This window comes from Uloborus diversus, chromosome 6, assembly GCF_026930045.1.
Source record: "Uloborus diversus isolate 005 chromosome 6, Udiv.v.3.1, whole genome shotgun sequence".
NCBI classification, from domain to species: Eukaryota; Metazoa; Arthropoda; class Arachnida; order Araneae; family Uloboridae; genus Uloborus; species Uloborus diversus.
Genome location: NC_072736.1, coordinates 129,176,469 through 129,314,286, shown reverse-complemented (window position 1 = coordinate 129,314,286; position 137,818 = coordinate 129,176,469). Strand labels below are relative to the sequence as shown.

At 33.1% G+C, this 137,818-nt stretch overlaps 2 protein-coding genes across 2 annotated transcripts; one reads left to right on the top strand and one right to left on the bottom strand.

The window, feature by feature from the left end:
* Positions 1-4,088: 4,088 nt before the first annotated feature.
* LOC129224495 (endoplasmic reticulum transmembrane helix translocase-like) lies at positions 4,089-48,877 on the top strand. Its single transcript, XM_054858956.1, has 25 exons — positions 4,089-4,369; positions 6,487-6,576; positions 9,184-9,368; positions 10,464-10,692; positions 11,805-11,874; positions 14,800-14,906; positions 16,031-16,160; positions 16,357-16,539; positions 17,681-17,818; positions 20,337-20,457; positions 21,351-21,505; positions 22,594-22,769; positions 27,027-27,137; positions 27,802-27,927; positions 29,163-29,274; positions 30,179-30,288; positions 30,953-31,045; positions 31,176-31,272; positions 33,706-33,902; positions 34,300-34,417; positions 36,146-36,342; positions 36,428-36,570; positions 36,689-36,800; positions 38,689-38,832; positions 42,801-48,877. Exons 1-25 carry the CDS (start codon positions 4,106-4,108, stop codon positions 42,906-42,908), a joined length of 3,516 nt encoding a protein of 1,171 aa, XP_054714931.1. The 5' UTR covers positions 4,089-4,105; the 3' UTR covers positions 42,909-48,877.
* A 1,592-nt stretch (positions 48,878-50,469) lies between these two features.
* Positions 50,470-115,588, bottom strand: LOC129224494 (uncharacterized). The gene is made up of 9 exons (XM_054858955.1): positions 115,514-115,588; positions 70,343-70,535; positions 62,316-62,425; positions 60,714-60,809; positions 57,772-57,879; positions 57,625-57,687; positions 54,058-54,130; positions 53,888-53,975; positions 50,470-50,821 (listed from the first exon to the last, which is right to left on the bottom strand). The coding sequence occupies exons 1-9, from the start codon at positions 115,586-115,588 to the stop codon at positions 50,470-50,472; spliced, it is 1,158 nt and encodes a 385-aa protein (XP_054714930.1).
* Positions 115,589-137,818: the final 22,230 nt, after the last annotated feature.

The following is a 137,818-nucleotide window of genomic DNA, read 5'->3' as shown; positions in this document are numbered from 1 at the left end:
ATATTATACATGGAAATTTATTATTATTTTTTAAACAACTTCATTAAAATTAGTTTTAATAAAGCTGTCAAGCTAAGAAAACTTCGAAAATGATTTCTGGACATCCTTGTAAACTTAATACTGGAGATCATTCTATTATACAATTTTTTAAGCAAACAGTACAATATTATCATGAGTTTTCTAGAACATCTGCATCAGGGCTACAATTCAATTAGTAGTTGAGCTTTCTTTAAGTTGCAGAATATCTGGAAGAAACTTAAAAAACATTAAGGGCGAATAAATTTAAAAGCTGAAGTAAAACTCTTCAAATGTGCTAAATCATCAATACGGCTGATGTTTTGAATTGGCAGGAATGTTTTTTAAAGTAGTTCATAAAATTATAAATGGAAAATAAATAAACATACTTTAATTGAAATAGAGCTGTATTTCAACTACTTTGCATTAAGTGTGTTGTAAAGTTTAATTTCAAATAACAGGGTGTTCTAAAAACACATGAAAAAGTAAAACACATATTACAGGGAATATTTTAATTCATCAATCTCTTTTGACTAGCATAGATTGTGTTTTTCATTCATTTATGTACATAATATTATGTACATATTTTTTAGTGTGCATCATCTTTGCTCTTAAGAAGAGAAATCATCAGTTTATGATGACTAAAATAAGTAATGATTGTTCGTGATTCCAAATTTTATAGGAACCGTGAGAAAACTTTCTTGTTTTTTCTGCATTTCACTTAGGAATATCCACAGCAAAATTGTAGGGGTAGGTGGGGTATGTTGGACAGTGGGGCACGTTGTTCGAGTCCCAATTATTTTAATAATATTAATATTTTTTATTTTATTTTCTGACCAACAAATAGCTCCTATGGTCCTACAAATCCTATCACGAAATCACATGGCACAGTTATATTGAACAAATTTTTTTCCAGAAAGTGTTATTTCAGCAGTCCTGAGTAATTTTCAGAAAACTATAAATTAATTTCTTTAATGGTTTTGGTCAAGATTGAGGAGAAAAAAAAATAAACTCCTGTCTTAAACTTTTACGTGAATGCCACTACCTCATCAAAGAGCTTACTTGTGCTTGTGATTGAAAAAATGTGAGTGCATACTGTAGTAACTATTTATAAACTGTTCTTGTTTGGCTTTAACATATAAATTTAAGTGAAGTAAAAATATAGAGAATGCAATATAACTGATGCTCAAATTTAGATTCTTTAAAATAAAGACACATTTTTCAGAAAATTCATTTATCTATACCAGATATTTCAGCTGGCCACATGAATCAGTTTTGAAAGCCATATATTGGGCACCATTGTCTTAGAGCATTTGAATTCCCCTTTATTTCAATGTTCTATTTCCTGAAAAAAGTATTGATTTTCTAAAGCCTTTAACAAATTAAGATAATCTCTGATAAATTGAATATTTGTTTATTTATACATTTATTTTTATGAGTGGTTGAAATGAACTCGGATGCAATTGAATTACCTTTTGAGTGGGTGAGGCAAAATCACGAACATGTAATAAATGAATATAAATAATGAAAGAAACATTACTTTTAAAGTGGATGCATTATAATAATAATAATAATATAAGAGAAATAAACAACTCTGATTGAAGAAAGTAGTTACTAAACACTTTATTTTGCATTGATTGAAAACATCGGATAAATATCAAAATATCCAATATATATCAAAATATCGGATATTTTCGAACCCTGATCTTTACGGATAATCTCAAAAACCCATTATGACAGCCTTTATTTTAAAATGCCACACTAGTTAAAATTTAACTCCACATTAATCGAGATAGATTATTTAAAAATCATTTTTCCACCAAATATCGAAATTTTTACGAACTTGATGTGGGGTGAGAGCTTCATGTACTTTATTTTTCTGCTGATCTAGAAGAGTAGACTAAAGTTTGATTCCAAGAAACAGGTTGTGTCATAATGACACACGATAGACGTGAAACATTTTAACTATTCATCAAACACTTTTGAACAGATTGTATTTCTTATTCATATTTTTACAAAAAATTATATACATGTGTCCACTGATAATGATCATCTTCTTCCTTCTTAAGAAGAGAAATGATCTGTTTACGATATTTAAAGTTAGCAATTACAAATGTACATATTGATCTCTGCGCTGCCTGAACGTAGTACATGCAACCATACAAAATGAGAAAGGAAGCGAGAAGAGTGTAATGCCTCACTTTTCTCCAATACCTGAAGGCAAGCAAGCCATTGCTTTCCTTCTATCCGACATTGCTTATCCCCACCACTTTTCGTCACACAAAAAGGTTGGATCATAACTTCAAAGCCCTCGCATAAAAAGTTTCACTTAAAAAATCTTTGATTCAGCATTTTATCATAAAAGTATTGATATTTCAACCCGCAAAATTTTAAATGTACCTAATTTCTGACAAACAAGAGCTGTTGCTGGAAGGATTTTTACAATCTCAAAAACCCTTGATAACGGTCCTGATCTCAAAGGTAATTCAACACTCGTTAAAACTTAATTATGTATCAATCATGGCCATAACTATTTAAAAATCATTTTCTCAATAAAAATAGAAATTTTTACTAACCTGAAGCGGGGTATAAAACCTGATGATAATAACCTGAAGCATGTACTTTATTCTTCAAGTGATAAAGAAAGAGTAGCATGTAAAGGAAATAACTAGGCAACCTAAAAATTAGTAAACCCTAATTAGAGCACAATAAAAAGTACCAACACACTACTTGAAACGAACTTAGAACATCTCAGTTTTCTGTTTATGATGGAACACACAGCGAGTGACATGCTTGTTGAATAAAAAAGAGTAAATTACCAAAATAACCAAAACTGCCAACAATTCATTAAATTTTTAATAAAATAGTACATTTTAAATTGGCTCGCTCAACCTAAAAAATCGATAAAAACTGCCGTGTGTCAAGCAAGTGTTCTACTTCATATCCACTTCAAACGCTTTGGCAATTTTTTACAATTTTTAACTAATAAATATTTGGCAGAAAATCATAACAAATCGTTTTTCCTTAAATCTAAACGTTATTAAAAGATACTGCCAGCAAGCATTGAAAGTTCTATAATTTATAAGCATTTTACTTCCTCTGCATCTCCTTTCAAAAAACAAAAATTTGACATTGTAAATACTTACGTTGCATAAAGAGAAGATTTAACTTGGAGTTTTATAGCTTGAAGAAATATTAAAAACGATACATAAGTCAATTTTTGTCAATGATCAGGAAAAATAAAAACCCTAACATTAAAACATAAGTTAAAATGGGTTTTAATATCAAGTCACATTTATTTTAAAAAAAAATTTCTGCAACATACAGCATTTATAATACAAATCACAAGTTAAGACATCCTCACGTACATCACAAGTGTATGTTTTGTTTACTTCCACTCGTCGCCAAGCACGAAATTGATCGCGCCAAACCGAATACAGAGATCTATCGTTAAAAAAATTTAATTTACACAATTTAAACTTTTGCCTTGTCTTAAAGTGTTGTTTTTCAATAACGTTGTGATTGGATTAAATGATTTAACAGGAAAACTAACAATAAAAGACCCAAATAAAGTGTCAGAAGGGAATTTTAGCACACCGGAACACATGTTCTTGATATAATTACGCGATAGTTAAAGAAATAGGAATGGACTCACTCAAGTAAAGCTACATACGTATAATTTGAACATTGTAGAACAGTAATATGAGCATTAAAATCTTGGACTCACCTTTAATTTATCAGATTCTGGGTTTTTCCACAGCACTGTCATACGCTCCATGTTAATCCTACGGGAGAAGAAGAAACCTTGCCTCAGGCGGTCTTCGACCAATAGGAAAATGATACCGCGTTGTCGCAATTGCTACCAAGTCGACCGCCAGAAAACAACCGCAGTGTTTCCGAACGCGGTTAAGTGACGTCACCGGTTCCACCGCAAGCGTTTCCGAACGCTTGCGGTTGCACCGAGGCGACCGATCCGCGTTTCCGAATGCACCCTGAGAGTCTGACAGTTTCAGCAAAAATATTTTTGAACACATGCTTCTTATAAACTGTAACTTCATGTGGCATGTGTTGATGTGTTTCTGTAAACAAGATGGCTCCTGAGGCATATGGTGTTGATGATCTTGTTCACAGTGTGACCTTATATACATCACGTCGGCTTTTGTTTCATGGATATGTTGGGCCTTTTGTTATCTTATATTTATTATGGTTTTACATTTGGGCATTTCAGTATGGAGTTTCAGAGTATTTTGAAGCCGGTATGATAGCTGTGGCTATTATTGGAATTTTCCAAATTCTGACTTGTTTGTTTTGTCATTGGTCTGTTCATATTCAGTGCTTATTATCATGCAACAAAGTAAGTTCTCAAAATTCTCAAATGAATTTTCATATCTTTCAAATTGATTTCATAGTAAGTAAAACGAAAATTAAGTGAACTAATGCCCAGAGTTCTATGTATTAGAAGCAGGGATTTTTCGATAATGAGATCTTAATACGGTCAACAATTTTTGGACAGTTTAATTGTAGAGGCATATTTCGATAATTGGGAATTTGACGCGGTCGTCTTATTTTTGGCGTAAATTATTTTACCTTGGTAACCCTGCTGATTTATAGTAACCCTGTGTGAATAGATGTTTCGGTTCTCTTTGTTTAGTGTTGCAAGGAAAAATACCTCTCGTGCAGGCATTGCAGCCAAAAATTGACGCCAATGAAGAAAGATCGCCAGGTTCCCAATTATCGAAATCTTCCTAATTTTAGCAATTTTGACTAGGCCATAAAACATTAGTGCCTGGTTTTCAGCTACGGTAGCGCAAAAAATTTCCAAGGGAATCGGGGGTTTTTTTGCATAGCAAAAGAGGTCTCACCGTGAAACGTGTGTCTGGAAATCCTCTGTCATTTGTACAATCTCAACGTTGTAAATATCCATTGAATTTCATTAAACAACGAAATTCCCTTAAACGGAATTTTTCAGTTATTAGAATTTCAAGGGAAAAAATCCCTTCAGAGAAACGGTTGCGATTACAGAAACAAAGCCTTTTCATACAAGAGTGAAAATTCTATCCAATCATTTTTGAAGTTTTCTGCTTTCATTTTCCTTAACTTTTAATATTCCAATAATGCTGTAAAACGTTGCCGTTTTTTTCTGAACGTCCTAAATGTTTACCTGCTGCAAGGGTTGGAGTTGTCCTAAAATTTCGAGTTTTGTCCTAATTTCGTTAAAATTTTCATTATTTTATTCCATACTTGCGCAGAAAAAGAAAGTTCAACCTAAAAAGGAAACTTTTTATGGTGATATACCTACATTTTAGGATAAAATGAACTTGCTAGACTGAAGAAAATGGTAAATTTTCTCAGAAAAAGGAAAAAAAAAACCTATGCTACCGCTGCCTTTTTTATGGAGAATGAGGGGGAAAGGCATTTAACCATAACATTTGCTCAATATAAAGCTGTTTGTTTTATGCTTGAAACTCTTGCAGTTATTCCTCTTCTGCAAAAAAGAAATAATAAAGAAAATAAAAACAGCTGTATAGCAGATATCCTTACAGAAAAAAAAATAGAGGAGTGAAATAGGATCTGATTTTTCGCCCTTGAAAAGAAATGAAAACTGTTCAAACCATGCTAGCTGGGATGTGCTCCCTAATGTGGTCAACATAAGAACTTTATTGTTTGCATAATGCTATACACAAGGGAGCTGAAAAACTTTTGCACCACAAAGATAATTTTGCATATGTTCCTCAATGCCCAACTATTACATCTTAAATTTGCAATATGTGATTAATTAAAATCATTAAAAAATGTTCCAAGTGACATTTCTTGTTAGTAGAGTCTCGAAAATCCAAGTCTCAAAAGTCCGAGGATCCGCTTAATACAAGGTGTTTGTCGATATTTTTAAGGTATACTTGTTACGGACAAAAAATGTTTTAATCTGAAAATCAAAATATCTTGCTTTGTAGAACTTCCCTAACAATACAATAAGGTAATAAAATGTGAGGTGCATACAGTATGCGCATATATAGACAAATGTCATGACAAAACTTATGCGAGGACGATCAAAGAACAGTTTTTGGTTGCCTGCAAGTTTATGCTTGCAGACATCAAGAAAAAAAAAACTAATCAAAACTTGTTTAGGGCTTATTGAAGCATAAATTTATGTTGATATTTTAGTGATAATTTTTTAGAGGAGACAATATTTCCTTTTCATAGCGTATGAAAGTAAACAGCGCATGTCCTTGTGGAGTCCAAAGAATTTTTCAGATATCCAAGTTTTCAGTAATTCGAGGAGGTGCGAGCCCCAATTACCTCAGATTTTCAAGACTCTACTGTACAATGGAACTTTGTTTAAGAAATTTAGCTTTGTCACTTCTCGGAGTGACTAGCTTGTTTACTGACTAGTTTTTGGTAGAACAGCTGGCTGTGCCCATGAGAAGTTTCACTATACTTTCTAAATAATGTGTTTATTTTTTTATAATATAGGTGAAAACCATTATGCAAGCCTGTTATGTGAAAGTTGTTCCTACTCCTAACAATGGTTCACCAGAAATAGTTAGACTGCATCAGTCTAAAGTGAGTAAATTTTATTTCTTCTTGATCACACAAAAATATGAATTAATTTCAGGCACTGCCTTAGCCAGGCCCTCCCTGATAGGAGGTCACTGAGAACTCACAAAAATGTTCCTTAGCCGGCAAATTTTGTCTGAAGATTCGGCAAATTTGGGGACATAATTGCAATTTTTAAGGGCCAGAATGTCCCTTTTCATGGTCGTAATGTGTGTATACCCATATGGCACCATTGATGGAAAAGTGACATAATTCAAATTTTTTCATTTTTGAGTTAGGGTAATGAAAAGACAGGCAGCCCTAAAGCATGTATATTTTTAAAGACTGCATTATAATTGAAAGAATAACAGGGAAAAAAAAGTATTTTATTCATATTCACTGTCTTGATTTATACGCTGTTCCATTACAAAACTTTTAAATTGCTCTTAATGAAAAAATGCAAGTTTTAAATGTGTCACTTTTATATCAACGGAGTGATATTTTATCATTTGGCAAAACTTAAAGTTCCATTTGGCAAATTGATAATTTCTGCCCTGCCAAAAATTTGGGGCCCTCTGGCCGTAGCCCTGGTTTAGTTTTGCTAACTTACTGCTTAATTATCCATTGTTTTTATTAGCTTTTAACCAAATGTCTTAATGTGATTCTTTTATTTCAGTAATTTTCTTTTACCCACTTTTAAAAGAGTGGTTCTTGCTGCTTTTGATTGGAAAAAATGATATGATGATGTATTTTTGTCACACTAAATACTTTCAATGTGTTCTTAAAGATGTTGATATTGCAGGGATGTCCCAGCTGTACCTATCGCTGATCCTGCGCCAAACTGCTCCAAAAGACTGCCAAATGGACTTTTCTGTGCCAAAACTGCAATTTTGCATTTAATGTTGCAGTTCCTTTAGTATATTTGGCAGTTTGGGCAGAATATCATCAAGTTTATGCATTTATTGTTTTTAGGAAACATTCTAATCAACATTCTGTGGTGGGGTATGTTGTACTGTATATTAAATAAATGGGGCACAGGTCCTGTGCCCCATTTATTTAATATACAGTAATTTTCATTTAATGTAAAGGAAGAAAACCATTATCATTGGTAACGTAAATCAAGGAAATTCAGTGAACTTAATCAGGGAAAATTCAGGGAACTTTTTTTCGCAGTTCCCATTGCCACCTGTAGTTGCTCTAAATTGATGCAAAATTTAAATTTTTGCTGCTACAAGCTGCTCCACATTTAAAATTGTACTGCTTCAAACTGTTCCAAATTTGCAATTTTACTGCTCCAGGCTGCTCCAAATTTGCAATTTTACTGCTCCAGACTGCTCCAAATTCACCCTTTTAGACTGCTCCAAACTCACCATTTTCCTGCTCCCAAGATTGCTCCAAAAGTGAGTTTTGGTTGGCACATCCCTGATATTGTCTGTAACTGAATTCTAGTTAAATCCCCTAGTAAATCTTCAAATGTCGGCAAACTAGCTGAATTAGGAATGGGAGAGAGATTGGGTTAGAGATTTTGAAAGGAACACTGGAAGAAAAGAAAGAGTAACAGTAAGGCAACATTGGAGTGATGTTTTAAGTGGGGTTCCTCAGAGATCAGTTTTAGGGCTTTTATCATTTGTAAAACATGATATTTATGAAAATATTTCGGGAAATATGAATTGTTTTGCTGATTACGTCACAGTTAGTGCTGCATTTTAGAATATGAAGAACTAGTAAAACAGCTGCAAAAGAATTAAGTCATATTACTATGTGAGCAGATAAGTGGGGTGTGGTAGTTAATATTGGGAAATGTCAAGTGCTAGATCATGGAAACATAAGTGTACAAGTTGTTATTTATAGGGTTTAATCATTAATCAAACAGAAAATGTTATTCATATGGATATTTTAATAAATCAGGATTTCAAATTTAGTCAACAGTGCGGTATGGAATTTTACAAAGCCATTGGAATGCTCAATAGATCTATTTTAAACAAATCTTAAGTTTTTGTTGCCTTTATATAGAAGTTTTGTAAGACCTCATTTAAAATATGCTGTTCAGTTTTGATCTTAAACAAGATATTCCTTTATTCGAAAGGGTTCAGAGAAGGAATGCTAGGCAAGTAAGGGGACTTTCAGAATTAGATTTTGATACCAGACTTCACAGGCTTAATATATTGAGGCTGGGGCAAAGGAGAGTTAGAATGGATTTGGTTCGTTCCTTTAAATTGAACAAAATGAAAGATGTTAATAGATGAAATTTTTGCAGGAAAAGCAGGATAAGGGGTCATTGTTTTAAGTTATTCGAATATCAGACTAACCTGAAAAGGAGAAAAAATTACTACTTTAGTAGGGTTGTGGACACTTGGAACAGCAAGTATTCATTTGTTGATATTGTGAAAAATATTCAATCCTTTATTTAACCAAAGAACTATCTGTTATTCAGAGTATCTGTTGTTCAGAATGAATAATACGTAACAACCTATATTGAGGAACTGGGATTCAAGAAAAGTCCGCTATTTAGGAGTGTCCATTAAAGGTGGTTTTACTCTATCCTTAAGGTTTTGTGTTCATTTTGTTAGTGCTTGAAACAAATCTACATTGAGATTCCTTTGTTATTTTTATGTGTACTTCCTTATTTTTCAGGATGAAGAAGGTATGAATTACTGGTTCAAGTTTCAGAAAACAAAATATGTATATAATAATGATAAGAAGCGTTTTGAAGGATTGAATTTTCCAGATAATCTTCCTTTTAAATTTTATCAAGAATGGAAAGGATTTGCTGATGAACTAGAGTTAAAGACTGCTGAAAATAAATATGGAAAAAATGAGTATGATCAGTTCTTAAAATTTTTTTTCTCTTTTTCACTAATAGTTATATGTATGGGTCATTCTAATATTAATGCAATATTTGGTGCCTGAAACTTTCAGCTATAATACTAACCCAAATTGTATTCCAAAATTAAATGTAAACATTAAACATGATAGCACTGACATATTTTTCTTTTATACATTCCTAAAATTTTACAAAAAGTGCAATTTTTACTTTTTAAATAGGGTTATTGAATGTGTCTCCTGAAAAAAAAAAGCCATGTCCCAGAACACCTTTTAAATTCTAAACCATATAATTTTTGCATAGGTTAACATCAAAATACAATCAAACAGCAAAATACTGGAGCATGCAGACAGGCCTGTCATTTTAAATTCTTCCGGGAAGGCAAAGGCTACTCAATGCAAATTATGTGAGAAAATATAAAAATTGGGTGGTTGGATCTACATTTTTTTAATTAGGTGGTTGGTTAGTCTCCCGCCTGACTCCCCTAAAATACCCACATGCTAGACCGCCTGTAATGTGAGTGTCCCTTCCCCCAAAAAAAGTTGTGCACTCATAGTTTAATTTAACCATTTGTTAAGTTGTTTTTCATTTTTATGGAACTTTTAGTCTTGATTGCAGCCTTATTTTGTTTAAAGTGCAATAGTCAAAAGTATGTATGATATCTCCAAAAGAGTCCTTTCAACATAACTTATTCCAAACACATGGCAATACATGAAATGAAAAATTACTGCCAAGATTGAAAATGCAGCCAAAATACTTTCAACCAAAAAGTATGCAAAAACTTATGTAGTAATTAAAAATTTGATTTTTTAAGACCTAGAATAAAAATAAAAAAAAAACTTTTTTTGATCGGGTGAAACTGGAGGTAAGAATCAAAATTTGGTTTGTTCTTTGAACCGGTGTCAGGAAACTTTCGAGATTACAAATGGATTTCAGTTAAAACTAATTTCCATTTAAAGAAGACTATATTCTTTCTTGCTCATTCCATGGTTCCTTCAAATGCACCACATTGTAAATATGATTCATTGTCAAAGAAAAATGTAGCTGTATTATTGCAATAACTCAATTGCTAATTATTTGTTTCTTTTAGATTGGAAATGGTTGTTCCAGAATTCATGGAACTATTTAAAGAAAGAGCTACTGCACCATTTTTTGTTTTCCAAGTTTTCTGTGTTGGTTTATGGTGTCTTGATGAGTACTGGTACTATAGTGTATTTACTTTAACAATGCTTATTGCATTTGAATGTACACTTGTGCAGCAACAACTACGTAATCTTTCTGAAATTCGAAAGATGGGAAATAAACCATATGGAATACAGGTATGATTCTGATAATATTGTATCATACACACACACACAGTATTGAATGAAAAAATTGTAAAATATTAATTGCATAGGTTTCAAAAATGTTTGTGTCCCAACTACATAGCTTCCAACTTGTACGATTTAGCTGTACATTGTGCGATTTTCAGACGTTTTGTACGATTGTACGGTCTTATGGCAGATTTGTACGAGAACTGAGCACTTCATTATCGGATAACAGCATGGAGAACATTTTGATCTGTAAGAACTTACAGAAAAACTTATTTTAAAATAGTTTTTGATAGACAATTTTTGAAAGCTGAGAAATCAGCAACTTTTCAAAGTTTCAGTTCAAAGAAATAAAAGTTTATTTATTTACTTATTTTTAAATTTATTTATTTTTTGCTTATAAAAGCACAGATCAAGTCAAGGTAAGGATTTAAAAATATTATAATACTTTAAATTTTAATACTTTGCTTTATAAGGGTCAAAAAAGCGTAGAAATACGGCCACCTCGTACATTGTAAGATTTTTAAAGTTGGCAACTATGCAACTACCAGTTTCCTACTATGTTATTTTATCATACCTCCAGTCTCATTTAATTAGATAATGAACAAGCAAATACCTGGCTCATTAGAATAAAACCTTTCTTGACTGAATATAGTGGAACCCTAATTTTACGTTTTCTGCTGGACCAGTGAAAAAAAATCGTTCCAACTCCAAATACGTAAAATCGGGATCATGTTAAAATCTAAGCATGTTATTTAAAAATTACTCTTATCCAATGAAGTGGTTGGGGAAATGTGAGACTATGAGAATCAAGTGCATAAGTATTTAAAAAGACAATCTGGTCTTTTCCTAAAGAGCGAACATTTCTCTTTGTTGCCATTTTCCTTCAAAAGTGCTTAAGTATGGGACTATTTTGTGTTCAACTGATAGTAGTGCAAGTAGAGAAGATTTTAGGCATTCCTTTGCTAAAGCTAAAATATTTTCTATCTTTCTCAGTTTTATATTACTAGTGCAGGTTTTTTTTTTTTTTTTTGTAAGGTAAGAATAAATTTTAAATAAGGCATTTAAACCAGTGTTTATTTTTATGAAAGACAAAACAACCTACCTGTTTATGTTTCTAGGTATATAGAAATAGAAAATGGAGACCTATTCCTAGTTGTGATTTGATCCCCGGTGATATTGTATCCATAGGTAAATTTTCCTTCTTTTTTAAAAAAATTTGCTTTGCTTCATTTTATAGCTTAAAAATGCAATAAATGAATGCAAACCTTTTAAATGCAAGTGTTTAAACTTAAAATGTTTTATGTAAATTCACTCCAATGATGTTCCTTAGATTAATCTGGAATTCAGGTTTAGAGATTGGTTATTATATGTTTTTGCGTGTTATTCATAATACGTGAAACAGTGAGAAGCAAAGCAGGGATGGCCTGGCCGTCCAATTGTGCCTTTCACCAGAAAAAGGGGGAGGAGTTTTTTCTTTAGGAATTTACAAAAGAAAAAAAAAGCGCGCCTCCCTTGGGGATCCATAAAATCTCTACAGGGGCGAAGGCAAAATTTTGCAGTAATGTCGCAAATAATTGGGTACTTAAATAATGAAACCTTTCAATGTTTCACGGCACCCCGAGATGGCAAAATCTTGCACTAGAGAATCTGCTCTATATCACTGTATTTAAAAGAATGTTCCCTGACAAAACTACTACTGTGAGCTGTTTTGGACGTATTAATGTATTAGAGGTGCATTTTAGTAAGGCTCCAGGTAATGATTCCCAAAACCTTCACCTCCTTGGGGGTGATATTTACTGATTATTGGCTTAGTTAATTACGTCCAACACAACCTATTTTTTTCCCATCCCCACTCCTCCATCCACTATAATATTAAAATCTGTTCGCGTCCGTCTGTCTGTCTATCTGTCTGAAGATCGATCTTCTCGAGAACCACTGCGAATCGGGAGTCAAACGAGATACCGATCAATTCGAAATTTTCCAAAGAAAACAATAGGACCAATCTCATAATTGTACGACTTTAATTAGCGGAGATATTAATTAAAACGTTAATTAACATAACGTTATTCAGGAATTATTTCTTTCCTGTTGCCATTTTGCATATGGGTGAACAAATAAAATTCTAAAAATTGTTTTAAAAAAGATTTTTTTGGCTACTGTCCAAATCTTAAAACAACGTTTCCATCTAGAATTTCATTTTAAATTATTTGTTTAAAATTGGTTGCTCTATTCGGACATTTATCGTCTGTCCTTTCTTATTTTTTCACATTCAACGTTCTTAACTCTTTTCAGCATATGAAAAATGTTTCTTTAGTAATGTTTATTGATCGTAGTGTAAGTTTATCATTCACCGGCCTCATATTTTGGTACATTTAGGATGTGCGACTAATTATGTTTATTTTGTTGGACTTTTTACCGTCACATGGGTGAGTTTTCGAATTGTAATAAATCTCTTTTTCCTTCCTGTTTCGATTTTTGCAATACAGTTTGTATCGTTAAAAGAACACGTTAAATTAAGATTGTTTGGATTTCTTTAAGAGAAACAGAGTTGAACAAAAAAGATTGTCTTAAAGGATTTTAACTAAAGCTTAATTGGAATCTGATGACTTGATATTAAATTAATGCTTATTGGTATGTAATAAGTCTTGGTACTTTAGTTTCACGTAATCAACAAAAAAGTGTGTGTCATTTTATGTAAAAATCTGATTGTGATTGTACATAAATATTTTAGATATATTCTATCAGATTTAATTCAGTTTAAAGTGAGCACATATTATAGTTGAGAATGCATATATTTTCATCATTTGTGCTAATTGAAAATGCTAATAACTTGTATTATTGATAAATATGATTAACGTTAAAGAGGTTTTTGCCAAAAATATGCTCTACTGGTGTTTTGCAAACCTTGCATTACGCGTAATTATTTACTCCTTAGCGCTTTAGAAACTGATGTCAGAATAATAAAAAACATCAATTGAACAGCTCTTTCATTTTTTAAGTAGCCCGTGCAACGCCGGGCACGCAGACTAGTAGTTCAATATTTTTGGTTGGAGATTTTTTTCACCCATTTGGAGCATTTTTCATTGATGGAGCTAGGCGCTTTTTTGACTCTGGCGCCGTCGTGCGTCGTACGACCTCGCACATAGGGACGGTGCAGCCCTGCTTCTCTGCTTTTTTTTTTTTTTCATAAAACATGATTTATAAAAAAAAATCCAATGAAATCCTACCTAGGATATGAACTTCAAACGTGTTTTACTCAAAACTATAAAACATCCACTTACAGCTCTTTGCTTCTCACTGCCTCATGCATAACACACAAAAAACAAACTTTGCTAAAATTTTTGGTATATATTTAAATTTATTTAAATATAATTACTGATATAATGTCACATTTGAAGATTAACGTGAATAATATGTTATTGAAGTATTTGTTACTACACTTAAAAAACACTCATGAAAAAATTTTATTTAAAATATTTATTGCATGTGCTTGTCACTTATTTTACAAATAGGTAATGCATGCTGATTTATTTATGTTCAGAAATAAAATATATATAGCAAATTGAATGCAAAAATTGAAGAGAACAATAGCCTAAAGGTGTGCAATTACAACAAATTATTTAAACCAAATAACAGACTTTGTTTTAATTTAATGAGTGTTTTTTGCTTATATATCTGTACTTGGGAGGTAAATGGCATTGTGTCGCGAAAGCAAAGTTAGTCAGGAGGTGAGTTTGCCTTTCGTGATGACTTGTACTACTGGATTGTCAGTTATAGGAAAATTTGTTTGTCAAAATTTTACTGCTTTGTGCCACTGTTTTAAAAGTTGATAAAAGAGATGGTGCTTTAAATTTCTGTTAAAAAAAAAAGTTCATCGTGCCTTTTACCTTCCGGCAAGGTTCCACTGAAAAATATCCTATATTCATTCTGAAAATATCATGATATTTTTTATATTTATTTTTTGAACTACAATATTTGCAGTATAAAAGGTGTATATATATTAATCGTATTAATATTATTAATTTATTATTAAAAATTATCTAAATGTAATATACTATATGTATATGATATATATCATTAATATAATGCAGTGACATAATATTCCTTTTTTAGGTAGATCTCATAATGATAATTTAGTACCCTGTGATTTGCTTCTTCTCCGTGGACCATGCATAGTAGATGAATCGATGTTGACAGGAGAGTCGGTTCCTCAGATGAAGGTATTGTGGTACTTTATTTGTAATAATATTTCATTACATTTGAAGCAGTATAGATGGCAGGAGTGAATGCTTTTGATCTTTTAACAGATTTCCGTCTTTTTTTTTTAATTTGAAACAGAGTGAGATGGAATGAATAATTAAAAAGTAATAAATTATCTGTAAATGAGTCAAATCTGGAAAATTGAGATAAGTAGTAGTTTTCTTTATTTATTTAATTTGTATTATGTGGTCTTATTTTAAAGAAAACTGCTACTCATTACCTAATGATAAAAAATAAATTATTCTTAAATTACCATAAATACTTGCTCATAAGTCAAGGAATTTAGTAAAAGAAATAAGGTTGAAAGTAGGGGGACTGATGTGACTTATGTACGGGACAGAATTTCTGAAAATTTTCTACAAGCAATTGGGTTTATAGTACTTAACCAAATGCCCTTCATTTCACAAAAGGTTCTTTAAAATGCTTATCTGCCATATGCACTAGAATTAGATTTGTTTATAAATCTGCCGACCAAAATCTATGTAAATCAAGTTTTTAATAGTGCTTGAGTAACAATACTCATGTACTCATGTATTCACTAGTTATGCATACCTGCCAACTTAACTGAATTTTCTGAAAGGCTTCTGGATTTTGAACATTTCTCCAGCCTCCCAATTTTTATTAAAAATGTCCCAGTTTTTATAAATCTCTAAAACAAAAATCTTTTGATTTAGGGAATTTTCTGAAAAAGAAAAAAAAAAGTCTCTGTAAACTGTAGCTAACTAGGTTGTTCCATTATTGGTCTAAATGACCAACATACATTTCCGAAACCGAAAGCTATGCAACCTTGAAATACCGAAAGAAATTATCAGAACTCTGTGATGTTTGGGGAAGCTACATAGATGGGCTTTTTTATCAATGTAATGGGTGGTGGGATGAAGCGAAATATAAGACAGCGAGCGTGGAATAGACCAATACAGAACTACTTAAATGTTAATGACCACAGAAAGATTACAAGGTATTTTTAATAAACTTTCATGATGTTTAAAAACCTTTTTTTTTTTTTTCCAATATTTACTCTGCAGTATTTTACTGATATTAGTCAATTTTACCTATATATTTGTAACAATGTGTTTCTGTTTAGGAGCCAGTTGAAGAATTGAACCCTAGCGATGGTTTAGATTCAGAGCAACATGGCCGTTTACATATTTTATTTGGTGGAACCAAGGTTCTTCAGCATTCTCCTCCTGGAAAAACTAGTCCAGGTTTAAAAGGTAATTTTTTAGGTTATAATAAAAAATAAATAAATAAGCAAACATTCTAAAACCACATTTTTCTTTTAAATGAGTCTGTGGGAAAAAAATTTGGAAGAGTTGTTTGAAACATATCACTTATTTTGAAATATGTGTTCTGAAATTTATTTCATTGTATGATGCTTTGTGTCATGTGTATATATTTTGTGTCTTTTAGCTGCTGACAATGGTTGTGTTGCTTACGTATTGAGAACAAGCTTCAATACATCTCAAGGAAAATTATTGAGAACTATTCTTTTTGGTGTCAAAAGAGTTACAGCAAATAATTTGGAGACATTTTGTTTCATTCTGTTCTTGCTTGTGTTTGCAATTGCTGCCTCTGCATATGTTTGGATTAAAGGTTTGTAAAATTTTATTCATCTTATATAGCAGTTCCCACTTAAAATGGAAAAAAAAAATGTTATCAGCGGATTTACATTTGTATGCTACAGCATTCCCTCTCCCCTTTTTATATAGGAATACAAAGTTTTCAGATCTGTCTCATTTCACCAGAAATCAAAACTAGCTATACCTGTTTATTTAGATGTATGTATATGAGCAACTTGACTTTTTGTGATAAAAATACAAAAGGTTGAAGGGGAAAAGTCCAAAGTGATCTTAAAAAAACATTCTTAAATTCAATATCTGAAATTTTATCGTTGAAGTCCATGTTAGACACCAAAAAATAAATAATTAAAAAGCAACAACAAAAAAACAAAGAAATAATATTTAACGAAAAAGTGTCAGAAATATCACAACTTATATAGGACTTCATTTCCATGAATTACATTTCACCACCCTCGCAAACAGTGCCAGTTCCTGAAGTGAAAGACCAGTGCCATTGCGTGGGTTTGTAGGTTTTAGGCGTACTTAGGCGTTTGTAGGTTTTAGGCGTTTTACTACATTCCCCATAACCAAACAAGACACATACAACCCAATGCCAATTAACTAACTGAAAAAATAAGAAAACAAGTTCTCACTTGTCTTCTGTCATTTAATGCTATAACAATCATTCATTGATAGGCAAAACGATATAAATCAGCATTTTTCCAAGGTTGGCTAATGGTGCACATTTATGAGAGACAATGATTAAGATGATAGACTAAAACCTGTGACCAAAATCCTAGTTGGGCAAAAAATTATTTAAACTCTGGATATTTTTGTAGCCCTAGACTTTTTTTTAAACTTAGTACAGCACTAAAAGCACATGACTCTCCTGGCTAATCCAGCGCATTTGGTAAGCCTAATTATCATACTTTTTTTTCTTTTACACTTAAAGGAGAATCAAGATCCAGAATTTAAGTTTTATACTCCAAATTCAAACCAGAATAAAATTGAATTATAAACAGGTGTTATGTTCAGGTAAACATATTTATGTAACAAGATGAAATCTGGATGAGTTAACAGCATCATCCAGGACTAACCAACATTTTACGGAAATTTGTTGATTGTGTCACAGTGATGAGAAGAAAGTAACTTAAAACTTTGTTGTTTACTTTTAGGAACTGAAGATCCCAATAGGAACAGATACAAATTATTTTTAGAATGTGCTTTGATACTAACTTCTGTTGTGCCTCCTGAACTTCCAATCGAGCTTTCTCTTGCAGTAAATACTTCTTTGCTAGCACTCTCAAAACTTTGTAAGTAACATGTTGAACTTTTGCTTTCTATCAGGGATTTTCAAAATTAAACATGTAAACTTTCATGAAACCAAATTTGCTGATTGTACGGAAAAAAGTGAAACTTAGAGTTATGAACTTAAAAAAAAAAAAAAAAAACAATAACATGAATTATGTGTTAAAAGGGAGATGGCAATAATCATTCATGGAAGATTTTTATACAATTGAATGTTGTCTAGGTCAATGATGGAGATTTTTTTTTTTTTTGGCTCTGCTTGTCAAAATTTTTTAAAACATTAAATAAAATCTGATGCTGTGTCACATGCAAGACATTAATTTTTTTTATATATTTGTACTGACTTAAAAAATAAAAAATAGGAAAAAATATTAACATTTCTGATATGAATCAAGTTTTTTCTGAACAGTTTTGATCCACAGTTTGTCCACAAAGCGACTAATTCAATAAAGCTGGATTTTGTTCTTCTGTTCTTGACGATTTGATTTCATGAAAGCGGTTGATTTAATTAACTGGCGTACCCTGTACTTATTTTATAGATCCTCACGGCAGAGCAACAGTAAGATATCTAATCCCAGAAATAAAACACTAAAATGTCTTATTGTTGCTCTGAGGCGACGAAATATTTAAATGTCATATAACAAACAAAAACAATTACGACAACATTGAACATTTCATAACCATTGTAGTTGTCAAACTCAGGTTACTTCTGTTCATTATCATTAAAAGTTTATCATGATATTTTCAAATACTTAGCTTCCAAGTATGCTAATATATTCTACTAATATAATTTTATAGTCAAATACTGATCACGTATAAATAAGTCAATACTCACAAAAATGAATGATAAAAATTATTGGTTAGATTCTTAGTTCCATAACATTTATTATTGATATTTGTTCAAAAAATGTTTTGAATCTTGAAAATACAATTGTTTTGTCATTCAGTGATATGATTTTAGTAATTTATTAATGCCATACTGTATAGAATATTTTATGAAATGTTCTTTTATATTAATTCAGTTAAATGTTTGAGAAAGTTTACTGATACTTTTACATGTTCGCACTCATGTTTTCCAAATACTGTATTATGATTTCATTATATGCTTATTTCAGGGTGGCGACTGATCAGGGAGATCAGGGAAAAGCCAGGGAACTTTATTAATCAGGGAAATACCAGGGGATTTTGAAAAAATTACAAAAAATCAGGGAAAATTAATTTTATGAAGGGATTTTTTTTTTTTTTTTTGCTTTACAAAATTAAGTACTCTAATTCCCTACGCATTTTCCGCCAATTATCTGTTCAAAAAAAAAAGTAAATTTAATGAGGAGCGATTATACACTGCCGCATATTTGTGCATCTTTTTTCCTCAACGTCAAACTATTGAATCTTACTTAAACTTTCAATTAAAAAAAAACTTTGTTCTTTTCCCTTTATACTATTTGTTGTCACCGCAGATTATAAAGGTCTTCTTTTCTTCAGACTTAAGTGTGATTCTTTAATTTTATAACCGAGTTGTATTCTTCTTTTATATATTTTGAAATTAACTAATTGCTTTTTTTTTCTTTTTTCCCCCTGCATTTCAAAGTTGTTTGTTACAAAAGCAATCTAAGATTTTTTTCCCATTACATCCTGAAATCATTTGAAATAGAGTTAACTTGTGTACTTAAGTAAATATCTTTATTTTTTTATTGTTAAAATGCTGTATTTATTCATTAAAACCTATGTTCTTGATTAGAGAAAAGCTCCCTATGAATGGATGTCAAATAGTTTCATCTGTTTTGCATAAATATGTCAATTAGTTATATAAGAATAACTACATTATTTCTATTCTTTCACTATTACTTGTTATTCTTGCAACAATTATTATACTGTTTGAAAATTTAGTTCAAAATAATTTCAATTACTTTTTAGTTCTATCATAAATACGCATATGTTTTTAAGAGTAATTTTAATAGTTTCTTAAAATTCTTATGCTAAGTGGTTTCTGGAAGTAAAGTTTTTTTTTTTTTTTTTTCATTTTCTCTAATCTTTCCATATAGAAAAACTTAATATACTGTTTTGTAGGGGTTTTTTCCCCCAAAAATTGACTTGATATGTTTTTTTTTAACCATTTTATTTAAAAAGTAGCATCTTTTTAAAATATATCTTTAGTTCAACAACTTTACACAACTTAAAACGTTTAAAATACTGCATTTTATACAAACATATAATGGATTTAAAGTAGAGCAAAGAAAGAAAACCATTATTATTGGTAACGTAAATCAGGGAAATTTGGTGAACTTAATCAGGGAAAAGTCAGGGAACTTTTTTTCACAATTCCTGTCGCCACCCTGTATTTGTTATTCGGTGTTGTTGAGCTGTTCAGATTACTGTTTTGATTTTTAAATCTTAATTTTACATAAATTTTAATTTTCTTGAAATATTTTGTTAATTTATTGTTGGATGTACAGTTAACAATTCTAGGGGGCGTGTTATTTACCGAAACATTAATTTTTTCTTATTTATCTTTCTTTCAATAAGATGTGTATTGTACTGAGCCTTTCCGTATTCCATTTGCTGGGAAAGTGGAAATCTGTTGTTTTGATAAAACTGGTACGCTTACAAGCGACAACTTAGTTGTGGAAGGTGTTGCAGGCTTAACGTAAGTATGAGTTTTGATATATGTTGAAGTATGTTTCGATCATCCATTTATGTCCTACCTCCCACCCCGACCCTATTTTCGCATTTATTGAAATAATACAGTGTGTGATAGATACTGCATGCCTTAGGATGTATGTTTTTTTTTTAGAAAGACTTCATTTGGGATTAAATTTTGAAAATATAACTTTGAAGAATATTTATTTCTTTTTAGTTTCAAATTTGATTTAAATCAATATTAATTTAAAATTATGTTGTGTTTTCACTCTCTCAATGTTGATGTGTATTTGAACTCTGTTATTTGTAATTTAAAACTATGTTTTTATATTGGAGCATAGTTTGTGTGTGTGTATGTGTTTTTTTTTTTTTTTTAATTGCAAGCAGTTCAAATAATCTGCATTGGCAGTTTTCAAAGACACCCATTTTGTAATAAAGCAAGTATTCAGCAACAATGGAAGTGAGTTTTATTAATTGCTATAACTAGACAGCTTCTAAGAAAAATAAAGTCTGTTATCTGATATTCTCCTAAATATCAGGGAAAGCTTCAAATAAAAACAACCATATTTATTCACCAAATGCAACCAAAAAAAAAGGGCTAGTTGCTTTTTCCGACATTACTACCGAATAGAACCAAAGAAGTCAAGATCTGATGGTCGGTTAAAATCGGGTTATGGCAAAAAAAAAAAAAAAAATCTCTTCACCAATCAAATGATAGCTCTGGTTAAATCTTCCTGTAACTCTAAAAATTTAACATAGTTTTTTTTTTTTTTTCAAAAGTAAGAAATATGTGTTAGTTTTTATAATAATTAAACAATAAATAAAGCTTTTCATAAAAGAATATTCTACACGTAAAACTGCTTTTTTCCTACATACTGAGCACTTTTTTTGTCATTTTAGTGATAAAGAAAAGGTTTGTGCTGTAACAGACATACCTTTAGAAAGCCTTCAAGTGCTTGCTACTTGTCATTCACTTGTGCAGTTAGATGATGGCATTGTGGGAGATCCCTTAGAGAAAGCTACTTTGACAGCTGTGGAATGGAACTTGACAAAAGGTACATATTTTTGTTATCTAATGATAATGTCTTTTGTTGACCCGGTGAATGCAATCCAAGCAATAGAAATACTTATTTAATACAAATCTGGGACACTTTATAGATATATTTTTTATTTTTTTATTTTTATTTTAAAGCAATCACGAATTGCTTATTATCCTTGCTTGACCAAAGTTGATGTTGCTCTGATTTTTCAGATTACCATGATGATGGTTGTTTTTATTTACAGATGATTATTTATTTAGAGAGCAAAGTTTTATTGTCATAAGTTAGAAATCGTCTGCAGTTTTTTTTCATAATTTTTCAATGCTTAATTCAAGCAGACATTACATTTAAAAAGGGGGTGGGGGGGAGTAAAATACGTTTCTTCAGAAAAAAAAACTTATATGGATAAACTTAAAAAGTAATGCAAAATTTCCATATTGGTAATTTCTATCATTTAAGATGGATAAGAAATAAAAATACCTAATCTTATAAGCTGAAAATAATTGGGATAATTGTACTGGTGGATATTGGCTATAAAATCTTTATCTTTATTTATCTTAATCACCATTTCTTTTTTTTATGGAAATGCCTTGTATTACCTATCAAATCAACAGTATCTACAAAATCAACAGTAATTTGACAGGTGCAAACTTCTTGGCCATTTCCATTCCATAATATAATAATTATAATATTTCACAACAATTATACTATGTTAAAGGTGAAGAATCTAGTGCACTTGGCAGGACCCACTTTGGGAACCCCTGCTGTAAGGTACTTTTTAAAGTGCAAATCAACTTTTTAGGGGCTGTAAAAATCTTGTTTGACTTCAATAAAGCTAGTAAAATTACCTTTTTAACTCGCAGAAATTTCCTAAATAAACTAAATGAGAAGTTAGCCTTTTTGAGCATGAGTTCCAGTTTAAAAGAAATTCCCTTAATGTTGACCTTTTGTTCTCAGTTGTTTCTAATCATTGACAAAGGGGAAAGCTGGATTTTTAATTTTTAAAATATTAATCATTTCATTACCTCAATATATTAGTACTATGTCAGCATAAGTACGTATTATGTGTGAGTTATACATTGAATTTTTGCATTCATTTTTAGGTGATGCTGTAGTTCCAAGAAAAGGTAAAATGTCTGGGCTCAAAATATTCCATCGCTTTCATTTCTCCAGTGCTCTGAAACGAATGTCTGTGATAGCTGGTTTTAATCCTACTGGCACGTCTGATACTTCGTACATCGTTGCTGTTAAAGGAGCTCCTGAAATTTTAAAAGCAATGGTTTGTGTAACATTTTATATTTGCATTTCATAACTGGATGTATTTTAGGCATGATGAACTGACGTATCAGTCATCAGTAATTAATGTGTGTGTAGAACAATCAACACAGCCAGACTAACGTAAGTGCAAAATTTGTTTTCCGTTTATTAGTGCATCGTATGTGGAATCCTATTCCACATCGAGACATATGAATAGTCGGGGGAAAAAAACCTTTGTAATAAATAACCAGTTTTAAAAGAACGCGAGTCCAATGCTTTGTATGCACCAACCAACTTTTTTTGCTCTCCTGTAAAGTAGCAATTATGTAACTTTTGTCTGGCTCTTAGGCACAAATATATCCATGTGTTGTTCTACTTCAGATAAGCTATTGAACATTTCAAAAGTATTCACTTGAGCTTACCATAAAGCCTTATAATGCTAATTCACATACCTGCATTTTCTTATTTGTTTCTGTTTTGTTTCTTATACCCTATCAATAAAATAATCATTTATTATACTGGACAAGATCCATTTATTTAACTAATTCAAAAAAATGCCAAGTTAATATTTAAATAAATGAGGTATCGATTAGCTTTGAATATTTTTTAAAGGTGCGTAAGCATCCTGGAAAACCTTGAAAGTACTGGAAAATTGATCAATGTGCGAAACCATCTGGAAGTCAGGTGGTCTTATTTGTACTGCCAGGCAGGTAACGTGATTGGTGTAGTAAAATGTGATGTAGAAAGCTCCTCCCACAAAAAGAGGACTGTTTGTTCGGCACTCTTGACTTCCTTAAGAGGTTTTCCACCTCCAGCTCAGTCACTTCCTGTGCCGGACTGATGAGTGCTAATAAGCATGAAACTGCAGTCCTCAGTTTTAACCCGTTCGGGACAGCAGTTCGCAAAAAATAACTCTCCTTCAGGATGGCAGCTGTTACACGCGGACTGTGCGCACAGGCTGGGGCAATTTCTCCTGCTAAGTCTAATACACAATTTCGAAAAGTACGCATACATAATAATGGATAAAATGTATACTTTAAGCAGAAGTGAAACCATTTTTTAATATATGATAAAATGTATCAAAATTTCAATCATGGCAAAAAATTGGATGTAAATAATTGATATTTAACAATAAAAATGCAAAATATATTGTTTTTTACAATAACTAAAAGTACCAAAATTAAAAAATATATTTTCTACAAAAGAGGGAAAATATTTACGCTTAATATTATGAAATGCTTGAAGAATGTTGTAACAATTAATATTTTAAAGCCGCATGAAAATTTCAAATCACAGATAAATGCGCATTGAGCATTTTACACTCATATGTAGTGTTACATCTTTTATTCTGCTTTTAGCAAATTACACATCTCCGTCTAAGTTCTTTGCCTTCTTTTTCAGCGTATCATTTTCGAAAGTAACTACTGTATGAAGAACTCCAACAAAAATAATTTATAGTTGTTTCAATGAGACCCAAAAGATCCACAGATGGATCAGTCATAAATTAAGATATTTCCTCCTCGGAAAGATAACGTGTTCCCTATGGCTACCAAATGAACACAAAAGTAAAACCCCTTGCTAGAATATCTCCCCTCCAATCCCATTATAAATGAAACCGAAACTAGAAAGAGCCACTTCAAAATGAGTGTACGTTTCCCTTCTCACTTGCGAATACATGTTTATATTTTATTTCACGAAATCCAATAAATCACAGACACTTGACAGACCCCATTCTGACGTCAGACAGAGAAATACTAATGCAGGAGAGCAATCATTTGAACGGAGCATGGATAAGTAACGCCATCTAATAGTAAACATTTCGTTCCAAATCGAAAGCGGAAAAAAGCGTCGTTAGGCCAGCTGTGTACTACTTACCCTAACGCACGGATGCGTCTTTTGTCTCTGAAGAACCACCTAGTGCCTAATGGTTGGTTGCAAAGACGCGTCGTTCGTCCCGAGCGGATTAATGACTGAGCTAGCGGCATGTTTCCTGTATTTCTGTCTTAGCCCTGGCTATAGGGCGGTAACTTACTTAAAATATCCTTAATGTTTGCCATGGAGAGTCCTGGAAAGTCTTTCAAAGTGCTTGATTCTTACTCTGTAAAAGAATCTATGCATCCCGAAAGAGTTGCCAAAAGAATTCTTCTTGAATTTTAGAGTTGGTGAAAAGTCTTTTTTTATTCCTTGAATAATCTGGTGGCTATTCAGGGGTGGGGGCAACCGTCCCCCACTGTTATGGTTCTTTTTTTTCCAATCAAGGAACCAAAACTAAAAATTATTTTTAAAAAAAAAAGCAGAAATGACAAAAATTTCAGAACACGATTATTTGTTTTACTTTGTACATCTGTTTATGAAAGATTATTTAGCACAAGCAGTAACTTTTTGTTTACAAACAATTGATATACTAATATCTAAAAAATGAATGCACAAGTGCATTCATTTTTTAGATATTAGTATATCAATTGTTTTACTTACACAAGCCATACTTGTTCAATGAAATTATTACCGAGTGTTTGTGACATCTCAAAATACTTTGGGGTAAATAATGTAAGTTTAATTCATGTCTAAGTGTTTATGCGGGGAAAGTTGTGTACAAAATTAATCAAAATCTTAATGAAAACGTGAGATAAGTTGTTAGATTTACATCAATTAAAATTTATCTGCTTTCAAAACCATCCATAGCAAAATGTTGTGCTTTTTTCCTCTTTTTTCTTGCTGCCGTCAAAAGTCCTATGGCTTTTAGTTGTCTCCCCCCCCCCCCCCTTTTTAGTCCCAATCGCCGCCTTTGTGAGTAACGCATGCTCAAAATTGTTATTTTAAACCATGATATATTTTTTACTAAATTAAACAATGTATCAACTTTCTAGTTATTATAGTTAAATGATGTATGATATGAGGCAGTTAGAAGCAAAGGGATGTAAGTGACAAAATTAAAAAATTGGAAATAACCAGCACAAATGGTAGGTGAACCCCTCCTCTGTTTTGATGCAAGATATAGGATTTTTTTTAAATGCCCATAGACCCAGGGTTATTTGGATTTTTTTTAATACCCCCCCCTCCCCCCTCCCCAAAAAAAACCAACTAAAGCTGGATTTCTTAATAGGAATGTGTTTTTTGTCTTTTTTAGGAAAAATGTGGGGTACTTGTAGCATATTGTAGTATAAATATATGGACAAAGCACAAAAATTGTCTTGGGGTAAAAAAAAGCTGGAAAATTCAGCATTTTCTGAAGAAAAATATACAAGACGACAAAACCAAAGAATGGTGAAGTTTCAGATTTACCATGAATACCAACAGTTTAAGGCAAAGTTACTTCTTGAGTGATAAAATCTATTATTCGTTTGTTCTTTTATAATTACTACATGTTTTTGCATTTTACTTTATTGTATTTCATTTTGTTATGCAAAACTACTGTAGAACCTCAAGTAATTTAAATCCCTTTTTACTGAATTCCAGCTTAATCAAGACATTTCTTTGAATTTTATGTTGCCTGTTTTTCTATTTTTGTGTACAGAGTAAGAAATATTAAACTTTTTCGTAAGATAATGAAAATACTGTACATCCTATTCTATTTTCTGTCCGACCATTTGTAAAACCTGTTAATTTCTAAAAAATATACCTTGTTTATTCGAGATTTGTGAGATGTTGGTTTGCAGAAAACAATTCACATGAAAGCCTTTTAGCTAGAGTAGTTTCCTCTGTACAATCTACAAATATTGAGAAAATCAGATGTAGCAGGACTTTGTCAAGATAATTTGAGTTATTTATTGACCAGTTAAAGAAAAAAGTTAAATATATTTATTTAAAATCTTTGAAGTATTTTTCTTTAATGCCATTAAGAGTTATAAGAAATACTATTAAAGTTCAAAATTCATTTTTTATGTCCATTGTCTGGTGAAGAACAAATAAAAGAGAAGTTTAAATTGTGAAAGTATTTAAATGAGTTAATTTGTTTTAAAACTTATCAGAAAATTTTAAAAACCCCAAAAGTGGGCTAAATAATGGGTTTTCTTAAATGGGTTTTTTCAACAAAGAAAAAAAAAAACCCATTGGGTCCAATCCGACCAACCCTGACTAGTAGCCCTGGTAGCTGCTGCTATACAGCATGATTTAGGGGGAAAAATCAATAAAAGCCTCCTTAGAGCGTTATCTCCATAGTCGTTTTACTCGAAATTTGAAAATGTGCACTTACATCCGTTTGCTTCTCACTGTCTCATATGATAGTAATTTTGTATATTTACTCTGAATGAGCTCTTTCTTACATATGATTTTTCCTCAGTTTGTTTCAGTGCCAGAAAATTATGACAAGACTTATACAGAAATGTCAAGGCGTGGTGCTCGTGTGTTAGCTTTAGGGAGAAGAGAATTAGGAATTCTAACTCATCAAGCGGTAAGGCAATTTTCCCCCTCATTGTTTACTATTTAATTCGAAGAAATGTTGTAAAAACTTGTGCATTCACAGAAATTCTCCTTTTTAAAATGTTAATTTATTTCGGCTTTTTGTATTTTTTTTTCCTTGTAAGTACTTTTAGCATATAATGTTTGTTTTTTATAATCTTCAATTGCAAATAAAAATCTTTTTTAAAACAGCCCTAAGGAGATTATATATGCATGTAAAGCTAAAATTACGTTTGAAAATGTACCATGATATTTGGAAAATTTCAAGTACTGATGATTTTTTTCACCTGTGAATAAAATATGCTCTTTAAAGTTGAGATTTTTACCATCAAAGAAAAGATTCATACCAATTGAAAGCTCAGAATTTATAGATATGATGTTTCAGTATGCTGCTAATGAGAACCTAGAACGAAACATTATAACCAACTCGGCTTATTGCAATCCCCCTACAACCATATCATGCTGCAAAACATCTCTACATTTATAGCATACTAATTTATTTTAATAAAGTATCCAGTTACATTGTATTTTTCAACAGATAGTTTCAGTAAAAGGTTCATTTAATTTTAAAATCCTAATCATTTTTCATATGTTTATTCAGTTTTAATTTGCTTTTTGCATTATTTCGAGAATAAATTTGACTGTTTGCATTTCAGGTGAGAACTTTAACTCGAGAAGATATAGAAAAGGAATTAACATTTGTTGGATTTGTGATAATTTCTTGCCCTTTGAAATCTGATTCAAAAGCTGTTATTAGGGAAATTCAAGCAGCTAGTCATCATGTAAGTGGTTTGGATAGTATTTATGGTTATGAAAATTTCTTTGTTAAAAATGTAATGTTTTATTTAATGTTTTTGATAAGTTAATTCTATATGTATAATTGGATAAGTTGTTTGTGTGTATGTGTGTGATGCGCTTCCTGGGAAATAGCTAAAGCAGTTGCCTGACATTGAATTTGATACACAGATTTGGTTTTTGCCAATGAGCATACATGGTAACTAGACTTTTGATAAAGTAAATTTAAAAAAAAAAAGCTATTTATTGTTTATCTGATTTTTAGCACTTTTTTCAGTTGAACAAGAGTTAATTGTTGTGTTAATGTTTTGTTGCAAATTATGAACCTTAATTTAACTGCCTTCTACATTGTTAAGATTTAAACCTTCTAAAGAAATTTTGCTGAAGGACCAGTTCAAGTTAGAAATAAAAATATTGTTGTGAGTTGTGCAACGTACTGTCTGACCATCATGAGAAAAGCCACCGCCAAAATGTCTGCGCCTGTCTACTGCTATAGCAATGAGGCACGTCTCATTTTTCCAACGGAAGCTTAATGTTGGAAAAACCTGTACGACTGCACAAAGGCGAGCAGATGAGTCGTGAAATGGTGCCAAAAAGCCTTCCTGCTTACTCTTGCAGAAAATAAATAAAGTCCGTTTCTATGGCAGTAGACGGGGTCAGACTTGACGGCGGGAGCTTTTCTCGTGAAAGACAGACAGTATCTCACAATGCAACAATGTTGAAACTGGCTTAAGATTTTCATTTTTTTTTTTTTTTTTGAAATTCATAGATGTATATATACATTCATCGATAGATATATAATATGTTTTCTTGATAGAATCTTAACAGTAGATGCAGGTTGATAAATGTAGAAATAAATAGAGATAAGTACATATTAAGATAAATTTATGTACTGATATATGGATTTTGATTGAAGTTGTTTTTATAACGGCCCCAAGTTTAGTCAAGTAGCCCCTCCAAGATGAAGGAAGTCTTGCCGTAAAAAAGAATGACTGCAAGTTGTAGAAAAAGGCAAACCATTTAGCTGCAGAAGACAGCTAGTTAAAAAATAAAACTTCTTCATTTCCATCTGTATTAATTTTAATTGAAGAGTTGAAAAATGATGTACACATTTAGTGCTCAAGAAAAAGTACGCCATTTTGTTTGATCATTTGCATTTAAAGAAGCTATTCAGTGGATTCTGTGTTGTTATATTCATACAAATATTGCTAATGTTTTATAGGTGGTTATGATTACTGGAGATGCTCCACTTACCGCATGTCATGTAGCTAGAGAACTGAACTTTACTAGCCATAGCAAGACATTGATACTAACATGTCAAACAACTAAACAAGGTATTTAGAAGTTTCATCTTGTTAATTACAAAATATTAAGTAATTGTTTCACATCTCTGAACAGCATAAGAAATAAATTGTATTACATCGCAGTTTGCGATTCAAAACGTATGAAAAATGACACAATATCATAAATTGCATCAAAAATTTTGCGATGCTAAAAAAAAAACCACTGAATATTTTTGAAATGTGAATTACAAAATTAGACGTTGATGCAGTGTCCTTGATGATTTTACGTTACTGTTTTTATTAATGAGCAGGGTAAAAATGGTTAATTTTTTTAATGGTATGAATTTATTTCTTTGAAATTTTCATACTGTAAATATTTCTGCTGTATGTGTAGAACCACCCAGCTGCACCAATTCTTCTGTATTGTAAAATATAAGTGATAAAATTTGGTAACCGAAGTCATGGTGACTTGACGTGATTTTTTATCCACAAAAATGTTTTATGCATCAAATTTCGCAAAAAAAAAATAGGTTAACACTAATTTTTATTAAGAAAAATAAAAGCATATTTTTACTATAAATTCGAAATGTTCATTAAGAAGTTATAGGCATTTTTAGTTAACTAAACAACATGGTTAGTTAATTAATCATTCTAGAAACTCGTTTGTTTCCTAAATTTTCTGGAGGAAAACAAAAAAGTTCGACATTAATTCAGTTTATCTATTTAGCAAAAGCAATGCTTTTTTCTCTTTCTGTCTCAAGAACAAAAACTATATTAATAACAGTTAGCAAATAAACTTAAACAGTGCATTATTTCAGGCATTTATTTTTGTTGATGTAGTCATTTGATATGCAATTAAAAAAAATGTTTTTAAATTTTTAAACAACCTGTGTTGCATGAACTGTTCTTGTTTTGATTCTTTTCTAAAAGTGAACTTAGTATTTCATGTCAACAGATAATGAATGGAGCTGGATAGCAATTGATGAAAGTGTAACTTTGCCAGATATTCCAGATGAAGGGGCAGACGTCTTGCTTAAAAAATATGATTTGTGCATGACTGGTGAGGTAGGTAGTTTTTATCATTTCTTTTTTTTCTTTTTTTTTTTTTTTTGTAGAATAATGCTATGAAACAGGAATTTTACATCTTATTAATTTGTCACTTGTGAACAATCTTTCTACACTAGACCCTCGATCAACCAATATTTGTTTATCCTGATTGCGAATCATCCAGAACGGCCACAAAAATGTTCCTAAATTATTTTGAACAAGTGGAAGATAATACACCTACAGAATTTACCGAGCAGAATTTGTCATAGAGCTTCAAAAGTATAAACAAACATCCATAATTTTATTTATCACAAAACTATACAGAAAACTAACTTTTTATTAGTTAGCAGAAGAACATTAAAATTTCTAGTTTTTTACAATTATTTTGCGTAATTCTTCTTTAATATTCATGTCCTGTTTGTTTTGTATGTCATTTTCAGAAAGTTTTCATTGAAATTTTGATAATCATAAATTTGATTGATTATCTGAATCAAGGCATTTCCTAACCATGGAGTCTTATTTTCTTCTTTAACGCATTTTCTTAAAGGCATTCTTGTTGCATACATCTATGCATCTTTGTTTTATTTGTTCAAACTCAGGAAATCAATTTAACCATTACTTAAATGTTTGTTTCATGATTTGGTTGTGAAAAAGTACCTGAAGCACCTGCACTTCTTTTCAGGGAATGACATACTTGTCCGCTAAAAATAAAAAGTTTTTGAAAGAGCTTTTACCACACATCAGAATATTTGCTAGAGTAGCACCCAAGCAAAAGGTAAGTTTCCCCATGTGTTTTTACTTGCATTTCTTTTCATTTTGTTTATTCCTATTTTTCTTTCCAAATCAGCTTTATTTTTCTGTGCATATAAACGGTAAATTATGTTCTCTATTATGTTATATTATAGGAAAATGTCATTACTGAATTAAAAAGCCTTGGTCTGACTACTCTCATGTGTGGTGATGGAACAAATGATGTTGGTGCTCTAAAGCATGCCCAAGTTGGTAAGAGTGGATTTCTTGCTCTCAAAGAGTTCACAAACAATACGTAGCTCAGCTTAACTCTTTTTTTTTTTTATTGTTCCTAATCCAGCTTTTTTGAATTTGTTTTGAATGTGAAAATTTTTAATTAGATTCCAATACTAAGCAGGTTTTGTAAATGTTGCACTCTTTATCTTCATAGTCCATGGCCAGTGTTTAATAAATGTATTGCAGGTGGTTATGAAAAACTAGCTCATTTCATTGTGAAATATTCCTGCTTTCTTTGTAATTCGAAATAGTGAGAAAAAAAAAATGAAATACTTATCAAACTCTTACTCATTCATGTGCTTTTTAAAAAAGAATATTCATTAGATTGATGCTGCTCATTTTCACCTTTGTAAAAATATATGTACAAAGTACCTTTGTAAAAGTATATGTACAAATGTTATGTAGTTGAAATGTCAAGTCTAAATTGTCACCAATATTAATAATTGTTGTTAACTAAATTGTCATCAACATCGTCAATATCCACTTTAAATAAAAATGAATCAGCATTCTTACAGCACGCTTTTTTAAATATCAATGATTTTTTTTTTTTTTTTTTGGCATTTGTTGTTTGTTTTCTTACTTCAATTTTTTATTTTTTTAATAATGGGAAATCTTAAAATATTTTTGAAAGTAGAATCACAACAGTTGGTCACATTTTCATCCATTTATATGTTTTATTTTAAAACCCAGAAGTGTATGAAGTTATGCAAATTTCCAATTAGATAATTTGATCTGGAAGATAAATTTTGAAAGGACAGAAGTTCTGGACAGAGATGAAAAATATGTAACCAGTTGCACAATGCCACAGAACAATATAATGAACATGTTATTCATAAAATATGATAACTCTTAATATAATCTGGAAATGAAAAAACAAGAATTATTATAATTAATACCTTCCCGTATCGTTTTACGTAGAACAGTATCAAATTAAACTGTACTCTTACTTGTATTCCAATTCAGCATGATCCTCTAAAAAATCTAAAATAAGAAAACCTTTTTTTTTTTTTTTTTTAATGAAAAACAGTTAAATATTTACATGTCTAAAATCATGATGTAAAGATTAAAGAATAATTAAAACTGGAAAAACACCAACTGTTAAATCTGAGTGGTGATGGAATGATAGGATGATGATTCATTTTGAGATAATATATTATTTAGCAACTCATTTTCGTCCTATTTCTGGTCAACAATTTGTCTTATCAGTCTTGGGGGGATGTGAATGTTACATTTATTGCCATTGTGTTGCAAAGTGCTTAATGTTACTCTCTACTTGAATTCCCATCATTTATTGCAATATGATTAGCAAGTGCTTCTTTAGTTATACTCTCTTACTTGCTAATGTTTTTAATGCATCCTACATAATAACGGTCAGCACTTTCATTGCATATGTGTTAAAAAATGTTAAATAAAATTCAATATTTAGGGATTACTTGTTGATTTCCATCAAGGGACTATTGTTGATGTTTTCTAATCAGTGCAACAAGTATTTCTAATTCTTTGTTTGTTCATTAAATGTGTATGTTGCCAACGTACCATTTGGATGTAAAAACAGTTCCCTTCATTTAAAATTACCAAATATTTGAAACAAAAAATATACATATATATTTTATTTTTGATAAATGCTTAGAGGAATTTTCTATGTACCTCTCTTTTTAAATGCACACAAACAAGCATTTATTATTTTATTTGATTGTGAGTTATCTCGATAGTACTCAATAAAAATTAAACTTTAAAATTTCTAATAATTTTCAAATTATCTCTGAAAATAACCTTATTATAATATGAAATGAAATGAAAGAAATTGGGTTCAACCGAACCTAGTACTGCGACCAAAGGACTTTTGTCCTAGTCCCTAATCAGAAGTCTTAAAGCAGACCTGTAGCTGAAGCAAAATTCAGCAAACACCTAATAGGAATGTCACGAATCTCCCATGGTTATTAGCAAATGACAGCCAAGATATTCAAACCTGTAAGCAGGAAACACTTGACAATCACACAGGGTGTGAGTAATAGTTTCCTCCTTAAAGAGGTAACCTCTGAAAACTGAATCATTACTGACACCCATTATAGCAAGGTGCCGCTTCAAGGAGTCAAGCCCAGTAAGAAGACCAAAAGCCTTCCTAATAATATTTTTGTTAAAAAGTCTTTTGAATTTTTGGCATGTTCTTATAATACTTTTTGATTTTTTATGAGAAGTGTCACTGGTCTAAAAATTAGGTTAGAATCAAGAGGTCAGTTTATCATTACCGCAGGACAGTTCTATACAGTTTAGCTTTGATGTAATCAAAATGCATGAAAGAGGATAAAATTGCTATCTGAAAAATAATGGGAATGTCAAAAACTATTAATTTAAATTTCAGTTCTTTTTCTAGAGCCAAAATTAGTGTTTTTGATCTTTTAATTTCAGGTGTAGCTATTTTATCTGGCGCCCCTGAAAGACCCCATTTGAAACCAAGACGTGTGAAGGAAGAAGATTTATCTGAAAAAGATCATCCAAACAATGTAATGATGTCAAAACTTGAAGCAATGGCTTCAAAGGGGAAAGTTTCTAGAAGATCTGATATTAAAACTAAAACAAAAGTTGATAGTTTGACAGAGACGCAGGCAAGTACAAATATTTTGTCATGATTTATTTATTATAATGTATAATCACCATAAAGTGATGCACACCCAAATAAAAGGTAACCATTAGATTAGGACCAAAGTGCCATAATAAAATATATTTTTAGATAAACATTTTGATTCGAGTAAGTGAGGTTCCACTGTACTATGATTTTTACACATAGTATTGGCAAAAAACCTCCACAACAAAAGCAAACTGAATGCTAGCCAAACATGGTGTGAAACACTAGGCCATTACTGTAACCTTATCTCGAGGCTGCCATACAAAAGTTTTATCACTTCAGAATTTCCTTTGATTTTTTTTTTTTTTTTTTTTTTTTTTTTTTTTGCTTTGTACTTTTGTTATATATTTGCTTTACTTGCTGTTAAATTTTAACAGAAAAGACTTCAGAAAATTCTGAAAGAGATGGAAGAACAAGATCCAGCTCAAATAGTAAAGTTGGGTGATGCAAGTATTGCTGCTCCGTTTACATCCAAACTATCTTCCATTCAGTGCAGTAAGTTAAGCCTTGATATCATTATTAATCATCTCTCTCTGAAAATATACATTACCTGAGCTGCCAGCCTCTACTTTGTAAAATGTAGAAGATTAGCTAAAGAATTGTGGAACAAATACTTTAAAATGCAGATTTTATTCAGTATCAAAGTTTACTGTGTGTTTAAAGTAATTAATAATTAAGTATCTTATTATCACCTTATTATTTTATTTTGACTTTTTCATTATGAAACACATGATTGTAAACTAAGACTTTATTGCATAAAAATTTTTTTAAAAATAACCGTAGTCAATAAAAACAGACAATTTTTTTTTTAATTCGATGATATTTTATGACAAACTATAGTATAATTTCATTTAATATAAAAAATTAAATGGTAAATATACTTGTTAATAAAATAAATCCCACATTATTTCTTGTTCCAAGAAGTTGCAATTGCTTTCTCAGAAAACTCATTTGTTAAAACCTTCTTCACAACAAGGATTTTTCTGTAGACTTCTCGTTAACTTCTGTTCTCGTGACGAGAAGTTTTATTAGCAGTAGGTGAGTGAAAAGTGTTTCGTCGTTTTTGAGGAGTGACACCCTCTCATACTCTACTACAACATGGTGAGGATAACTTTCTCCTCGCCTTATATGCTGTTTCAAAAAAAAAAACATATGTTCTTCCCCCTTCTAAAGATATAGTCTGGGCAGAAATACGACTCATACTTGATGTCTGAGGGAAAAATCAAGGCCACCCATATGGGGGGCTGTCAATGAAGGCTCAAGCCCCCCCCCCCCTTTGAAATTAGAACTTCCTTACTTTTAGTACTTTTTTCTTTACAAAAATGTAAAAACATTTCTTCTTCAGCAATTAATGAATAAGGCATTAAAAATGTCAAACTTTAATAACCCTAATCTGTACTGAAATTGGTGGTTTCTATGGGGGGAAAATATCTGAGCCCTCCCTTCCTCCCTTAAAATTTTGCATTAGGGCGCCCTTGGGAAAATGGTTCAATGATACACAAACGGGGGAAGTTTGAACACCAGCGCAGAAACTAGAGAATAAATTCTAAAATCTTCCACAAAATACAAAAGGGTTGGCAGATCTGTTATACATATTTTGTATCACTACACTTGTGTTTAATAGCTGTTCAGTATCTGGTGTAGCAAATGAGGAAATGTATGTCTTACTGTGAAGGACCAATGTCTAATAAGTGTCAGCATCCACAGACCCAATATATCCAAGACTGAATAATAAATTATACTCTTATTATACTTACCATATAGTTGTTGATGTTTTCCAAATTTAGTCTGTCACTGCTAACAGGTATATGATGAATAAAATCATTCACTTAAATGTATTAAATCGCGGGAAAAATAATATGTTCAATTCAAATGTTTGAAAAGCAGGGAAATACCACTATGTACTAATAAATGTGATTGTTCGTTTTAGAAGCTTTTTTATTTAATTAATTTTAAAATGTGGTTAGTAGAACAAAATTAAATAGACTTTCTGGACTTCGTATACTTCACCTTTGTATTTAATGTTTGCTGATATGAATATCATTGCTGGCTTTCGCAATGCTTGAAATATTATTCTTATAGTAGTTTAAATTGATCTAATTAAAAATCCATATGAATAAAAATGAGTATTTTTGATTTGAAACTTCAAACTGCATTATTATTTTGTTATTAAAGCTATCTTTATTTGTTTGTTTCAAAGAAATGTATGTTTTTCCTCCTCAGTTTGCCACGTGATTAAGCAAGGTAGATGTACTCTAGTTACAACTCTTCAAATGTTCAAGATTTTGGCTCTAAATGCCTTAATTCTTGCCTATTGTCAAAGTGTCTTGTACTTAGATGGAATCAAATTTAGTGATACACAAGCTACTCTACAAGGATTGTTATTAGCTGGTTGTTTTTTATTTATTTCAAGATCTAAGGTAATTTTTATTATCAATTTTATTAATGCCATTTCCTATACAAAGTACATAAAGCCGATTAATTTGATACTTTTTTTTCTTCCAGCCTTTAAAGACCTTATCAAAAGAACGTCCCCTTCCAAACATATTTAATGTATATACTATTTTGACAGTATTATTGCAGTTTGCCGTTCATTTCAGTTGCTTAGTTTATCTGGTTGATGAAGCCACTGCAAGGTCGCCTCCAAAGTACTTATTGTATTTTATTCTCTTTTGCTTTTATTTATTAACTTGTTTGTTTAGTTATTTTTGAAATTCTGTGAATCAGAAGCAAAATTGATACTCAGTAAGATTTTTTCTCTTTCAGACCTGAGAAGTTTGCAGACTTAGAAGCAGAGTTTAAACCTTCATTACTAAATAGCACTGTATATATCATCTCAATGTCCTTGCAGTTAGCCACATTTGCCATTAATTATAGGGTATGATTTAAATGTTTCTGTTGACAGTTGCTTGACTACCGATCACCTGTGATCAAGGTTCGCTGATATATATCAGTAGATATATATATCACGATATATATCATGATATATATCTGATATTTATTTTGAAAATATCATGGCGTTTTGATATTTTCGATATTTATTTTTTCAACTATGGTATTTTCAATATACAAACTACATTAAGCTAACAATATTGTTCATTTATTATTGCAAATAATCAAAAAGTTATGTACTATATTTTTATGATGTATTTATGCATTATTAATGTAACAAAGTAATATATAATATTCCTTTTTTATTTTATATTCATAAAATTATTAGTAGTGTAACAAGTTTAATATTAAAAGTGCATAGTTAAAAATATTAAACGTTGGTCAGAAAAAAAGAAAATATCTTATGACTGTGCATCTTCTTTTTAAATCATATAACTTTAAAAGTAGTTAACTGAAGAAAAATGAGTAATGTTTGAGTATGTAAAATGAAATATTAAATATAAATAATAAAAGAAACCTTTATTTTAAGTCTACAACCCATATTGTAATAATAATATAGGAAAATAAAGAATGATTTGAGGGTGCATTTACTATTTTGAAAACTTTAGTTTGTGATCATTGAAAATATCGGCTATATATCAAAATATCAGATATTTTTGAAATTATTATGATATTTTCGAACCCCGCCTATGATTTTTATCTTAAATGTTTTCTTCAAAAATCTATAATTTGTTAAAGTATTCCTTTCTTCAACTCTAAAACAATTTTGACTAAGCAAAGCAATTGATGTTTTTTTTTTAAGTGTTAAGAAGTGCACAAAATTTACATCTCTTGAAGGCTGCCTAAATTTGAGTTTTACTGTTAAGGATTGAAGTAAAAATTTTAGTTTTAGTGCAGCAAACTTGAAAATTGAAGCCACCCTTTGAAATTTTCATTACAGAGGAAACACAAATAAATCTTCTTTAAAGATTTATTTTTTAAAGCCTAATTTTCATAAACTGAAGATATCAGTGAATTTGCTTACTGAAGATTTCGCGAATTTCATATGAACAGAACCAAAAGTTAATTTAAAAAATATTAAGTTCAAATGTTTTGCAAGGCTTAAATTTTTCTGACAGGCTTGCAAAAATAAGTGGTTTTGCAAAAAATAGAATTTTGTAAGAGACCTGAATTTCCTTTAGCCTGACATTTTGTAAAGATCCTTTACAAGGGTATGGGGAGAAGAAATATTGCTAGTTTCACTTGGGATCATTTAGTGCAACTGTTACTTCTTTGTACATCAAATAGATTTTTATTTTAAAGGATATAATTCCAGGAATTCTTGCAGAAAGCAATTATAAAGGGCCAGAAAGTTGTAACAGCAGTCTTATATCTCAGAACAACTTTTTTTTTTTTTTCACATTATTACATTGCACATTTGTGTTCAAGTCAAAGAATTTGACTTATGTTTTGGTATATTTTTTAAAGAAATTTTGCAAATCATTGATTGCACTAAATTGAATATTGCTCTGAAATAATTTAATAAGTACATAAAAACAAAAATTAGTTTGAAAAAAAAAACCTTTCCCATTTCATTAACTTCAAAAATTTACTTTGTATTTTACATGCTTCATATTCAGTACAATACCATGTTGATTTTTTCAACATGTATTTTAAGATGTTTCCATAAAATTTGCAGATATTTTTTTAAATAATTAATGCTAAATGAATAAAAAAAAGCATGCTTCCTTGAGCCAAAACATTTTGCATTGTCAAATGAATATTTCTCTTATTCCATCACATTCTTAGTTTATATTTCTATTTTTTTTTTTTTTTTTTTTTTGCTGAAAATGGAAAATAATAATAGTAATAAAGTTAACTATTTATTTATGTAGGGTCATCCATTCATGGAAAGTCTTGTAGAGAACAAGCCTTTAATGTACAGCACGCTTATGTCTGGAACAGCAATATTAATGCTTGTTACGGGGTTATCTCCTGACTTTTCTGACATGTTTTCCATAGTGGATTTTCCTCACGAGGTAAGTATCAATTCATTTCCCTTGTAAAGCTGTTGATGTATAGTTCAAAAACATATTACTTTATCCAAAGGAAAAAAAATCTCTCCACAAAATTTAATACATGTACAAAACATTTTCTTCTGTCTTTAGAAATTTACTGAAGTCAAGTCTTCTAAGCGTTCTTGACATTGCTTTTAAATTGAAAGATGTTACAGTTGGACACCGATTTAACGAATTCATCGGAATCGAAACTTTTATACGTTAAATCAGGGTTATATGTAATATCGGGGTGTGAAAACAAAATTGCACGTACTTTATCTATGAGCCCTAATAAGCAATTGCGCATTAATATCCAAAACAAGAAAGTACATTTTTTGTTCAGCACTCCACGAATTGTTACACACTAGTTAATTCAAAATTTTAAAGAACTTAATAATAGATGTTTGACAATTTCTTTAATACTTGACTGGAAATAATTCTCTTTCGACTTTATAGAGAGAAGGAAATACTGTGCCATAAACAGCCTACTGCATGAGATATGTTTTTAAAGTTTCCAGACCATGTAAAGCATTTTAACAGTGTTAATGGGAGTTTCATTATTGCTTTCTGCATCAGAATCACTACTCATTGGCTGCCCCCTTACCCGTCACAAATTGCAGATTCTAATAAAAGTGTTTTTCTGCTTCGGACAATATGGATATGTCATTCGGAAAACAATCCAATATTTCCTATCCCAAGTTGACAATTTTTTTTTTTTTTTTTTTTTGACTGTTGAAATGATTTGTTAATTCAGGGTTTATTATTCGCTAAATACAGTCAAGTCCCGACTTACGCAAGGGATGCGTTCCAAGACTCCTCGCGTAAGTCAAAATTTCACATTGTGTAAAAATATATGTATACAAGTTTTTTTAAGAATACCAAATACTTTTACACTCTTATAAACATCCCTCAAACTGCTCTAAAGCATTCCTTAACCATACGCTACAGTTTCTTGCATAAAGAACTGAATTTTTGCTGTATTTAAAAAATAAAAAACAGTTATTCAACATGAAATATTAAGATGCACAAAATGAATGACTAATGGGAATGAAAGACAAAATAAAACACGGTACGCACAGTATGTAATAAAATTAAACTGATGCACTATAATAGTACAGTAGATACAGTAACAATATTTAAGAGTTAAAAAATAAAGATAGTGATGATTTATACTCCATAATCAGATCGTTATTCTTATCTAATACGGTTGCTTCGCCTTTTCTTTTATCCTATTCAGAGTCACAACTGACTACAACTGTATTTATGTCGAGGGCTGCATACTAAGTGCCTTGCCTCCATTATTTTATATACCGATAGATGGCAGCACCATCACCGGATCGAACAGTTAATGAGAATTTAGAACTAGTCCAGGAGCTAATAGCTACCTAGTACTAGCACCCCCAGAGGTATCGTTTCACTTGGAGGACATTGAGACCACAAGCATATTTAACGTGTCCCAGTCCCCTTTAATGACGACGGTGGGTCTTCGACCATCGAGGTTCGAACCAGGACCCTCCGGCCCCGAATCCGACACTCTACCGATCGGGCTACCACGGCCCCCTTTTCTTTTATAACGTTTCAATTCATGCCAATATCTCCTCTTCCTGATTTCTTTATTAATCCTCAATACAAGAGAAGCTTCCATTTTCATAATATTTACTTTGCTAGACTGCTCTGCACGCTTCAATATTGAAACTAAATTCTGAACTTTTACGGATATCTTTTTGTTTTGACTTTTAATTGTACCTATATGGAAGATTCACTCATACTTATTGTCGCGCTACCGTCGACGTTTTGTAGTTGTTCAAGCATATCGAGAATCTTAGCCTTTTTTTTTTTCAAATCATAAACTTTCTTTCTCTTCCGATCTTCACAAACTTTAGATGAAGGTGACACTAAGGTGCCATTATATTTCATCAACTTTTATATTTAGAATGAAAAAATAAATAAATAAAAGATGCTGAGGGGTTATTTGATGCACTAGGCTAGTTTGGCGTGGGAACTTTAACTGTCAGTGATGCTTAAAGGGATTTAATAACATTCACGAAATCAATATTTAGTTGCAAATAACAAAGCTAATACTTCCCTCCAAACAAATTCGTGTTGTGGGCAAAAAATTCGCTTTAGCTCTAAAATTTGTTACTCGTGTAAAATTCGCGTTATAGCCATTTCGCGTAAGTCGAATCGCGTTGTAGCGGGAGTCGACTGTATAGGTTTTTGCTTTCATTTTAGTCGGGGGGGGGGGGGGATACAAATTCGTGAAATTCGTTAAATGGAGGTTTGTTAAATCAGGGTCCGACTGTACTTCTAAGTCCATATACACAGCAGAAACCATGTTATATTTTGGAATTAAATCTGACATGAATGCCAGGCTCAATTTGCATGGAAGCTCAGGATGCTTAGCTTCTGTTCTTATTTCAATCTCTTGGATTTTTACATATTAGTCCAAATTCAGGTGTATTTACATATAACAAGGTCTAGAGATCATGTTTTAATATCAGTTTCAGCTTGGCATTAAAACATGAACTCACTTTTGACCTTGTCTGTTGAAATACAAGTGAGCGATAACGTATTCCCTGAAGAATACACAACAGAGTGCAGTTGGAAGCTAATGAATAGTTAAACTCTGAGTATAAGACCTATGCAGTTCAGTTTTGAAAGGGGATAAAAGGAAACAAGAATTTTATTTTTTCATTTCTTTGAGCTGAAGTTATTGTCACCTTTGTCTGAAATTATTTTATTTATTGTGTACAAAATGCATAGGATTTTAATCAATCGAAAGAAATGAATAAATATAGAGCAACTCTAATCCACACAATATAACTACATTCTATTAGAGAGATATATATATAGCAACAAAATCTAAAATGTTCTGGTATAAAAGAGATAGAGAAGAATCATAATTGTTTTGGACAAACACATTGCTTATCCAGGGTTCCTACTCTCCTTCAAAACTCCTCCAATACTCCTTCATTTAGGAAATTTTTTTGAAGGGCCCTTCAAACTTCTTTATTTTGGTTTTAACTCCTTCTTTTTTGGTTCAAGACTACATAATCTTCCTTTATGACAGTAACTTTACTTCGATCGACAACTTAACTGCATCATAAGGGCAATTTTAATGTAGTAATTTCTTTTATATATATATATATATATATATATATTCAAAAAAATGTGATTTACAAATTGATTATAGAAGTCATAAAAGTTGAAGGTGAAAATATTATTGGATGACTAAGATGTTTCATAAGTGAAGTAAAACGTACTTAAATCGTGCTTGGCTATTTTTTCAAGTTTTATGATTATTGCTTTTCCCTCCCCCGCACTCTCAGGAGCAAAAGTCAGGTTGTCTAATTATTATTTAAATATTTAAAAATGCATAAATAGATGTACTATATTAAGTGATTGTGTTAAAAAAACAATTGTTTAGTAAATCACAGTTATGATATTCTAAAAAGGGTCATCCACAAGTGATGTCATGCATTGAGGGAGACAGAGTCATGAAATTGTGACAAGGGGAAGAGAGAGGGTGACAAAAATTGACATCACAGAGTTATTGTAACAATATGTTTATAAAAAATGTGACATGTGAGTGTCCACTAGTGAAGTGTGACACTTTGTGACAAAAAGGGAGGGGTCAAATATGTTGAAAATAAGTGCAACGTCATTTAATGACAGCCCATTAGTACTCCTTCAAAATCTCATTTTACTCCTTCCAAACTCCTTCATTTTATTTCTGAAATTGAGTACGAACCCTGTTATCAACAACTTTTTACACTACAATATGAACAGTAGAACACATTCATTTTTTATTCTTTTATGATAAAATGGTTTTCTTCATGTTTGTGCTATACTGTAATGAATAAAATTATACAAGAAAAGTGAAATATTTATTTACAGTTAAATAAATTGTAAACATAATATTGATCCCACTTCTTTTTTTATCTTTTCAGTTCCAGAATATTGTGCTGTTCACTTTATTTGCAGACTTTTTCTTGTCTTTTCTTGTTGATCGAGTTAGCTTATTTCTTTTTGGAAGAGGGAAGCTGCGTGCACTTTGACCTGCCATTTTATGTTAGGCATATTAAAGTAATTTAGTGTGAATATGTGAAAACAATGTTCCGAAGCAGTTTTTGGAGTTGAATGTGAATGGGTTTGACTGAATCTTATTGACTGCATGTCGGACAACTGTTCTTAAGGAATTCTGTGCAATTTCCACATTCATCTGTTCTGCATTACTATATGTTTCAATACTTGAAAGTCATTCCAAAACTATAACATTTTTACAACTTGCGATGCAACCAACACAAATATATAATTCTTGATTTCTAATTGTTAAGTTTTGAAAAAATTTTACTACAAGCTTTGAACAAAATGAGGAAAAATAATGCCTAGCATCGCCAGTTAAAGCCTGAAATATTTTTATGCCTCAAATAGTGCATTTTGGCGTTTTTTATCTACATAATAAATAACTTTATTAAATCTACTGCACTCTGCATCATTCTTATATACAGTGGCATGAAAATAAATAAATATATGGATGGACAGTTTTATGTTTTTCAACAAAAGTAAGGTGATAATATACATCAAGACAAACAAAGTTTGCAATAATACCTAGACTACAATTTAGTTACAAGCCCGAGAGCAGAATTTTTTTCAGCAATCTGTGACGCAGTTTAAAACCCTCTTAAATAGTCTGCAAGATAAATTGATATTATATTAATCATATAGTGCATAAAAATAAGATGTTAAACTTAAAAAACTACAAGCATATGTAATCTGTGGATTACATCCCAGAACCCAGGAGATACACTAGAAATTGTTCTCTGAAATTAAAAATTTTTTTTTAAACATTTGAGGGTTCCCTCCCCCCCTCTCCCCGCTAAGAATTAGTCTGCAGCCTTTCTCAAGAATCTGCAATGTTTGTCGCAATGTTGCACTGTTACTGGGGCACAGGCGAAAAAGCATTTTAAAAGATCCATCAACAATTAAAAATAAAAGGCACTTCATTATGCAGTCGTCTAATTTTGACTTTAACCATTTTGACACTCAAGTCAACAGCTTCAAGATGAGTTACAAATTGTTATTATATTGAAGTAGAGCCATAAACTTGTTAAAAACCTATCTTGCTTGCTACTTCGCAATGAGCTGCTACATTATTATGATTTTCTTAATAATAGTTAATCTTGTATAATGTGTGAGAGAAGCAATGCTTTGTTGTATCTACAGAAAATCTTGGACATTGAAATTTATAACCCCAAATGTTAAAAAAAAAAAAAAAAAAAAAACTAGTACCAATGAGTCTCAAGCCCAGTTTTTGTTTTATGTTAGTTAAAAATCTGTGATAATTCATCAAATGCTTACTAGTGACTTGTGGCCCTCGAATGCTTTGCTTGAAGTCTTAAAACTGGTGTGGTGTTTCATAGTAACACCGATGAATGAATTGAACTTCATTTCTGAGTGTTTGCTTCAAATCATTCGCATTTGATTCATTTATTTATTTGGTGTTAATAGGTTTATACGGTGGGTTTCTTGATTACATTTGCACTGGAGCAGTATATCAAGTATGGTTTGAGTAAAATTTGTGCCCTGCAAAAAATTGCTGACTCTCAGGGGCAGGCTTTATGGAATGCAATTCTTATTGCAAATATTGCATCTTGATTCCCTCCCCCCCCCCCCCAAAAAAAAGTTCTTTGGTTATACTGTTTTGAATAGGTGCCCGAATTCTTCATAGAATGTTAGTGGAATGTGCTAGCATTATCGCTAGTGCAGGATGTAACTTTTTAAAAGATATCTCAAAATCAATGACCATAAAATGAAAAATTCTTTTTTTCCCCCTTAATAGTTTTCTTACATAGATCAATCACATCATGAATATAGCATAATTTATTATAGTTGTTCATGTGTTCCAATTCATTTTGATATTGTACGTGTAACTTGTTTAACTAATGTCTCAACTGAATCGAATTGTTTTGATGATAAACAGTGCATTGAAAATGCTAAATACAGTAAAACCTCTAATGCAGACACTAACGGAACAAATTTTTTTGTCCACAATAGAGGGGTATCCGCAAGACAGGGGTTTAATAACGTTATTTGCATTGGAATCGTGGAAATTAAAAAATTAGTTGGTAATGTTCATCTTAAATTTTTTATGTCATACTTATACAACAGTAACACTTATTATAATAATTTGTGTTATATACTTGTAACATTTTAATTTTGAACTGCTGTGATTATGATTTTGTTACTTTTCCTACTTTCCAAGCTACTTCTTTTGTACTAATGCATTAAAATTTGTTGATAGCTTGCCTTTTTTACAAAAAAAAAGTTAGTTTCAGTATGCTCAAAAAGAGTTTTGAAAAAGAAATAAATTTTTTAAATGCTGAATATTTAGGATAAACAATTTTAATGCAATATAAAGTTCACTAATTATATTGATGTATTTTACTTTTTTTAATCATTTTAGTATATTTTGCTGTTTAAATGTAAGTTGACTTCAAAATCTGTTTTAAATCTAAAAAGAACAGTCGAATAAAAAACTTTTGCATAATTTGTTACGGTCACAGCTTTATACTCTACAAAATTTCACCTGAATTTTGCAGTGTCACCAACAGCCCTTTTAATTTCAACTTTTATGGGTCTCGTTATGTTGTGTCACTGAAAAATGATTTGAAAGGCCGAAAGACGAGAAAAAACTGAAAGCTTGCTGAGGTATAACACATTCTTCTTCCGCAAAAATCTATTTATCTTATTTAAACACTTGACATATTCACCCACACAGCATTTCCAATGTGTTTCATTTTAATATGATATACTATGCAATGAACTTGCTCAAGGTGATACACTAGAATGGTGCTTTCATTTTGTAGGTTGTGAAAAAATATACCAAAAAAAGTGTTTTATAAAAGTTTTACTTAAAAAATTTACTTGCTGCGCTGTCAAAAAAAAAAGTCTGGTTTATTTCTGATTTTGTTGCTGTAATTATTTTTTGTAGAGAAATGTCTTTCTTATTTGTTTTGTGAGTATGTTTGTTGTTATTTTTTCATTGTTAGCAACATACAAAACTTTTTAATGATAAAATTATATTCATATCTTTAAAAATATCCTACCTATTTTTTCAAACTATGGCATTTTATTTGTGGTACATTCAAATTTTATAGTTTAAATTATATAGTGTAATTTCTTTTATATATACATTTAAAGAATGTTATTGTAAATAAACCAGGTTTTTGGTTTGTGGAGAAAATATATTAAGTCCTTTTGATTTTGGAAAGGTTTTCTTTCAATTACTATGATCTTATCTTTACTTATACATTCTGTGAGGGTAGAATTTCTGGTTTGAAATATTTTGCAGATGAAGGTCAAAACTTTAGTTCATAAGATTCAAATTCAGGTTCTATTTTTTCAGCGCTGGGGCAAATCTTCAAACTGCCACCCTTACTCTTTCTACAAGTTTTTGTATGGCGTTTCAACAGAAAAACAGTTTACCACCCCGGGCAAGGACCAGGGGGCTGATCCAGCACAGATTCAGATTAATTATAATTTTAAAAACTTTCAAAAAAAAAGTGTGGTGGGTTCCTCTTTATAACGTAGTACTTAATATTATCATTTACAATAGACGATCAGTTTTAAGCTATGTTAAAAAGTCAATATGTTTTAAACCTTTTTTATTAGATGTTTATGTGTGCATATCCATAGCTGCCAACTTGTACCATTTAGCAGTACATTGTAAGATTTTCGGACCTTTTGCATGATTGTATGGTCTTATGGCAGATTTGTATGGTTTTTAGGTTTTGGTTTACGATAAATTGCGAACGGTTAAAGTTTTCTTTTATTTCCAACACTTTTTAGAGCAGAAAAACTATTGATTTGAACAAGTTTTTGATAGACAATTTTTGAAAGCTGCAAAGTCAGCAACTTTTCAAAGTTTAAGTTCAAAGAAATAAAATTTTACTTATTTATAAATGTTTTTTTTTTTTTTTTTGCTTATTAAAGCACAGACTAAGTCAAGATAAGGATTTAAAAATATTATAATTCTTCAAATTTTAAAACTTTTCTTTATTACGGTCAAAAAAGGGTAGAAATATAGCCACCGCGCACATTGTAAGATTTTTTTAAGCTGGCACGTTGGCAGCCATGCACATACCTATTTTATCATTTGGCAAAATTTGATGTTCCATTCGGTGAATTGAGGATTTTTGTCCTTCCAAAAATTCGAGTTTGGGGAGCCTATGCTTGGATGACTATCTTGCTGCACAGTGGCTTTTTTTACTCAACTGCAGTCCAAGTTTTTATTTCTGAAAATTGCAATTACTGATACAAAAGTTAGTCTCTCTTGCTTGACATGACTAAAGTGTCATTTTTATTTCTCCACCTATACTCCATATGTGGTGTTATAATAGTCGTATAATAGAAAAACTCAAACTTCTCATTGCTTGAACTTTTTGCGTGTGTGGTGATATATTGGACTAGGTTTCGTGTATTATTTATTAAATCGCTACACCAATATTTTGCTCCTATCTCCCACCAACAGGCAAACAATTTTGAAGATAGATCACGATATTGCTAATGCATCACACTTTGGCAACAGAAGTAATGCAACTCCAACAAAAATATAAAAGTATTGGGCAAAATTAAGGTTTTATGCAATGCTATTTTTAATTAATTTGTTCTCAAATACTACATTTATGATTTGTTTACTGCTTGATTTCTGTAGTCAAAATTAATAGTGTATACTTGAAAGTTTTAAAAATGTCTTTTTAATTGTGAAATATTAATGCGTCCTTTGTTACATCGTTTGTGTCCCCCGACGCACCAGTAAAGTATACTAATTTTGCAAGTTCTGTGGCAAGAAAGAGCATTAAACTTGGATTTCAAATGAATAATTAATATTTACAATACCATTATTAATATTTTTTCAATTTTTGAAGGCGTGTCGTTTCTGTTGCCGAGAAGCATTATAAAGAATAGCAGACAAATAAGCCACCACTGCTCCATAATGATGTTTATCTTTGAATTTTACCTTTGGGATGCGAGCCAAAAATCATAAATTTCTTGTAGGAGATGCTTGTACACTGCTTTGATAATGATGGTTTTTAAAAATATTAAAGTAATATAACTCTTGTACTTCTTAAAACAGTATTTATTGACATGGATAATACTTTGTTATTCATGATAATGTACAATATGAAAATCATTAATAAATAACTTTATAAATCATTGTTTATAAAACTTTTTTTCTCCACTTGCCTTTGTTTCATGTGCCCATGGCCCCACTCAAACCCTTCAGTCCTTGTAACGGCTGTAACACTCAATGAAAACAATGTAGACTACGATTCTTAAGTGGCCACCGATGGAGCCGAAAGCCATTCATTTCCATGTCTTCATTACCTGGATGACGATTGTTTATACGTTAAACTAAATTATTGAGTTCTCACCCTATTTGGTGATGAAATGAAGGCATTTATTTACAGCGCCAACATAATCCCTTTCTCTAGTGCTACTTATCCTCGTCATGAAAAACAAAAATTTGTTTTCAATACAATGGGATTGAAATGATTCTTGTCCGCAAGTTCGAACAGCTGCAACAAGAACGAGCAGAGCTACCTAGCCACACTTTGAGGAAATAATATGACTGATATAATCGTATTTGGATTACAATATCTTTGACGTGAAAATTAACCTGGTATCCTTCTCCAATTATCTCTATCCATCAATTCAAAAGCACACGAGTTTGCTTTGTGATCACTACCACTTTCAGAAAAAGCCCATAATCTCTGAGACTTTTCTTTGAAATAAGAATACATAATGAAAGTACAATCGTAGTGAATAGCGAAGGGGTGAATTATTAGCTGTTTCCATTCTTTGGCTAAAAGAAACAAATTTACTGAATGGAAAACATTTCTTTGAAACGCTGTAGTTAATCTATTTCAAATGCAAAATCTTGGTTTCCCTCCCTTTTTTAACTAATCAGTAATATGAAATATGATGCGCTTCAACAAACAAATCTTTAAAATGATTTAGAGGGCTTTTTCTACCCATCTCCCAATAAATATGAGCCCCCCCCCCCCCCCCCCCCCAACACACGCACACACCGTTACCATCGCAACAGACACCAAAAAAGTGCATTTCGCATGTCTTGAAAGGTTATAAATTGTTTTAAAAAAGTTTTGTTCTTTATTTATTTATTTATTTTTTTTTTTGTTATTTTATGTTTATTTTCAGATTATCAAACTTGAATTTCGATCATTATCAAATGGAAAACTATTTTACTAATGTCTTATCTTTGTATTTTTATCAATTTAAAATATAAATAAACTTCAATTTAATATTTAACCGAGTATGTAACTGAAGAAAGTAAAAAACATATTCACAAAATTAAAAAGATACAAATTTGGCAACAAAATTTTCATGGCAGGTTTATCAGACACATTTTGTGACAAAAAACGATTGAAAAGTTCTGTTAACATGAAGTCTCCTATCACATTTTTCATTAAGATGAACATGTATTGATAAAAAAAATAATGCCAAACTCAATTTACTCTTCAAAGTTTATCTACTACAGTTCGTTTTCCTTATCTGTTTATAGTAGAATTCGTATTCGTACACACCTTAAAAGTCTTAAATGTTTTTGAAAATTATTTAGTCGGTCCTTAAGATGGCATCTTTTTAAAACTGCAAAAAGTACTTCAATTTTGCACTAAATGCCTTTTGCCTTGCCAATATTTCTCTTCGAACCGGGTGGTGGGGTAAAACTATTAACTTCATGATTTTTTTTCTCCTGACTCATTCGAAGCGAATGATCAAGTCCTTAATCTGCAACAATCATTGCAGTTGAATAATTATCAACATGTTTAATTAATGATTGTTTATTGGTGATTAATTTATGAAGATTGTTTGGGTTCAACAATCATCAATCAAACATGAATAATAATAAATTGATGATGTAGTCATTCTTTGAAGTTCGTACCTCATGTACAGAAATTTCTGTATGCGTCTCGTACTATAAAAGATTTCGAAAAATTAAAATATCGCTTTCTTATTGAATCCACCCAATGTTTTATCAAACAGAACCTTGAAGCACTTCTTTAAAAACTCAGACAGTAAATCCCAGACAATAGATTATTGTTAAATTGTTCTCCAACATATCTCATTGCAGATTTTCCTATGTATAGTGGAGAACCATCCATCCAACTACAGTTCATTAGAATTTTCTAAATTCACATACAACACCCAACATCTATGGCCTAGAATAAAAACCTTGTGTATCTCATTTAAAAAATTAAAAAATATATGCAGTAAAACCCCTCCTAACGGACACCTCTCTTATGCGGACAATTTTTAATTCCACAGTTCCAATGCAAATAACATTAAACCCCTGTCCTGCGGACACCTCTCTATTGCGGACAAAAAAAAATTGTCCCGTTAGTGTCCGCATTAGAGGGATTTTACTGTATATGATATTTAGTTGGGTGCGCTCGTATCTCACACGTTTTTTGCTTCTCCTGTAAAGTTTGCATTTTCTGAGTCGCATGGTTATTGTAGACCATCGATATTCGTTTTTCGAACTTCTGCAATTTTACAAATTTGATCTCGCTTCGGATGCTTCGTGCTACGCACTCACGTGGACCTGTACAACATGATGGTCATGTCCTTGTAACTCAGCCTGATGTAACACAGTTTGGAGTGGGTGACACAGCTCCCCCAGTTCCTGCCGACGATGCAGTGCCACGTGGGATTATACAACTGATCGAAATCCTGCTTGATGCTTTCTGCTATGTGCTTTTCCGTGGAATAGACTCGTATGGCGTTGGCAGCTGCGCTGAGTGCCTGGCGTTGCATGTCCACGGGCATGTCCGATGCCTGGATCTTGATTTCACCAATGTCGTGGTCGGGAATCGTGGACGCTGCAACGATGCTGGAGCGACGACTGCGGTCTCTCTGCATGGTGTGGTTAGATTTTTTGGCTGGACTGGAAGAAGGGAAAGAAAGTTCAAAATGTGTTGAAAATATATAGATTTCTCTTATAATTGAGAAACAATCATCGTCCATCCTACAATGTAGCGCAGCAAAAAGAGAAAAAATTAAAAATTATTTCTCATCGATAACAAAACGAGATTTAGTGGGATGGAGAAAAAAAAAATTTTGTTTTTCAAAAACGGAATTTTTTTTCTTCCTATTTTGGATATATCATTTCTGTTGCTTTTCGTTTATAGCTGCCGCTCAGGGTTTTTTTATTTTGCACGAGGACAATGGCTCAAGCGCAGATTGAGAGGTGAAGGCGGTTCATAGGGAACATGACCCACCCCTTAAACGTCCAAATAAGGTGTGACTGTTAAATGACGAAACTCAGATTTCTTATTTTCAGAACGAATTCGGAACAAACTATCTGACCAAGAATCTGCAACTGTTAAATTTTCAAATTTAAAGATTTCTTTTCAAAATAAAAGGTTTTTTCCTCGTTAAAATAACTTTGCCCGAACTTAACCTAAACTTTACTATAACTCAAGACGTGTTCATTTCTTCTCTTCAGGACGATATAATACTTATGAAAAAAATTCAACTCGGCATTCTGGGGAACGGGCCCTGTGCTCCGACCCCCTCTGGTTACGTCACTGAAGAAGAGTGCGATTCAAAGACTATCTTTGGTGATATTAGGGATAGGTGTAGTCCGACGGCCTATTTTTCAAAACTAAAATCTTAAAAACGCTATTGCAAACTACCTTTCGAAACGTGAAGGGAAAGAACGTGTTTCATGAGTATTTTCCTGAAAAAGAGTTTATGAACGCAATTTCAAACGAACTTCGATGATACTTCGCAAAGAGACGCTGTTTCTTAGAAATTTTTCAAAATTAAAATCCCAAAAAGCGATCTTTTTGATAATGTTCGGGGAAGAGTTTGGGAATAGAACTCTCTGCCGAACACTTTGAAATTAAAATTTCAAAAACGCAATGTCGGACAACCTTCGGTGATAGCAGGGAGGGGAGAGGTTCGGCTCTTTCCCCGGACATTTTTTAAAGATTAAAGTCATAAATAAAAACCCAATTGCACACCAGCTTTAATGGTGAAAGAAGGAATGGAATTCGGAAACTCTCCTCCGGAAATTTTCCGAAATTGAGGTCCCAAAAATGCAATTTTAGACTATCTTTGATGATGTTAGGAGAATTAAGGATTCTCTACCCTGCAGTCAGATGATATTTGACAAGGGGAAGGGGGTGAGGTATGTCATGGTTCTCCTGCGGAAATGTTTCAAAACTGAAGACCGAAACATTTGTAATTAACATATGAGGCAGTGAGAAAATAAAGGGATGTGTAAGAAGCAAAATAAAAGATTTGGAGATAACCAGTACAAATAGTAGGGGAACCTCTTCTCTGTCTTGAGGCAAGAGTTTGTACTAGTAGCCCGGTTACTGCTGTACAGCATGATTTAGAAAAAAAATTCAATGAAAGCCTACCTAGGACGTTATCTTTAAACGCATTTTACTCAAAACTTGAAAATGTCCACTTATATCCTTTTGCTGTTTCACATGCAACCAGGGTACGTTGTAAAATCAATCGCCTCTTGATTTTTCCTGGGGGCCCCGGAGTTCCCCCACCCCCTCTGGGTCCAATCAGGGGATTAGAAATGTTTCCTTGTCCGAACTCGAGAAAAGGTAGCTTATATGCAGCTCAAAACTTATTTTTCACAAAGTTTTAATAATTCACAAAGAATCAAAACCAGCTCATTCCATTTTTTAAAAAATACGGGTGAGACAAGAAACATTTCACGCTCTTTTCATTTAATTTTTCCAAACGACTTTTTTCTTCATATGAATACCATTTGCTGTAAGACTTCTTTTTAAAATTAGTTGTATTTTTTAATTATTTACAGACAAAAAAAATGGATAGCGCTGGTTTTAAAGTTAACCACATTTTCTTTATTTTTAATTTTCCTTTCAAACTCGAATTCAATTCATGTGATACCTCATTTTTATGCCATGTACTGACTGTCCCATGCATTCAAAAATGAGAGTTTATGAAGAAATTTAACTAAGTTGAGTAACCCATATACGGTTTAAAACAGTAGCCGTATGAGCATGAGTTCAGCTGGTTTTGAACTAAAACAGGTTTTTGACTTAATTGAGGGAGAATCGTTCAAATTGTTTTGCAACGTATTTCCAGAGCTGCCAACTTTGGAAAATCTAAATTCGTAGCAGAGTTTTGCGCGGAGGGAAAACACTTTTAACTAACAAATTTAACAGACACAATGAATAAGTTACGTTCGTAAAATCCCGAAAAAGTAGCCTCTCCCCCCCCTCCCCTATTTTCAAGACCAAACTGATAAATTCAAGGGGGAATGGGGGTTAATCGAGAATTTTGAACATTTTTTTTTTTTTTTGTTATGTTATTTCTAAGCTTTGCAATAATTTTTAAACAAGTGTTTTCCAAATGTCGTTAAGTTGGAGATGCTCATTTGTACTAGCATTTAGGCAAATTGCTTTTTTTTTTAATGTATGACAATGTTTCCTTACTTTTGTTTTGTTTTTTAGAAAAGAAAACCTGCGCATTGAGAGGGGCATTAAAATCCTTAAAACGTTCTGATAAGGAGCTGAAAATGTTTTTTTTTTTTTTTTGAAGGAGTAGCAAATTATTATATTCTTATTATTTTATCTCTTAGTATGATAAATTCGTTTTTTTTAAAAAAATTTTAAACAAAATTTGGAACATTAGTTAGCACAAATGCATTATTATCTAAATAATTAATAACATGGACAATATCTGTAATGATTGAAATTTTTTTAGCGTTCCAAAAAAAGAAGTAAATTGTAATTTTTGAACTCCTTTTCGTAGCTTCGTAGTTTAAAGCTGTAGTTCGTAGAAACTACGATTTTTTCGTAGCATTTGGCAGCTCTGCTGTTTCCACCAAAAGATATAAAATTTTGAAGTAAAAACACTTTTGGAAAATCATAGAGTGAGTTGGTTTGGATACTAAAAGCCTCAAATAGTTTTATTGCGAGTTATTGACTCTACTTTTAAGGAAGAAGTACCTTTTACTTACAAATCTATGATGAGAGATTTTGGAGGATAATCATCCAGATCTTTTACAGATTCGGTTCGCTCTGATGTATCGCAACTACCAGTGATTTCTGAAATAAAATATTTGAGGTTAATTTTTGCTCTGCGCTTGTGCTAGTTTTCATTTAATACAAGCAGAACAATTGCACTCACCTTTTTGGAAAAGATCTCTGTTTCCATTTTTCGCCTTTTTATAAAATGATGCAACGCATACGACGCTGTAAATCTAAAAATGAATTAAATCTTTATTTATGTTCATGATAACACTAGTTCATTTTACCCTTACTTAGCCAATTTATTTTTTACAGAAATAAAAAGAAGTAAATAAAAAACGAATACATAAATTACTTTCAGTTTTAACATCTTGAATTCAAATAATGTTTTTGACAATCGCGAGTTGCGACAGGAACCTATCGTTGGGTTTCTTGTTTCCACGAGTGGCACCTCTCGGAACCGGCTTTATTTATACCCGACCCTCTCGAGTTGGCGCAATCTTTTTCAGACAAAAACAGCATCCCGCACGCAAACCTCCTCGAGCATGTCCTCCCTCCTGGGCGGTGGCGTGTGTGAAGGTTGTGGACACCACCGCCCAGGCGAAGGAGTGATCCCACTCGCGGAGACCAGTAGACAGTAGGGTGGGCCGAAAAAAAAATGAAATTTCGAATATTCGCCTAAAGTTGCGTATTTGTAAGCACAAAACGCATTTTAATATTATCAAGTTTGTACAACTCCTTAAGGCCTCTATCGAGGCTTGAATTTCTTCAAAAATAGGAAAAAATGGTCCAATTTTCCAAAAGTTGGTATGAAAATATAAAAGGTTTATAATATGCTTCCTTTTAACACTCTTTTTACATATCGTAGAAATTTTTTAGTCCGCACATAAGCGGTAAAATTTCGCGAAATTAACCAAAAATTGACTTTATTTATAACTTTTTTTGCATATTGCAATATTTCTTCTTAAAAATCCAGTTATTAATTATTTTTTTTTTTGCAATGAATGTGCACAGGCAGATTTTAGTTGGAAATGCAATTATATTTTGTTACAGTAACAGACCAGAACCCACTACGAGGATGTGGCTGCATTTCGTGCTCCATTCTTTCCTTCCCATTCACCCAGTCAAGTCACGTATTTAAGTTCTGGTATCAAATGAGACAATTCCCTCATTTTGTGCTGCTAAATTACTGTTAGGAATTGCATTGTCTATTAAATTAGCCCAGTGGTTGGAAGTAGCGCGCTACAAGTAGCAACGCTACTGTAGTAGCTACATTTTTCAGTAGTTTGTAGTGTAGCGCACTACTTAAAAAAAAGTAGAGCAGCGAGTAGTTCGATACAAAAAGCGTAGCTCTTGTTGAGATTTCTGAAAACTACTTTTAAATCAAGTTTCAAAAAAAAAAAAAAAAAAAAAACTCGTTTTCAAATGAATCTGATTGGCGCAAGTCTTACACGAGTAAAACTTGCACCAACTAGTTTCGTAAGGCTCAAAAAAATACGAGCTGACCTCAGACATTATTTTGACGCCATACGTTCTATCTGTTTGACGCCCCCCCCCCCCCATTAATTTGTTTGTCATCGAAACTTTCACATTTCCCCAATACTCACATTGAATAGAGCATGGCTTAGAAAGAAAAGAATAAGCGATAACTGTCAATTTAGTATGGCGTTTGTGTTTTCAGAGAATGTCCAATGTCCCGTAGATGAATATTTTAGATGTCAATGAGATTATTATGTCAATATCCACTTAATATGGAAGCTACTGTAAATATTAGAGAAGAGGATGACATTGAACTGCCCTGCCCGGCTAACAATAAATATTAGTGTTATAGAAATGTATGATAGCGGAAAATTTTCCGTTTCATGCAAATTTTGCCCGTTAAGCAAAAAGCTTTTGGTATCAATGTCATCCGCATATACAGTCAAATCTCAACCTACGCGAGGGATGCGTTCCAAGTCTCCTCGCGTTGATATTTTGCGTAGTGGGAAAGGGTATCTATACGATTTTTTTAAATGACCATACCAATTATTTTAGATAGTTTAAAGCACCCCTCAAACTGTTTTAGTCCATTTCTTAACTTCCCGTTACCTAATTTAAACATAGAGAATTGAAATTTTTCTGTACTTGAAAAAAAGTTATTAAATAGAAATACTGTTAGAATGCACAAAATCAATGGGAGAGATTGCAGCACTACAACAGTACTGTTCAGTTACAGTAATTATATTCGACGCATCTTTTGGTTCAAGCATATCGAAAATCTACATTTCTTTACTTCTCAGAAACCTTCTATTTTTCCTTTTATTTTCAAACTTTAGATAAACAGCCCGCATATGTGAAATTATGTTTCATCAACTTCATATTTAGAATGAAAAAGATGCGGAGTGGCGATTTGTACATTAACAATGCGATGTTTCGACTAGTACGGCGTGGGGAACTTCCGCTTTCAGTGATGCTAAAGGGAAAGTTCATTCATGAAACTAATATTGAGTGTCCAATAAAGATGGTGATACCTAAGCCCTGCGATTCCGTTCCGAAAGTTTTCGTGATGCGGGTGAGGAATTCCCGTCAACTCCAAAATTCGTTACTCAAAAAAAAAAAAAAAAAAAAAAAACTCGCTATATAGCCATTTTACGAAAATGGAATCGCGTTGTAGCTGGCGTTTACTGTTGTTTAAAATTGCACATTGAAGTAAAGTAAGCATTTTTAGTTATGTTTCATATTTCGGATAATTATTAATATTTGATGGGATACTTTTTCTATTGCTTTAATTTTTTCTCTTTTACTGATTGAGTGTTGATGTATTAACATAATAAAAGTCAATTATTAAATGTTGTAAGTTTTTAAGGTTATACGTTAAAATTGAAAAATGCTTTTGTTTCATTTTATCAGTGACGTCAGAAAAGAGATGATGTCCTGGTCCGAACCCCTCTAATGAAATTCAAGTTTTTCTCTTTTGTTTAAAACATGCTTTTCAAAATCTAGATCAATTTTATGTATATGTATGTCTATGTAATATTTAAATCAAATTAGGACTGCATCTATCTACATTTTCTTTAGCCGAATTGCACTTTTTGAATTAAATAGTCACTGTCAAGAAAGTATTAAAAATTTGAAGGTTGAATTCTTTCAACTTTTAAATCCTTTCTTGCAGCGAATATTCGTTAAAATAGTAAAAAATGTTTCGATTGACAAATTGGCTCAGTAAAGGAAAGAAGGAGTAAATAATTTTTAGTAATATTCCATGATCAAATAAGCCAATTTATTAACCTATTTTTTTTTTTTTTTTCATTCAATCCTCAAACGGTGTGTATGCGTATGCCTTTTATTTAATTATTTTTTTAAAAGTAGCGACTACATTTCAAAAGTAGTTTGTAATTGCTACATTTTGAAAAAAGTAGTTGTAGTTCGCTACAAAAAAAAATGTAGTTTTTTCAACCACCGAGCAAGCCTATTTATTTATTTACTTTGCACTTATTCATGTACTTTTTTATGCTGTAGGGTTTTTTCCCCTGCAGTAATATTATTTAAATTTGCACCCGTGTCTATATCACCCCAAATATAGAAAGAACTGGGCATACAAACGCTTTTCCCCTGTAGTGATATAATATCCCAACTTCTGGTAAAATTGCATGATGTATCATACGTGTCAGTAAAAAACGACAATAAATTCAACTATAACGTCAAGTTACACCCCAAATATTGTTGCGAAAGAAAAAATAGTACGTACCCTTAAAACTGTTAAAAAACCAACGACAATAGACACGAGGATATCAGCATTTCCACAGCTCGACTACAAATGGAATGACACCAAAACAATTATCGTGCATTCATTATAAAGTTAGTAATTCTTCCGTAGTAATGACTTTGTACTTACTTTAATTGTGATTAGCCGTAGAGCAGTGTATGCTGCCATTTGGTCTGCTTCTAGCTGTGAATTCAGTGGCCTTAAAGCATTCGGGTAAAAGCGGTCTCTTCTAACGTACTGGAATGCAAGGAAAAAAAATGAAAGAAAATTAAATTATTTTATTCACGCACGAAGGACAAATTTTGTAATTTTTGAAATCTAAAAATCGGTTACATCGAGGGAGGAGGGATATTAACTCATAGAAGCCTTAGTTTTTCGCCATATTTTCAATTCCAGTACGTTAATAATGTGTATAGTATGTAAGCAAGGGCGCCCATATAAGGGGGCAAGGGGGAGCTCGAGCCCCCCCCCCCCCTTTGAAATTAGAACTTCCTTGTTTTTAGTACTTTTTTCTTTGCAAAAGTGTAAAAACATTTCTTCTCCAGTCACAAATGAATAAGTTATTTAAAATGTCAAATTTTAATGACTCGAATCTGTCCTGAAATCAGTTTCCATGAGGAAAATATCCAGCTAAACCACGGGGGAATATTTGAGTCCCCCCCCCCTTGCAACTTTGCATATGGGCGCCCATGTATGTAAGGACTGTTAAGACTACTCAGGAGAAAATTCTGTATGCGAATAAAAAAAAGGCAAAGAAACAACGAAAACAGTATTTTCATGTAACCTTCGCCCTCAAAACCATCTAATGACCACCTAATTATTTATGCTATATGTACCTAATAACAAGTAGTATCCGTAATTTTAAAAAATGTCTTGGGCAGAGAGGGGGAGGGATCGTTGCTTTTAAAGCAATACGACCTTAAACTCTACTCAATGGCAAACCAGTCAGATTTAAGAGAAAAGAAGAAATACTTTTTTTATGATTGTACATATTAAGGGCATTATTTTTACGTCTGATGCATCGCAAGAGTGCATTCATACATTTTTCAGAGCAAAACCGTTTGATCTGCAAGAATGTATTACACTTCTTCAAACGGCGAGTTACATGACAAAATTATTTTTTTTTAAATACACATTTTATTTTATAATCATTCATTCATACTATACTACGCTTACCAGTAGCGGATTTACCTTATCGCATTTTCGAGTGAGCCCCACGACGCAGGGGTCCCTGAAAATGCTACGAATTTCGTAAGTGATTTGTTATATTGTTAATGAATTTATCAAACAGGCACATGAAAATCATTTTACGTTGCTCTGCTTATCTTTAAGAGGTCTCCAAAAATGTATTTCGATGGAACCACCCAGTTTGTAAATCCAAGGATTGACTATTCCTCAGTACTTGCTTAGCATCGCCGAAGTAATAGTTCATAAGAAGAAATAAAAAAAAAAAATTTGAAAAAAAAAATAGAACCGACTTCAAAATTGCTCTAAAAAGTGAAAAATAATTTTATTCTTTAAACACCACCGATAATATTTTTAAACATAATTTTTGAAGGTGGTGTTTAAAGAATAAAATTATTTTTCACTTTTTAGAGCAATTTTGAAGTCGGTTCTATTTTTTTTTTCCAAAATTTTTTTATTTCATTCTTTTTAGTGTAAATATTTCAGAAATAGTAAGATACCATCACGAAACTTCACCTTATTTTTTTCATAAAAGTGCTCCATATATATATATATATATATATATATATATATATATATATATATATATATATATATATATATATATATATATATATATATATATATATATAAAACATGCCTTAAAACTTTAAGCGATTGCCACTAAAAAATTACCCTTGTTCCTCTCTGGAATACATTAGTGTGTTAATTTAATTATAACTATTCAAATATTACGTTTTTCCTAACTAATTTACATTTCACAGCATACAAGTTGCTTGTGATGCAACCCTGTATCTCCTTACTTAGCCCAGATCATCTATTATTGACATAGTTGATAACGATAAAAATACTAAACTATAGTTGAGGCAAACTTAATCTGGTACCATTGTGAAGGCTAAGCAGATCCTGATTACTGCATCCCCTCGCTTCCAGGTAATTTTACCCCCACTATAAAGCAATGACACTGAAGAAACTTGATGCTTGCTTCAGAGAAGTCTTCATCCAAAATTATCATTACAATTACTATTAATGTTACTGTTGTATGGCACCAAACTTTTATAACAATGGGTTTTATATTTAATCATTTAATAGGGAAATTGCATGAAATTTACTGTTTTTTTTTGCGAATAACTTTTTTTTCTATAGAACAAATATGGTCAAACAAAGTAATGGGACCTAAGTTGAGCCATCCCCTACCCATTAAAAAAAATCATCAAAATCGGTTCACTAGGTGAGACGCTGTAAGTGGACAAAAAAAAAAAAAAAAAACATACATACGGTATGGACTGATAACCGCCTCCTTTTTGAAGTCGGTTAAAAAGTCAATGCATGAGAAAATGAGGATCAAAATGAAATAAAAGCGAATTTCGTAACGAAAGAAAAAATTCTCACTAAAAAGCAGTAGTATCGAAACGCAGTGGCGTAGCCAAGGGGAGGATAGGAGAACCCCCCCCCCCCTTAACAATGCAAAATTTCTGTCTACGCCACTGCCGGAACGGCGCTCCGGCACCTATAAGTTGGAGCAAAGCAAAGTCAGCAGTGTTGTGAGAAGTTTGAAACCACCATTATATATTATATGCCCACACTGTTAAGTTATCCTTGCCCCAACTGCAGACGTTGACGACGATTGAGGTAAATTTCACTAAGCGCACTTTGATTAATTTCTAGAAATGTGGAAAAAATGTAAAAAATAGTTATGTATTAAAAAAAAAAACTATGGGCAATTTTTTGTTGCAATATATTTTTTTAATGTTCCAGATTTGTTTTAAGCCTGCATTATTGTAATTTTGGATTAATCATGTGCTAATTAGTCCAAATGCGCTAACATCTGAAAATCGATTTAAAATGCACTTAGTTTTTCCACTAAACCGACGATATATCCTTACCATGATTAGCCTCAGAAGAACAAAACCTGTACTTGCTGCTATGTCAACTGCGGCGAAAACGGCCAACAGCAATACTGTTCTCAAAGACACGCTGCCCTGAAAAAGTTACAAGTTTCGTTAGTGATAAGCAATTTTGTTCATAGATTTATCAAAAATACTTGCAAAAAAAAAAACATTTTCACTTTTCTGCTATATAGCAGTGTTCAAGATAGAGGTGTCAGAATCCAAATTTTTGGGAGGACGGAAATTCTCAATTTGCCGATTGGAACTCCAAATTTTGATGAATGATGATAACTTTGAAGAATAGAACTTCTAATTTCGCGGGGTTAGGAGAATTTCGCCGAATTATAATAATTTTGCCGAATAAAACTCAAAATTTTGCCGAATCATTAGACAAAATTTGCAAATAAGGAATTGTTTGGGAGGTCACGGTGACCTCCCGTAAGGGCCGCCTGGTTTCAGAGTTGGATTTTCCAACTCGTGATTTTAAACTTGTTTTAGAATTTGGTTGCAGGTCACTGAAATGAAATTCATTATCCCAAATTAAATGCAATAATCAATGAGATCAGTGGTCGCGTATCTCAATCTGTTTCGTCTCGCTCCCCCCTTTTTGAGAGGGGCGTGTGATCCCAGTACTCTCATCCTTTTCTCAATTTTGATCACTTCACAAAATTTCAGAAGAACAAAGAACTGTACGATTTTTTCCATCGTAAAAATCGTGCATAAAGAAAACTATCTATCACACAAATTACCCTTCTCAAAGATTGCGAATACAAGAATACAACGTTGGGGTTGCGTCAAAAAAATTTCGTCTGTATGACTAAAGCTTGACCACGGAGAGATAGCAGATGACCTTGAAGCGGAAACATCATTTGCTTCATTTGCAGTAGGTTGTTTGTAGTAATTCTGTAATAGATAAGATCAGCGAGAACGTGCCTCTTGCTACTCGGCGCTTTCTAGCTGATTCTACCTATTACCAATCAATCCGCTTCGAGGTCATTCTCTATCTCTCTCTGGTCAAGCTTTAACTGTCCCCATGTAGAACTCAAGGAGCGAATCACAACTGCTATACGCTCTATAGATACTTTCCAATACATGGAATGAAATCGGGTATTGTTTGCATGAACTATGAGTTACAGAATTTTAGAGATGGATTTCAAATTTAAATATATTAATATTTATAGGTATATACTTTAAGTGAGTGGGTACAGTTTGTTGCTACTGCAACTGCTTATAGAATTTTCCAGTTGGCGGAAAGAAACGTGCCATCAAAAACAAAAGTTAATGCTGTAATAACTGGCCATTTTCCTTCCTTTTCGAGATCGTTTCGTCAGGTAATATTGTATTAAATGGTGAATGAACAAATGCGGTTAAATTATTTATGTTCAGAAGATGTGTGCTCAAATGATGATGTTCTACAACTTTGTAATTCAATCCCCTTCCATCTCGTATCAGTTAATTGCATTTATTTTGTTAACATACCATACTTTTAATCATGACCTTATTGGATCTCGATGGGCTTGTACTAAAGCAGCGAGATCGAGTAAGGCCATGATCTAACTAGACCAGGCAAAATAAAACTTATTTGTGGACGATACTTACTCCTCGGCTTACTTGTTTAATGGCAAACGCCATCCACCACCAACTGCATATATAAATCGCGACAAAAACAACGCTCAAGACTAAAGTCGTCCTTGACGATCTCAGTTCGGCTGAAAATGAAGAAAAAAAAGTAAATGTCTGTTACATGGTATTTAGGTTATTACTTTCTTCTAAATCTAATATATAGAAGAAAGTATTGGATTCGTGCAAATTTTCGAATTTCGAATTTTGACGGATTCGAACGTTTTGAGGTGTGCTGAGTCCATTTCGACCACTTTTGGAAAATGTCTGTCTGTCTGTGTGTGTGTGTGTGTGTGTGTGTGTGTGTGTGTGTGTGTGTGTATGTGTGTGTGTATGTATGTGTGTCACGTCTGTGTGTGACCAGTTTTTTGTGGCCGCTCTACAACAAAAACTACCGCATGAAATCGAACGAAATTTAGTACACATATGTGCCCCTATGTGAACTTGTGCCCATTAGTTTTTGGCGCGAATTCCTCCAAGGGGGGTGGAGCAATGGGACGTTTTTCGAGTTACGCGTGCTTGCTATTCCTCAGGAAGTTACTGGCGGAATCAAACAAAATTTGGTCCATATGTTGGTATTAACAGGAACAGGTGCTGATTCAATTTTGGTGTCAATAACTCAAACGGGGGTTGAGCTATAGAACGTTTTTTGTCGTCAATTGTGACTGCTGTATCTCAAGAAATAATGAACGGAATGAAAGAAAAATTTATCGGCAAGTAGCCCTTAGTGGGTATAAGAACTGATTTTATTTTTGTGTCAACAGCTAAAAAGGGGGTAGCGCAATCACCCGTTCTTTTTTTCCATTTTGAGTGCCCTATCTCAAGAAGTAATGCTACGTTCTGGTTGAAATTTGGAATATATGTGAATCCATATGTAAACAGGCTTTGGTTCTATTTTGACGCCAATCGCTCCAAGAGGTGTTGATTTTTTTTTTTTTTTTTTTTTTTTTTGCGAATAAAAATATTTTTATTAATGCAACAATAAGAAAGATAAATCGTAATAGATTGTCGTCTGCGTATTTCTCGTGATTTTAATTGTATGGAAATGATCGGAAATATTATCTCAATGATTTAAAATTTTTAACTGTTGCCATCTTATGTTTGTTAACAAATAAAATATTTGTAATTCATTCAAGCAAGGCTTTTAAAATAACTATCAATTTTCGCTCTTTGCTTTGCTTTTGCAATAATTCAGACATTGGGATAGTCGTCAAGTTTTTGCATGTGTCATTTTGTTTTTGTTGGGAATATTGCTTCCTCGTCAAGCATGGGGAGGGATCAGAAAAAAAAAAAAAAAAACAGAAAAATATAGAAGAAAGTTTCGTGATGGCCACAACATACTCGTAATTGTATGGAAATGATCGGAAATATTTTCCATAGACTAATAATAAGAGTAGACCGAGCTATGGCAACCCTTTTGCTGCTCATAAACCAAACCATGTGACTGGTGGATATCCTAGCAACAGCGGGCGTTAATCGTAGCAGACGATCAACGCCAGCGCGAAATAAAATAAATAGAATTGATGGAACTCGGAAGAATGATCTTTTATGGAGTCCGATTTGTAAATTTGTTATTCTAAGTTGTAAATATTTTGTTAATATAGTGAGTTTTTCGTTTAGATAGCATTGTGCATTTTCTTTAGTCAATTTCAATAACTCTCTAAGCAATAAAAGATGCAAGCAACCAAGAAGAATCAGCAAACGGTAAGATTTTTACCTACAGTTTCAATTTAAGATACCGATTAGTACATTTTTGCGTTAACGCAAAACGTTTACGCTATTTCGTTCACGCCAACGCTGACAGCTCCAAATGAAATAAAAGTTACCGAAAACTGATCAAAAACTATTACTAATGTCAAAATAATGCATAACTAAAAGAAAAACAGTTCAATCTCTGCACCTGGAAGTTTTTTTAATGAAAACACATTGTCTTAAAATACATGTCGAGTGCCAAACTATAGATAATGCTGCCATCTAGCAACCATGCTGCCAAAGTCTTCGCCAAGCCCTTCCACTAGTCACATGATACATCTATGAACCAATTTTCTTTATCAGCAAGAATGAGAAAGCTCGGTCTACTCTTATTATTAGTCTATGATATTTTCTCAATAATTTAAAATTTTTAACTGTTGCCATTTTATGTTTGTTAACAAATAAAATATTTGTAACTAATTCAAGCAAGGCTTTTAAAATAACTTTCAATTTTCGCTCTTGCTTTGCTTTTGCAATAATTCAGACACTAGGGATGGTCGTCAAGTTTTTGCATATGTAATTTTTTTTTTTTTTTTTTTTTTGAATATTGCTTCCTCATCAAGCATGGGGAGGGATCAGATAAAAAAAGAAAAATATAGAAGAAAGTTTCGTGATGGCCACAACATACTAGTTTTTAATAAATTCATACAATTCAGGAAAGATATTTTTCCCAATTAAATTTCACATTAAAAGTAAAATAGGTGAGCATGTTTATATTATAAGTAGCTAAAAGCATAATTGAGCAGTTTTCGTTTTCTCGTCCGTCCAGCGCCTGGGTTACCCAAAAGGCTAGGGAAGCTTTAGCTTCAATTCAGAATTTTTAAAGGGCCCAAACATCACTGTAAAACTAACAATTCCAGTTTCTGCTTTTAACTGCGTCTTTAAAGAGACTTGACTTGCTAAGAAATTTTTTTTTTAAAGAAGTAAATTTTTGAAAGTGAGGACACATTTGATAGTTTGCTACAAGCTAGATTTTCAAATGTGATTTGATTCAACCCTGTTACATTGTACTTTTATAACATTTAATTTCCTTTGTGAAGTGTCAAGCTGAGAATTCAAATACATCATGAGAAATAAACAAAATTTCTGTCAGTTGATAAAAGGTGCAATAAACTTAACTCTGAATTCTGCTTTGCCACTCAGTGTTCAATGTGTCAATGTGCATAGAATGTTTAGAAAAAGTTTCACAAATAAAAAGTAGGGGGCCCCAAAATGAGGCCGAGCTTCTCCTAATTTCAGAGGTTAATCGGGCCCTGCGTCCGTCATTTAGGGAGAGGGGCCGTTCCCCCCTAATAACATGTTCTGTCACTTTAACATTGAACTCAGTGCGGAAAGAAATAAGTATGATATGAATGAAAATCGGGCGAAACCTGTGTAAGTTGACCACTTGCGGTGCAGTACTTTAGGGGTCAACTTATGGAGGTCGGTTTATATGATATAGTAATTGACCACCCTTGTAAGTTGACCACTTTTTCCGGCACAGAATTTGTCCTATATCATACAAATCAACCTCTATAAGTTGATCACCTGCTTAAGTTGACCACTAAAGTACTGCACCACAATTAGTCAACTTACACAGGTTTCACTTAGGAGCTTAGGACAAATTCTGCACTAAAAATAGGGAGAGGGGGGGGGGTCTTAGACAGGTGGTCAACTTTACATGTTTTACTGTACTTGCAACTGGCTGGTAAAAAAGAGATTTCAATCTCGCAGTTATTATATCGAACATTATGGATGTTTTTTATATCAAACATTTTCAATGTTTTTTATTCATTTATGTCTTAAACAAATATGTGGAAGATACTCCTCCGCAATTTTTATCGCAACTCAAGAAAAAAAAAATCAAGGATGTTTTGTGCTTCTTACACACAAGTTACACTGCACAAGAAGTGAGGAAAAATAAGACCAAAATAGATCAAGCCTATTTAAGATCAATAAGAGCAAAATAATGGTGTCCCTAAATGTTATTAAGCTAGAAAGCCAAAGGATAAAGCATCAATTCAAATCAAAACAGCAAGCTTCTAAATCTACCTCATTATCAAGTTACCGGAGAGTCATCTGCGCTGTGTCTGTACCACTTTCATTTGGGCGTCAACTTCCATTGCATTTAGACCTCATCCGCAAATGTTCAGTTGATTAACGATTCTGAGAGCGCTTTTGAATGTCAAAAAGGAAAACGTCACAAAGCTTCTGTCAGTTTTATAAGTTTAGAACTTTTAAACGATTAAATGCTTCCTCCACGAAAGGACAGCCTTGTCTTCCTTGTTATGATACGCTCTCATAATTGGACTAAACTGGGGAGGCGAATGTGGGGACGACAGGGTGGAATGAACTGTGACACGTTAGTTTTAGAACGTTTTCTTTTTTCTCCCTTCAAGTATTAATGTTTCTTTTCATTGTTCTCTAGTTACGTGTCTACTAAGCAATCCAGTTTGAAAGCATGGGTGCAAAAAGTGCGAGAAATTGGGTAACCAGGGCTTTTACTCCATTAAGTCAGGCTCAGATTAAGGCATGGGCACAAGAGGCACAGACTCAGGGTTTTGGAGGGCACCAAATCTCTCACTATTTATTTATTTATTTATTTTAGTTGAGTTATTTTATATTGCACTGTAGTTTGATTTCCATATAACAAAGAAAAAAGTTCTTGTAAGTTTTTAATCTATTTCGCAAATCCAAAAACTACTCCGCTCTCAACATTATATTAACACTTTTTGTCCATTCAAAAGTGAAATGATAGATACTTTTAGATATGTAGGGGAATGTGGGGTAAAGTGAGAATGAGCTTTTTCAAAATGAACAAATTGGAAATATGTTTTGAAAATTGCAGTAAATAGAAAAAGAACATTGTATTTCTCATTAAAAAACTTTTATTGAAACAGTATTTCTTACTTTTGATAGTAAATTTTTGCGCCTTCAAAAGAAAAAAGTGGAAAATTTTCCCTTATTTTTCATGGAGCAAAGCGAAAAATAAAATATTTTTCTAATGAAATATTTTCTTTTCGATTATTGAAAAATATATTTAATCAAATGAATCAGCAAACAAAGGGTTAAATAAATAAATGGAAAGATATTGAAACAATTACGAAAAATTAAATAAGCAAATTATTTAATGATTTAAGTGAAAAACCAATGTAAATAAAGTACAAATTGTGAAGAAAAAGTTCTCTCACGACTTTCGGTTGTGTTGGTGAGCTTTTTGAACTGATGAAGAGGCTCCATTGTAGCTTTGAAATAGCTATATGCTGTATTTTCTTCACAGTTTGTGCTTTATTTTCGTAAGTTTTTCACTTTAATCATATTGTAGCACAAAGCGTATATGATAATTTTTCAAATTACTTAATGTATGAAGAAAAGTAAATGAGTTAGTAAAAGAGTAAATGAATAAGGGAATTAATAAATGAAGGAAAATCGATGAATTAATAAATGAATTCGTAAGTGATTTAGTAAATGATATAGTGAGTAAACAAAATTAACTATTTCACTCTGCCCCAACTACTTCGCCCAGCACGTACTAGACCATTGTACAAAATAATTTATGCAACAAGCTTAAAATTAGCTAAATAAATTCTTCACCGAATATTAGAAGTTCTGAATTATTTTTTTAAAATGTTAATAACAAGAACTTTATCATTTTATATTTTATAAGAACAAAAATAATTTTTGACTTACAACATAATACTACAATTTGAATATCAATTTTTGAAAATTGTCTGTATTATGATATGTCGTAATATTAAGTGGTATTTTTTTCCTGACTGGAATAGACTATATCGTCGCCTCAGAGTAACAGTAAGATATCTTAGTGTTATTTCTGGGATTAGATATCTTACTGCTGCTCTGAGGCAACATGTGATACTACAAAAATAGTACTAGATAATACTAGATAGTTTGCTCAAAAGGCAGAGTAAATATTTAACCATTTCAGTTTGCTCCGATATTTCCCTTTGCCCCACATTCCCCTACATCTCACAGTAATCAAACAAAATGTGACAATACCTTATACTATAATATATTGTATCACAGATACCACTACCACTTTTATTATTGCATATAATAATGTACATTGTATTACACATAATATAAATGATGTAGTATATATACCAGTTGCGGTAATACGTAAGTATTAAAATATTTTATTACTTCGTTACATAGTATTCGCGAGAGGGAGGTACCAAATAAAACTAGTTCTCAGTGTGCTTAAAAGCCATAGTCAAGTACGGATTAAGGTGTCTCTCTATGGTTTAAGAACCTGGACCTGATGCCCCACGAATCGTTTTAAATCTCCTACCACTGGCGTAGCCAGGATTTTATTTTAGAGTAACTTTATATTTTAAAGAAGAGAGAAAAACAAGCCCAATGACAGATGTTTAATTTTACTTAAAATCATTTGACAAACTAATGGTTCTGTTTTTCTAAACGTTTTTCCCCTATCCTCTTTTAACAAAAGACTGGTTCCATGCTTTTGCGTTCAAGTTGTTTCTTACCATGAACTGCACTACAAATAAGAGTATTTTGTCTTAACATCAATTTTTTGTGAAATAATTACATTTTTTGTTTAAGAAAAAGGGGGAGGGGGAAAGCATGTTTTATAATTTGAATTTCTTACATTATACAAATTGGAAATAAATATAACAGGTGGGATGAAAACTTCGTAGGCTGAAAATTAAGGAAGTTAATAGAGTTAAATCCATGCTGTTTTTAGTTAGTACCAACCTTCAAAAGATATACTTATTAATTTCACAGTTGTTGGACATCTGGTTTGTGAGATATAGCGTTGAAAGTGAAGCAACTTTCGTTATTGTGTAAAAAATGAGTAACAAAGAATTTCCTGTGTTAATGAAGCAAAATTTTTAGCGACAAAAAATACTGTTGAAGCTAAGGTTTGGCTTGATTTAGACGATTACGGTTATTTGGACTCTGAACCAGGTAACTCAGCCGTTGAGAAGTGGTTTGCTACATTTAAACGGGACGAAACGAACATCGGAGAAGATGCACGCAGTGGACGCACCAAAGAGGCTTTACCGACGAAAACATCAAAAAAGTCCACAAAATAATTTTGAATGATGGTAAAGTGAAGTTGACTGGGACAGTCTAGACCTTTAAGATATCAAAAAAAAAAAAGTGTCGGGCATATCGTGCATGAATATTTGGACATGCGAAAGCCGAGTGCAAAGTGGATGCCGCACGTGCTCACAATCGATCAAAAGCAACAACGTTTTGATGATTCGGAACAGTGTTTATCGATATTCAACCGTAATAAAATCGAATTTTTCCGTCGATATATCACTGTGGATGAAACGTGGCTCCATCACTACACTCCAGAGTCCTATCGACACTCAGTCGAATGGACTGATCGCGATGAATCGAATCCAAAGCGTGGAAAGACGCAACAGTCGGGTTGCAAGGTTATGGCATCAGTATTTCGGGATGTACATGGTATTATATTAGTAGATTACCTCGAAAATAGTCAGACCACCAACAGAATTTATTATATAAAGGTGTTGGAGTGTTTTTGAACCATGAAATCTTGAAGCAAAGGCCTCAGCTGAAGAAGAAACAAGTTCTGTTTCATAAAGACATTGCACCATTTCACAAATCAATGAAAACTATGGCGAAATTGCATGGGTTATGCTACGAATTGCTTCCCTATTCACTGTATTCTCCAGATCTAACCACCCAGCGACTATTTCTTCTTTGCAGGCCTCAAAAGAATGCTCGTTGGAAGGGAATTAAGCATCTCTGCAGAGGGAATAGTCGAAACTGAGGCTAAAGAGAAATCATACATTAAAACTGGTTTTGAAAAACGGTATGATAACTATAATCGCTCTATCGCCCACGAAAGCAACCATATTAAATAATATAATTGAATTTTACCAACAAAATATGTTTTACGATGCTAGCCTACGAACTTTTCAGCCCAACTGTTAATTGTATGTACCCTAGTTGAAATATCTTGTTCTACACAAGCAAGAACATTATGTGGGAAAAAATAGACAGTTTCTATTTTATTTTCTTATTCATTTCGGTGGACCCTCCCCTTGGCTACGCCACTGTTGTTACCCATTTTGGAAAATTAGTTTAAACGATTTTAAGGGTGTTTATTTGAAAGAACTGGTTTTGCGTCAATCCAGTTAAACCATATGGAGTTTTTTTCCACATAAGTTGCTCGCAATTACCACTGCCCTGGTAACAGCACTTGAAATCAAAGTAATGATCATCCAGAAAAAAGGGAAGAAGAAAAGAAAGAAACTTACGCAGATAAAACTGCGTCAACTCCTCCTGCAATAGGCTGATGTGTCTGGAAGAGGATGCGGTGTCCGTTGTGGTGGTTCCTGTAGGTGTGGGAAGGGGGAACCAGTCGTTCAGCACCGCCTGGAGGTATCCCACTTCCCGGTCTACCTCATGCAGACGACAGGTAAGGAGGATCAAGGCCATGAAGCTGAGACCCTGGATGGAGAAAAAAAAAAGATAGCTTTGATATCAGAAGAGTTTGACGATCCGTTTTAAAGAGTTTCTTTTATTACGGAATTACAGACTCTGATTAAAGCACGGGATTTGTCAACTAGGGCTTATAGGAGCCCCCAAGGCTTAGGATCTCCATTTATTTTCAAAAGTTAACATTATATGTAACTTATTTTTATTTATGAAACTCAAAACATAAACTGACGTAAACAACAGCTGTTGAACTGTTTTCTGTTTCGTTTTCTTCAAATAATTGTATTTACTTTGTATTTGTGATTTAAATTAACAAATGCAAATAAATTAAATTTATTCAATACATTTGCACAATAAATTACTTTGCAGTGTTATAGTCAAGCTATATTGAAGTTTGCACAAACAGACTAAATATTCCAATTAAAGAAGGGGAAAGAAAGCACTTTTAGTCGTATTCATAACACTAATATTTAACATTTTAAACTTTAACATTTGAAGAGAAATCTACTGTAGTTAATTATGTTTTAAAATTTCGGTAGGAATACATATGAAGTGCATATTGATGAAACAGATGAGTACTAAGGTGCATTTATGAAACGAATACTAAAAAACCAGAGCTGCTAAAAATGTTGGGATGAATTATGGGAATGATGGTATGTTGTGTAAGAAAGGGAGACATGGCAGTGCTCGGATGAACAAGTTATAGTGGTCAAGTAAGTCAAGTTATATTGGTTCGGAGTCTCACTTGTAACATGACCACTATAATTATTTAGGGAAGTAATATTTTTTTCTTCTGAATACATGCCATGTTTGGTTGAACGTAGGAACTATAATTTTAGGGAGCTCAATCGTAATAATGGAATCGAGTGCGTCAAGCTTCAAAAAATTATTAAATTTTGACACGTCCATGAGGAATTTTTACCCATCCTTGAAAAATTGTTACACGTCCTTTTACAATTTTTGAAATCATATTATGTATTTTTTCATTATGATATTGCTAAACATTGCACAACAGTCATAAACTAACAACAAACTTTTGAATGAACCACATTTAGTTTTGTAATTCATTACATTTTTGGTAGGATAACATGGCCATCGATACGCCCCGTGCAAGGTTCCGTGCATTTAGGCAAAGTTCAATAGTTGGTGCTTTATCAAAGTTCATTTTTTGTTATCAGTTGATTATTGCATTTCATAGATCTTGTTTGACGTTTTAACGCTTTTTTTTTCGCGTGTATGTGTGCATTCCTTGAAGAAAATCGTTTTTTAACAATAGCTATTGCCCGGCCTAATATCAAGGATGGTACAATTTACTGGATGATATTTTCATTCTCATTTGAGGCGAGCTTTCTTTGGAGTGTATTCTGCACCATGAGCTACCCCCCCCCCCATTCCCCCTTCTCGTAGAAGGGCATCCGTGACAAAAAAAGTTTCACCAATTTTCTTCTGTTATTCACGGCTACACAAGAGTCAATTTCTTTCGGGTTTTAGAAAAAGTTCATAAACGAAAACAAGATAAATAACCACAACTCTATCGCAATGGCACGATTTCGGAATTACACTAGCCGATGGTTTCCTCTGATTCAGAAGGGAAAACCACGCCCTTGCTTTGAGCAATGGAAGAAGTTAACATTTGATAAATGGATTTTTAAATGATGTGAACTCAAATAACAGTTTTCAGCTTTTTGTCACCTGCATAATAAGAGCAACAACACATTTGAAAGAAAATATATGAATGCTCGACCCCGCTTGTTTTTCTAGCGACCGTCCAGGGATCAATCATTTCCTTCTTCCTCTATTTGATTTATTACTTTTCTCATCTTCTTTTTGTTATATTTTATTTTGTTTCTTTTTTTAATAAAATTTTCCCTTCGTAATTAGATTATCCCCTTTAGGTCTTAAAATTCCACCTCCCCCTCTTACTTATCCTTCTGATCTGAACAACCCCTCCCCTCCCCCATTTTAGTTTCGAGAAAATTCTCAATCATTAGGGTTTTTTTTTTTTTTTAAACCATTAAAATTTTGATCAAATCTTTAGAGAGAGAGAGATCTTTATTTTTTACAAATAAACGATCTTTCCCAAACAATTGGGGGTCTGTACATGCTGCATATATTTTTAATGAACACAACCGAATAATGACAACTACACGGAAAAAAAGGACATTTTTTCCCGCACGTTACAGCTCATATATATGCAATATATGAGCTGTTATAAGCGGGACAACATGGCGATTTTTTCGCGGAATGGCTCAATAAATTAAAAAAAAAAAAAACTGTAAGCTTATCGCCATCAAAAGATTGACATGCATTGCTACAGTCAGTAAGCACATATAGAACTAATACACATAAACAATGAGCCTTTACTAAAGAGTATGCTCATGTTTTCTGACATAAAAAACGACCACCTCCAGTACATTTAAAAGTTGGGCTTTAAAAAAAAATTAAAAGCTGAAATCAAATAAGAATTTTTTTTGCTACTTAAACTAAGATATTTTTGTAAAAATCAATTCACTTGTTTAGCACTGACAATGAACTCTGAAGGTTTCACTAAATTCATCTCGTTTCAGTTTCCAACCCTGCTATCCAGGAAGATGTTTAGATTTGCTTTGTATAGGTCTGAATTTCCTGGTGGTGAGCAGGTGCATCCCGAACTTAACATTTTGGGAGAACGGAAATCCTTAATTTGTCGAACGGAACTCCAAATTTTACCGAATGATAGAAGACCTGTCTGCTCACATACGTATATCTGATGAAAAGGTTCATTCGGGCATTCAAAAATAGCAATATTGAAATTAGGGGAGACTGGGGTAATGGCGGTCAGCGGGTAATGGCGGTCAGTATGATCTCTCGTAAAATGAATAACGCAGGTTTAAACTGATTGGGGCTGCCATTTCATGGAAATTTATGGATATACTATTGAAACGCTCGCCTTCTTGCCAGTCGTCGTTTGCCTGTTGTGTAAAGACCTGGTTTCCTAGAAGCAAAGAAATCACCGATCCTCGACGTCGCTCCTCGCTGTGACGCTGAAATCAAAGTCAAGTGATTCCGGCGTGGCCATTCACGACGTCGATTTAGCTCGGACGCGTATGCGCAGAAGAATCAAGTTTTCCCCTCGGCGAGGAGCGACGCCGAGGAACCTGCGATTCGCTCCTAAGAAACCAGGGGTTTAGAAAGACTATTTTGATGTTTCGCCTTATAAAGAAGAGAATAGTTAAATTCACTACCAGCTCTTACTGTTTACCTTTCCTGGAACGAGTTTAATCTCAAAATAACAAGGTAAGCCACTTTGTTGTACGTATCACATAGTGTTTCATTAAGATTGTAAGCATTGGTATTTGTTTTATTAGCCGTTGAAGGAAAACATGCGGTTGGGGTAATGGTGGTCACCACATTCGGGGTAATGGCGCTTCATCCCCCTGAGGGGTATTTATGTGACTTGCGCTCTGGAAAATAAAATTAACTTTAGCAACATATTGGCAGTGCCCTTAAATTTGTAACCCCATGGAAAGATATTTTTTAAAATCATTTAATTCATATTATGTCTGATACTTTCGATTTCTTTTTGTAATATCTAAAAAGCGGAATTATGTAATTCGCAACTCCAACGAACTATAGGGGGCACTGCAGTCGCTGTCTAATGGCCGACTTAAAAACTAAAACAAACGCATGTGGTAACGAAGAAAATGCTAAAAGTGTTGTGATTTTTGTTCGTATGTATGATTTTTTCGCTTTATTCATTAGAAAAGATTTTTCAAAGTCTTTTGGTTATTCTGACCCATATAGAAAGAGATGAGAAACCAAAAGGTATTACGAAAGTAAACAATTAATGCAGAACACACAGTAAGTTGTTCTGAAGCAGCCATTTTCACGATGTTGAATTCGGAATTCATAAATTTTTGGTTCGCTTCGAACGGAATTTTCATTTTGTACCGTTTTTTCTATACATTAGTACATATTAAGTTCAGTTTCGTGACATTTCCGGCATTTGTTGACATTTTTGTCACATAGTGCACATACGTGGCAGACTGTCAAGAGTAACGTTTAACACTAGATAATTTATTTCTATGACTATATGATTGGATATCCAAAGAAATCATACATTTAATTCATTCGTCATGGAAATGATTTACCTGATATGCGAAATCTTGTCAAGATACATTATTCTTTCACACAATTTTAAAACCATAACCCTATAAACAGATTTTTGGCGAACTTTTATTTTTTATTGTTCAAATTCTTAACGTTCTTTCTGGATTTTTCAATCTGTTCTGCGATAAATATTTTCAAGAAAATTTATTTGCATACTGTCTATTTCAGTAGGATACTGTAGTAACAAAGGTTATTTAAATCATTTATGTGGAATTAGGTTAAGGAAAAGTGTCCAGTCAATGTTGTTAAGTTCGTTTTTTTTTTTCATCGAATTGAAAAACTGATATTTATTCAAATTCACTCAGAACAAAATAAATAAATTGTGTACTCACAGTTTATATATGGTGGTAGTTTTCTTTTCAGTTGATTGACCATTATTTCTTTTTACTTATCGAATTCTGTAATCTTACTATCATTTTATTCCACTCATGATAAAAATTAAAAATGGTTTAACTAAAAACGCGAAATCTCGCCAAGGCTACTTTGCTCGCACAATACTAACACTATAACCCTAAACAAATTTGGCGAAACCTTTCAGCTGAGAATAAAAGGAATAAAGTAAATTCTTTCTCGGTTAAACATTTTTCATTTTGTTCTACGATAATAAATTCAAGAAAATATTTTGCATACTGTCCATTCCAACTAAATGCTGCTGTAAAATATGATTAGTTAAATTAATTTAAGATTTAAAAAAACTCATATTCTTACAAATTCATACAAAACAATAAAAAATTTTACCTGGTATAACGTTATCCAATTTTGTTAATCCAGAGTTTTCTTGTTTATGCTTCCACCATTTAATACTTTTTTGAAAGAAATAAGGAAAACTAACATTATTTTGAGAAGCTCGAGAATACTACTAAGGAACGAATTAATTTCTGTAGCTGAAAGCAAACTAAGACACATCGATTGCGTTAATAAATACTCAGAACAAACTGCGGTATAACTTTGATATACACCCCCAAAAATTACACGCCAAATCTGGCATTTCCTACGGACTTTTTAGGGTTGCTGTTTCTTATTTTGGTGTTGCCAATTTAGGTTTTTTCAGCTTTTAGGTTTTTGCTGTTGCCAAATTTAGTATTTTCTTGTATTTTGTACCATTTTTTGAGTTTTTTTTAAAAGTTTTGTGGCAACAATTTTTGTGGCAACAAAGTTTTGTGTCAACAAAAACAAAAAAAGTCGCCGAATTTCCGATTTGGGGGGGGGGGTATATCAAAGTAGTTCCCAAACTGCCTGTGCTTACGTCAACAGACACCGTGGAGCGCAACGTGGCAATGTTTTAGTTGCATTCGCAGTTTTATAAATCACCGCAAGGTAGCGTATTCGAGCGCTGGAGTTCCGAATATCGCAACTCCAACGAACTATAGGGGGCACTGAAGTCACTGTCTAATGGCGGAATTGAAAACTAAAACAAACGCACATGGTAACGAAGAAAATGCTAAAAGTGTTGTGATTTTTGTTCGTACGTATGATTGTTTCGCTTTATTCTTTTTAAATTAATTTTCAAAGTCTTGTTGATATTCTGACCCACGTAGAAAGAAATGAGAATTCAAGAAGCATTACTAAACGTCAAACATTAATGCAAAGTACGTAGTTCGTAGTTCTAAGCAGCCATTTTCACGATGTTGAATTCGATATTTATCAATTCTTGATAAAACTAAATAATAATTGTGGCCTGACAAGAATAACAATTAATGCTAGAAAATTTAATATGACATTACAAATTATTACCAAAAGAAGATGATACTTCTTTGCTTTGCTTTGGCTAGCGCTTGTTTTCCATTTGTAGCTGAGTTATTTCTCTTGAATTCCCGAATCGGTTAATTTAAAAATTTTCTGTTTCGATTTTTCTAATTTCTGAGTTACGATTTAATTGTGTCATGTTATGCAAATCATCAACAAAATTCTCACGGATATATGGTGGTAGTTTTCTTTTCAGTTGATTGACAATTATTTCTTTTTACTTATCGAATTCTGTAATCTTACTACCATTTTATTCCACTCATGATAAAAATTGAAAATGGTTTAACTAAAAACGCGAAATCTCGCCAAGGCTACTTTGCTCGCACAATGCCAAAATTATAACCCTAAACAAATTTGGCGATACCTTTCAGCTGAGAATAAAAGGAATAAAGTAAATTCTTTCTCGGTTATTCATTTTGTTCTACGATAATATATTCAAGAAAATATTTTGCATACTGTCCATTCCAACTAAATGCTGCTGTAAAATATGGTAAGTTTAATTAATTTAAGATTAAAAAAACTCCCATATTCTTACAAATTCATACAAAACAATAAAAATTTTTACCTTGTAGAACGTTATCCAAGTTTGTTAATCCAGAATTTTCGCTTTCACCTATTATTAAGGAAATAATGAAAACTAACATTATTTTGAGGAGCTCGAGAATACTACTAAGGGACGAATTAATTTCTGTAGCTGAAAGCAAACTAAGACACGTCGATTGCGTTAATAAATACTCAGAACAAACTGCCTGTGTTTACGTCAACAGACACACATGGAACGCAACGTGGCAAAGTTTTAGTTGCATTCGCAGTTTTATAAATCACCGCAAGGTAGCGTATTCGAGCGCTGGAGCTCCGAATAAAAGAAATATAAAAATAAAAAAATTTTGAAAAAAAATAGAACCGACTTCAAAATTGCTCTAAAAAGTGAAAAATAATTTTATTCTTTAAACACCATCGATAATACTTTTAAACATAATTTTTGAAGTTGGCGCAAAAACGATCGATAAAACCATTCACAGCCATAACTCAACTACAAGTATAAATTTAACCACGTCCAGTTTCTTCACTACCACATGCATTACGCATTGATGACAGCATATTTGAGTAACGATATAAATGTTTCGTTCCTAAGTTTGGATGATTTTTTGATAAAAATATGAACGAAGCATGGTTACAATGGATTTTACTTTTTGTTTTTGCGCCAACTTCAAAAATTATGTTTAAAAGTATTATCGATGGTGTTTAAAGAATAAAATTATTTTTCACTTTTTAGAGCAATTTTGAAGTCGGTTCTATTTTTTTTTTCAAAATTTTTTTATTTCATTCTTTTTAGCGTAAATGTAGATATTTCAGTAAAAGTAAGAAGTTGCCTAGTAAGAAGTGCGGCTCTATATCACTGTATTGCTTTAGAAAAGCCTTTATTCAAAATTATCATTACAATTACTATTAATGTTACAGTTATACGGCACCAAACTTTTATAACAATGAGTTTCATATTGTCGCGTAGGTGAAGATAGCAAAGACAATGTGAAAGCCAAATGAAGCGAATACTCGTTAGTCTCAACTCGAGATCTTAATTCAGAACCACGAATGAACGTTACATCTCCTTATATACAACTTGAAAAAGTGCTGGAACTTTCCAGACTTGAAAAGATACAGAAATTAATAGAACATTCGAGAAAATACGGAAAACAGTAGAAACGAAATTTTAGTAAAATTCACTTCGTCCTAGTCGGGATTTGAACCCAGGTTGCTCGTGTGGGAGACGAGAATTCTACCACTGAGCCACCGTTATCCACGGAAGACAAGTGCGAACTTCGCTACAATATCATTTTAATCATTTAATAGGGAAATTTACTGTTTTTTGCCCATAACTTTTTTTCTAAAGAACAAATATGGTCAAACAAAGTAATGGGACCTAAGTTGAGCCATCCTCTATCCATTAAAAAAAGAATCATCAAAATCGGTTCACTAGGTGAGACGCTATGAGTGGACAAACAAAAAAAAAAAACATACATACGGTATGAACTGATAACCGCCTCCTTTTTGAAGTCGGTTAATAACACTAAATAAACGACCTTAGCTCTTATTAACCTTAAACTTCTAATTTCATCCCTTCGGACGGAAAATATTCTTCCTTTTTGTTTTGATGAATTTGACAAGTAACTCTTTTTCTTTGTATTTTCCCGTACTGATTCGCTGGTTTTTTAGATAGTTTTGTTTTGGATAATTCAAAACAAATGAAACAGAGAAAACAAACAAGCCATTATGCTTGAAGTTTTCAGGCTTTAACTTTCACGCATAGTGCCAACAGTGTATTTTAGAAGGGGCCTAGGGTCCCGAGCCCCTTGAAAAGGGGTAAATTAATTTAAATATTTCCTTTTTTATCTTTTATTTCATTTCTCTTTTACATAAAGAAATTTTTTAACAGTTATTTAAAAAGAACACAAAGCATTCTTTTTTTTTTTTTTTTTTTGCTATTGGAGTCACAGACCAGAGCTGCAGAATACATTTAACTCACAAGTTTCGAATTCAAAGGAACGTAATACCGCGATTCGTCCATTAATTATTCTTTGAAGAAATCAATAATTAACTTTAAAAAACCAAAATGTAGACGTACCTAAGAGCTATTTCGATCCAGGAAACTATTTGTAAATTAATAGATCTTTTTTTTCAGCTTATAAAAAATGCAAAATGAAAGAAATCTCATGGTAGTTTCTTGGAAAAGCTATGATATTAATGGAAACGGTATGTTTTATCAAAATGTTATCTCAACTGTATCATGGTTTTAAGAAAAAAAATCACCAACTACCTTGAAATTAACAAAGCAAGTTTCTGAATTCTTCAATAAAACTTATATTATTATGAAGCTGAGATTTTCTGAATTATTTAAAATTTTATAGTTAAAATACAAATCAATTTACTAAAACTTGGTGAAATTATAAGGTTTAGTGTTTAATTGGCTTGAAATGTTAAAGATATTTTACGTCCACATTCAAAGTGTATTAGTTATATGTAAAGTATACTCAAAAGTTGATTAATTGGCTTCAAGGGATCTTAAAAAAAACATTGAAAAATAAAGTCATGAAAACTTTGTACGGAAACATTGTATGGGGGGAGTGTCGATTTTCAATTTCGGTGGCCCCATCCAAAAATTATTTTTTTGTGTCAGCCCCTGCGTTGTGCTTCCTTTCACTGTAAACTTTAAACTCTACTCGTCTAAGGGATGGATGCTATATCCGAAAGGTTCGACCCCCCCCCCCCCCTACTGTTACTCTAAAAAACATTTCAATAACCTATTACTAAAGGAAAAGAGGCGCATTAAAGGTTAAGTGTGACGGGTTAATTGTTTCTAAGTGTTTTTTTATCAGCAGAATGTTCACGCTATCCTTACAAACTTTAAGAAACAAAAAGAAGAAAGTTAAGTTGATTAGTTTTGACTAAATTTGACCAATAAAAAATTCATTGTGGTCATTCAATAAAATTATTTGAATTTCTAACCCTTTTCCCATTACACGGGTGGAGGGGTCTTCTAGAATTTAAAATCTAATTTTCGAAAAGTTAGCCTTAAAAAAAACAAAATCCAATACAAAGAGGGAAAGTTTGTCATTGTAGATATTTAAAACAGATAACTACGATTTGTTGTAAACACTGCCTACGGTCTTTTCTAAGGTTATGATAAGATTGAGTTTTTCGAAGTTCATAGACTTTAAAAGACAGACTCTCGCTTTCACAAAACGCTTTTAAGAGCATTTACATTTAAAAGGATGATTCTCAAATGGTATAGCTTGACCACGGAGACATAACGGATGAACTGGAAGCAGAAACGGACCACTTCATTTTTTAATGGGTAGGATCAGCGAGATCGCGCGAGAAGTAAAAATTTAACTGTTTGCACGCTCTCACTGATCCTACCTAGAGATCCTGTATACGGAGAGATTGGACAATGGCGCGCCGATCTCCGCCATGTTTAGTCCAAGTGTTGTCAGCTCGAAATGCTGCGCTGTGTGAATTTTTAGCTTTCTCACAGAATGTAGGACATGAAATCTTTAAAGAACAAACTGATTTTTTTTTCTCCTCGTATTTTCATTAAACGGAGTTAGCGCCAAGTTTGACAATTCGGCCCCAATCGTTTCGCATCGTCATAGCGCGTACAAAGGAATTTTTATTTCTCAAAAATTTGTTCATAAAGATAGAAAACAAACAGATATTTGTGATCTGCACATTGCATTTCATAATATCATAACTACCTTCCAATTTTTTCGATACAATGTACAGTGATATTTGGGGCAGAAGATGCATTACGGTCTACGGGGAGTGAGCATCTTTGGACATAAGATGGCCGCCGTTTCGAAGTTATCCAGTCTCTCCGAATTTAAAATCTCTAATCCTACCTATTTCAAATCCTCCATCTCAAGCGATCAAAATGTAGCTAACAACATTAAATGGAGCTGTGCGTGCATTACTGGAAAATAGGAACAAAGCTATACTCTCTGCTTCACCGCGTACGGACAGTGAAAGTATAATCGAATGTGAAAACCTACAGGAAGCTATCGTAATGAGTTCTTCCTCAGAATGGAAGAAGAAAACAAATCGTTTCAGTGCATCATTGGTTTTTAGTAGTCGTGCTTGAATGACGAATCTGCAGAACCATCCTTTTACAAACCTTTTAACGTTGTCTTTTTGTTACATTACTTCCTTTTTTGTTTGTCACACCATGTAAAATTTTTTCAGGAAGAAGTTTATATCGTTTCTCACAAGCAGATGTCTTTTCTGTAAATCTTCGGGAAAAGTATCGCCAAGCACATTTTCTGAGAAATAACATTTTGTTTTTGCTGATACAGTGGAACAATGATTTTACGTTTTCTGTCGATCCAGTGATATAAAACGTTCCATGCGGGAAAACGTAAAATCGGGGCCGCGTTAAAAATCTAAGAATGTTGTTTAAAAACTGACTCTTACGCTATGAAGTAGTGAGAGTAGATACGAGCTGATGTGTGCATTACATGACTTCTTTTTTACGGGGGCCAATTTAATGATAATAGTGCCTTGGAGTAAGCAAGGAAACACTAAATGTTTTCACCCCTAGTTTCTTGCGAACCGAAGCAAAAAAAGTTTTACACAGATTTATTTCCTAATTATTAGCTATTTTAATGTGATCCAGTGGTTAACTCTTTAAATATCACCAACATTGGTCGAATTAAAACCAGATTTAAAAATTAAAAAAAAAAAAAATCGCCAAATTTTTCGCCTAGTTGGCGACAAAACTTGGCCACAAAAAAAGTCTTGGCGATATATCACCAAATGTTTGCCAAATTATAACACCACTTGAGTTAACATTGAAATTAACAATGATTTTCCCCCAAAAAGGTGTAAAAGACACCCTTAGGAACATTCGAATGCAACCAAAAGGAAAGGTGCACAACTAGACCCCACTAAAAGTCTACGTACCAAATTTGTAGGACATACCGCTTTTGAGTTATGCGAGATACATTCGTACATACACACATACGCACGTCACGAAAAAATTCGTGGTATTTAACTTGGGGTTCGTCAAAAAAGATATTTCGGGTGTCTGTACGTTCTTAGGCATATATCTACGTGTGGTCGGGTCGAAAAAAAGACTCAACATTCATTCGGGGATGAGTAAAATGGAAATTAAGGCCGATTTTTGAATGAAATTTTTTTTACGAATACAATACTTCCTTTTTTGTAAAAGGAAGAAAAAAGTAATCTTTACTTATTTTTAGAGACAATTTCATTTATAGTATGATCTGTACTAACATTTTTTTGCAAATTTACTTCTTAGTTGCCATTTACAAATAAAAACAGTTTTAGAGTTTCATGCTCAAGAATCGTTTGATCAGCTGTGGGGACACCCCTCGATTATTTCTTCTTCGTCTTCATCACTTTCATCGAACACAAGTAGTAAATATGATATTGAAGGAATACGTGATATGATGAGACGAAACATGCGTCGCCAACTTCTGGTAAAATTTTCCGGAAGAGTGTCAGCAGCTCTAGCCCCCTTGCAGTTGGATAGTCCCAGAATTACGTGTTAAATGGACGAGATATCTCGTCATAAACTGCAAGGTGGCTAGTTCTCAATTCTCACGAGGGAAGATTGGATGAGGAAATCCCTCTCGTAGACGAAGGACAGTTAGATAGAAAAAAAAAAAAAATGCCAGAGTGGTTTAAAACTGCAATCAAATTTATCTGTTTGTAGGAAAACATATTAAACGGACATTCTGAGAAAGACTGCCGTAAAATACGGAATATTATGACATTATCAGTATAGTCTTTTTCTGGGACTAGCAGAAAATGACATCGGAAGCCGGATAAAACGTATAAAAAAGACCACGTGAAATCGGGGTTCCACTGTATTAAGATTATGATGTCACAGTAACATAAATATCTATCTTAATATATAAAAATCTTCTGTGCGGACGTTTGTCACCATAAGGCTTTTAAACGACTGGACCGATTTTGATCAAATTTTTTGTGTGTAATTAAATTGTGGCAAGCATGGTTTCGAAGCGCGATGGATCGAATCGGAAACGTTTTTGTTAATTAATTAATTTAAACATTGGATGGTTATATCTCCCAAATGCCACGGAAATATAAGTTCGTTGCTTGAGGCACCTGGGGCCCTGCCCCTTATCCTCTGGTGTGGTATGTTGAAAGTTCCCCGGTTGGGGACATGGCTTTATTTTGGCGCAGAAGATGGTTGCGTGGATGTACGAGAGACGTTGCTTCCTCTAACGGGAGTACCATAATAGTTAGCGGAAGGCTCTTCAAAGTAAATTTCAACTAAAGTTCTTCTTTTTTTAAATAAGTTTAAGTTTTTTTTTTTTTTCGCTTCCTGCATATTTTTTTAAGTTTTATATTTTTTTCCCCCGTGGGGGATTTCTAGGCTATTTGAATGAATAAAAATAATAAAATAAAATTAAGACAATGATAAAATGTTGATAAGAAATTTAAAAAAAAATAGTGAAATGAAAATAGATAGGAGCATGCTCCCAGCCAGAGTGTAGCACAATAACTAGAGTCGAAACGAGGTATGTCTCCCAAATGATTAATATTTATTTTAAACTATTGTTGAGCGAGAATTGAAATAAAAAAATTTTGAAAAAAAAAATAGAACAGACTTCAAAATTGCTCTAAAAAGTGAAAAATAATTTTATTCTTTAAACACCATCGATAATACTTTTAAACATATTTTTTGAAGTTGGCGCAAAAACGATCGATAAAATCATTCACAGCCATAACTCAACTACAAGTATAAATTTAACCACGTCCAGTTTCTTCACTACCACATGCATTACGCATTGATGACAGCATATTTGAGTAACGATATAAATGTTTTGTTCCTAGGTTTGGATGATTTTTTGATAAAAATATGAACGAAGCATGGTTACAATGGATTTTACTTTTTGTTTTTGCGCCAACTTCAAAAATTATGTTTAAAAGTATTATCGATGGTGTTTAAAGAATAAAATTATTTTTCACTTTTTAGAGCAATTTTGAAGTCTGTTCTATTTTTTTTTTTCAAAATTTTTTTATTTCATTCTTTTTAGTGTAAATGTAGATATTTCAGTAAAAGTAAGAAGTTACCTAGTAAGAAATGCGGCTCTATATCACTGTATTGCTTTAGAAAAGCCTTTATTCAAAATTATCATTACAATTACTATTAATGTTACAGTTATATGGCACCTAACTTTTATAACAATGAGTTTCATATTGTCGCGTAGATGAAGATAGCGAAGACAATGTGAAAGCCAAATGAAGCGAATACTCGTTAGTCTCAACTCGAGATCTTTATTCAGAACCACGAATGAACGTTACATCTCCTTATATACAACTTGAAAAAGTGCTGGAACTTTCCAGACTTGAAAAGATACAGAAATTAATAGAACATTCGAGAAAATACGGGAAACAGTAGAAACGAAATTTTAGTAAAATTCACTTTGTCCTAGTCGGGATTTGAACCCGGGTCGCTCGTGTGGGAGACGAGAATTCTACCACAGAGCCACCGTTATCCACGGATGAAAAGTGCGAACTTCGCTACAATATCATTTTAATCATTTAATAGGGAAATTTACTGTTTTTTGCCCATAACTTTTTTTCTAAAGAACAAATATGGTCAAACAAAGTAATGGGACCTAAGTTGAGCCATCCTCTATCCATTAAAAAAAGAATCATCAAAATCGGTTCACTAGGTGAGACGCTATGAGTGGACAAACAAAAAAAAAAAAAAACATACATACGGTATGAACTGATAACCGCCTCCTTTTTGAAGTCGGTTAATAAATATAGGGAAAATAAGAAAGTCAGCTCTGCTCTTTGTAATGAAATTTCTTGCTGTGATAGTCGCAACTCCAACGAACTATAGGGGGCACTGAAGTCACTGTCTACGTATGATTTTTTCGCTTTATTCTTTTTAAATTAATTTTCAAAGTCTTGTGGATATTCTGGCCCACGTAGAAAGAAATGAGAATTCAAGAAGCATTACTGAACGTCAAAGATTAATGCAAACTACGTAGTTCGTAGTTCTAAGCAGCTATTTCCCCGATGTTGAATTCGATATTTATCAATTCTTGATAAAACTAAATAATAATTGTGGCCTGACAAAAATAACAATTAATGCTAGAAAATTCAATATGACATTACAAATTGTTATCGAAAGAAGATGATACTTTTTTGCCTTGCTTGGCTAGCGATTATTGTTTTCCATTTGTAGCTGAGTTCGAATTCCCGAATCGGTTAATTTAAAAATTTTCTGTTTCGATTTTTCTAATTTCTGAGTTACGATTTAATTGTGTCATGTTAAGCAAATCATCAACAAAATTCTCACGGATATATGGTGGTAGTTTTCTTTTCAGTTGATTGACCATTATTTCTTTTCACTTATCGAATTCTGTAATCTTACTACCATTTTATTCCACTCATGATAAAAATTAAAAATGGTTTAACTAAAAACGCGAAATCTCGTCAAGGCTACTTTGCTCGCACTATACTAAAACTATAACCCTAAACAAATTTGGCGAAGCCTTTCAGCTGAGAATAAAAGGAATAAAGTAAATTCTTTCTCGGTTATTCATTTTGTTCTACGATAATATATTCAAGAAAATATTTTGCATACCGTCCATTCCAACTAAATACTGCTGTAAAATATGGTAAGTTTAATTAATTTAAGATTAAAAAAATCCCCATATTCTTACAAATTCATACAAAACAATAAAATTTTTTACCTTGTATAACGTTATCCAAGTTTGTTAATCCAGAATTTTCGCTTTCACCAATTATTAAGGAAATAATGAAAACTAACATTATTTTGAGAAGCTCGAGAATACTACTAAGGGACGAATTAATTTCTGTAGCTGAAAGCAAACTAAGACACATCGATTGCGTTAATAAATACTCAGAACAAACTGCCTGTGTTTACGTCAACAGACACACGTGGAACGCAACGTGGCAATGTTTTAGTTTCATTTGCAGTTTTGTAAATCACCGCAAGGCAGCGTATTCGAGCGCTGGAGTTCCGAATGTCAATTGAGAATAGATAAAACGTAAAGAGAGAGAGTGAAGCCTTCATCTCTCTCTCTCTCTCTTGAAAACAACGATTTTATGCCCCGTGATATATTTTAAAGTAAAGTACTGGAAGGTTCACGCAAAATGTGCGTTTTGTCGTCGTAGTTGAACCATGTGACCGGATCGGTACTTTAGGTTTTCCTACCAAATGATCAGAAAGTAACGTATCCAGCAATATTTGTTTCTCGGCTGAAATCCATCTGAGTTTTAGTACCAATGTCAAGAATACTTTAAGTATTATCTAACTAATTAGTACATCATTAAAGGAAAAGATGATGGAATTTAAAGACAAACAAATTTTATTTTCGTCCAGATAAATTAAAACAGGGTAGTTTAGTACACAAAAGATCAGTGCAGTGGAAGATCTTTATCTTTGGTGGAAAGAACAAATTAGGCAATATATGAAGTTTAAAAAGCTTTGGTTTAAAAGATTGGACCGCTAATCGGTCGGAGTTGGCTTCGCTCACTGATCGGCTGGATTACAGTAACGTGGTGGCATGGCGACTTTGACTATAAACAATAGAGTTGTGTGATCATTTGTTTACATTTTAAAGCTACTTAGCTATGTAATTTATTGTATTTTTTGTTTATTTGGCAAAATATATCAAATTGCAAAGAATTGTTTTTCGTTTTTAGAGAGTTTTTAGTCATTTTAGTTGAAGAATGTGTTTGTTTTACATCGGGAGGGAGGGAGGGGTGAATGATTTTTTTTTATTCAGAGAACTGCTTTTACCCTTATCATTTTTTTTAAACGATATCCTTTCGATTGTTTTATTCTTTTTCATATGAGGGATGTTGCAATGGGATTTCCCTATAAAGGTAAAAGCAGGATTACCTTTATTTCCTATGATAATTGAATGCTTCTCTTGCCAAATAGATTAACTCCGTGAGACAAAAACTAGAGAAACGAGAAGAAAAAGATAATTTTGTGTATAGGAATAAACGGATCCTCATATCACATTTTCTGACGTCACAGAGTCAGAAATGTACGAAAACAAAACTTGAAATAAAGAAGTTAGAACACTGCACATAGCAACAAAAAAGTAACTCGATTTCATCACTCCCTCATCAACCCCTACTGAATACATGTCAATTTTAAAAATTTCTTATTGCTATCAATTTATAAGTATCTATGAATAGTTAAAGCCCACTAAGAATAATTTATTCTCAGATAATTGTAAAAAGGAAATGGCCATTTTATTCAAATTCGTCACTCCATAACTAGTGAGGGAATTTAGGCTATTATGTTATGAGATTAAAATTAAATTATTGCTGATGCTGATATAAAATAAATGCTAACCAACAGATTTTTTAAATGTTTTACAAACAAAACAAGTCATAAAATTTGTTATCATCACTATATTATGAGTTTTAACTTGATTAGTAGTTGACCATGATTATATTGTAAGAGCTCAGTAGACTTCTTGTCAGTGTAGAATATCATTTATATAAATTAGTATTTCTTAGTATTTCTTAATTTTAATGTATTGGAAGTATATCAGATTTTCCGTTTAATAAATGTGCCTTGTATTTTTTTCTTTCTCACTTAGGTCTTTCTAACCTTGCAACCATTTTCAGTCAGGTAAAGATTATGATAGGCATCACTCCCTCCCTTATGTAAAAAAAAAAAAAAAAAATAGATTCGCGCTAAAGAAAAAGTGTCTGATCATGGCCAATATATTTCCTAACATAGATGAGCTCTTGCCAACTCATAAAAAAAATTATTATGTGTTTTTAATTATTGGCCTTTTTGGCCTCTTATTTGGCCTTTTTGGAGAGAATCACCCATATTCTACTGATTTTTGTTAAATTAATTTAAATGAGGATATTAAAGGAGGTTATTTAAATGAGGAGATTCTACTTTAAGGACATTAAAATGAGCAAATGTTAAAGATGTCGTATCTATTGAGTGAAGAAAAAATCTGATGTGTACACTATCAGTACAACACTACATAACTTCACCCCCAATTAAATATTAGATGTATTTTTAATTTCTCAAAAGAATAGATACGTGTACTCATATAAGTGCATTCGAAGTAATAGTTCTTAAGTTCATATTTTTTGGCACTCGTAGAAAATGTTAAATATAGGGTTTGGCTCTTTCAAATTTAAAGAATTTTGATGTTTTTGTTAGCGTCAGATATTCTCAAAACCTGAAGAAAACGCTATATCGTTTTTTAAGAAATGTAATAACTACAAAAAAAAAATAATAATAATAATAAATAAATAAAATAAATAAATAAATAAAATAACATAAATAAATAAATACTGTATAGAAAAAGCAGAGTTTGTGCAAGTCTTCAATAATAATAATTTTATTTTACAAATGAAATTGAAAAATAAAATAATATTTTTCAGCAAAACGAATATAAAATAGAAAGCATTTTTTTTTTTTTTTTGAAATAGTTTTGAAACACTTCGGACGGGGTTTAAATCCTGAAAACCCGCCCCTTAAATACACTTGATTCTTTTAAAAAGTGGAAAAACTTGATTTCGTTTATAAAGGATTTTTTTCCTTCCCCCCTCTACAAGAAGTTTTTTGGGAGTTCAAGTATTTATTTGGGTTATTTATGTAAAAAAATAAATAAAAACCGGCAAATTGTTGCTTCTACAGTGTCTAAAATTGGCATTTCATCATCTCTTGCATTACTTAACCGGCTGAAGTAATCTTACAGAAGCGATTTTTAAATTCTTCGAGAAATGAATTTCACATTTGACCACACAAATTACCTTTGTTCCGGTTCCGAAAGTGGGTAGGTGTGGTTCGCTGTTGAAATTCCACACAGAAACATTGTTTTTTGGAAGCAAGGGAAAGAGAATGCGTCGGAAAAACAATCGTCTGGGCAGAAGCCGATTATTCTTTGTTCCACATCGGTGCGTTTTCATTCCGAAGAATCGCTTTTTAAATTGCATAATATTTGAACAAAATTGCAGAGTTTTGAAAGGGAGTGGCATCATCATAAGAAAACATATTTCGTACCTTAAACTTGGAATACAAGTGAAACACGCAATGGATCTAGAACAGATTGTGTTCTTTTTAGCTTGCCAAAGAATAATATTGATCAAAAAATTGTAGTTCTTTAAACGGATGCAGTGATTAGAACTGTACTTTCTATAACTACCCCCCCCCCCCTTTTTTTGTAGATTTCATTTTAAAAAAATCCTCAAAAATGTGGTAGATTTTTTTTTTTTCATGTCATATTATGAACTCTATGACGGAAATATCAAACAGCTCTTTTGAGGCGACCACAGACTAGTTTCACTTCAATTGACTTTTTAGACTGGGGATTCTAAACCATTTTGAGGTCTGTAGATTAATTATGAGATCTTAAATATAAAACGCTGTGACAGTGTGAGAAAAAACTTTGAATTGAGATCCTGAGGAATTTCATCTGTGGTTGGTAGTTAATAATTTGCTTCTAAGTGAACGCGCATATATATATTGTATTAAAAGATTATTGTGACGTTTTTTCTGTTGATGTCACAACTTCTACAAACTGAATGAATTAATGCACAAATAAGTAATATCTTTGAATTTCATTAACCTTGATATCACAATCAAAAATAACCCTTATGACGGCGCACTTAAGTTTTATGACTTAGTTTCTTACACGTGTGCCAATCAGTTACTTTACGCAATAATTGTACCGCACTCTAAGATGCATCGATACAATAAAATTAACTTCCGTGTTCATCATCAACAATTTAAAAGTCGTTAAGTTTTATGAAAGAAACGGAAACGTCAACAGATCTTGAATAGAAACTACTGTTTCGGAAGTCTCATGAACGGACCTTGATGGGCAGGTCTTTTGCTACTGACACGCAAAGCGCATTTTATCAGAAGGAGAAAAAACTGAAGTCACATTGACCCAGGTTTTATTAGGTGAGAAGGACAAGTATCTAATTCAGAAAGATTTGTTGCGAGGCAACTTAATTGATGGATTATTGCTGGAAGAAATTATGGTTTCGTTAATGAGGAGGAATTGAGATTCGTAAACAAGACGTGGAGTGGGTAAATCAGAGTGGTGTCATTCGTAGGTGGACATGTTCAGAGGAGTTTTAATTCTTAACCAAATTTTGCAAAGGATTGAACAGGAATTCATTGATTAGAGTGACTACAAGATCCTTGAGGTAAATCAAAATTGAAGCGTAGGCGCTGGAAGCCAATTAACCTTTCAAAATTGGCGTCAAAATGAGTGACCTGAGAACTCGTGGGTGAGAAATTTTCTCAAACCACTTATTTCCCTTCAAAAAAAAAAAAACTATTCATTCGAAACACGAAATCTCATACAAAATAATTTAATTTTTGATGAAACAATATATATATATATATATATATATATATATATATATATATATATATATATATATATATATATATATATATATATATATAGATATATATATACAGGGGCGGACTGGCTGACTTTGGCCCAGTCGGCAAAAGAATATTTTGGCCCACTTCTGCAAATTAGTCGAGCAAAGACATTAAACTACCACTAGTTCCTATTTTTCTTTAAGTTCCCATATCAAGATTTATAGTTCTAAAATAGAAAATTGTGAAAAGTAAAATAGCTAACACTGACACATTTTTTATGTGCCTTGAAAGGACACTTATGGTTATAAGCCTGAAAAGGCACATTTTTAGGCTTCTATACTGACAACATAGGAAGGACACGAGGAAAGAGATGAGAAACCAGGTAAATCCCCCCGGAATTTTTTTGAAATTGGTTGATCTATACAGGCCTAAGAAAAGAATCGGGACACAGGGTTCTGGTTCCCTTCCAAGCGATATTTTCAAAGCTGATGTAAAAAAACGCAATTTTACAATTTTCGGTTAAAGGAGAGGGAAAATAAGGGGTTTCCCCACAATTTTGTTTTCTTAATTTTTTTTTTTTTTTTTTCAAAATTGAAATCCATTTTAGTCTATCTTTGTTTACTATAGAATGTCGGGGGCTCTTCTGCGAAATTCTCCGAAATGGAAATTTTTAGAATTGCAATTTTAGGATACCCTTAGTAAAATTAATGAAACAGCATAGGGAGCTAGCTCTCTACAAAAACGTTTAGAGTTTAACTATTAAAAAACGCAGAACTAACTTTGGTCACGTTTGAGAGAATAGGAGGGTCAGTGATCTCATTTGGAAGCATTTAAAAACTGAAGTATACTTGACCCAATTTTAAACTACATTTCGTTACTATAGGGAATGTGGCGACTCTCCTTCGAAATTTTCCGACACTGAAATTTTAAAAATATAATCTTATAATATGTTTGAAAACATTGAAAGGAAAAGAGAACGGTTCCCCTAAGATCTTTTAGAAGGGCACCGTGCCCTTCCGCTTTTAAGCTAACCTTCGACCCCTGTCCTTGAAATGTCATTCTTTCGTTTTAATCATTTATCCACAAGAATCTGATTAGAATATATCTAAATGTTTTTTGCATTACCTTTAAAACTAAACATCAAAAAGCTTTTTAATATTTTAAAAATAATTACTATAGAAAACACTTGAACTTTGTATGTACCTAGTATACCAAAAAGTAAAAGAAGCACCTTTTTTATTCAACAAAACTTCTCTACCTGTTTATCCCTTTTATCTGAAAGCGCACTCTCCCTTTTTTGGTCTGGAGGAAACATTAGTTCTCTCTGGGCATTTTTTTCTGAAACTGAAATCAATTTTTGGTTATAATGCAAATACAAGGGTTACAAAGCTCTCCCATGAAAATTTCTATAAGTGAAATTCTAAGCTATCTTTAATGACTTTAAGGGAATCAAATTTTGCCTTTTTTTTTAATCATTTAAAAAACTTCTGCATCTTTTTCTGCTTAAAAGGATGTTTGAATCTTGTTTCTATCTTAATTAGAACGAAAGATATTATTATTTTTGTTGCATTCTTTTAACTAATATTATATTTAACTTTAAAACATCAAACGCGTTTCTCTCCACGATGCAATTTTTCCTGATTTCTCGCATTCAAACTCTTATAAGCCAAGAACTGATAAAGTAATGAAATTTGGAGCAAATCTTTTTCAAACAGTTTACTTTGATTTTTATACGGTGAATTTGAAAAAAAAACCATTACTTCAAAACATATGATTTTTTTTTGAAGTATCTTTGAATTTTTCGAAATTTTTCTTCAAATATTCTCTATTTTTATAGAATTAATAGTTTTTAAATCGTCAAAAAAAAAAATAAAATAAAATTAGATATTTGTGCATAGTTTTTGAAAAAAAAAATTGAAAATTGACCAAGAATATTCTGAGTTTTAACAATTTAAAGCACCCCCATTTTTTTTTTTTTTAGAAAACGATAACTAAATTTGTTATGATTTTGCGAATCAAACTGATGGTGAATCAGTGCAAAAAATTTCAAAACTCCTAACTTGTTTAGTACCATTTTTCTTTTTTGTGTCCCGGACCAACTTAAATCTGTAATACACAATTTCCTTCTTGGGCCTTGGTGCAAAAACCAAGAACCAGTTAAGTCCAGACTCACTCATTTTTGGTAAGACAAATAAATAACATTAGTGTCCGATCGAAAGGCTAATATCCAGGGCCCGATCAAGACAAACTGGTGCCCAGGTCCTGAGTAAAAATTGGTGCCCCTTCCCCCATGAGAGCATCAGCACAATTTCAAAGTCAATGTTTTATACTAGAAACTTTATACACTAGAAACCTACACATTACTGCAGAAACCTGGGATTTGAATACCAAACACTTGATAGTCACCATACTAATCATAGTTAAAATTGCCTGACCTTAAGGTGAAAATGAATTAAAAAAGTTTAAAACTGCAAAAAAAAAAAAAAAAAAAAAAAAAAAATTCTGACATTAAGCTTTAAAAAGGTTTCTTTCTGGCTTTAACAGAGGCAAATGTGTCATCGAAATCTAATTCTGATGTCAAAGAATTTTCAATGGTCAATAAGAAAAACGTCTGTAAATTATCCCGAGAAACGCAACTTCTCAAACGATTTTTGATTCTTTTCAAAGCTGAAAAAGAACGTTCACTTTAACAGAGAGAGAGAGAGGAAAAAAAAAAAAAAAGCAAGTAAGATTAATTTAGGCTATTTTAGTGCCCCTAAATTTGTGGTGCCCAGGTCCGAGGATCCGTCGGACCGTGCGTTAATCAGGCCCTGCTAATATCTTTCCTACATTATTTACTACAAAGCAGAGGTCTAATCTTACATTTGTGACCCGTTGTTGCAGCAATCGGAACAACCAACTCTCCACACGCAAAAATGAATTTTTTAAAAAGGAATAGTTTGGACTTCAATCGTTACTGCATCAAAGTCCTCAATTGTAGACTTAATACAATCGTGACCTTAGGACTACATACGGACCTCATACCTGAAATACCATAGGGACCCAGGATTGCCAACTGCTCCGCATTTTGAGGAGTTGCTGCGCAAAAATGGCGAAACTCCGCGGCTCCGCAAAGAAGTTCTTTTGTTTCGTATTTCCCTGCCGAAGTTTTCCAGCTTAAATTTTGCTATTTCATCATAACAAACATGTAAATATGGGAAATTAAAGATGCTTATATTCAAAGATAGAAATTGCGTATAAAACTGATTTTTTAATTTAGATATAATTATTTTCATACTAGTGCTTAAAATAATTATTAAAGCTTTAAAAAAAATCAGATACGTGGTTTTAGTTAATTTTATTGATTTTTATACAAAATTCCGAACTGCTCCGCAAAATTTTAAATTGCTCCTCAAAATCAGAACAGATGCTTCTCAAATTGTTTCTCCAAGGTTGGTAACCCTGGGACCCCGTTAAGTCTAAGTCTGACCCTGATTACAACTAATGTTGCTCAAAAAAAAAAAAAAAAAAAATTGCCCTCCCCCCCTGCTTCCCCTGGAACTCAGGCCTAAATCCGCCTATGTTCAGGAACTCGCCCTTCTAAGTTGAAATTTTGTCCTGTTTCAGATTCAGTTTATCGTGGTCCAGACTTGCTATCCCGATGCGATTCTGAGATGAAAATTCTCGTATAATGGAAAATTACACTAGACTAATGAAATCGATTGCCAACTGACAGCATTTAGTTGAATCTGCCGCAACCAGTGAATACCAGGCCAGGGGCGTGTACAAAATTTTTGAGGTCCGTCACAAATGACTTTTACGGGACCCCCTCCATTTTGTTTACCACTACGTCCCTACTGTATATTTCACCATTCATTTAAAAAATCTCGGGCCCCCTTCAAGGCTCGGAACCGGGCCAACAGATGTTCCTTCTCCCCCCTCCCCCCGAAACCTTGTGCATGCCGCTGGTCATGTATCAACACCCCAAAGCATGGCCCACACATTTATAACAGAGCCGGGGCCGCTTTGTCTAGTGGTGCAAGCCAATTTTTGTTAATAGACGTACTAATATAAGATTTTGTAAGCTCTTTTTTCGTCTCGGGCCCATTTTCAGCCATTTTGGGGCCAAATTTCTCTGGCCCCCTCCCGTTTCCTCAATGTGGGAGCCATGGACCCCAGAGCTCTAAAAGCTAGAGAGAAAGTTGACAAGAAGATGAAAGCATTCGCACCTGTGAACTTCGGCTATTTATTTTGACCCCTGCTAAGGATGGGAGAAAAATAAACCTGCTTCCAAACACTTTTTTCCCAGAGTGAACAATTTTATTTTTTTCTTCTATTATTACGCTTTAAAAAATGTTAGATGTGAATTGAATGTATTAAGTTCAATGGCCCACTCGGCGGTTGGCCCAGTCGGGGATCCCCGACTAGCCGACCTAGCCAGTCCGCCTCTCATATATACACACACATTTGAATCTTGATGTCTTGAATCCGAACTATGTTTTTCACAATCAAAGTTTGCGATACGACCCTACTCGTTTAGTTTCTTGTTTCTACAAATGGAATGGAAATGGAGAAGCGATTCATACCCGTCATATTGTGACTGGTGATTTTCTAGATTAGATAATACGAGGCATATCCATTAAAAAATGGTAATTAGTGCGGTAATAAAGATCTGGTTGTTATGGCAAATTTGCACCCGTATACTTATCATACCGTTTGAATGTACAGTGTATTATAACTTCATGTTTTTTTTTCTCATCCATCTTAAATGATTGGTATTAGCAATTACGAAATTTTATATATAGATGAACTTTTGCTCTTTAAGTTCATCTACAATGATGTTTATCGTGAAAAAAGTTATCACCCCCCCCCCCCTCTTTTTTTAAAGTAAAGTATGTTTAAATTAAGCCATTCGTGATCACTCAAAAAAAAGTTTTTTTTTTGGTACAGTTGAATTTGCTTAAAGCAAGACCTTATTTAATGAGAACCCGGATTTACGAGGAAGCCAGAAATACTTGGTTGGTACAATCTAAAGCTCATGGGAGCATAATTCGCTTTTAACGAGTTAACTCTGAACTCCGGATGTAGCGAGCAATATTTTCGTGATTAGTAAAATTTTTATTGCTGCTTAAAAACATAGAATATGACCATTTTTTAAATAATTTGTTTAGTATTAAAAAAAACTTAAATCGGAGCGCTTTCATTGCTTCCCACTTCTGCCGATGACATCACAAATGATGAAATGCCATTCAGTAATGCCATTCACAGAGCAAAATATTTAATTCGCATCTTTACTCACGTGTATTGGCAACGATAGGGTTGATAGCAAGCGTAGCGCGCAATTTTAATTCGCTTCTTGATTATCATAACGTGGAAATGCGGAAGAAAAATGCGCCAAAGAGCATCATTTGTGACGTCATCAAGACTACGCTTTGTTTGAAAAATCGGACACTTAAAAAAACTAATTTAAAAAGAAACTGTTGGGAAAATGAAAGTATTTTCTGGGTCCATGTTATTTTTTTCGCTCATTCTATCCATTTCAATGACTAAAAGTAATACTTTTTACTGAAGGAAACCACCCCATTCAAAGCAAATTAAGTAAATTCTTCTCAACGTTATGTAAAAAAATTTATAAATTAATTAATAATAATTATATGTAAGATTTTATGATTGTTTTCAACCCGATATAACGAAAACACGGTCCCTTCGCGATCGTTATAAAAGTGTGCCTGAAAAGTATTTTTCTGGCTCTTGCGCCATAAAAATCAGTACAGTGAAATCCCGTTACAACGAACTTGTATAGGGACCACAAATTTTATTCGGTGTAACGGGAGTTTCGTTTTAGTTTAATTCATGTAATGTAATGGAAATCAAATCGAGACAAAAAATTTCTTTCGTCGAAACGGATCTTTCGTTGTATTGATATTCGTTGTAACGGGATTTCACTGTTGTACCATTTGCATTGAATAAGCAGTACTTTTCTTTATAGCTTAACTAATAATAGAAAGGATGATGTTGAATCCTAAAGCATATTTTTAAAAACCCTAACTCTAAATGTATCTAGGTGTACTGAAAAGCAAAATTCTTGAACTATTAAAATCTATATAACGAATAAATAAATACCTTTGTGCTAAAAATTAGAATGATCAATTATCCATCGTTTTGAAGCACAAAAATTGCAAATTACAGCAGACACCTGTTTTTGTGTTCCTTGTAACACCGAAACACGTGTCTGCAGTAATTTGCGATTTTTGTGCTTCGAAACGTTGGATTATTCTGATTATTTTATTAAAATCTATGTTTTTAAAAAAAACGTGAGTAAAATTTTTTTTTTTTTTTGAAAAACTCTTCTACAGAAGTTTTATGTTGAACTAGTGGTACCTGCACGGCTTTGCCCGTAATAGAAAAATTAAAAGGTCTTTTGGTTCGCCTGTATATTTACAAATAATGTGTGGTGAATTTTCTCGCCAATTGGCTTGTACCCATGTTACGGTTCCACGTTATGATAATTTCATAATTTACTCGTCCATTTTATGATATTTTTGTTCTTAAAATTGGAATAGAAAAAGAACCACATCGAATTTTCGAAAAATCGCTTAAAGGTGCACACCCCCATGCTACAAACTAACTTTGTGCCAAATTTCATGAAAATCGGCCGAACGGTCTAGGCGCTTTGCTCGTCACAGAGATCCAGACATCCTCCGGACAGACTTTCAGCTTTATTATTAGTAAAGATAAAGATATCTATGAAAGATCATCGATACTTTCCTCTTTACCTTGATGAATTTCTAGTACGATGTATTTTTCTTCTCATTTGCAGAAAACAATTTCTAATACAGTATTTTAATTAAATTTCATTAAAATTCATTTTTCCTCCTTCGCCTTTTTCATCATCGGTTCATTACATTGCTAAATTTGCATTTTTCAAATGGCAGAGAGACATTGATTATGGTTCAGATAACAGTTTCAAACCAAACATTGACTAGACTAGACTGATTTTCAGGATTACTTTTAGGATGTCAGCGTGAGAGCATTTCTGACAACAGTCACATGACTAATTATCGAGCTGGGGGGGGGGGGCACCAAACTGACAAGGGACTTCGACGAGACTGAAGCCTCGGTAGGTCCCGATTATATCTTTCAGAGATTGTAGCTTTTTGGGCAAAAGTTTGTCTAAATTCGTTGAGGAATGTAAAGTTGTGCCGTTTCAAAATAAACAAGCAAATGTTCAGAAAATGAAGTAAAAACATTACCGGCTTTATCTACACGGCCATAAAAACCAACTATATCAACACGATCCTCAATTTTGAATATCTTACTCACTTATCCCATTTATGGTACAATCTAGTCTTAGGTATATCCGAGCAGTTTGAAAAGAACCCCGTAATCAACACAATTTAAATAAGATGAACTGTCGTTCAACGTATACTTAAGTTGAAGCAAGTTATTGCCCTCTCACATTTGAAAAGGTGATGGTAAAATATTGTAGCAAGTGTTCCACATTTGTGAAGGTCAGTAGCCTTGATTTTAGATGTAACAGCTTTAACTCCTGCTTTTTTTCAGCTCTTGTTTGCTGAGTAAGAATTAAGTTTTTTCTTTTTGCATAATAGAGTAGAATAATGGTGCTACACGACGCAAATAATAGGCTTTCCAGAAACATTCATACCTGTGAAAAATTCAGCAAATAATTCTTTAAAAAAATTCAGAAAATTAGAAAGATGACGAAATTGAAAACTTTTTTAAAAAATAGGTCTTAAATACAAAGAAATACGAAAATTTAATTACTTTTCCTCTGCGAATTAATTTAATTGGGCTGGAAGAGGTTTCACAAATAGGGAGGTCTAAATTACCTCAATAATAATATAATAACCCTTTTTCTCAGGACATTTGCAATATCCTTAGGATGTCTGTCTTCATCGCAATATTTTTAGGATACTCACGGAATATCAAAATAGTTTTCACAGTATCCTAAGGATAACAATTGATTGACTTAGCAAACACTTATTTTAGAAGTAAAATGTATAATATTGTGGCCTTACTGAACGTACGACTGGTTCGGGTTTTGAACACGGGTTTGTGTTTTGTTGACTGAGCGGGGAAATTTTACTCTGAGCTCCTGTTTGAACTAATGATTTCGGGTAAAAAGCCAATGAAAATTGAAATTCTGTGAGATTATCTGCTTTACGTCCTAGGTATTACCTATGCAGCAAATAGTTCTAGTATATTCCATTCATTTCCATACGCAATAAATGTAAAACACAATAATTAATGCAAAAAACAAGACTCGATCAGTGAAACTTTATGCTATCATCTTACTATTTCCCCCTCCATCCCTTCTCATTCTGATCATCGTGTCCAGATTTGGTCTATGAAAAATATGGTTAAAAATGTTTTTTTTATTTTATTTTTTTTATTTTTTTTTTACTTCCTTTTACGAAAAAGGAAATATTGTATTCGCGAAAACATTTTCACTCAAAAATCGACCTTAATTTCAATTTTACTCACCCCCTGAATATTGAGTTTTTTTCCCCGACTCGACTAAACGTGGATAAGTGCCTAAGAACGTATAGACACGCGAAATATCCATAATGACGATTCCCGAGTTAATTACAACGAATTTTCTCGTGACGTCTGTATATGTACGTATGTATGTGCGTATATATGTCGCATAACTCAAGAACGGTAAGTCCTAGAAAGTTGAAATTTGGTACGTAGACTCCTAGTGGGGTCTAGTTGCGCACCTTCCCTTTTGGTTGTATTTCGGTGTTTCTAAAGGGGTCTTTTGGCTTTTTTTTTGGGGAAAATCATTTTAATTAATTTTGATGTAAACTCACTTCGATGTTGAATTAATTTTGATGTAAACTCAAGTGATGTAGGCGGACACTTGGCGACGTATCGCCAGTTTTTTTTTATCGCCAAAGCTTGTCGCCAACTTGGCGACTAATTTGGCGGATTTTTTTTTTTTACAATCTATTTCAATTTGGCCACTGTTGGTGATATTTAGAGAGTAAACTATTGAATCGCATTAAAATTTCCAGTAATGGGGAAATGACATTAAATTGGAGTAAAAGAAAGTCATGTGATGCACACATCAGCTCGTGTTTTTTAACCATATTAAAACCCCATAAGTAACGTCGCTACATTACTTAAGAAACTGCATCTGTAACTTAAAATTTTTTATGGAATCCCAGTTTCCTAGGAATTTTCAAGGAGTAATTTTTGTTTTAAAGTGTATATTCAAGAATAAAATTCAAAAAATTTTTTCAAGACTAGAATAAAATTCAGGGTACATAATGGACATGGATGGAACCTAAAAAATGCCCCGAAAGAGAACATCTCTGGGGAACACAATCAATACAGTTACTGCTGTTTTTAGTATTTATTCTGTGTTGTTTTTGCATTTTTATCTTACTGTTTTGCCTTTTGGAACATATTCACTGAGTAGAAATGGGTGTTATATGCATTATGAAAGAGGTAAAGAGTGGGAAGGGGGACAGGTGGATCTCTTGTGATCTATGTCATATGTTCTGCCTGTATAAGGGGGAAAATGAGTCTGTTTTTGAAGAGGATTATATTTGCACTAAATGTGCTGAACTCTCAGACTTAAGACTTAAGATGCTAGTTTTGGAAGCCCAGTTAGCATTAGGGTGTAAGCCAGTTGTAGAGGGTATAAATGTTCCAGAGATTCAGGGGGAAGTTTCAAATGAGGAGTTAGATTGGGAAACTAAGGGTGTAATTTTGGGGGACTCTATGGTAAGGGAGGTGGGTAACACAGTTGGGAGAGTAAAGCGTAAGGTGGCTAGGTGTTGTTTACCAGGGGCTCGGGTAAAAGACGTTAATATGGTTGCTGAAAAGAAGGGAGTATTGAATAAGGAGGACATGGTTACTTTGTGGGTGGGAACAAATGATGTAGGCCACAGTAAAAATGAGGAGTTTTCTAGGGAATGGGAATCCCTGTTGGATAAAGCAACCAGCTTTTCGACAAATGTCCAAGTGGTTGGTTTGCTTCCCAGGTATGGAGTGCATAGGAGCTGGCTAAATCAACGTGCGAGGTGTATGAACTTGCTACTGAAGTCAATTTGCGAAAAGCGCAGTATCAGGTTCATTGATGTATGGAGTCATTGTAAACGGGATTGGATTGCTAGGGATGGCCTGCATCTGAGCTCTACAGGGGTCAAAATGGTTAGTGGATTAATTTTAAGGGCTTTGGAGTCAAAAAACTAAGTTGGAATGGGGGGCATGGTTCAAGCACCAGGTATCGAGAGAATGATATGTTTTTGGGTATTGCTAGAAATGGAATTAAAGTGACAAACAAGAGTAGTAATGTTAACAATTGTAATTTAGGAAATTTCAGGGTGTTAAATAAAAGCAACTTAGGCATGCTTAAAGTTTTCTATACCAATGCTCGCAGTATTAGGAACAAGATGGATGAATTGAAAAGCATAGTTATGGATGAGAAGTTGGATGTTATCGGAATTACAGAGACATGGGCTACCGAATCTGATGCAGAGTTATTACATATTGCTGGGTATAATTTATTCAGACAGGATAGAGTAGGTAAAAGAGGTGGTGGGGTTTTATTTTATGTTAGAGACAATTTTATTTGCAATGAATTGGTCATAAATGATAAGCCTACTGATATTGATATGGTTTGGCTGGAGTTGATGAGCAGTAAGGGCATAAAGCTACGCTTTGGAAACATTTATAGGCCACCTAATTCAAACCAGGGACAAGATGAACAGATGTACCGTATTATTAGTGACATGTCCAGTAAGGGATCCGTTATCATAATGGGGGATTTCAATTTTCCGGGTATTGATTGGAATAATTTTTATCCTGGTAATGGCAAAGAAGAGAAATTTTTAAAAGTAATTGGTGACTGTTTCTTAGATCAAGTTGTAACTCAGGGAACTCGAGAGGAGGCCATTTTGGATCTAGTTTTTTGTGACATAGGTAGTTTTGTTCAGGGGTTGAGTGTAGGGGAGCATATTGGAGATAGTGATCATAACAGCATTAGGTTCCGGGTTAAATTTGAAGTGCGCAAAGATGATAATTTTAGGTTTGTGCCCAATTTCAGAAACACCGATTTTGTTGCACTTAGGCAGAGCTTGAAAGAGGTTTTTTCGTCAGGGTTGGAAAATAGCGACGTAGATCAGCAGTGGACGGAATTTAAGGATAAACTTGCTAAAACCGTTGGGGACTATGTTCCATTTAGGAGAAAAGGTGTTAGTACCAAAATTTGGCCCATGTGGTTCTCCAGAGAGACTAAAGAAGCTCTTAATTATAAGCAAGCCACTTTTCGTAAGTTTAAAGAAACTGGTCAGAGTGCGGAAAGGCTCCAGTATGGTAAGGCAAGGCGAAATTTTAAGTATTTGGTACGGATTCAGAAAAGGGAATTGGAGCAAAGGCTGGCAGATGACATTGAATGGAACCCTAAGAGGTTTTTTGCTTACGCTAATTCTGGGAAAGCTCGAAACAGTCAAATTGGGCCTTTGGTTGATGAGCATGGAAATTTAATCCAAAACGATAGGGATATTGCAAATGTTCTAAATAACTTTTTTTCCAGTGTGTTTAACGATAACTGTATCTCAACAGTTGACACTAACAAGACACAAGCTATTATACAGCTTGAGGATTTTGTATTTTCCAGGGAGGAGGTTTTATTTCATTTGAAAAAGATTAAAGCAACTAAAGCTCCGGGACCAGATAATATTTATCCAAAAATTTTAGTTGAATGTGCAGAGGAATTAGTGGATGTTATTTTGAATATTTTCAATGCTTCTTATAACTCGGGGACGGTGCCAGAGGACTGGAAGCTGGCTAACATAATGCCACTCTTCAAGAAGGGGTCTAAAGGTATTGCTGGGAATTATAGACCTGTAAGTTTGACTTCGGTGATTTGTAAGATTTTCGAAACTTTGATCAAAATTAAGATCATGATGTTCTTAGAGACTAATAGTCTGTTGACTAGTTTGCAGTATGGTTTCAGGAAAGGTAAATCCTGTACTACTAATTTATTGCATTTCTACGACAAGGTTACCTCAGCTTTAGATAACAAAAAATGTGTGGATGTTGTTTATATTGATTTTCAAAAAGCTTTTGACAAGGTACCGCATGTTGCTCTTCTCAGCAAGTTAGCTGACATTGGAATAGGAGGAAAAACTTTACTTTGGGTTAGAAATTGGCTTACTGGTAGGAAGCAAAGAGTAGTTGTGAGAGGAAATCATTCTAATTGGAGCGATGTTTTAAGTGGGGTTCCTCAGGGATCAGTTTTAGGGCCTCTTTTGTTTATTATATTTATGAATGACATCAATGATAATATTTCTGGAAGCATGAATTGTTTTGCTGACGATGTAAAAGTTATGGGGATTGTCGAAAATGAAGAACAAGTAAAACAGCTGCAAGAGGATTTAGATCATATTACTAAGTGGGCAGATAAATGGGGTATGGCAGTTAATGTACGGAAATGTCAAGTGCTACACTTAGGTCATGGAAATAAGCGTATGAGATATCGTTTACAGGGTTCAGTCATAAATCAGGCAGAAAATGTTATGGATCTGGGTGTCTTTATAAATCAGGACTTCAAGTTTAGTCAACAGTGCAGTATTGCTAGTAACAAAGCCAACAAAATGCTTGGGTTCATCAATAGATCTATTTCAAACAAATCTAAGAAAGTTCTTCTGCCTTTATATAGGAGTTTAGTAAGACCTCATTTGGAGTATGCTGTTCAGTTTTGGTCGCCTTATCTGAAGAAAGATATTTTTGTATTGGAAAGGGTTCAAAGAAGGGTAACTAAATTAGTAAGGGGACTCTCAGATTTAGATTATGATACCAGACTTAATAGGCTTAACATGTATAGCCTGGAGCAAAGGAGAGTCAGAGGGGACATGATTCAGTTATTTAAATTTATCAAAATGAAAGATGTAAATGGATTAAATTTTTGCGGGGAAAGCAGGACAAGGGGTCATTGTTTTAAGCTATTTAAATCTCAGGCTAACCTGGAAATCAGGAAAAACTACTACTTTAGCAGGGTCGTGGGCACTTGGAATAGCTTACCGGAAGAGGCGGTAATGAGCAAGGGAGTGGATAGCTTTAAGAGGGCCATTGATCTTCATTGGGGACTAATTAATTGACTAGGACCAGCCTAGCTGGGCCCAGTGCCTGTTGCTGGTCGTCACATTTGTATTTGTATTTGTATTTGTATAATATTTAAAAGCACAAATTGAGAAAATCTCGTAAACAAAGAGGTAATTAGCCCCATGTCTGTCTATTACATTGAATGTAAAGAGGTATTTGTAATTTACTACCTTTGAGCTAAAAAGCAAATCTTTTCAACAACTTTTCTTTTTGCATTTAAAAATGAGTTCCTTGCAACCCCGAAGCACGTGTGCCTGCATGTGTTTTGCAAATTAGTGTGTTTATAACGTTGTTTTATTTGTTGTTTTATTCAGAAAATGTAACTTTTGAAGCAAATATTTTTCAATTTCGAAACATTTTGTTTTCTTTTCTTTTTTCATTCTTACATGAAAGTGTTACCTACTAGAAGAAACCATAAACAATGGCCCAGCTAAATTCCAATTGTTTTAGTCATAAATAAAAATAAAAATTTTTAAAAAATGCCGTATTCACGGAAAGAAAAAAAAAACTTTTAGTGTTTAAAAATCGAGGCCAATGTAATATCAAAGTAGTAATTTTGTTAATTGTGCAAACAATGAGCTATTTTAATGAATAGTGGGAATCTAATATTAAGCTCTCTTAATTAAAATACGGCTTAATTTTTAGTTATCCTTTCGGTTCAAATGTATGGTGAAAAATAGTATTTCGTGAATTTGAGAATATACTGACAATTTATAATTTCGGTAGAATGCGCCTATTATTAATGTATTTTCCCTCCATCTATTTTTTCCTCAGAAATACTGAAGTTGACAAGTTCTGTCACGGAGGTGAGGAATTTTCCATCAATATAGGTCTAATGGATACATTTTTCAAAGAAATATTTTTTTTTCTTCGTTGCTACAATCTGCACATGTTAAGAGCCATTATTTTGAAATTCAGACAAAAAACGGAAATTTTGGCAGTGACCATTTTTGATTTTCCTAATTTTTTAATATGTCAAAGTAGGTCATAAGAAGTGAACATTCTGAAATTTTTAGCCTTCCAAAAATTTTCTTTCGCTCGTTAAAAATTCCCAAAGTTTGAGGTTTTGCAGCGCTTTTTTAGAAAAATTCTAAAAGTCGCATTTCAGTGCGCTTTAGCTCTTTACAGAAATACCACCCCACGGTTATGTTTATATTTATTGGTTGTACTGTATCTAGTGATGATGACTTCATAGTTATTTTGGTTGGGGGTTGTTGCTTTCTTCAGATAAGGGGTCGCAAAGTATGGATTTTATCCGTTTTCGCGCAAGTTTAACCTGCGTTATTCCCCCCAAAAAGCCACCCCCGGAAAAAAATGTGACATGTACTTAAAGTTTATACTATGAAGAGAGTAAATAGCACAAAATTTGTTTGAGGTTTAATTTCTTTTAGGAGAAAAATGCCCTGATATTTTTCAAATTTTCAAAAATTGTGCTTTTTTGATCGCAATTAACTCAAAACAGCATCACAAGGAAAAAAAAACCTTTTATATATTATGGTACCTGGCTATGTGTAAAACATCATGAAAAAGAAAGCAGCATGGGATCTCTTCTTGTTTTCCAGAAAATAATTTTTTTGTAGCTCATTTTATGCGTTTTCTCGTGCGTAAAACGTGTGTCCAGTATGCAGATTAGATCTGCTAAAACTTAAAGATGTGGTAAGAATGTATATATGTATGTACAAAAGAAAGAGAAAAAGACTAGCACTACTTTATTTTTCTGATTTTTACAAATTGATGGTATTTTAATTGCAGGTAAATCAGAAAACGATAAATCGATATTATATATATATATTGATTTGTTTTATCGTATCAATCTCAAAATAATTCTTTCTTATTTATTTATTTATGTCCATAGCAATAGAAGAAATTTTCATGAACAATATCTGCTTCACTTTCCTCTAAATGTCTATTTTTTATGTTATCTTCAAATACCTCTAAAGGCAGTCGCTTCTTGATTAATCAGTATTATTTCCTTTTTTCTTTGCTTTGTATATCGGATAAAAGCAGCTTGAATTTGACTTTTTGTCAGATATTATTTGGTTGGAATATTTTTATGTCTTCAATCATCTCTATTCTCATTGCATGTTCTACTTGGTCGGGCGTCTGATATCTCCCGGTTTCCTCACCATAAAGGAACTTTTCTTAAAGAAACTCTCTTTGTTTCATTGAAAATCGTGTACTTTTACGAGTTGGGAGAGCCCACCCCTCACATGAGATTGACAAAATGTTTTCTTCTTTGTTTTCTCTTTGTTGACTGGTAGATGCCTGACCAAGACCATAAGAAACATAACTCTGAGCAGGTATTTGAAGATGACATAAAAAATAGACATTTAGAGGAAAGTGAAGCAGTTATTATTCATGAAATTTCTTCCACTGCTATGGACATAAATAAAAAAGAATAATTTTTGATTGATACGATAAATCAATATATATATATATATATATATATATATATATATATATATTTACACACACAAATATGATATCGATTTTATCGTTTTCTGATGTACCTGCAATTAAAATACCATCAATTTGTAAAAATCAGAAAAATAAAGTATTGCTAGTCTTTTTCTCTTTCTCTATTCACACATATATACATTCCTACTACATACTGTCCAACCACGGATTGCATGGAATTTTCAAATGCCCAAATAAAACGTATCTATGTGAAAAAGGGGGAAAAGTAAAAATTTTATGCTCGTATTCCGCTCATTTGAATGAGACTCTGCTTCTGCAAAAGCTGACATCGGTAAAAAAAAAAATAGATTCGTCCATTTCCGGCTGTAAAACGGATGTTTGTCTTCCATACAATCCGTGGTCAGACTATACTTTAAGTTTTAGCAGATCTAATCTGCATACTAGACACACGTTTTTCGCACGAGAAAACGCATAAATTGAGCTACAAAAAAATTATTTTCTAGAAAACAAGAAGAGATCCCATGCTGTTTTCTTTTTCATGATGTTTTACACATAGCCGGGTACCATAATATATAAAAGGTTTATTTTCCTAGTGATGCTGTTTTGAGTTAATTGCGATCAAAAAAGCACAATTTTTGAAAATTTGAAAAATATCAGGGCATTTTTCTCCTAAAACAAATTAAACCTCAAACAAATTTTGTGCTATTTACTCTCTTCATAGTATAAACTTTCAGTATTTGTTAAATTTTTTTCGGGGGATGGCTTTTGGGGGGAAATAACGCAGGTTAAACTTGCGCGAAAACGGATAAAATCCATACTTTGCGACCCCTTATCTGAAGAAAGCAACAACCCCCATCCAAAATAACTATGAAGTCATCATCACTAGATACAGTACAACCAATAAATATAAACATAACCGTGGGGTGGTGTTCCTGTAAAGAGCTAAAGCGCATTGAAATGCGACTTTTAGAATTTTTCTAAAAAAACGCTGCAAAACCTCAAACTTTGGCAATTTTTAACGAGCGAAAGAAATTTTTTGGAAGGCTATAAATTTCAGAATGTTCACTTCTCATGACCTACTTTGACATATAAAAAAATTAGAAAAATCAAAAATGGTCACTGCCACACCTTGTCTGAACTTCAAAATAATGGCTCTTAAACATTAATTTACATTCCTGACATTCAAGTTTACGGGGGTGAGAGTTCACAATAACCACACTTAGTTTTCCAAATAAAATCTATCTTCTTGTTTTTCGACAAAAATCTCACAACTTCTTTATGACTGAAAATAAACAAGGGGGCTCCCTTGTATCAGGGGAAATAAAATGTGATGTCCTTACTGCCACGTGTTAATGAGAAATTGCGTTTTGTGTTTAGGTAACGGAGAACGGAGGTGAGAATTTGTGTGACATGACTCCTTTAGCCTACTAAAACGAACTAAAACACAATATTGAACAATTAAATATGCTTATACAATTAGTATTTGAGACAGTTGTGAAAGGAATAATAAATAAATAAGTGGATACCTTTAATTAAACAATTTATTAAGCAACATAAACAGTAACACCAGGTGTGTGACATGCCACGTAGTTAAGAATTCACATGTTGTGAAACAAAAATATATTAAAATAAAAATTATTATTAAAAAATTGTTGGCAGGTTTAAATAGATATCTTTTTGATGAACTTGAAAAGCTTAACTTAATTTAAATGAATTGTTCCTTAAAGTTTTAACTGTAAACGGCGTGTGACAGAAAAGTCACTTTTTTAAGAATGACCCATATCAGAAAATGAATGAAGGAAGCCATCAACATTTGCTTCTCTCTCTCTCTCTCTCTCTGTAAATCTTTTTAGAGAGGGAACGCGAATTGCGCCTCCTCCCCAGGGTCGTCCGCAAGGGAAGTCACTGGAGGTCATTGTGACCTACCTCCCCCCCCCCAAAAAAAATTAGGAACATTTTGATTAGTTGATTCGACAAATAGGAGGCAGTATTGTAATTTTTTTTTTATTATTTTCTTTTTTAGAACTGTTTTCGATGATGCCCAATGTTCCTTCTCAGTAGATCGAAGTATGAGTCTCTAGCTCTTTTTCTTGCTATTTTTTTTTCATTTTTTAAAGCATTTTTCAAATTCTATAATCAAAAAAAAAAAAAACCTTTTTTTTTTAAATCGGTTAAAATGCCGCCCCTTGACTGCGAGAGCCACTCCTGCCAACTCCTAGTTACGCTACTGGGTGAATGCCTTATTGACAATTTCAACCTATAACAGGGGATGTGCGGTATCACGTAGCACTCTTAATAGGGTGAAACCCAGATTTTACGTGCCCCGAATCTAAGTTTTTCCCGCCCTTCATGTATTTTCCCTTAGATCCCAGTTTTTCCGCATACTAATGATGTTAATTTGACCCGGATTGTAATTTGATTTTTCATGAATTTCCCGCATTATACGTATTCCTTTTGAAATAAAAAAATAGGAAGACAAAAATGCTTTAAAATCATCAATATGTCCGTCTTGTAATATTGCATTGAAGAGCTTACAAATAGGGAACGACTTTTCTATCTCATAAAGACCAGGGGAAAAAAATTCAATGGCAAAAAAAATACTATTACGGACTATTTTCAACCAAAACTCCCGGATTTGAAACTAAATGTATTAAAATAATCTAAAATGTTATCTTCATGTATATAATAGCCAATGATCGAGTAACCCGCGAGTTTCAACAATGAAAAACGTGCCACGGCATGATAATCCGATTTTTTTTTTTTTTTTGGTAATGTTTGGCATGCAGGGAAAGGCTTTATTGTGACAAGGCTGAACTCGATCCGGTAACTGAACTGTTTTACTGGTAATACTGTGTCATTTCAGGGGAATGAAGAAACGAAAAAGTGGTCAACAACGAACGCTATCTACTGGAGTTTAGGGTTGATCCACTAGAGTTTAGAGTTAAAACTTCACATATCAAAATATCACCAAACAGACAATAGCTTCGTTCAAATGTAGAAGCAATTTTCACCCGTCATACCTTGACGGGTGACTTTCTAGTGTTTAATAATGTTCGTGAAATACAGATAATTATACCTTTTGAAAGAGACATCTTTACATCCTTTAGTTTTTCCAACTTGATTTTTGCCTTCTTTTATTCTATTTTACGTTTTTGAAACCCAGTCCCCCTGAGAAACGTAAAATCGGGGTTTTACTGTACATGCTTAGTCCGAATGTAAGGTTATCTCCAATAGCTTCTTGTTTTGAGACCTCGATCATTCACAATCTCTCCCTCTCTTATTAATATTCTTTGGCACATGCATCTGGTTGAAATTTTCTTCGCATTTTTCAATAGCGGTCTATGAAACTGCACCTCCCCTTCAGTTACGCAGTTTTCGGCAGCAGCAGATTTTAGGGGGGGGGGCACGGGCCCCTCCCAAAGGGATACATTAATATAAGCATTTCATTTATTATTTCTTAATTGACTTCACTATGCAGCATAAAGAAATTTCTTTAATTATTTAAAAAGAACCCAAGACACACGAAGTATATTTGAATATAAAAGCATTTCGTTTGCTATAGAAATAATACTGGAGTCAAGAGGCCAAAGCGGTAGAATTCATTTCACTCACTGGTTTCGAATTCTAGGGAACGTATCGCTGTTCCATTAATTGTTTTTTGATAGAACCAATAACTAACATAAAAAATGTGTATGGACGCACCTACAAGAGTCATTTTGATCTAGGAAGCTCTTTCTAAAGTAACAGATTTCTTTTCAGCTTATAAAAAATGCGAAATGAAAGAAATCACAAGGTAGCTTCCTGGCAAAATCATACTATTAATGTGGATATCAACTCAATTGTATCATGGTTTTAAGAACAAATGAGCAATTGCTTTGAAATTCATAGAGAAATAATTCCTGAATTCTTCAATAAGACTTAAATGTTATGAAGCTAAGAATTTCTTAATTATATAATATTTTCTTGTTAAAAATAAATTAATTTATAAGAACTCTAGTATTAGCCGATTTAATAACCTTGATCTCGTGTTAATATGATTGTTATGACAAGATTCCCAATTAAAACCGCTCATTTTATAGCATTTCGGTGAAATTATATAGGGTTCAGTATTTAATTGGGTTGAAATGTTAAAGACATTTTACGTCCATATTCAAAGAATATCCGTGCACAATATTTATGTACTTAAACGTAGATTAATTGGCCATAGGGGATCCTAAAAAAATATTTAAAACAAGTTATGAAAACTTGGTTACAAATCATTGTATCGGGGAACGGGTGCGTTTTACAATTTCCCGCTCACCTCCAAAAGCTTACTATGTCCGCCCCTGGTTTTCGACCCTAGTACATCGTGGATCTCAATTTAGATCCACCGAGATTGCTTCGTCCATCAGATCCACGTTATCCGGAAAAGCCACTGTGTATAATCCCTGTTTATTTGGAATGTATGCAAAAGTTATGCAATGAACGTTCTAAGGAAGGAAGATAAAGACTAAATTATTCATATGACGTGATATACTAATAGTTCAGGCACTGCTAAAATTTTTTTTATAATGTACTATGTTGAATTTTCTAGTATTGAAACTTTCTGTACATATTGAATAGATAAAATAAAGTCATCTTTACTAATAATAAAGCTGAAAGTCCCTCTGTCTGTCCGGATCTCTGTCTGTCAGGATCTCTGTGACGCGCATAGCGCCTAGACCGTTCGGCCGATTTTCATGAAATTTGGCACAAAGTTAGTCTGTAGCATGGGAGTGTGCACCTCGAAGCGATTTTCCGAAAATTCGATGTGGTTCTTTTTCTATTCCAATTTTAAGAACAAAATTCTCATAAGATGGATGAGTAAATTACGAAATTATCATTACGTGGAACCGTAACATAGGTACAAGCCAATTGGCGAGAAAATTCAACATACATTATTTTTAAATATACAGGCAAACCAAAAGACCTTTTAATTTTCTATTACGGGCAAAGCCGTGCGGGTACCACTAGTAAATAAATAAAACGTTCTTTTTTACTATTAGAAGTAAAATATTTTATGTAGCATATTATTTTTCTTGGAAAATCTTAAGGGCAAATCTCTGGCAAATTTAATCAGAGAAGGATTTGTTCTAATATTTAACTCAAGAATATTTTTTTCTCCTCTGAACTAAAAAGGTCCAAAGAATATCTAAGTGAAATAACAGAATTAAATTTTAGCTATACAAGTTAAAAAATTTCTATAAAGTAGCGTGGTGTCTGATACTTCATGTCCAGTCGTCCCCTGTTGTGACCTACTTTTCCACCTCTCCTGTTACGGGTTAATACAATGAAATCTCTTTACAACGTTCTTGAAGAGAACCCATATTTTGTTCGTTGCTACGGAAAGTTCGTTCTAATGGTATTCAAGTAATGTAATGGCAATCAAAGCGCGACTGAACTTTCATTTCGTTAAAACGGATAATTCGTTGTATTGTTATTTGTTGTAACGAGATTTTATTGTACATAGAGGCAAAAAATATTGTGACCTGCTTTCAAATTTTTCTTTTGAAAGACAATTTTATAAATTTACAGTCCACTGCGAAGCAATTCTTTACAGCGAAAACTAAATAGATCATTCAAGTATTACGACCCATTAAAAATCGGCTTGCGACCCCGAAGTTTGAAAATATCTATCGTGTTTATAGCTAAGGAAAAAAAATAACGAAAGCTTGAACTTGAATGGATCATATGAGTTACGTTGAAAACGCGTTGAAATCAATCCCATTATGACAGCAGAGCGCTTGACCTTGCACTTGACTGGAGAAGATTTTCACGCTCAATTCGAGTGCTGGATCTACCGGTTCCGTTTCGGGGTGGAAGTTCAAGGCAGATAAATATTTTGGTTAGGAAGAAACTTCCGAATCAAATTTAACCATATAGCTAAATAGTACAAAATTTGTCCCCCCCCCTCTACTAGTATACTTTGTACTAACTAAAACAATATAATGAATATTAAAAGCAATGAAGCAATTTCTTTGTATTGCTTATTGCTGTTTGGTATCTACCCAAAATTACTGCAAATTTTCAAGAGCAGTAAGAAATTTTAAGTTTGCAAGGAATGATTTTTGTTTTTTAGAGAATTCATTAAAAAATTGAAGTTGTCTCTGACGCCTAACCAATCAGACAAATTCACTGATGAACAGATTGACTAAAATCTTTTGTCATCTCTTCATTCATATTTATTCCTTGCATCAAGATTTCGAAGAAAATAATCAATCAAATACTAAAAGAGGAAGTCACCCCCCCCCCCCTAATCAATTCTGTCCGATTGATTACACATCTAAGTATTTCCATTTCGTGATTATATTTAATAATATAATTATAATGCTAAATAATATTGATATTATTTGGTATTCGTACAAAAGTTTCGCTTCTACGCGAACAGGCGACGAACGGTTGTAGACGGAAAATCGGGAGTAGGTTGTGAGATTCTAGTCCCTTTATCTTGAGTCACATTAGTATTTTAAGTTTATTAAATTTGATAGTTCAAAACTTATCAAGGAAAGATGGTTCAGAAACATAGCTCAGCAGTGAAAGGGTTAAAAGGATAAATAGAAAACTTAATTGCCTTTTAATTGAATTTGTTGCAAATATTTCAGAATATAATTGCTATTATAATCACTTTACACTCAAATTACAACAAAAAAACAGAATAGCAGTCTTCCGTGGGAAGCTAAGGAGGAGCAGCAGTGGCAGATTTTTTTTTTTTTTTTTGGGGGGGGGGGGGGCATTTAAAAATGTTTTCTCATATGAAATTAGCGTCGATCCTTCCCTCCCTGTCTCTCTCTTTCTCAGCATTTTTTAAATCATATTTAATATATACATCGTGCATGGGGAGAATAGGTGGTTTTGGAATGGGGACGGTCAGGAAATAGTGGGATCCGGAAGGTTCTCTCCCGGAAAATTTCAAATTTCTAGTTCTTCAAACGTAGTTTTTTACAATCTGTGGTGATGTTAAGGGGAGAAAAGGTTTGAGTTCACTCCTTGGAAAATATTCGGAACTGTTGCCTTAAAAACACGATTATAAAATTAATCTGATTAATATTTGTTGACATTAGGGAAAATAATATGACTCAGGGATTTTCCTCGATTCGATGTACATCTTCTTCCTAATATTTTGAAATTGGACTTCCAAAACGCAATTGTAGACAATCTTCAATGATGTCAGAAAAGGGGGGGGGGGGGGGGGGTTCTAAGGGTTCTCTCCTCTGGAAAATTTTTATTGAAGTCCTAAAACAGACGTTTCTCAATGATGTTATCTGAAGAGGTTCAGAGGTTCCTTCCCCTTTTATTTTTCGAAATTGTAGTTTTAAAAATGCAATTTTCGTCGTTCTTTTGATGATTTCAGAGATCTGATGATATCTGGTGTTGCTTTTCGGAAATTTTTCGAAATCAGTCTATAAAACGGGACTGTAGGTCATTTTTTCTGTTTTTAATCGTGAAAATGTATGTGAGAAAGTGTGGCCCAGAATCTCACTAACATAAGATTTTGTAGTATGATCGAATGCCCTCGTCCACACGCATTTTTTTTAGTATGAAAATATACCTGTAAGTGTCAAAAAATCTTAATTTTGAGGAAAACAAAAAAGAGGAAAAAAATTTTCTTTGAAAAGTCAAAAATGCTTAAAATTTTTCATTTTAATAAACTTTACACCTTTTAAACTGCCTTTTCATTGTAACTGTTTTTTCAATTATTGAAAAATTTTAATGAATATTATAATGAAAATTTCAGATTTTGACTAGCGTAAATTTTTATTCCTGTTGCAACGTAAGTATTCTTTAAATTATACTTTTTTTTGAAATTTTATAACTTTATTTAAAAATTATAAATTCCTGTAATAAATGTTCCCTTTATAAATGTAAGCTTTATAGAACTTTAAATTTTTTTTCAAATAAAAAGGAAATCAATTTTTTGAACAGTGTTCTGCAAAAAGCTGTAGAGTGCAAATTCTTCCGGGGGTGTTGAACCGATCTGAAATATTCCAAGGGGAGTTCAAGCTCCCCCAGCTCCTACGCCCCTGAGGTGCAGTATCTGCAGAAGTGAGTTTTTGAGATATTTGAAAAAACGTGTGTTGTATTCCATACTAGCAACGAAGGATGGCAACGATGGGAGGTCCCAGGAGGTCACTGTGACCTCCTAAAAATTTCCTTATTCAGGAAATTTTCTCTGACGGATCAGCAAAATTGTCATCATTTGGCGAAATTTGGAGTTCTATTTGGCAAATCGAGGATTTCTGCCCTCCCAAAAATTTAAGTTCGGGGCGCTCCTGACTAACAGTACGAAAATTTGACGTTTTTTCGTGCTTTATTTTGAGCGGAAACCAAATGAGCAAGTTTGTTTTATCAAGCTGAAGTACAATAGATCACAAAATGTTTAAAAAAAATAATAATAAAATAAATAAAAAAATAAAAATAAAAACACGGCAGTAAAGCAAAAAGAAAGTTATCGTACATTCTGCGAATAACTTCGAACTACGTTTTCAAACTTTTAGGCACCGTATCCTTAACTCTGTAAAACAGTTGACGCAGTACTTCAAAAATTTAATTCAAGTCTGGAAAAATTCAAAAGTTGTTTCGAAAGTATAGAGCATTTGATAATAGAAACTGGTACAGAATATGGCCGTTAATTATGGATCAAAATAAGAGTATTTGTGAAGATGTTGCATGTAGCGTAGCATAGTCAGAGGGGGGGATAAAGGGGTCAACCCCTCCCCCCCCATGAAGCAAAAAAATTATATCCATGAACATACATACAAGGGCCTAAAATTATGCTTTTCGGCCATTTCTTTTGAAAAATTTTAAATGACTCCCCCCCCCCCCATGAAAAATTTCTCGCTGCACCACTGCGTGTAGCCGAATCGAGGATGTACCTGAACAGTAAATACATTATGGAAAACGAATATGACAAATATTTTTATGTTAAACGATAATAAAAATTGCTAAGTTCGTAAAGTATCTATTTTTTTAATAAACAGTATTTAGATGCATGGAGAAAACCTCTTTTTTATTTTCAACCTTCCCTTATTTTTAAATCATCATTTTATATTCGGCATGTGGCGCATAACAATAAAATTCGATTTATTCTTTTACATCAGAAGTACGCGTTATACGTTGGTACATATGCAGTAAAAGAAACCCTTATAAACTTTCAACAATGTAAAATTTAACCCCGTCATTCAAGTTTTTCTGGGAGGGGGGGGGGGGGGACAAAAAGTATAAACTTAATGCATATCATGTAAAAAAACAACAAAAATGAAGCCATTACACTCATTTCATAAAACCGGGGGGAGGGGGAGGGTATTTCCCCCTTCCGACCCCCTTCCTCTTTTTTACCCTAAATCACGTTCCTGATAAAATAGTATCCAAATAATTATTAATCAGATTAAAATATAAAATGCACAAAAATTCAAGTCTCGCTTCCACCTTAAAAAGTAGGGAAAAGTAGTTTGGGAAGCACTTATTTAACAACTTTGTTAAAAACTGTTTCCTAATAAGATGGTATAATAGCATATTTGTGCACACGTTTATAAATCAACTTGTGCTTTATAAACAAATAAAATAAGAAAAAAGTAACAAAAAATATCTGAGAAAGTGCATGCCATAAAAAATAAACAAATTTGGTACTTACCATAGCATAATGACATACTATAATACTTCCAGACTTTAAGTCCGTAAAACCGCTGCAACTTCTCATATGCATCATTTTTATTTTTGTAGTTCGATGCCAAATTTTTAAATCGCTCTTGTCAATCACCTATTGATGGTGAAAGCGAACAATTCGAATTTAGAAAAATTTCCCACACTCACCTGACCGCTCAGGCGAATCTCAAAACACACTACTGACCGAACTTCCGAGGCTCACTTCCATGCATTCCGCGACGAGATGCCAGAAGCAGACGACTTTTTTACATGGTTGCCAAAATGAACTCGATAACTTTTTCCGTTCTCCAAACTGCCATCGCCAACTAAGTTTTAATTTCTTGATCTAGCGGAAGTAGAGCACTCTTTACTTTCCATTGCAAAATGATTTATCAGAGTTTGTTTATGAATTATATTTGTCAGGGAATGCAGTTTTAGTTTTGGAGGTTAAAAGCCATCCATTATTAAAATCATACATTAATATCGTAAATATATATTCGTTTTCATTTATAAATGTATTTTCTGTAGCTAATTCATTTAAATATTTTCCGAATTATTTTTGAAAAATTACATGAGAAAATGTTTTTTTTTTTTAATTTTTTTTTTATTTTTTTTTTTTTTTTAAATCAATAATTTACTTGGAAAATCCTCAATAACTGAAACGTTTCGTATTTTGTACAGTCAAATAAAAATGCATTTGTGTAACTTAAAGAAATTTTAAACTTTCCTTCGGGATTCAATCCTAATCATATTTTAAGTATTTCATTGTCTAAAAGAGATTTTCTGGATGTTTCTTACAAAAAATATTTTTGTTATTTAATTAAAAAGGCAGATATTTAAAGAATACGAAGGTGAGGGTAAAAAATGAACAATTTGACTAAGTAAGGATAGAAATGTTAAAAACTTTTTTTTATAAAAGTATCACGAATAGTGTTAAATAATAATATTAATAGCATTTATAGTGACTTTAGGGAAAAACTTAACTCTGAAAGGGTAAAATGACTTATTGCCATAAAGTTCTGTTCATCCTTTGTTCATTATGAACAAAGGATAACTACAATCAATCGTCATTTACTGAATAGCACATCAAAATATAACTAAATGTGTTTTTACAAACGGGAAAAACAGACCTGAAGATGACTTGTGTTCTAAATTTAAATTTTTGAACTTAACCTTTTCTTTCCTTTAATGATGCATTCATTTTTGAGAAGTGATTTTGATTACAGAATCCTCTCCAGCCACTTTACAGTAAATTTCAATTTCAGTTTAACTTTTTTCATATATATATATATATATATATATATATATATATATATATATATATATATATATATATATATATATATATATATATATATATATATATATATATATATATATATATATATATATATATATATATATATAAACTTAGTCTCCGCTACTTAAAATTACGTTTTAATTTTAATTTTAATTTTTTAAATTTTCTTCTTAAATGAATGAAAATGAAGATATACTGTCATGCTATAGTATAAATGAAGGTATGATACGTTAGATGTCTGAATGAAATAGAACCTTAAGTATTTCCATATATTTAAAGAAAGTAACGTCAGATAAATTGTGAAATTGTCTCTGTAGCTGTCCGACGTCTAAGAAACCCCATAGGGTCCACAAGCTTGAAATTTAGTACAAAATAGCGATTTTTTAAGCGTACAAATCTGCCGATTTGCAATGCTTAGGAGCTCTTTAGCACCTATACTTGTGCAAGTTGGTACAAGTTAGTTTGGAAACTGGGAAAAAGGTGATCTTCAAAGTTTTTTTTGTTTTATTTGAAATATACATATCTTGGTAATGTATTTCGATCAAGTTCTTTTTGTCTTCAGGTAAGAGTGGGACTGTGCTCTAATAATTATGAGCTCTTTACTTAAATTCTATTTCATAAGAAAGGGAGAGGGGATTTTCATTTTGCTCGAAGCGGAAGTCGCAACGGTTTTTTTTTTTTTTCAATCTAATTCCTTAAATTGACGATTTAAAGTGTGCAAATCAAATAAGATGGCGAAGCAATCTTCAGGGGTTGGTGAGCGTCAGCGAGCAGGGGCGGAACCCCCTTGTTTCTTAATTTTAAAGAAACACATTTCTTGAATACGATTTTTTTTCCAGTGTAAGCAAATATGGAAAATTATCGTGCATTGAAAGAAAAAAGGCGATCCTCTAAACAATAGCGCATCTTTCGCTTCTAAGCAAGTAAGCATAACTTTTGCAACAAAAATTAATACCAAATCATGTCGTGTATTTTCCGTTTTCCACGAGAAGGCACTTGACTCTTCCCTTGTCACGTGGTATCCGATGATTCTACTTCGCTGTTTTCGGCAAAAGGTATATTTGGATCATAACATTTTGTCGTAAAAGCAGCAGTTTTTAAAATGTAAGAATAACTAAAATGTCAACAGACAAGTGAAGCAAGTGATGTAAAGAACACTAAGGATTTTTTGCACATTAAAATGCACTCCCAAGTTAAGGTTGTCTGATTGTCTCATTTAGAAACGTGTTGATTGCTTACTGATCACCTCCACGTAAATTGGAACTCTGCATTTCCAGGAGGCGGGGCGAAGTGCCTTCTCGTAAAAAAAAGGACAATAAACACTGTATGTATTGCAAAGAACCAAATTCGAAGTAGTCCTTTTTTCTTTTTTGCTTATTCTATCAAAATCAGAGACTAAAAGCAGTGTTGCCAGATTGGGGGAAATTTTCCCATTTTGGGAAAATCTGATGCTCTCTGGGGAAATTTTGGGGAAATGGGTTTTGAGGGGAATTCTTTGGGGAAACATTTTTTTCTTGGGGAAAAGCTGGGGGAAAAAAACCTTGGGGGAAAATAATTTTTTTTCGTATTTAAATTCGCGTCAAGAAGTTGTTTGTATCAAACAGCGTTGGTTTAGCTTTGCTCAACTTTATGGAATTCGCATTTCGCATTATGTGGAATATTATGCTACGAAATTCGTATTAATGTTCGGCGTGAGTAACTAGTTTTGATACGTGAATTAGGTAAAAATAAGTGATGAAGAACGTTCTTGGATAAATGTATACAAAAATCATAGTTTAAATGTACATGCAGAAGCAGCGTAGTAAATGCGAGTAGAAAAAAGTATTTGATTATTTCTTGTCTTTCAGTCAGGCGCTTGTATTTATGACTAGTGGCACCTGCACGGATTTGCCCGTAGTAGAAAATTAAAAAGTCTTTTGGTTCCCCTGTATACTTACAAATAATGCATGATGAATATCTCGCCAATTGGCTTGCAGACGTCACGGTTCCACATTATGATAACTTGGTAATTTACTCGTCCATTTTATCATAATTTTTCTCGGAAAAATGTTCTTAAAATGGGAATAGAAAAGGAACAAAATCGAATTTTCGAAAAATCGCTTAAAGGTGCACACCCCCATGCTACAAACTAATTCTTTGCCAAATTTCATGAAATTCGGCAGAAGGGTCTAGGCGCTATGCGCGTCACAGAGATTTTGACAGACAGAAAGAGATCCTGACAGAGAGACTTTCAGTTTTATTATTTGTAAAGAAAGATAAAGATAAAGAAGAGAAAAAAAAAGCGAAAATGTTAATAAAAAAAAAAGTTGGGGAATTTTGTAAGAAAATGTGGCTATTTGGGGGAAAAAAAAATTCAAGAGACAAAAATATTAGAGGAAGTCGATTCATTTTATGAAAATATTAGTGGAAAAATAATTTTTGAATTTGGGGAATTTTGATAGAAAACATCGCTTTTTGGGGAAAAGTTGGAAGCGAATTGGGGAATCTGGATTTGACCATCTAGCAACACTGAAAAGTAGTACTTTTGACTGAAGGAAACAACCCCATTATTCGCCGACAAAAAATATTGATATTTTAAAACATGATTGCTGTGAAACGCCGGCGCCGTTTTGCTTTCTTTTTTGAATTTATGAAATACATAGTAACTTCTGACGAGTGCTCCCACGAACAAAGGTACGTATGTAAATGTCCACATTTAATATATAATTCAAATGGAGCAAAACGAAACTATCTCACATACATACATACATAAAAAATATATTAGAAATATCTCATTTTAAATAATCCTTCGTTGTATTTCTCTCCATTGTACCGCTCATTTATCTTTCTCACTTTTTGCCTACGCCCTTCATAACAAGAAAGAAAACTGAAAGTTTAAACTGTTTAGACACTTCGCAAAGAAAAGAAAAATGTATCTCAGTTTTCTAAAGCAAGCTGAGCATTTGCATTGTTATTTTCAAGTCAACGAGAAGTTTTTTTGAGATACAAACTATATTTCGTCCTTTCAACTAAGAAAGTAGAAAAAGAAATCCCAACAGCCTACATTTTGCAAGTAGCTTAAAAGAATAATAAGTTCATTAAGTACATTGTTTTATTTATTTATTTTTTAAATATTGTTTTACCTATCATTTTGGAGGCAAGCACCTCTCTAATAGCCCTTCAGAACGAATTTAACGGTTAAAATAACACCTCCTCCCCTCCAAATAAAAATCATAATGGCCACAAAATTGTCCGAAGTGAAACACATGGGGAAAGGGGAAGGTGTCTCTAAAAAACATAGGATGGTGGGGGGGGGGGGTCTTATTCCGATTCAGGAGGTCATTTACATAGGAATCAACAAGAAATTTATCTGGGCTCATTTTCACACCGCGCAGCGTATCTGTAAAACGAGTTTCTCCTTCTACCGCACAACTCTGGGGAAAAACAACTTCAAAAAAAAACTAGTATGTTGTGGCCATCACGAAACTTTCTTCTATATTTTTCCTTTTTCTGATCCCTCCCCATGCTTGACGAGGAAGCAATATTCCTGACAAAAACAAAATTACACATGCAAAAACTTGACGACCATCCCAATGTCTGAATTATTGCAAAAGCAAAGCAAAGAGCGAAAATCGAAAGTTATTTTAAACGCCTTGCTTGAATTAATTACAAATATTTTATTTGATAACAAACATAAGATGGCAACAGTTAAAAATTTTAAATCATTGAGATAATATTTCCGATCATTTCCATACAATTAAAATCACGAGAAATACGCAGACGACAATCTATTACGATTTATCTTTCTTATTGTTGCATTAATAAAGCTATTTTTATTCGCAAAAAAAAAAAAAAAAAAAAAAAAAAAAAAAAAAAAAAATCAAGACCTCTTAGAGCGATTGGCGTCAAAATTGAACCAAAGCCTGTTTACATATGGATTCACATATATTCCAAATTTCAACCAGAACGTAGCATTACTTCTTGAGATAGGGCACTCACAATGGAAAAAAAGAACGGGCGATTGCGCTACCCCCTTTTTAGCTGTTGACACCAAAATAAAATCAGCTCTTATACCCACTAAGGGCTACTTGTCAAAAAATTTTTGTTTGATTCCGTTTGTTATTTCTTGAGATACAGCAGTCACAATTGACGACAAAAAACGTTCTATAGCTCAACCCCCGTTTGAGTTATTGACACCAAAATTGAATCAGCACCTGTTCCTGTTAATGGCGACATATGGACCAAATTTTGTTTGATTCCGCCAATTACTTCCTGAGGAATAGCAAGCACGCGTTACTCAAAAAACGTCCCATTGCTCCACCCCCCTTGGAGGAATTCGCGCCAAAAACCAATGGGCACAAGTTCACATAGGGGCACATATGTGCACCAAATTTCGTTTGATTTCATGCGGTAGTTTTTGCTGTAGAGCGGCCACAAAAAACTGGTCACACACAGACGTGACACACACACATACACACACACATACATACACACACACATACACACACACAGACAGACAGACATTTTCCAAAAATAGTCGAAATGGACTCAGCACACCTCAAAACGTTCGAATCCGTCAAAATTCGAAATTCGAAAATTTGCACGAATCCAATACTTTCTTCTATATATTAGATATAGAAGAAAGTAAAAAAAGAGTGTCCTATCCGGAAATATATTTCAAAGCAGTGTTCGAGATTTTCCTTTCTTGATTATTTCTTTGATAGTGTTAAGCTCTGCTGTGCAATTTTAAAAGTGATATTACTTCAGCTAAACTAGTATGTTGTGGCCATCACGAAACTTTCTTCTATATTTTTCTTTTTTTTTTTTTTTTCTGATCCCTCCCCATGCTTGACGAGGAAGCAATATTCCCAACAAAAACAAAATTACACATGCAAAAACTTAACGACTATCCCAATGTCTGAATTATTGCAAAAGCAAAGCAAAGAGCGAAAATTGAAAGTTATTTTAAAAGCCTTGCTTGAATGAATTACAAATATTTTATTTGTTAACAAACATAAGATGGCAACAATTAAAAATTTTAAATCATTGAGATAATATTTCCTATCATTTCCATACAATTAAAATCACGAGAAATACGCAGACGACAATCTATTACGATTTATCTTTCTTATTGTTGCATTAATAAAAATATTTTTATTCGCAAAAAAAAAAAAAAAAAAAAAAAAATCAACACCTCTTGGAGCGATCGGCGTCAAAATTGAACCAAAGCCTGTTTACATATGGATTCACATATATTCCAAATTTCAACCAGAACGTAGCATTACTTCTTGAGATAGGGCACTCAAAATGGAAAAAAAGAACGGGTGATTGCGCTACCCCCTTTTTAGCTGTTGACACAAAAATAAAATCAGTTCTTATACCCACTAAGGGCTACTTGCCGATAAATTTTTCTTTCATTCCGTTCATTATTTCTTGAGATACAGCAGTCACAATTGACGACAAAAAACGTTCTATAGCTCAACCCCCGTTTGAGTTATTGACACCAAAATTGAATCAGCACCTGTTCCTGTTAATACCAACATATAGACCAAATTTTGTTTGATTCCGCCAGTTACTTCCTGAGGAATAGCAAGCACGCGTAACTCGAAAAACGTCCCATTGCTCCACCCCCCTTGGAGGAATTCGCGCCAAAAACTAATGGGCACAAGTTCACATAGGGGCACATATGTGTACCAAATTTCGTTCGATTTCATGCGGTAGTTTTTGTTGTAGAGCGGCCACAAAAAACTGGTCACACACAGACGTGACACACATACACACACACATACACACACACATACAGACAGACAGACATTTTCCAAAAATGGTCGAAATGGACTCAGCACACCTCAAAACGTTCGAATCCGTCAAAATTCGAAATTCGAAAATTTGCACGAATCCAATACTTTCTTCTATATATTAGATATAGAAGAAAGTAATAAAAAAATAGTTTAAAATAATTTGAGATAAAATATGAATAAGCTAGGGGGGGAAAAAAAGCAAAAAAAGCATTGACAAAAAAAAAAAAAAAAAAACCATCAAATTGCTTTTTTTTTTTTTTTTTTTGTCAGTTTGGGCTTTATTTACGTTGTTTTTACTTTCTTCTATATCTAATATATAGAAGAAAGTATTGGATTCGTGCAAATTTTCGAATTTCGAATTTTGACGGATTCGAACGTTTTGAGGTGTGCTGAGTCCATTTCGACCATTTTTGGAAAATGTCTGTCTGTCTGTATGTGTGTGTGTATGTGTGTGTGTATGTGTGTGTGTATGTGTGTCACGTCTGTGTGTGACCAGTTTTTTGTGGCCGCTCTACAACAAAAACTACCGCATGAAATCGAACGAAATTTGGTACACATATGTGCCCCTATGTGAACTTGTGCCCATTAGTTTTTGGCGCGAATTCCTCCAAGGGGGGTGGAGCAATGGGACGTTTTTCGAGTTACGCGTGCTTGCTATTACTCAGGAAGTAACTGGCGGAATCAAACAAAATTTGGTCCATATGTTTATATTAACAGGAACAGGTGCTGATTCAATTTTGGTGTCAATAACTCAAACGGGGGTTGAGCTATAGAACGTTTTTTGTCGTCAATTGTGACTGCTGTATCTCAAGAAATAATGAACGGAATGAAAGAAAAATTTATCGGCAAGTAGCCCTTAGTGGGTATAAGAACTGATTTTATTTTTGTGTCAACAGCTAAAAAGGGGGGTAGCGCAATCACCCGTTCTTTTTTTCCATTTTGAGAGTCCTATCTCAAGAACTAATGCTACGTTCTGGTTGAAATTTGGAATATATGTGAATCCATGTGTAAACAGGCTTTGGTTCAATTTTGACGCCGATCGCTCCAAGAGGTGTTGATTTTTTTTTTTTTTTTTTTTTTTTTTTTGCGAATAAAAATAGCTTTATTAATGCAACAATAAGAAAGATAAATCGTAATAGATTGTCGTCTGCGTATTTCTCGTGATTTTAATTGTATGGAAATGATAGGAAATATTATCTCAATGATTTAAAATTTTTAACTGTTGCCATCTTATGTTTGTTAACAAATAAAATATTTGTAATTAATTCAAGCAAGGCTTTTAAAATAACTTTCAATTTTCGCTCTTTGCTTTGCTTTTGCAATAATTCAGACATTGGGATAGTCGTCAAGTTTTTGCATGTGTAATTTTGTTTTTGTTGGGAATATTGCTTCCTCGTCAAGCATGGGGAGGGATCAGAAAAAAAAAAAGAAAAATATAGAAGAAAGTTTCGTGATGGCCACAACATACTAGTTTCATCTTATTTTATTATTTTAGGTTTCGAAATTTTAACTGGCTGTAACAAGTTAAATAGTTACTGTTAACTACAAAGAAATTTATTAAAGTGTAAAGCGATATCTCTCTTCAGTTTAATTACGTCTATTAATAACAATGACTGAATTTTTGGAATTTAAAAAACCCAAAGAAGTCTAAATTTAAGTTTTGAGTCATAAAAGTTCTCTTTTCTACATATTGGCACTAAATTTTACACCAATTTTAACCTAATACAGTGATAGAAAGAAGAAAAAAGCATGATAGATGGCTTAACACATCTTTAAAATGTCGCCAAAACAAGAAAAGTTGAAAATAAATCAAGTAATTGAACAAATATAAAAATATAAAAATGGAAAGTAAGGTTTAGAGTCAGGGGAAATTGTTTGTCGGTCGGACGATTAAAACTGTCCATTATTGTAGGTTTAAAGAGGAGAGCTATCAGGGGCGTGCACAGAAATTTTGCGGCCCGTCACAAATGACTTTCACGCGCCCCCCTTCATATTGTTTACCATTATACGTTCCTACATATATTTCACCCCTCATTTTAAAAATTTCGAGCCCCCTTCAGACTCGGGTCCGAGCCAACAGGTGTCCCTTCTCGTCCCCCCCCCCCTTGATTGGATTCGAGTAAATGCAGTAATAAGTATAAACGCACGAACGCGAACGAATGGATAAGAATAATTGCGTTAATAATTTTAAAAATAAGAACGACTTTGCTTTTTGACTTCGATTGCCGACACAAATCTTTTCCCCAAAACAGGCTCTTTGGCGAGATTCAAGTTGGCGATTTGACAATAAATGTGTTAACCCCTGCGGATGTCAAACGTTGGTCACGAAATACGGAACACGGATCTAATGGACTTACATGATGAGTGAGCTGGCCGTAGGCGATCTTGCTCGCAATTGACCTGCAAGGAGCCTCACATAAAGGGTATTTTAAACATAGCGGTTTGGGAATTCTTCGTTGGAGCATTTTATAGCGGGAAAAAATGTTGAATAATAGTTGCGTGAATGAATGTATAAGTGTTTTCCGAGTAGGAATAAGTACGCAGTCATGAACGGATTTATAACAGAAGGTCCTAGATTGGATATATTTTTATTTCGTGCAAATTAATTATCACTGCTTAACTATTACAGTGAAACCCCGATTTTACGTTTCTCAAGGGACCAGCAGCGGATACAACAAGGGGAGGCATGGGGATCATGACCCCCCTCCCCCTAACGTGGTTCAAAAAAACTTTTTTTCAGTTGGAGTCCAGGATACCTCCTATTTTTTTAGATTTACTGATAGTGTTATGCTGTAACATACTCAAATTTTAAGAGCGTACTCAATGACCCTTAGCCGTAGCATAGAAAATGCCCCAAATTTAGAAACATTTCATTTTTCCCAGTTGATTTTTTGTAAATACAATTATTTTGTTGCAATATATGTGCTTATTACTAATGTAGCATTGTTTTTTTCAGTTCAATATATTTTTTAACCCCCCTCCCCATACTTATGAAGTCTGGAAAAGGGGGTTGAGACCCCTCTTTCAGTTGAAATAGGAAGCAAAAATTCTTCCAGCATATTACTATCCACAAGTCTAAAAATATTGAGGGGTGTCCTGTTATCTAAAAGAAACTTTTTTTACATGTGTTTTTGTACTCCCCCCCCCCCTCAAACCGTCCACATTGTGTTCAAGCACTTGATGAATAAAATGTAAACGATTTCAGTAATCTTTTTAATTCATTGATTTTTTTTTTAAATAAATGTTTCAAGTATTCCTCTTTTTCATTGCTTAAGAAATTAATCAGTAACGTTTGTGCTCTACTAAGTGCCTTATTGGCCGATTTTTGATTTGATGCTTTTTATTGACCCCCAAGCAGTTTCAGAAATTTTTAGTACCAAAACCAAAAGTTCGTTCATGGGGGGCGGGAGCATTATTCAGCATGACCCTCCCTCCTAAAATGGTAGTCTGTATCGGTCCCCTTGGGACTGAGATTAAAAAACGCAAAATATACGGGAAAACGTAAATGACAGGAAATACATAGAAAGTTAAAATCTTTTTTTTTTTTTTTTTTGAAAAAAAATCGAAAGGTAGTACAGATGATTCTTTCACACGGTATAATACCGATATTTTTGTATAAAAAGAACATTATTATACGAACCATTTTAAGAACATTTTAGCATATTTAGTTGCAAATCATACCGTTTAGGTTAAAATAGTCCGTAATAGTGGATTGTTTTTTAGTCATTGAGTTCAAAGTGAATGCAGCATCTTCCAGGATTGAAATACTTTAACCGAACCGAAGCAAGAAAAGTCTGTGGAATGCATTTATGTTTTCATGATTAGTTTTCAACAACGTGGAATAACATTAAAAAGGCCTAAAAGTTTTTTTTTTTGGCCTATTTTAGAGTGTGCCCCCCCCCCCCCCCAGCATGAGGAAAAGGATTGACTGATTCAAACCGCTACGCCAAATTCTGAGAAGAGGGAAGAGGTCAATATGAATGAACATTGTAGCAAAAATTGGACTACAATAGCAAATGGATGTCGACTTATAGGGGTTTGTGCAAAAGTGTGTCAAGAGAGGTTTTCGTCCATTGAAATTAGCATTAGGTCAACCATAAGAAAACTAAATGTCGAGTTACCGGGGTAGCCGAGTTTCCGAAGTTTCATTGTATTCATTCAGAAATAAGGGATCCGGTAGTTTCTCCTCATGAAAATTTTCGAAACTATAGTTTTAAAAATGCTAGTGTTGGAAAGATTTTTTGTAATTTTGAAGCGGAGAAGTTTAGGGCCATCCACTGGAAATGTTTCGATATTGAAATTGTAAAATAGCAATTGTTGATTATCTTCGGAAATTTTAGAGAGAGAAGGCTACGGGAGATCCTCTGTCCGAAAATTTTTCGAAATTATAGTTCGAAAAACGCAGTTGTGGCGGATTTATCATGCCGCAATCTCAAAGGGCCCCGAAACGAATCATAACTGCTCATTAAACGAGCTGATGACTTCATCACATGACTTCCTTCTACTCCCAATTTAATGTCATTTCCCCATGACTAGCAATTTTAATGTGATTCAATAGTTTACTCTCTAAATATCACCAACAGTGGCCAAATGGAAACTAAAAATATTTCCATTGAAAATGTAGCAATTAGGCCTATATTAATGGCAAATTCCTCACCTCCGTGACAGATCTTATCAATGTCATTATTTCTGAGGTGAAAATAAATGATGGAGGGGAAATACATCAATAATAGGCATTCAACCAAAATTATAAATTAGCAGTATATCCTCAAATTTACTAAATACTATTCTTTATCTTACATTTGAAACTTCTAATTAAGCCGCACTTTAATTAAGAGAGCTTAATATTACATTCTACTAATCATTAAAATAGCTGATTGTTTGCACATGTTACCAAATTACTACTTTGATATTAAATTGGCCTCGATTTTTAAATATTAAAAGTTCTTTTATTACTTTCTTCTATATCTAATATATAGAAGAAAGTATTGGATTCATGCAAATTTTTGAATTTCGAATTTTGACGGATTCGAACGTTTTGAGGTGTGCTGAGTCCATTTCGACTATTTTTGGAAAATGTCTGTCTGTCTGTCTGTGTGTGTGTGTGTGTCACGTCTGTGTGTGACCAGTTTTTTGTGGCCGCTCTACAGCAAAAACTAACGCATGAAATTGAACGAAATTTGGCACACATATGTGCCCCTATGTGAACTTGTGCTCATTGGTTTTTGGCGCGAATTCCTCCAAGGGGGGTGGAGCAATGGGACGTTTTTTTGAGTTACGCGTGCTTGCTATTCCTCAGGAAGTTACTGGCGGAATCAAACAAAATTTGGTCCATATGTTGCCCCTAACAGGAGCAGGTGCTGATTCAATTTTGGTGTCAATAGCTCAAACGGGGGTTGAGTTATAGAACAGTTTTTGTCGTCAATTGTGACTGCTGTTTCTCAAGAAATAACGAACGGAATCAAACAAAAATTTTTTGACAAGTAGCCCTTAGTGGGTATAAGAGCTGATTTTATTTTGGTGTTAACAGCTAAAAAGGGGGTAGCGCAATCGCCCGTTCTTTTTTTCCATTGTGAGTACCCTATCTCAAGAAGTAATGCTACATTCTGGTTGAAATTTGGAATATATGTGAATCCATACGTAAACAGGCTTTGGTTCAATTTTGATTCCAATCGCTCCAAGAGGGGTTGAATTTTTTTTTTTTCTTTTTCTTTTTTTTGCGAATAAAAATAGCTTTATTAATGCAACAATAAGAAAGATAAATCGTAATAGATCATAGACTAATAATAAGAGTAGACCGAGCTTTCTCATTCTTGCTGAGGAAGGAAATTGGTTCATAGATGTATCATGTGACTGGTGGAAGGGCTTGGCGAAGACTTTGGCAGCATGGTTGCTAGATGGAAACATTATCTATAGTTTGGCACTCGACATGTATTTCAAGACGTAATGTGTTTTCATTATAATTTTTTTCCAGGTGCTGAAATTGAACTGTTTTTCTTTTAGTTATGTATTATTTTGACATTAGTAATTAATTTTTGATCACAGTTTTCAGTAACTTTTATTTCATTCGGAACTGCTACGTCAGCGTTGGCATAAATGTTTTGCGTCAAGGTAAAAATGTACTAACCGGTATCTTAAATTGAAATTGTAGGTAAAAATCTTACCATTTGCCGATTCTTTTCGGGCGCTTGTATCTTTAATTACTTAGAGAGTTATTGAAATTGAATAAAGAAAATGCACACTACTATCTAAACGAAAAACTCACTATATTGACAAAATTTTACAACTTAGAATAACAAATTGACAAATCGGACTCCATTAAAGATCATTCTTCCGTGTTCCATCAATTCAATTTATTTTATTTATTGTTGATCGTCTGCTGCGATCAACGCCCGCTGTTGCTAGGAAATCCACTAGTCACATGGTTTGGTTTATGAGCAGCAAAAGGGTTGCTATAGCTCGGTCTACTCTTATTATTAGTCTATGTAATAGATTGTCGTCTGCGTATTTCTCGTGATTTTAATTGTATGGAAATGATCGGAAATATTATCCATAGACTAATAATAAGAGTAGACCGAGCTATGGCAACCCTTTTGCTGCTCATAAACCAAACCATGTGACTGGTGGATATCCTAGCAACAGCGGGCGTTAATCGTAGCAGACGATCAACGCCAGCGCGAAATAAAATAAATAGAATTTATAAAACACGGAAGAATGATCTTTTATGGAGTCCGATTTGTAAATTTGTTATTCTAAGTTGTAAATATTTTGTTAATATAGTGAGTTTTTCGTTTAGATAGTATTGTGCATTTTCTTTAGTCAATTTCAATAACTCTCTAAGCAATAAAAGATGCAAGCGACCAAGAAGAATCAGCAAACGGTAAGATTTTTACCTACAGTTTCAATTTAAGATACCGATTAAACGTTTACGCCATTTCGTTCACGCCAACGCTGACAGCTCCAAATGAAATAAAAGTTACCGAAAACTGATCAAAAACTATTACTAATGTCAAAATAATGCATAACTAAAAGAAAAACAGTTCAATCTCTGCACCTGGAAGTTTTTTTTAATGAAAACACATTGTCTTAAAATACATGTCGAGTGCCAAACTATAGATAATGCTGCCATCTAGCAACCATGCTGCCAAAGTCTTCGCCAAGCCCTTCCACTAGTCACATGATACATCCATGAACCAATTTTCTTCATCAGCAAGAATGAGAAAGCTCGGTCTACTCTTATTATTAGTCTATGGCAAGAATGAGAAAGCTCGGTCTACTCTTATTATTAGTCTATGATATTATCTCAATGATTTAAAATTTTTAACTGCTGCCATCTTATGTTTGTTAACAAATAAAATATTTGTAATTAATTCAAGCAAGGCTTTTAAAGTAACTTTCAATTTTCGCTCTTTGTTTTATTTTTACAATAATTCAGACATTGGGATGGTCGTCAAGTTTTTGCATGTGTAATTTTGTTTTTGTTAGGAATATTGCTTCCTCGTCAAGCATGGGGAGGGATCAGAAAAAGGAAAAATATAGAAGAAAGTTTCGTGATGGACACAGCATACTATTTTTTTTTTTTATTTCCGTGAACAAGGTGTTTTTTTTTTTTTTTTTAAATTTATGAGTAAAATAATCGGAACTTAGCTGGGATATTGCTTATGGTTGCTTCTAGTAGGTAACACTTTCATGTAAGAAGGGGAAAAAAAAGAAAACAAAAAGCTCGAAATTGAAAAATATTTGCGTTCAAAAGTTACGTTTTCTGGAGAAAGACCCTTAAATGACAAATAAGTCGTTTCGAGCAAAATTCTCAAAGTTATCAATTATTCAGTTTCGGCTCCTTCAAAGAGTAGCCTTAACAGCTACCGAAGAATGCAGCTGTTTTGAAAGCTGCGGATGACGCTCAGAATGTCAGTGCTGCTTGCTTGGGGTTAGTTAAATATAATATAAATGAATAATGAAAGAAGAAAAGGCTCAGGAAATCGAAGCTGCTAGAGGGACTATCTTCTATGGAGCTGGAATTGATGCCGTTTAGCTTCTAAAACTTTATACACGATTTTCTCAAAACTGCTTTTTCAAAGTCGGTGTTCACTCCCGTTTTAAAACCAATTGACCGATCAATTTTGGATACACATTATGCAAAAAAAAAATCTCCTCCGTACTTTGAGTTTGAGTTTTTTTAATGCTTTTCTTACTAACAAAATGGCGGAATTTTTCCTAAAAAATAGCTTTTCAATTTCAAATGGTCGCCAAAAATTTTAAAGTCAAACAAAAAAAGATCTGAGAACGTAGGGGAGAGGATTAATTAATACTTTGACTAAATTCAAATGGAGTTTGATTTCAGATAAATATCACTATAAATCATCTTTCTCCAAAAGTGCTCTGGGAAAAGCCCTGTCACTGGCTTGTCTGTGGATATTTTTTGATTAAATATTTATAGAATATTCTAAAAACTATACATAATAATGCACAAAATGTTTTAATAGATTTAACCAAACCATTTTCTGAAAAAAAAATCGTAAATAAAATGAATTTTTTCGACGCTGAAAGTCTCCCCCCCCCCCACCTCAAACCTCAGAAAATGTCGCCTATCAAAGTATAGACATCGTTTTCATTGCCATTGACGTCGCATGCGCAGAGATATATTTCCAACATTAGTTCAATGAGCAAAGAAGAAGCAATCATTTGGTTCCTCATAGTCTGCCGCCAAAACAAAAACATACAAACCAAATCAAAAGGAAGATGATTTTTGCGTTTGCTGCCACATGATTTTCTTATAGCTCATTATTTAACATTTTTTTGTTTTACTTTATTTTTTCTCCTTAAAATAATGTCTCGTTCTGTAAAACATTGTTATCAGCTAGAATACGGGACTTAGGGCTTCCCGTATGGAAGTTCCCCGGGACGCGGGACAATTATTCAAAATACGGGACTGTCCCTTGAAATCCCGGACGTCTGGCAACCCTGGTGATAACACCGTACTGTTCGCTTTCAAAATTGTACAAAAGAATGAACTCCAATATTTAATTTACAAGGGTGTCCAGAAATCATTCTCCAAGTTTTCTTAGCTTGACAGCAATCGATAAATCCTAAATTGAAACTAATTTGGAGTCCCGTTACATTACCCTCATAACATTTTTTTAAATTTTAAGTAAAAGAAATTACTCATAGAAAGTTTCTCATGCATGCTGATTTGACAATTAATAACTATGTTCAAATTTAGTAATATTACCCATTTTTTCAATTTTTAAAATTAAATACATGTTTTAAAATTTTATAAGTTTCTCACGCATTTGCAGTGTGACGGAGGACTGTCAATATGAAACTTGATAATATTTTTCTCGCTTATAGTGATTTTGGGTAGATTTTAATGATTAAAAAATGTTTTCATTGCTTTTTTTACTTCCTTTTACAAAAAAAAAAAAAAGGAAGTATTGTATTCGCGAAAATAATTTCACTCAAAAATCGGCCTTTATCTCCATTTTGCTCACCCGAATGAATGTTGTTTTTTTTTTTTTTTTTTTTTTTTCGACCCGACCACACATGATGGATACTTGCCAAGGAACGTAAAGACACCCGAAATATCCATTTTGACGATCCCCGAGTTAATTACAACGAGTTTTCTCGTGACGTCCGTATGTACGTATGTATGTGTGTATGTACGTATCTCGCATAACTCAAAAGCAGTATGTCCTAGAAAGGTGAAATTTGGTACGTAGACTCCTAGTGGGGTCTAGTTGTGTACCTTCTCTTTTGATTGCATTCGGATGTTCCTAAGGGGGTCTTTTACACCTTTTTTGGGGAAATCATTGTTAATTTCAATGCTAACTCAAGTGGTTAAAATTTGTCAAACATTTGGCGATATATCACCAAGCTTTTGGCCGCCAAGTTTTGTCGCCAACTTAGCGAAAAATTCGGCGATTTTTTTTTTTTTTTTTTTTTTAGTTCTTAAGTCTGGTTTTAATTCGGCCAATGTTGGTGCTATTTAAAGTGTTTACCACTGAATGACATTAAAATTGCCAATAATGGGGAAATAAATCAGTGTAAAACGTTTTTTTGCTTCGGTTGGCAAGAAACTAGGGGTGAAAATATTTAGTGTTTCTTTGCTTACTCCAAGGCGCAATTATCATTAAATTGACGTAAAAGGAAGTCATGTGATGCACATATCAGCTCGTTTTTATTTTCCAATAAAAATTTTTGTTTTTCAAAATATGGCAGTTCTGTCAGTCTTTTGATCTGTTACATTTTTATGCGAGCGATATAATGGACCAGGAGTATTTTTTAAAACTCATATCGTCCCGCCCATGGACGCATGTACAGGGATTTATTTGAGAAGAGGACGGAAAGCCAAACATGTGTGAAGGTAACTTCAAAAATCGCAGTTATAAAATTATTCAGAGTTGGTAATTTTGAAATATATTTCTTGGGAGGTTGACGCCCTTGCCCCCCCCCCCCCCCTGGAGCTAAAGGTTTGAAAGAAACACTGCTTGGTACGCCACTGCCATTCATTGGTCACATATCGATCACCTGCTAGTGGGATGGGAGCAGTGATTAACGGATACCCTTAAACATTGTCACTAAATCAGGTGGAGAGAAACGCACACAAAAGTTAAAAATTTAAAAATGCCTACTTTTGAATCCATACTTCCAAAAGTGTCCGCCTGTTTTTGCATCTGGTAGTAATAAACTTTGCTTTCCGAGATCTTTTACTGTTGAAACATAAAAAGCAATTTAGCCTGCTATTCAGCATCTAAAAAATTACGGTTTGAAAACTTTGTCTGGAAATTCGCATTAATAATGTATTTTAGCAATCCACAAAATCAAGTTAAAAATTTTAAAAAAATCCTCTACTTCCCAAAACTAAACAAATATCAATAAGTAGGAAAACGATTATGTTATAACAAGGATGTTCACATTCCCAAGATTGACAGCTGCAAAGCCCCCCCCCCCCCCCCCAAAAAAAAATATTGGCTTAGTCAGTGCCAGTAACCCCTCCGTGGGCATTCCTGGTCATAATGGGAAGCAATGAAGTATATGATTCGCTGAAATTAAATATTTTGCAAAAAATTAGTAACAACCCATTCAATAATCACCAAAATCAAGATCAAATACAGAACATTATATCTAAAATATCATTAAGTTTACTTGACGCTTTTTCAAAATGTTTTTTTTTTTTTTTTTTTTTGAGCAATCACAAATTGCTTACTAAGCTCACTTGACCAAGGTTGATGTTGCTGATTTTTCAAGTTACCATGACCAGAATAAATTCAGCACATTGTTTTAAAATTTAATAAGAGGACAAATTTTCAACGCCATGGTTATAAATAATTTTCGGCCATTCAAGGCTCAACTTCAGCAGATTTTACTTTTAAAATGGAGGGGGGGGGTGGGGGATCCCACCTCCGCTAACAGAACTAGTCCTGGCCCGTGACATCTATGTTCTACACACACAAGACTCAACAAGTAGGGTCCTATCGCAACTCGTGCAAAAACATGATTTGAATTAAAGATGTCAAAAACTCAAACTAATTTTTTTCTTTTTAGCATCAAATTATGTTAGATGAAAAAGTATTGAAATCTTAAACAGAGGAAACAAACTTCTGCAAAGCACGAGTATATTTAAAAGTACCCACCCCTAGGTGGGCAACCCAGTATAAACAGTGCAATTGCTTGCGATTATAAGAACCTTTCACATTAATAAGAGTGTCTAGTCTAGTTTTCTCCTATTAGTACAGTAAAAATAGGGGTTGAACCCAAACATTCAAAAAAAAAAAAAAAGCTAAACCTGGTGCAAATTGTTTATTACCCTTCCAATAAGAACAGGTAAAAAGTCCCACCCCATTGTGCGTCGGGTTTCGGAATGGGGGGGGCATCTAAAAATTGCTGTTTTGAGCATTTTTTCGGAATTTTTAGAGTAAATTTCAAAAAGGAATATGTCACACTAAATTTAAAAGCATGAAAATAAAGACGTTTACCCCCAAGATAAGGATGACACAACCCACCTAGAGCCCCTATCCCCGTAAAACGAAGCAGTACCCCCGTTCCCCCCTCCATACATTTCAAGTGGAAATATTATTTTATGCAAAGTTAAAGTTAGTAATCAAGTGTGTCCATCCTCCAAATGCGATGGTGCCCCTCCTCCCAAAGCTACAGCATCCCCCCCCCGAAAAAAATTCGCCAATTCCATTTCAAGTAGAAGTATTATTTCATGTAAATTTAAAATGCATTAAATCAGGACTGTCCACCCCACAAGAACAGTAACTCACCTCCCAAAACGAAATAATATACTTAAAGATTGTTCCCCCCCCTCTGATGGCACATTTGATTAAATAGTCAGAAAAATTATGCTGAACTGGTTTTTTATCCTTTTATTATATTGCTTTTTTGCAGTACTTAAAAGCAAAATTTTTAGTTTGCGTTATAACATGCATGCCTCAAATACGTCATCAGATTGAGATAAAATTTCCATCAGACTTGGAGTTTTCAAAGCTTGTAACACAAAAAGTTTTCGTTATCAAGATTTCTTTTGGAATCTAGATCCTCGGCAAAATTGTTATTGTTGCAGCTATGTCTAACACAGTTTGCGCATATAGTTAAGCACTTCAATCCACTTTCAGACTTATCAAACATTCATTTTTCCAATGATCCCTCTGAGCAAGCACAAGATATGAGGCGAAGAAAGTCTTCTAGAGCGGAAGGCTTGGCTGTTGTAATAGGGCGCAGATATTTCTGTGGTGCTTTCTCCTTCTTTGTACCCATCAAAAATGGCACTAGCTTTCCCATACTTACAAGTGTCATATACCCTGCATTGTTGGCATATTTCCTTGAGGCTTGCAGATCATTACCAAAAAAAACATGTGATCGAGAAGGTATCTTCCATCTATAACATATATGACACCAACTGTTTATTTTGTGATGGTGGCGTGGATGGATATTTTGCTTCAGGGGGGGGGGATAATAACACTTAACCATACAGGTTTTCTTTACTTCTGAAACCAGATTCACCGAATACTGATGGAGGATTAGCGCACAACTCGTACTAGAAGTTTTTAGCAATTTGTTGTTCTATCTTTCGTTCATACTACTCGGTGTAAAAGATGGTTTGGGGTTACACATGTCTACAGATAGTAATTACACTCGTAACAGATGCTAGAGACATAACTGCATACCTCTTTTACAAAGAAATGCAAATTAATTTTTTGAATTCCATATCCTTTTATGTTACTACCACAACGTTAAAGGCCACATCACAACTCATCTTATTATGAGCGACACGACCAGTATCGGCGAGCAACATCACTACCAACTTAAATCAATACCCGTAGAGAGGGGAGAGCAGTATTTAGCATTCTACTGTTGTATTGCTCATTGCTATCATCAAGACTTTTTCCATTGTTGAATCACTACAGGTTCTGGACCACCTAAATTTGTCACTGCGTAGGATCGTTGGGTAGCTGATGTGACATGTTTATCAATTTTTTTAAAAATTGCATAATGTACTCGAAAGTTTCAGATAGTGTTGCAAGTATATAATCGCATGTTTAGCATAATTCACACAACCGGCTTCGTAAAAGAGAGGCGGCTAGGTGTTTGCAAACGGGAACCCCCACTGACTTGGAGGGTGCAGAATTGCAGCATTGCCCGTATCACTGTTGGCAATTTTGGTTTATCCCCCCTTACGGTAATGGCAAAAGATTAAAGAAAAGTTGAAGTAAATTAATTAAGAAGGAGGAGGTAAAGTGCAGTCAATTTGGACTATTTTTTTATGCTGCACAGGAATTTTGTTTTAGATATCACCCCAGCGCTGTAAACAGTTTCATAACTCCAGTCACAACTAAATTGGTTACTGAGCTTGCTTAGATCTTTTAGAATTATCCTTCTGACATTACTATATCATTGTGTGGCATTTTGTACTTCGGAAAAGTTTTAAATCGGTGAAATTTTGTTCATGAACTTCACTGCAATCCTTGATTTTAGAGTGCAAATTCATGGTGCATCCCTGAAGTGTGACGGAGTACCCATCCAGAGTAAAAGCCCTCAAAAAAGAAAGAAATACTCCTTGAAAAAAAGAAAAAACTGCCTTAAAAATTCCAATGACGGAATCTGCGCCAAGAACCCCCCCCCCCCCAGCCTATTCACCCCTTTTAATTAGCATTTTTTTCTATGAGAGTTTATTATTTTACTATTATAGTGTGCGGTTTCTGCGACTTTTGAGTATTGTTTTAAGTAATAGAAATTATTTTTATTTAAAAAGAGGATTTTTTCTTCCCCTCCCCCTTTCCCCCAAAACCCGACGCGCAAAGTGCTGGGACTTTTTACCCCTTCTTGATGGAAGGGTAAGAAGTAATTTGCAACAGGTTTCATCTTTTTTTTTTTGTATGTTTGGGTTTGGCCATTTTTGGGCCTAACTTTACTGTACTATATACCTTAACAACATGTGCTTTTTTGTTTGCATCATTAAAGGCAAGGATTCAAGAAGTGTTTGATGGATGAGAAATTGAAGTGTCTGAACATTCTTTTTTAGTCTACTTTCCTGTAAAAGTTTAAAAACGAAGCATGAAAGAAGACAATGTATTTTAAAACTCTCGCTAAACGAGCTGATGTGTGCATCACATGACTTCCTTTTACTCAAATTTAATGTCATTCTCTCATTATTGGCAGTTTTAATATGATTCAATAGTTTACTCTCTAAATATCACCAACAATGGCCAAATTGAAACCATATTAAAAAAAAAATTTTTTTTAATCGCCAAATTTGTCGCCAAGCTGGCGACAAAAACTGGCAATTATCGCCAAATTATAACACCACTTAAGTTTACATTGAAATTAACAATGATTTCCCCCTATAAAGGGGGGGGGACCCCCTTTGGAGCATACGAATGCAACCAAAAAGGAAGGTACACAACTAGACCCCACTAGGAGTCTACGTACCAAATTTCAACTTTCTAGGACATTCCGTTCTTGATTTATGCAACATACATACGCACAATACATACGTACATACAGACGTCACGAGAAAGCTTGTTGTAATTAACTTGGGGAACATCAAAATGGATATTTTGGGTGTCTGTACGTTCCTGGGCACATATCCACGTGTGGTCGGGTTGAAAAAAAAAAAAACTCAACACATATTTTGGGTCGAGCAAAAGGGAAATTAACGCTGATTTTTGGGAGAAAATTGTTTCGCGAATACAATACTTCCTTTTTTGTAAAA

Excerpts from the sequence above, each read along its gene's own strand:
- LOC129224495 (XM_054858956.1), top strand. The coding sequence starts at position 4,106 with ATGGCTCCTGAGGCATATGGTGTTGATGATCTTGTTCACAGTGTGACC. Across the intron at positions 20,458-21,350 it reads GAAGGTGTTGCAGGCTTAAC|TGATAAAGAAAAGGTTTGTG; the intron begins GTAAGTATGAGT and ends TTGTCATTTTAG. Across the intron at positions 22,770-27,026 it reads CTGAAATTTTAAAAGCAATG|TTTGTTTCAGTGCCAGAAAA; the intron begins GTTTGTGTAACA and ends ATTTTTCCTCAG.
- LOC129224494 (XM_054858955.1), bottom strand. The coding sequence starts at position 115,588 with ATGATGCATATGAGAAGTTGCAGCGGTTTTACGGACTTAAAGTCTGGA. Across the intron at positions 70,536-115,513 it reads TAGTATGTCATTATGCTATG|GGTCTCAGCTTCATGGCCTT; the intron begins GTAAGTACCAAA and ends TTCTCCATCCAG. Across the intron at positions 60,810-62,315 it reads TTAAACAAGTAAGCCGAGGA|GGCAGCGTGTCTTTGAGAAC; the intron begins GTAAGTATCGTC and ends TAACTTTTTCAG.